Source organism: Biomphalaria glabrata, chromosome 1 (genome assembly GCF_947242115.1).
Source record: "Biomphalaria glabrata chromosome 1, xgBioGlab47.1, whole genome shotgun sequence".
In the NCBI taxonomy this organism is placed as follows: domain Eukaryota; kingdom Metazoa; phylum Mollusca; class Gastropoda; family Planorbidae; genus Biomphalaria; species Biomphalaria glabrata.
In genome coordinates, this window is record NC_074711.1 from 53625430 (window position 1) to 53731462 (window position 106033).

Below are 106033 nucleotides of genomic sequence, written 5' to 3' on the forward strand. Positions count from 1 at the left end.
GTTCATGAGCCAACATTCTGTGTAAGACGTTCATGGGCCAACATTCTGTGTAAGACGTTCATGAGCCAACAGTCTGTGTAAGACGTTCATGAGCCAACAGTCTATGCAAGACGTTCATGAGCCAACATTCTGTGTAAGACGTTCATGAGCCAATATTCTGTGTAAGACGTTCATGGGCCAACATTCTGTGTAAGACGTTCATGAGCCAACAGTCTGTGTAAGACGTTCATGAGACCACAGTCTGTTTAAGACGTCCGTGAGCCAACGATTTGTTTATGGACCGACACTTTGCCTGGAAAGCTCATGAGACAAACCTTAGTGTTTTACCCTAGCTTCAGCAACGCCACACAAAATAAAAAGATAAAAAGATACAAAATAAAACAACCTCCACCACAGACACTCTCTCTCTCTCTCACACACACACACACCTACCAAACATCAACAGACTGACGTGTTCATCAGACGTACACAGTAGCTGACAACTCGTCTACAGTGGCCAAGTGAAAAAAAAAAACCCTTATAGCTGTTTAAGTTCTCCCAACAAATGGAATTTCTAGATCGAGACAGCTATTAAATCGCTCGCCGAGAGATTCTCTCTGACTTCCGGCAATTTCACTGCACTAGCGGGTATTCCCGCGGAAAATCGAGGCAAGACGGAACTTTAATGAGGGAATGATTTCTGCATTTGAAAGAACAAAGCCCGTCAATTCATTAGAGGAACTGTCTTGCGTGTGACTCGCCAAATGCATCCTCCTTCGTACTGATGGAGACACAAAGCGACCGGCCTACCCCTCCCCCCTTTTCCCTTCTAAAACCGTTTATTATAAGAGCGCACATTTTCATTAAGTCATTATTGCTGCCACTCGATTGAACAAGATTGAAAAGGGGGGGGGGGAGGATGGGTTGATGGGGGATGGGGTGGGGGGGAATACTAGGGAATGGTCACCGGAAAACATGATCTCTCATCCCACCCCTCTTCTTTTCAGATTTTTCCCGTTTTTTTTTTCACTAGAACCAGCATTACATTCCAGTGAGAAAATTGTCTGGATGATTGGCCGAGACCTCCCCTCCCCTTCGCTTCACTTACTTCTTCCGATTCAAACCTTTAGTCTTAGCTATTAAGGCGCGACTTTAGCTTCTATTTCTATCGATCTGCGAACGTTTGAGGAAGAGCCAGTAGCCCCGAGCTTCTTCCGTTCATCTTACAGATCTACTGGGCAACAGCGCCCAAGTAAATTTGGGACTTGAAACCAAAATAAGAAGATAGTTCTTACAAGTAAATTTGTTGGTCTTTGCTGTTATGTATTTGTATTCTACTCAACGCAGGCTTTCCATTGGACTATTAGTTTTGTGTAAATTACAATTATTTAGCCGAATAGTTGAAGTAATGGAGATTCTAAGCGCATCTGTCATGCGAGCCGAAATCGCTAACAACTCGACCAGACAAAAGTTTTAAAAAGTCGAACGTTATAAAACTAAATAGATGAACTGTATACCATGTGACTCAATCTAGCCCAATACCAAGTCCCGATTTCTTCATATATCAATTTCCTTTTTTTTTTTAAATTTCAGAACCCCAAGCTAGAGAACTCTAGATCAGAACTAAAGTCCAAGTTATTTCCCCTGTCCTGCAGGCACCCTTACAACTTGAATCTATTAAGATCCTTCCCAAGGCCGACGGCCATTCAGTTAATGGTGGACATTTAACCCTGGCGATAGATACTGCTTGGTCTAATAGCATTGGTCAGTAGTTATTGCTGCCTCGGGTCAACAAGGGAAGGAATTGGTCTTTTGGAAACAAATGTGTGTGCAGAAAAAAAAAGGGAAAAGGTCTTTGACTCTGGCTAAAAAACAGCGAATTTTTAAATTCTTTTTTTTAAATCTTAACATTGTCCTAAAACACTCACACACATCTCACAAACACATACACACATTCTTTTTCTTAAATCTGAATTTTGTCCTAAAACACACACACATATCACAAACACATGCACACACACATCACACACACTTTTCACGCACTTGAATCACACACCTGACACTTTTCACACATAGGTGTTTGTGATTGGACTTGTGTGTGATATGTGTGTAACGGGTGTGTGTGATAGGTTGTATGAGATGTATGATAGGTGAGTCAGCATGGGCGTAGCTAGGGGGGGGGGTCCCCCGAAATGAAATCCCCCCTCCCCTAAAGGAGGGGATCGGAATTTAGTGACTGTTTTTTTTGCTTTGATTTTGTTTATTTTAGGTGAGATTTTAATACTAAACCATCACTTGCCCCAGCACAACCAAAGGGGTTATGAGTTTAAAACCACCTACCAGGGGGGTTTGAGTTTAAAAACCCCTACCAGGGGGATTCGAGTTTAAAACCCCTACCAGAGGGGTTCTAGTTTAAAAACCCCTACTAGGGGTTTTGAGTTTTAAACCCCCTACCTGGGGTTTTTGCACTTAGCCCCCCCTCTTTTATAAAACAAAACAAAACAAATGCAAACGAAAATCCCCTAATTCCAAGAGCACAGTTAAGGATTCTGATTTTAAAACCCCCTCTTCAATATAAAAAATAATCAAATTACACACTAAAATTATTTGAGCGTAGCCAATCCAATTGGGGGTTTTTGAGATTAAACCCCTCTTCTACAAATGGCTTTTTTTTTAAGTTTAAAATCCCTCCAGATGGTTTTGAGTTTAAGATCCCCCTACAGAGCATTTTGAGGTGGAAAACTCCCAACCGATGATTTTGACGATAAAACTTCTCTTTTCGATATAAAATCTAAAGCAAACTACAGTCACTTAATTCCAAGAGCGTATTTAAGAGAGGTTACAGATTTTTACCAGTCGCAGGGCTCCATTAATAAACTGCAGTGAATAGTCATCAAAAATGCCCAAGACAGATTTTAGGAGTCAGTTATAGAGATCGGGTCTAAATCAAGGAAATCCTATCCCGAACTGGGAGTCGACCCCTTAGTAAGATTGTGAGAGAGCGACGCATGAGGTTTGCGGGACATGTTCTCCGACAAAATGAATTACGCATAAGAAGAGTTGCAATGATATCCTAGTACAACTTGACACCACTTATTCATGCAAGTCCTCATGGCAGGTGGGAAGAGGCTTCAAACATTACCAGTGACAGATTTTTATGGAAACAGCTTGACGGCAAATGCGCCGAACAGTGCATGAGGGTCTAAGTCAGTAAGAATAGCACATTAGGTTTTTAAAATGAAACTTTTTAATAGCAGGAAAATGCACTGTAGATACCTCAGAATATGCAGTTTGTTGGCTTTCAATATAAAAAAAAATGCTTGGCGGCGGGGCTCCGCCCCGCTCTAGGGGAGTTCCTAGCGCTCCCCCAGACCCCCTTGCTAGTAATGTCGGGGAGTCTACAATTTTATGGAAACAGCTTGGCGCAAATGCGCCGAACGGCGCGGGAGGATCTAAGTCAGTAAGAATAGCACATTAGGATTTTGAAATAGAACTTTTTAATAGCAGGAAAATGCAGTGTAGATACCTCAGAATATGCATTTTGTTGGCTTTCAAGACCAGAAATAGTGCTTGGCCCCGCGCTGGGGGAGCTCCTATCGCTCCCCCAGACCCCATTGCGGGGAATGGCGGGGAATCTACAATCTTTCCACTAACTCAAGGAAGAACCTATTTTATGGCACAATAAACGTCTTCCGAAAGAATGAAGGGTCAGATGTAATAAAGATTATGTACACAGACACCCACACACATAAGTACATATACATTTTTTGTCGCGTGGGGGGGGGGGGGGAATTCACCCCCTAACCCCCCCCCCCCCCCCCCCGAAAAAAAATCATGGCTACGTCCATGGATGTGTGTGATAGGTGTTTATATGATATATGTGTGTGATAGATGTGTGTTTTATAAATGTATGAATGAATAACGTGTAATTTTGTTTACAAGTGTCTTTTTTTAACGCAGAAATTCGTTGTTTAACTTCTTTACAGTTTCAATGTATTGAACTTTAAAAACATGTCCAAAATCAAACCCTAGCTGTATCGACTCACTCGGTCTGTCTGTCTGTCTGGTACAAATTTTGTATACGTTATCTTTCTCCAATTTCCATTCTCGAATCAAGTTTAAACTTTGCACAATTATTCATTGTTTCTGACAAAACATGAATCAATAAAAAAAATTAATTAATCAATTAGTTGATAATGGATTCATTTTGTTTGATATAGAAAAAAGGAAAATAAATCTGATAGTAATCTATAGTATGGCTTCAAGTGTGTAGTTCTTTTTGTTATGGTGGTGTATGTTGGTTTTTTGTTTTTTTGGTTAACTTTTGCTTGTTTATGCTTCTCTTAGGTAAAGGTTACACTTAATAAGCTCATATTAATATTACATAGGACACACTCAGACGATCTCTGACAGAATATTTATATCTTAGAACTTATAGAGTTCTCGCAAATGACCATCATTTTGTTCTGGTAATTCTTTAAATAATTGAATTTCATCCTTGGCACTGTTAAAAAATGAAAAACAAACTTACACGTTTACAATTTGTATTAAATTTTAATACATACATATCAATGATCTATAAGTTCTCATATTAATCAATGTTCATGGCAGTCCAGAGTTTTATCTACAAATAGAAAATTCCACGTTTTAATTTTATTTCTCAGACAAGCAGCATGTACAAGAAACAATGTAGAGAAAGAAACAGATTTTTAAAAGATTGAGACACAACGGTGGTATGAACACAACAATAAATGTATATCACATGTCACATTGTCTTGGTACAAAAAAAATATTCAATATAAGAAATAGTGTAAATAATGTTGTAAATAATGTAAATCATGTTGTAAATCATGTTGTAAATCATGTTGTTATAAACGTGTTTAACTGAGACCATTCGTCATAGAAGGCATCAACACTTATCTGCGACGTCGCAGCCTGTGGGCAATGCAGACTAATGGTTGGTTGCCACATTGTACAGACCTGTGACGTTGCAACGAGGTATTGGTCTCCACTGCCCACAGGTTGTGACGTTGTAGGCCAATGTTCAGGCCTATTATAACAAATAGTCTCGGCTTAAGATTTCTGAGTACGAGACAGTGACAATATTGTAAATATTTTTTTTCCTTTTTTTTTAATTCTCAACTAAACATTTGAGTCCTGTAACACGCTGACCCTAAAAAAAAAGACCCTTTCAAGTTGAGAACTCTATCTCAAATAAGGAAAACTGTGTAGCAGTTTAAAAATTAGGATTTAGAAAATGCCAAAAAATAGATAATCAGACACTATTTCTTTTGTTCTAGATCTCATGCCATTGCTTTTAATTCTATACAAATGTTTGAGTGTTTGTTCTAAAAATAAAATGTGTTTGACTATCAACGAAACCGCAAAGAAGAACTTGAAGAGACTAAGGTCACGATGACTCTATGGATGTGCAATGTGTTGTTAGTCTATACAGAGACAACTTGTAGAGTCTATGTAAATGTTTCCAGAGAGTAGAACTCTGTTCAGACTAGTCAGAGCTAGTCTGTGAGCCTACTAAGTCATTGTATAGAAGTCACTACAAGTTAAAGTAGATCTAGCTCAGAGATGTGCCTCCAATGCAATGCTCAAATAATGAAGTTTTGATAACAAATCTTAGGCGAACATTTTGTTAGTACTGTTTATCATGCTGAATAAAAAGAAAATAACTAAACAAAGTGTAGAGAGAAAAAGAAACCATATTTTTGTTTGATATTGTAGGTGATAAAATTAACGTTTTTCTAATACTACACACAACCACTTAGAGTAACAATATGACTTTAATAAGAATGATTATTATTTTATCAAGGTTAGTTATTCGATATTTAAAACAAACAAAAAATCCATTTTTATACGTTTTTTTTTTACTTTAAAATAATAATGTTTATTTTGTTACAATGTATCGTTTGATAAGAAGAAAACGGATGCGATGTGACCTCCTGAAAGTTGAATTAAGTCAGTCTTCTTTTCAAAGGTGTAAAAATTAAGATTTCAAAGTAGAGATCAGACTGTCAACTTGTCATCATTAGTAAATAGTTGGAAGTACTTGATGGATGATTTGGGGTATTGAAATGTTTAGTCTGAGTACTGGACAAAAATGTTATAATTTGTGTATAAATAAATAAAGGATGGGATAGGGATTGATGTATGGAAGAAAGGTGATTTCCAATTGTAAAGTAGAACTATTGGAAGAAGAAAAAATAAAGAAAAAGGTTACCCTGTGTACAATACTAAGCAAAAATTTGCTAAGGAAGTAGATCTATTTGTTTATCTACATTGCTAAGGAAGTAGATCTATTTGTTTATCTACATTGCTAAGGAAGTAGATCTATTTGTTTATCTACATTGCTAAGGAAGTAGATCTATTTGTTTATCTACTTTGATAAGGAAGTAGATCTATTTGTTTATCTACATTGCTAAGGAAATAGATCTACTTATTTTTATAAGTCCAGGTAAGAGTCTATTTGTGATGTTATTTATGAATTGTATCTTTCAAAATTTAACTTTTAGTTTATAGAGTGCAGTGCAGTTCAAAGGTCATCAAGAACGTGATGTCTCACACAAGAGATGACGTCAGAGAGGGGGGAAAAGTATTTATACGTCAGAGCTACACTAGATGTTTGATTCCTGTTATGAAAGTTAAAATTGCGGCGTCATTAAAACGTATCAAAACAGAGAACTTGATCAGCATTTATACATATTTGTATATATAGATATATTAAAACCTCTGTTACCCCCCCCCCCGGACACACACACAAGCACACAAAGTTCGGTGGCTACACCAAAGCGTCTTCCTTGCATTTACATCTAATACAAAATCATAATTCATTCAGTGGATTGGTTTCTTCACGTCAGTGGTACGTAAATTCTATTTAAAAACAAAACAAAATGTGAAACAGTTAAATAGTAAAGAATGCGTGAAACAACATTAGAATATAGTTAACATTAAATATGTACAACCGGTTCCTCTGTATGTATAGTTTGTAAAGTGAAGTTGAATTTTTTCGATTTCTAGTCTATTTCTGTAACAGATTCTGAAAGTTCTCTAAAATTGACTAGATCTGTTGAAAATCGTCTGATGTTTTTGGATTCAGTTGGTAACAAGTCTTCATCGACTTGTTTGGTTAAAACAAGGTCAACAGGACTGTCCACGGCGAGGTCAATGCCGCTGGAGCCATCACTTCTGCTGATCTCGCCTGCACACTCATTGCTCTCCTCCAAGCTAGGCGGAGGGGAGGGGCTGGTGGCCGAGTCCATTAATTTTGGAGCCCTGTGCTCCAGCCTGATGAGATGGTGTTGGTGGAGGCAGGGCGGGGATTTATCTTCCGCCGCGGCTACTGTAGAAGGGGGTGATGAGGACACGGTGGATTCGTCTCTGTCGCTCTCGGTAAACAATCCCAAGTCGGCGCAGGTCACGTGTTCATCCTTCACCCTGTGGTTCAGCACGTTCATGGCTGACTCACTGCGTTTTAGACTGTGCCTTTCACGAGCTTCGCTCCGCTTTGGATGCCTGTCGCTGGGATCGTGCCCGCAAGAGCTGGTGACGGTCTCGTCCTTGTCCTTCATGCTCAGATCTTCGGGCACTTCCGGTTTGACCAAAAACAAGGGCTGCGGCGAGTGAATCAAGTGGGCTGGAACTGACCTCAATTCTTGGGTTTTAGAGCTGTGACTCTTTGGCGTGTAAGGGCACAACCTGGACGCGTCGTGGGCATCCTGGAGACTGTTGGAAAGTATGTCTCTGGAAATCATACTGTTCAGGTGACTTAGGACACCCCTGCTCTCAAAGTCTATGCGGCTTTCAAGAGCCGCCTCCGCCCGGGACTCGGTGTTTTTCTTGTTCTTGGCTTTCAGGACGTTTTTTTCGGCGTTTAGTTTGTGTTCAGCGACTTCCGCACTGGAAATGTTTTCTTGTTTCTTCCATTTAGTACGGCGGTTCTGGAACCAAATCTTGACCTGAAACAATAATAAAAATAATGTAAGCTTTATTCTCAACGATACTTAACACAGTAACACTACACCATCTCAAAGTAATGCGAACACTATAAGTCAATGGGAATCTTTAAAAAAGTTCTTTTACATTGTCATTTTATTTGAGACCTCCTCCTATATAGAAAAAAAAAGGTTATTGTGCTTGTTGTGTGTGTCTGTCAGTAAATCACTAAATTAAAAATCTGATTAAACCGTCTTCGTATTGTGTTTGTTGTGTGTGTCTGTCAGTAAATCACTAAATTAAAAATCTGATTAAACCGTCTTCGTATTGTGTTTGTTGTGTGTGTCTGTCAGTAAATCACTAAATTAAAAATCTGATTAAACCGTCTTCGTATTGTGTTTGTTGTGTGTGTCTGTCAGTAAATCACTAAATTAAAAATCTGATCAAACCGTCTTCGTATTGTGTTTGTTGTGTGTGTCTGTCAGTAAATCACTAAATTAAAAATCTGATCAAACCGTCTTCGTATTGTGTTTGTTGTGTGTGTCTGTCAGTAAATCACTAAATTAAAAATCTGATCAAACCGTCTTCGTATTGTGTTTGTTGTGTGTGTCTGTCAGTAAATCACTAAATTAAAAATCTGATCAAACCGTCTTCGTATTGTGTTTGAAAAGGTGCTACGCCGGTATACGTTCTTGTAGAGGCGAGCAATGTTTTAAATCAATTGTGCAAGACTAATGCACACACATTTAATTGTGCAAGACTAATGCACACATATTTAATTGTGCAAGACTAATGCACACACATTTAATTGTGCAAGACTAATGCACACACATTTAATTGTGCAAGACTAATGCACACATATTTAATTGTGCAAGACTAATGCACACATATTTAATTGTGCAAGACTAATGCACACATATTTAATTGTGCAAGACTAATGCACACATATTTAATTGTGCAAGACTAATGCACACATATTTAATTGTGCAAGACTAATGCACATATATTTAATTGTGCAAGACTAATGCACACATATTTAATTGTGCAAGACTAATGCACATATATTTAATTGTGCAAGACTAATGCACACATATTTAATTGTGCAAGACTAATGCACACATATTTAATTGTGCAAGACTAATGCACATATATTTAATTGTGCAAGACTAATGCACACATATTTAATTGTGCAAGACTAATGCACACATATTTAATTGTGCAAGACTAATGCACACATATTTAATTGTGCAAGACTAATGCACACATATTTAATTGTGCAAGACTAATGCACACATATTTAATTGTGCAAGACTAATGCACACATATTTAATTGTGCAAGACTAATGCACACATATTTAATTGTGCAAGACTAATGCACACATATTTAATTGTGCAAGACTAATGCACACATATTTAATTGTGCAAGACTAATGCACACATATTTAATTGTGCAAGACTAATGCACACACATTTAATTGTGCAAGACTAATGCACACACATTTAATTGTGCAAGACTAATGCACACACATTTAATTGTGCAAGACTAATGCACACACATTTAATTGTGCAAGACTAATGCACACACATTTAATTGTGCAAGACTAATGCACACATATTTAATTGTGCAAGACTAATGCACACATATTTAATTGTGCAAGACTAATGCACACACATTTAATTGTGCAAGACTAATGCACACACATTTAATTGTGCAAGACTAATGCACACATATTTAATTGTGCAAGACTAATGCACACATATTTAATTGTGCAAGACTAATGCACACATATTTAATTGTGCAAGACTAATGCACACATATTTAATTGTGCAAGACTAATGCACACATATTTAATTGTGCAAGACTAATGCACATATATTTAATTGTGCAAGACTAATGCACACATATTTAATTGTGCAAGACTAATGCACATATATTTAATTGTGCAAGACTAATGCACACATATTTAATTGTGCAAGACTAATGCACACATATTTAATTGTGCAAGACTAATGCACATATATTTAATTGTGCAAGACTAATGCACACATATTTAATTGTGCAAGACTAATGCACACATATTTAATTGTGCAAGACTAATGCACACATATTTAATTGTGCAAGACTAATGCACACATATTTAATTGTGCAAGACTAATGCACACATATTTAATTGTGCAAGACTAATGCACACATATTTAATTGTGCAAGACTAATGCACACATATTTAATTGTGCAAGACTAATGCACACATATTTAATTGTGCAAGACTAATGCACACATATTTAATTGTGCAAGACTAATGCACACATATTTAATTGTGCAAGACTAATGCACACATATTTAATTGTGCAAGACTAATGCACACACATTTAATTGTGCAAGACTAATGCACACACATTTAATTGTGCAAGACTAATGCACACACATTTAATTGTGCAAGACTAATGCACACACATTTAATTGTGCAAGACTAATGCACACACATTTAATTGTGCAAGACTAATGCACACATATTTAATTGTGCAAGACTAATGCACACACATTTAATTGTGCAAGACTAATGCACACATATTTAATTGTGCAAGACTAATGCACACATATTTAATTGTGCAAGACTAATGCACACATATTTAATTGTGCAAGACTAATGCACACATATTTAATTGTGCAAGACTAATGCACACACATTTAATTGTGCAAGACTAATGCACACACATTTAATTGTGCAAGACTAATGCACACACATTTAATTGTGCAAGACTAATGCACACACATTTAATTGTGCAAGACTAATGCACACATATTTAATTGTGCAAGACTAATGCACATATATTTAAAAAAAAAAACAAGGCCAGAGAAAGGGCGTATCTTTTAGCCTCGTGATTTAAGGTAATATCTTTTTCATTCATAGCAACTCAATATTATAACTGTTACGTGCGCATCTTAGTGTAAATGTGAAATGGTGCGAATGCGTGTTGAAAGGGGAAGAAGAACCAAAATGGAGGAATATGAACAAGAAAGTGTTTTCAGTATTAATAAAGATTAAAGTATTTATAAACTGTGATTTGTCGTTTTCATGTCTAAAGAGTCTCATCCAATATGAAGACGTAACAAGTGGCGCCCAACGAAAAGGTAAAATCCACGTATCCCTCTATTCACAGGGGATCTCCTGTCAGCAGACAGTAGAGATAGTAAAGTCTAGATCTAGAGACAGGAGAACATTCGATTCGATATTATTGGAAATAGACTATGGCGGACAAGGCTGAGGTAGCAGCGTTGAAGGAAGAGGGAAGGTTGTTGGAGCTTGAAGGGGCAGAACTAAGAAAATACGTACAAGAAAGGTTGATGGAGAAGGAGAGATTAGATAAGGAGGACAAAAGAGAAAAAGAAAAGGAGAGATTAGATAAGGAGGACAAAAGAGAAAGAGAAAAGGATAAGGAGATAGTAGCAATTGAAAGGGAAAAGAAAAATGAATTAGTTGCCATTGAAAGAGAAAGATTGGCGTTGGAAAAAGAGACAGCAGAGAGAAAGTTAAAAACAAACCAAGAAAAAGAGAGTGATAAAAGAATAGGGGAAACTACAGGGAATAAACTGGCAAAATATAAAGGTGCAATATTCGAAGAAGCTAAAATGGACATTGACATTTTTTTGAAGAAATTTGAAATTGAAATGAGAGAACTGGAATACCCCGAAGACAAATGGTCATTCTTATTATCAAAGTCATTTGTAGCAGAGGTTCCATCGAAGATATGCATGAACCAGAGCAGCTATAGCGTGGTGAAAGAACAATTACTACGAACGTACGGAAAAACAGAGGCGTACTACCGTGAACAATTTGTTAACTGTGCGATAGAAACAAATGATGACCCACAGACATTCATGGACAGAATGACCAGTAGTTTTGAAAATTGGACTGAAACCGCCAAAATAGAAAAGACATTTGACGGTCTAAAGACATTTCTAATGATAGACAAAGCAATTTATGAGTGTCAGGAGGAATTAAAAATATTTTTGTTGGAGAGGAAACCAAAATCCATAGAAGACATAGTAAGACTGATAAGGGCCTATAAGGTGGCACATCCAGATAAGAAACTATCCAGAGGCAGCGACATAGAAGAAATAGTTGCATTTAACAGAACAAGAGATACACGAGACAACTACATCAACAACGGCAGACGATATAGATATGATGAACAAAATAGGTTTAGAGGACAAGGAAGGAACCAAATGGGTAGTAGACCAGGACAGTTTTATAGTAACCGAGGTCGATACCAAAGAAATGTACAGGGACGATTCGGCGCAGTAAGGGATAGAAGAGATCAAAGCCTGTCAATGTTAACATGTGCAGGAAGCCTTGAGTATTTTGAGACCTTCGTGGGAAACAAAATAGCAAGGACGATACGAGATTCAGGCAGTACAATAGTGGGTGTTAATAAGAAATTAGTAGAAGAACAAGACTATACCGGCAAAACCAGGAATTGTGTGATGTTTGATGGGAAGACTGTACAATTACCAGTTGCTACAATTAAAATTGATACACCATATTTTACTGGAATTGTGGATGCATGTGTAATAGACCATGCTCATATTGATTTGATTATTGGAAATATTCCAGGTATAAAGAATTGCAATGAAAAGGATATGGGAAATTGGAAAAAGTGTTTCGGAATGAGTATTACTCGATCCAAATGTAAGGACCTGGATGCAGGAGATCTGGAAAAATTATTCCAGTTACCAGATAAGAAAAAAAAAGAAGAAGGATTATTACAAAACTCAGAAACATTAGAACTTAATAATGTAGTATTCGACAAGGAAAGGTTTATTACAGAACAAAAAAATGACCCAGAGATGCGTCAGTAGGCCCAAAAAGGAGGTAGAGGAGGAAAATTTTATATAGAAAGAGGAATTTTGGTAAGAGAAATTCAGTCACAAGGAAGAAAAATTATACAGGTTGTTGTACCAGCTGAATTTAGAAATATCATATTGAAGAATGGGCATGATGAAGCATATGCAGGCCACATGGGAATTCACAAAACGAAACAAAGAATATTTAGGGACTTTTATTGGCCATCTATTAGTAAAGACATCAAAAATTATGTGTTGTCGTGCAAAGTTTGTCAAATGAAAGGCACTAAAAAAATCAGAGCTCCATTACAAAAGGTAGATATACCAGAAAGGCCATTTAGTAAGATTGCGATTGATTTGATTGGACCCATGCCGGTGATATCAAATAGGGGTCATCGATATATTCTAACTGTGATAGACGTGTGCTCAAGATGGCCAGAAGCTATTCCACTAAAAAGAATTGAAGCCAGTGATATAGTTCAAGCGTTATATACATTATTTACACGGTTTGGATTTCCTGAAGAGGTACTGTCAGATAGGGGCACACAGTTCCATTGTCAACTAACGACAACATTTTTGAAAATGTTTGGAATTCGGCAAAGGTTTACAGCCCCGTACCACCCGCAGAGCAACGGTATTTGTGAACGTTTTAACTGTACGTTAAAGAAAGCGTTATCGAAAGTAGCAGATGACAATCCCAAAGAATGGGATGTGGCATTACCCTCAATCCTTTTCGCATACAGAGAGAGCCGTAACGAAACCACGGGGTTTTCACCATTTCAGATGATTTATGGAGGAAATCCAAGAGTCCCAATGGCAATTCTTAAAGAACTAATACTCCCACAAGAACATGTTGGAAATAAAGAAAGTTACGATATAGTGACAGAAACTAGAAATAAAGTAATAAAGGCTTGTGAAGAAGCGAGCAAACATGTACTTGATAAAAGTGAACTAACACAGTCTAGGGTGAATGAACACAGGAAATTGACCAAACTAGAAGTAGGTCAAGATGTTTTGGTATTACTAAAGGATAAGGAGAATGTACTATTCACGAAATGGTTGGGTCCTTATAAGGTAACAAGGAAAATTAGTGATGTGGATTATGAAATTAAAATTGATTCAAGGCTGAAAATATTTCATGTGGATATGCTAAAAGAATTTAGGTCGCAACAAAAAGGTGAAAAAAGCAGTAAAGAAGATCCATTGGTCATAGGTACATCCGTGAGTGTAGACTTTGAGACAGAGGAAAGATTGGGACACATAGAAACAATTTCAACTGATGTCAGTCAAACATGGAAAGATGTGGAAGTGACGGGAATCTCGTCAGACAGAACTAAGGAAGTAACAACATTATTGGAAGATTTTAAGAATATTTTTACAGATTTACCAGGAAGAACGAATATCATAGAACATGATATCAAATTAACAGGCAGAGTTCCAAATAAACTACCTCAATATGCTGTACCATTGCATCACAGAGAAGCGTTACAGAAAGAAATAGATGAGCTACTTAAATTGGGAGTGATAGAACCATCTAATTCGTCATGTGCTGCACCAGTTGTGCTGGTTAAAAAAAAATGTGGCAACATTAGACTGTGTGTGGATTACCGTCAACTAAATAAAGTTACAGAATTTGACCCATTCCCAATGCCACAGGCAGAGGAAATGTTTACTGCATCTTTAGTGAGGATTGGAACGAACACTTACAGAGTCTAAGAAAGATATTTACTATTATCAAGGAAAACAATCTGACATTGAAACCAACAAAAATAAAAATTGGACTTAGTGAAATTCCTTTTTTGGGATACAAGATAAAAAATGAATCAATTACACCATTGGAAGAAACAGTTGCAAAAATAATGGATATTAGTATACCAAAAACAAAAAAACAAATTAGAAGTCTTTTAGGTCTTTGCAATTTTTATAGAAAATTTGTTCCAAATTTTGCAGAAATGATTGAACCTCTTACAAATCTTACAAAGCTATAGGGGGCTGTTTGATGCAAGAGTATAGTGGAATTGCACACCCTGTTTTTTTATGTAAGCAGGAAACTAACCCTTGCAGAATTAAACTATGCAACTATTGAAAAAGAGGGGCTGGCAATTGTGTGGTGCATAACAAAGCTAAGTTTTTATCTGATGGGGGCTAAATTTCAATTATGGACTGATCATGCTCCGTTGGCATTCATTAATTTAAATAAATGTGGTAATAATAGAATTGCTAGGTGGGCGTTACAACTGATGGACTATAACTTTGAGATCAAAACAATACCGGGGAGAGAAAATGTTGTGGCAGATACATTATCACGCTGTACTTAAAGGTTGGGGAGATTGTGTAGAGTATATCATGACTACTGACATTCTGTTAAGAATTAAGCTGTTTTATTGTGTACATTTGTAAATTCTGGCACTGAGTGTAGTAGATATTCAACAGAGAATTGTTCAATTGTGAGTGTACACAACAATGATTAGTGAGCAGATATAGATTTGAATTGAATTATAGGCGGGGAGTGGTATTAACGAAATCTGCATGATTACATAGAGATATGTATAGATATATATGTGTCAATTGTTCATAATAACAATTAGTATTGTGATAGTTACTGTCACAATTGGTGAATATAAATGTTATATGTTAAAGCTAATTTTAGAATTGTATTGGTATTAATATGATTTTGTTTTGTATGACATTATGGTTCACTATGTAACAGAGAATTTAGATTATTTTTTAACGTGGAATAGGCTGATAAGATATTTGGTGATTAGTATTTTGGACGTTCGATGTACATCGAACTTGTTAAACAGGGGGGGGTGTTACGTGCGCATCTTAGTGTAAATGTGAAATGGTGCGAATGCGTGTTGAAAGGAGAAGAAGAACCAAAATGGAGGAATATGAACAAGAAAGTGTTTTCAGTATTAATAAAGATTAAAGTATTTATAAACTGTGATTTGTCGTTTTCATGTCTAAAGAGTCTCATCCAATATGAAGACGTAACAATAACATTCTGTTGTATTTCAATGTATTTTGTGTAGTGTAAAAATAAGTAAAGTTCCGCTTTCAGACCTTGTGGTCTATAGAGCAGATGATGTAAAGGTCATTTGTTTCTGTGACCTTCGCTTAACGAGGGTGTCATGTGGCCAGCACAATGACCAACCGCCTTTACTTTTCCCCAACTAATGTCAGGTACCCATTAGAGCTGGGTGGTCTCAGAAGCGCCCGAAGATCCCGAAATTAAAAATCCCAACGGTTCGGAAGCCAAGTGCTTTACCGCTTAGCCACCGCGCTTTGTCTAGTTTGCTATATATTTATTTCACTTTACTTAGATCATCCCGCGCCGTTCGGCGCATTTTGGCGGCAAGCTGTCTTCACAAAGATCTGACTTTTGCAACGTCTGATGCCTCTTCCACCTGGTGCCCAATGCTCTGAAGTCCTCCAAGAAAGTGTGGCACCAAGTTATACAAGAAAGTGTGGCACCAAGTTATACAAGAAAGTGTGGCACCAAGTTATACAAGAAAGTGTGGCACCAAGTTATACAAGAAAGTGTGGCACCAAGTTATACGAGAAAGTGTGGCACCAAGTTATACAAGAAAGTGTGGCACCAAGTTATACAAGAAAGTGTGGCACCAAGTTATACAAGAAAGTGTGGCACCAAGTTATACAAGAAAGTGTGGCACCAAGTTATACAAGAAAGTGTGGCACCAAGTTATACAAGAAAGTGTGGCACTAAGTTATACAAGAAAGTGTGGCACCAAGTTATACAAGAAAGTGTGGCACTAAGTTATACAAGAAAGTCTCTTTTCGCGCTTTCCTCATAATGACTTCCATGTCTCGCATAAATACGTTGCTGTTGGGATAACGATGGGGCTAAGTAGGTCGATGTTTATCTCAAACCCACTAGTTTGAATTGTCTAAACTGGCCTCAGTCTTTGGGAAATGGCCCCTGCATTATCTGTGGCATGCTTCATCATGATAGGTATCCCCATCGTTTGCTATGATGCTACCTAGGTATATAAACTTATCCAACTCTTCAAGTTTTCTATCTCGAAAAGCCTGACTGGGGCTCCTTTGCCTTATATCCCACTCGCACAATTTTAGTTTATTCGGAGGCCAATTCTGTGTGCCTCTCTATCTAGGGTCTCCGTCATTTCTTGCATGCATTTATTCGTAGACCAGAGTAGTGCGACGTCGTCGGCGAAGTTTGAACGTACAATGTTTCATTATTTTATTAATGCTCGTATGTTATTGTTATCTGTTTTCAGTGTGTAGATATTTTAATTGTTTTCAATGAACAGTCTCTCTCTCTCTCTCTCTCTCTCTCTCTCTCTCTCTCTCTCTCATCCCCCACACTACATAGAACAGAAAGAGAAAATGAAAGAGAGAGTGAATGTTACAATGAAATGTACATTACGAAACCTGTGAACCTGGAAGTGTTCTAACTAATGTCCCAGGCCGTCTAATGTGTTAGTCTGTCCTAAACTATTGACATCCTCGTACAACCAATTAACTCAATTACATTTTAGGTTTTCATTAAACGATGCTTTCACAGAATCTCTCAATAGACATTTCTTTTGATACCGTTTGAATACCGGCCCTCGGGTCACGTGACTGAAAGGAAACAAAAATACATTCACTCTCTTAACTGAGATTACTACACTGGTTTTTTTTTTAAATTCATGTCCAAATGCTATCTGGGTTTGAAAAGCACCATTGATTCGTCTCTCTACCTGTCTCAACTGGGGAAACAGTTTATTCAAGAAACAGTCGTAATATTGTATGTATATCTCTTCTTAATGGATTCTGTTTTCAGTTCTCGGCAGACGAGAATTTTCTGTCTTTAAAGAACAAAAAAAGATGTCCTCAAATATCGTTCAGTATGAGTTTGATAAAGCAATTGATGAACGGGCATAGAGTCAAACTTGCAATTTCGCAAAATATACTAGATCTAGTAGCTTCATTTGAAACACTGCCTGAAAATATGTCCTGATTGGGTAAAGACACTGGTATGTATAACCAAACCACAGAAAACCAGCTCCCAACAGATCACTAGGTTAAATCAAGACATTGGCCCAGCAAAGCCATACCAGAATATTTCTTAAACCTCTCTCAGGATACCAGGAGATGGGGCCCTTTACATCACTGCTTATCCCTGACTTATTTACGTTTATTAGACAGGATCTGATACTTGACTTTTTACAAGCTTATATCGACTGGCTGTCTATCTTTCTGTCTGTATGTCTGTCTAGTAAAAGGTTATTTCTCCCACACCCATTCTCGGATCAAGTCGAAACTTCGCACAATTATTCATTGGCATAGACAAGACATGAATCAATAAAAAAAAAAAAGAGTAACCGATTAGTCAGTTAATTACTGGACATTATTTTTTTATACCAACAAGGGAACCTAATCCTTCAGTATTCACAGATATGGTTAAATTTGTTAGGTTTAGTTCCTTTAATCATTGGTAACGTTATTTCTCCCTCACGAATTCTCCGAACAAGTTGACACTTTAAACATTTATTTATTGTTGCTAACCAAACATGAATAAATAAAATAAAATACCCAATTAGGCAATTAATTATTGCTATTTAATTATTTTGTTTGATATTGAATAAGAGAAATAGCTTGTACATTATCGATAGATATAGTTTTAAGGGCAGAGTTCTTACTCTTTAGGAAATTTTTTTTAAAGGAATTTAAAACATAGTTTGCTTGTTCAATGTTTCAACTCAGAACTAAAAAAAAACAAAAAAAAAAAACAACAATGTAGTTCTTGAATGAATTAAAAAAAGAATTTCATTACAAACGTCACATGTAATTAACATTTTCAACATTAAAATTAACTTTTTTTTCCCTAGGCCCAACTTATATTCTTTATTTTCCACACTGCAAGTAATTTTATTACAGGCTGAAAGAAAGGCGCTGCTAGAGAAGAAGTTTTATTTCAAAGTCTCTTTCTTTTTTATTCGCTACATTTTCTTTTAGACAATCTAGGAGGCACTCGGTGGAGGCCCTCGGTGGAGGCCCTCGGTGGAGGCCGGTCATTTATTGCTTTATAAAAACTATTTAAAAAGCTGTCCTCCATTATTTTATTTTTCTGCGTTTTTTTTCCTTTGTTATGGGGTGGATGGGGGTGACCAGGGGGTGAATTCAGGGATCTATATAAAATATCACACCTTAATAACGAGGGTGGATGGCACCCTGGCGGCCCTCACTTCGACTAGCGTTTACTGGTTTAATGGGACAGTTATTGGCGTGTAATCGGTTGCCCTCCATACACGTTCTGCAATAAATCCGCCGATCTCGCCCAACAGATAGGGAAATCAAAGGGCAGGCCCGGACGTTTATTCTATAGTGATGTATCGTGATTTTTGCCCGGACAGACTTTGATTAGTTATTAAATTAAAGTAACACCTTCGTTTCAATGTTCTTATTTCATGGCTCTATCTATAATCTTCTTCACTTTGGATGTAAGATCTCTCTCTCTCTCTCTCTCTCTCTTTATCTATCTATCTATCTATCTATCTATCTATCTATCTATCTATCTATCTACCTATCTATCTATCTATCTATCTATCTATCTATCTATCTATCTATCTATCTATCTATCTATCTATCTATCTATTTACCTATCTACTTCTCTACTTCTCTATTTCTATTTCTCTGTCTCTCCAAATCTTCCCCTCTTTCTGTCACTCTACTCTTTTGACTGTCGATCGTTTTCTTTCTTTGCCACTCTCTCATTCTCTCTTTATCACTCCTTCTCATTTCTCTATCTTACACTTTATCTCTCTCACTTTCTCTTTATTAATCTCTCTCTAAATCTTTTCTTTCATTACCTTATCCCTCCCTCTGTTTCTCTTTTTTCTCTCTCTCTCACTAACTTTCTCTCTCAAACTTTGCCTTTCAGTCTATGCCTCATGTATTAACTTTCTCTCTATCTCTCTCTCTCTCTTTTCCTCTCTTTTGCACCTTGTTCTATTTTTTCTCCCCCATTTCTCTAACCCTAACCTCTCTCTCTCTCTCTCTCTCTCTATCTATCTATCTTCTTTCGTTATTGCGTGGATCAATAGAGTTACAATAAGTCTCAGTCTAAAGCAGGTGTTGACACTAGGAGTCATTGACAAGCCTGTAGAATCTGTCGTGTGCACCAATGAACCAACATAAACAAGTGATTGAGATTTTAAGTGGCTATTGAAACATTTCTAATGACTGAACATGAGTTTCATTTATTGGAGATCAATAGGGTCTCGTACAGCGGCTCTTTAATGGGAGAGGGCAGATAAGGGAGGGGGGTCTTATGGTGGGGTAATGGGTTGTAGAGATGATCAGTTGCAAACACATTTAAGATTTAAGTCCGAAAAAATGAAAAAAAAAAAGATTTAGATGGATAGATAGATAGATAGATAGATAGATAGATAGATAGATAGATAGAACCTTTTAAAATAACACTTTTTGTATATTTATAAGAAAACAAAAGTCACAAATACAAATGAAGTGAACACTATTGAGAAGTTGATACATGACCATTGCAACGTGTGGTACGTAATCTTCACTGGCGAGAGGCAATCATTTTTTCCCCATTGATTTTAATATTCTTCATGTAAGGAGACTTGGACTTTGCACCTACATACTAAGTAATAAATACTATTTACAGTGCATTGTTTTAAGTATTGATGGAGCTCAATCAAGAAAGCACAAAAAAGATTGTACATTGGTTTTGTTTTCTAATTTTAGAATGGCAGAAGTTAAACAGATATTTGTGACACATGCTGTTTAACAACTTCATTTACAAAGGGTAGCGAACAAAAGTCATCCATTTATAAATGTGACATGATGTATTAGAAAGGAAGAAATGAAAACTTCTGTATCTTACTGCAAGGTATTGCAGTATCTTATTGCAAGTGCTGCAGTGTTTTACTGGAAGGGAATTCAGTATATTATTGCAAGGTACTGCAGTATCTTACTGCAAGGTACCTCAGTGTTTTATTACAAGGTACTTTAGTATATTACTGCAAGTTACTGCAGTATTTTATTGCAAAGTACTGAAGTATCTTATTGCAAAGTACGGAATTATCTTACTGCAGGGTACTGCAGTATCTTATAACATGATACTTCATAATCTTATCGCATGATACTGCAGTATTTTATTGCAAGGTACTGCAGTATTTTATTGCATGATACTGCAGTATTTTATTGCAAGGTACTGCAGTATTTTATTGCATGATACTGCAGTATTTTATTGCAAGGTACTGCAGTATTTTATTGCATGGTAAATGGTAGTTTTACTGATAATGAATTAATTACGAAATGTTACATTTAAAAGCGCCAACCCCCCTCCGCACCACTCAATTACCTGGAACAGAATAAACTGTAACAGAGAATCGTTGGTAGAAGACAGAGAGACGTGTTATCGCTATAGCTTTTAATGAAAATTTCTAAGGTAATTAACAAAGGTAATTAATATTTTGAAGTGATGAATATGAGTTGATGATAGGCGTAGATGCAGCAACTCCTCCTAAATAGACGAACCAGTTGTCTCGACATGAAGGGAGGTAACATCACGATTCCGTGTTCGTCAATTAAAAACTTGAGATGTCTAAATACATTTAATTAAACTCAACATAAGGGGAATGAAATATTGACGCTATTATTACATACATTTTATATAATACCAACATAATAATAATAAAAACATAGAATGAAACATTTCTAAAATAAATACTCTGCATTCTTTTACAAAATAATTTAAGGAACTTTTTTTTTTTATCGAAAGTGATTTTTTTTTAAATGTCACTATAATGAATATACATATTTTCAAATACAATTCAGAAGTATGGGCTAAGTTAAATATAGTTCATTTAACATCGTCTGCAATATCTTCAAACACACGATACCTTAAAATGGATTTTTTATAGTTGTTCGATATATAGCAAAGTCTTACAGTATGATAGTAGGCCTATGTTGAACATTATGCTAATATGGCCGTGTTGTAATTAAGTATGGTCGTACGGCAGTATCATAATGTTGTTATATTTATGAATGGCAGTATATTAATAGGCAAAATAATAATAATAAATAATTGTGTTTCCATTTAACGAAGTTCGACCCCAGCAGTGCCAGAGAATGAAAATTAATAAATAATAAATAATAATAATAATAATACTGTCAGAGGGCAGTACTGCTGCAGACCTGCCACATCACCAGAAAATTCATACTACGATGAATTCTGTTTCTCTTTAACGAAACTCGACCCTGGCAGCGCCAGAGAATGACTACTTGTTCGTTTCTGACATAATATTAATAATAATGAAATGTAAATTAGGTAAAATGTCATTAATGTAAAATGTCATTAATGTAAAATGTTAGTAAGATAAAATGTCAGTAATGTAAAATGTCATTAATGTAAAAAATTAGTAATGTAAAATGTCAGTAATGTAATATGTCAGTAAGGTAGAATGGCCTTGTATGGTGATACGATAGTATTGTTGTTTATTTGTTTATTAAAGTTTGACAATGTAGGCCTAATCATAAAGTCACAATGCGAGAACAGACAAAAAAAAAAAGATTACAAGCTAGAAGCTCGTGTCCTGTGTGACATGGGCAAGAATTATTGTCCTCAACACGTTTTCACCTAACCAATGATCAAATACTGTTCATAGCACTTGTATTCAATTACTCTGTGGCACTGTGTCCAGCTTTTTTTCTCCTTCCCAGCAGGCTACTATAGCACATACAAGAGTAAGCTCGCCTGGCAATGCCCAATAAAAAGTATGGAAAAGAAATAAATCTAACATATTTTCAGTAATGGACACTGGCATTCTTTTGCAGAACTGCGGGTTCTTAAAAGGCCTTGGGATACACATTTGAAACCAAAAGAAGACAGGCGTAGACGTCAAAGAAAAAGCTTAAATTAATCACTGACACGTGACGACTTTGTGTAGTTGTGGCAAAGTATGTAGGTCATAGCTAGGACTGCGGCTCAGCCATTGGAATACTGCACTTTTAAATGTTTGAATTCGAAGTTAGTCCTTTAATCTTTATGCATTTTTAATTTTGAGTAGGCTGCTATTTCAGGTGTGACGAATTACTGAGATCTATTTCACATTATGGGTCTGCGTGGTCACGTGTAAGATATAGTGTCATTATTTACACTTTGGGACTTAAGGATATACTTCTTAATGTGAGTATGAGGAGAGGTGAAGTGTTTGGTTTCCGAACCGAGAGGTCTCGGGTTGGATTCTTGCTGAAGACGGTGATTTTTAATTTTTAAGAGCTCCTCATATTCTACTTAGCACTCATGGGCGTAGCCAGGGGGGGTTGGGGTTCGACCCCCCCCCCCCCCCGAAATGAAATCCCCCCTCCCGCAGGGGGGGGGTCGGGGGGTCGGAGTTTAGTGACTGATCTTTTGCTTTAATTTTGTTTATTTTACGTGAAATTTTAATACTAAACAATCACTTTTAAGTTTAAAACCCCCTACCAGAGAGTTTTGAGTTTGAAAACCCCTACCAGGGGGTTTTAAGTTTGAAAACCCCCTACCATGGGGTTTTGAGTTTGAAAATCCCTACCTTGGGGTTTTGAGTTTGAAAATCCCTACAAAGGGGTTTTGAGTTTGAAAACCCCTACCAAGGGGTTTTGAGTTTGAAACCCACTACCAAGGTGTTTTGAGATTAAAACCCCCTACCAGGGTGTCAGGACTGAGTTCTGTCAGCCTGGGTCTCCTGTTTACTGTAGAGGAGAAGGGGGGCAATTCAGGTTGTTGACTTCAAAACTGTTATTGTTTTGGGTTGTTTTTACTTGGTGAGATGTTTTTGTTGAATATAATGTAACTCATAATAAGACAGTGTAGTTTTGTTCCTAGTCCAGGACAGTTGGACTTTTGGATATAGATATAGTCTAAGTGTAGACTCTAATTATTTTTCTGTGTTGTCATTATTCTGTCTATGGAATATTAAGCTGGTATATTTTTAATCGATACTGGCTATTAGAAATGTCTGAACTGATTCTGTATTATAGTGCAGATAATGTAATAAACATATTACATGTCTGTGAATTTTCATTCTGAATCTTATTTTGTCGTTGTATGTGTCGTTATGGTATTGCCCAGGACTTGGGTACATTTAGTATTATACATACGTATATTAGAGAGAAAATGAGTCTTGACACAGGGGGTTTTGCATTTAAATCCCCCTCTTCTATAAAACTAAAAAAATGCAAACGACAATCCCCAAATTCCAAGAGCACATCTAAGGAAGATTTTGATTTTAAACCCCTCTCCAAATTTACAATAAACCCCTCTTCAATATAAAAAAGCAAATTACATACTCAAAATTGTAGGAGCGTAGCCAAAGGGGTTTTGAGTTTAAAAAAAAAAAGCAAATTTCACACTAACATTTTTTGAGCGTAGTCAAGACAATAGGGGATTTTGAGTTTCAACCCTTCTCCTCCAGATGGCTTTATTAAAAGTTTAAAACCCCTCAAGATAGTTTGGAGTTTAAAATCCCCTACAGAGCGTTTTAAGGTTGAAAGCCTCTCTAATATTATTTCTAAAGCAAACTACAGTCACCAAATTCTATGACCGTAGCTAAATGTGGTTTTGAATAAAAAAAAAAAAAAAAAACTCCAGACGTATTTTAGTTTAAAACCCCCCAACAGATGATTTTGACGATAAAACTTCCCTTTTCAATATAACTTCTAAAGCAAAAAAGTCACCTAATTCCAAGATCGTAGTCAAGAGAAGTTACACATGTCTACCAGTGGCTGGGCTCCATTAATAAAGTGCAATGAATAGTCATCTGCCGAAATTGAAAAGCACTAAATGTGGCTCTACAAAGATGACTAAGACGGATTTTAGGAGTCATTTATAGAGATCGGGTCTAAATCAAGGAAACCCTATGCCGAAGTTGGAGTCGCATGAGGTTTGCGGGACATGTTCTCCGACAAAATGAATTACGCATGAATTACGATGACATCCTAGTACAACTTGGCCCAAAAAAACTTTCATTGAGGTCCTCAGAGCAGGTGGGAAGAGGCTTCAGACATTGCCAGTGACAGATTTTTGTGGAAACAGCTTGCCAGCAAATGCGCTGAACGGCGCGGGAGTCAGTAAGAATAGCACATTAGGTTTTTGAAATAAAACTTTTAATAACAAAATAATGCACTGTAGGTACCTCAGAATATGCATTTAGTTGGCTTTCAATACCAGAAATAGTGCTTGACCCCTTGCTGGCAAGGGCGAGGAGTCTACAATTTTTTCACTAACTCAAGGAAGAACCTCTTCTAGGGCACAATAAACGTCTTCCAAAAGAATGAAGGGTCAGAATGTAGTAGAGATTAATTATGTACACACACACACATTCATCCAAACAAAGATATATATATGTTTTTCGGGGGGGGGGGCCGTGGGGAGAAAAAAAATCCCCCCAACCCCCCCCCCCCCCGAAAAAAAATCCTGGCTACGCCCATGTTAGCACTAATGAGTACCCAACATTAGTTGGGAAAAAATAAAGGCGGTTGGTCGTTATACTAACCGCATGACACACTCGTTAACAGTGGGCCACAGAAACAGATGCTTTTACATCATCTACCCTTAGATTGCATGGTCTGACATTTTTTTACATTTTTTTTTCGTGAAAACAGTCCTCTCACTCAGTGAATAATGAATCTTGTTACCATTTGTATTTTAAGTTTGTTCTTAATTCTGCACACAATGTTATACAAAAGTGTTATCTCCCATTTTGGTGCTAAGCACTACGACATCACAGCTCTGACTACGCACAATGTAAGGAGCTTAGTATTTACGTGACATTCTTACTAGGGCCGGATTTAAGTTAGAAAAGGCCCTGGACAAAATTTGCGGAGGCCTTCTGTAGACTATGATGAAAATAGATATAGTTAATGATAGTTTTATGACATAAAAATACTTGCACAGATAATAGTATTCTCCCTATTGAATTCTCAGAATGACTATTAAGATAGGTTTTCAAATTGTTTAGCTTATGGAGGCCCTCCCCCGCACTTTATTGTGAAGGCGAGGCGTGGAGGGGGGGGGGCTGCATTGTGTGCACTGTTGTAACTCTAACACTCACAAACATAAGCACACACACGAACACGCACACACATCTTATTATAGGCCTATCACTGTATGGTCATTGACTGCTAAAGAAAAATTTGAAGAACCCACCTGTGTTTCGGTCACTGCCAGCTGACTCGCCATTTCCGCTCTTTCAGCAGACGATAAGTATTTCTTCTGCTCAAACTGTTTCTCTAATTCAAATATTTGTCTGCCGGTAAAAGTTGTTCGTGCTTTTTTCTTCTTGACGGAATTGGCATCGTCTTTGAGGTCGTCTTCGTTCTTCCTCTTCTTGTCTCCCATCTCAGTATCTGGATAAGGAATAGGAGAGGAAGTTGATTTAGAGAGTGAGGAGCTGTAAGAGTTCAAATCACAAATGTCGTCAATCTGGACACTTGGGCAGACGGATGAGCAGACGCACAGACTGGCATAGTTTAAGCTTTACTCCTCTGGATTACGAGCATGATTCTCAGAGTAAACATTAGGATTGCATAACAACTGTAATGAGTGTTATTTTGATTAATTTATACATATTGCGTATAGCGCCATATTGCATCCTATAATGTATTACTATGTTTATATTCTTGTATTTTATATGTTGAAATGGTTGAGTGCTTTGTGAACATTTTCATGAACGTAACGCGATGCAAGAGATATGAGATCGACCAGATAGTAGATTGTCTTTTATCGTGTTTCTAGTTGCTTCGAATTCTAGTTGTTTAATATATTTGAAAATTTTCTCGGTTGATTTATGTATTATAGTAATTAACATTAAAAAATAATTAAAACCCAAGGTCAGTCAAATTAATGGAGCCATATCTTCAAAGAAGCTCCTCTAGCCAAGTGGAGAGAGTTTATTGAAAACTATAATCATGGGCGACAAGAAATTTTTTTTTATCAATTCCTATTTTAGGTTCAAATAATAAACTAAACATTCATGTTTTAGGTATCATAAAAAAATTAGCAAATCTGGGAATCAAACACAAGACATTCATGTTAGTACAAATACTGCTTAGAACTTTCATTAGTATAGTTCCATGGTTTTACTTCTATTATATTAATAAATACAAAACGTAATATGTCGCCTCCCATTCCTGTCATGTTTGTTCCTTTATGCATTAAACACACATTACACCATTCCACATTCACACCACGCATTCGCACCCCTCCACATTCACACTGACTGTTCGCACCCCTCCACATTCACACTGACTGTTCGCACCCCTCCACATTCACACTGACTGTTCGCACCCCTCCACATTCACACTGACTGTTCGCACCCCTCCACATTCACACTGACTGTTCGCACCCCTCCACATTCACACTGACTGTTCGCACCCCTCCACATTCACACTGACTGTTCGCACCCCTCCACATTCACACTGACTGTTCGCACCCCTCCACATTCACACTGACTGTTCGCACCCCTCCACATTCACGCCACACATTTGCACCCCTCCACATTCACACCACGCATGTGCAGCAATCCACATTCACACCACGCATTTGCAGCAATCCACATTCACACCACGCATGCGCACCAATCCACATTCACACCACGCATGCGCACCAATCCACATTCACACCACGCATGTGCAGCAATCCACATTCACACCACGCATGTGCAGCAATCCACATTCACACCACGCATGCGCACCAATCCACATTCACACCACGCATGTGCAGCAATCCGCATTCACACCACGCATGTGCAGCAATCCACATTCACACCACGCATGTGCAGCAATCCACATTCACACCACGCATGTGCAGCAATCCACATTCACACCACGCATGCGCACCAATCTGCATTCACATCACGCATGCGCACCAATCCGCATTCACAACACTGCGCACTTGCGTTCTTTTGACCAACTTTGAAGCTCTTTAACCCTGAAGAAAAATGGAGGTAATTAAAAGAATTGTATAAAAAACAAAATGCGACATCCAATTGTTTTGTAGATATGTATCATTAGAGGAAGTGAAGACATATAGCAAGCACTTCCCGTTATATACATGTTCACTGACAGGCAGACTTACCGGAAGAGGACAATGATGGGGATCCACAGCCAGGGCTGCAGGTGGACCTGGAGTTATCCACATCCCTATGACTTTCCAAGCACTGGTCCTGCTGATAGATGTCGTCGCAGTGGTTCCGGTGGTGTCCGTGGTGAGCTAGGGCAGCGTGCACCAGGTCACGGTGACCGTGAATGGAGTGGTGGTGCTTGAGTGAGTGAAAGCTGACGATGGTGGTGCTGTGCGGGTGAGTGCAGTGAAACTCAGGGCACGAGGGCTGGTTGCAGTCCGAGTAGTCACTTGATAAGTGTGTAAGAGTTAAGGAAAATTAATCATTTCATCCAGAATGAATGTAACTTTAAAAAAAAACTCTCTATCATGTTTTGTACATTAAAAAAACACAACAACAGATAAATAAAGATAAGTAAGAAGTGTTTTATTTTGTAAGGGACACTCTAGTTGGGCTTACAACAGAACAAGTCCAGAAGTTTCTTTCATAATTGTAGAACTAGAGCATCACGTGACGATGTAAGAAAGGAGAATGTGAAATGGAATGTATATATTGCATAACTTCTTCAGCAGCTTGTGTTGGATAGTTCAGAACTGCAAGTTTTATTTTAGATTACCTCCCTTTTGTTCAGCTATTTTCCCTTTAAGTGCAGACAGGATGTTAGAGTAGCCGTTAAGTTTCCTCTGGTTCGTTTGAGTCGAATAAGCAAGTCTGGTATATGGTCTTCATATAACGAAATGTCAGTGACCTTAGGTCTATATGTCATTACGGATGCGCATGAGTGTAAGGTGCGTATCATCGTCTGCTTCCGTTATAAGTCTATAGTGGCTGATCTTTTTTTTTTCTTCTCTGCCAGCAACTATTCTCGTTGCTTCTTAGTTAGCAACACCAACACTCGCAAGTCTTAGCTATATATGAGAACGAGTTACTGTGGGACTTGGGAACAAGAAAAACATTTTATAAAAATATTTTTTTTTAAAAGACAATATCTCTATGTATAATTCTCTTCTTGGCTCAAGAGTTTGGACATCAAGTAATGAAAAGATCACTCTTTTATTTCTGCAAGTCGGACGGACTAGAGTTACCCCAGTTTGCGTAGGGATACGTAGAGAATTGTTGACCTCAAGTAATTCTTCATTAGTTTGAGGCGAGAGAAGCTTCTTTCACTAGATTCCACATTTACGGGTATTGCATAATGCCGTTTTTTTTATCGCGCGTAGAATTGGCGTTTTCCATAATGAATGACACCCCAAAATGACAATTTTCGGTCTATATATTTCAGGAGATTTGTATGAGTTTTCAAAAGATTTTAATAATTTCCGGATATTTCCAGGACATTTTCGTATATTTTGCAATTGCAGATTTCCAGGAGCTCCTGGTAAATCAGAAGGCCGCGGGAAATCTGTTATAAGTTATAAAATGCTTTTATTTAATAATTTATACACCTAGAATTAGCGCGGGTCCTATGTAAGTGCGGGGCACACTGCAGACGCATAGGTTGCAGTGGCCTAAGGCCGGCCCTGCAAAATAGAGGCGTATGCTACGCCGCCGATCGACTAGTCAACAATAATTTTTTTAAATAACTTTTAAAAAATTTTGGTTCGATTCTGGTATCTAGCCCCTGACGTCGTCAGCTGCTAGAAAATACGAATATATGGTTCGGCCATCCAGGAAGGCGTATTAGTGCGTTTATTTATTGGTATACTTATTCTATGGACATCTAGATCTAATACTAGACCTCAAGTTTTGATTTAGAACTCTTAATCTAGATCTAGAATCTAGATGTAATCTCTATTAGACTTACGTAAAAATATAAGCAACGCTTATAAACTTCAATACATTTGAAGCAACTTTAAATTTACTCAGTTAAACGGTAATACGGCTTACTACGTCATGTTGGCTGTAGACCTAGATATAGTCTCCAGCCAAATTTATATTTATTTATTTTTTACTTTGAAAAATTATAACGGTCAAACTAGAGTTTTCCCCGTGTGGCCAACGAGCTAGTAATTCTTTTCTCAGCAATATACATCAACTGTTAAATTTCTAGGAAAATCGTCGTTTTTGAGATCAGCGTCCAGAATCCTCGATCCCGGTTCCAGAAAGTTCTAACTTGAATAGAGGTATTGTAAAAAAAAAATCATTTTATCAAAGTGATCTTCTTTTGTTTAAATTTTGATCTCTAGGAGAGAGAAAAACAAGAGAAAGAGACATGAAGGAATGTGGTTGCAGCATAATGGATCCTAAAAGAAAACGCATAATGAAATTTAAAACAAAAAAAAAAAAATTTGGAAGATTGTGAGTTAATTAGACAAAATAACCAATGTTAATGACACCATACTGAGAGACTTCTGTTTCTAACTAAATTATAAAATGTACTTTATGTTACAAGTGGAAGAAGTTTGATTCTATAGTGCTGACAAGTGCACACACAAGTGACTGCATTGAATTCTTGTCAAATACTTTGCTTTTCAAATGCTGCACACCGGATAGACCAAAAATGTAAAATCAAATCTCTTCATGTCTTCAGTCTGCTCTCTTCATGTCTTCAGTCTGCTCTCTTCATGTCTTCAGTCTGCTCTCTTCATGTCTTCAGTCTGCTCTCTTCATGTCTTCAGTCTGCTCTCTTCATGTCTTCAGTCTGCTCTCTTCATGTCTTCAGTCTGCTCTCTTCATGTCTTCAGTCTGCTCTCTTCATGTCTTCAGTCTGCTCTCTTCATGTCTTCAGTCTGCTCTCTTCATGTCTTCAGTCTGCTCTCTTCATGTCTTCAGTCTGCTCTCTTCATGTCTTCAGTCTGCTCTCTTCATGTCTTCAGTCTGCTCTCTTCATGTCTTCAGTCTGCTCTCTTCATGTCTTCAGTCTGCTCTCTTCATGTCTTCAGTCTGCTCTCTTCATGTCTTCAGTCTGCTCTCTTCATGTCTTCAGTCTGCTCTCTTCATGTCTTCAGTCTGCTCCTGTAATGAGTTCAACTTTGGTTAGCCCAACAGGTTTCATTGTGTAAACCAACAAACAGACACAAATACGAAAGCATCAGATGAAGTGTCCTATGTACCATCACGACTCGGTGATGAAAGGCTGGGCAGCCGCTGATGGACGTTAGCAGCTGAAATATAATAGTGGACGAATGGTAATTGGAAGAAGATCCCAGGGCGGAGAAATACAATGATTGTGAAGCAGATCACACCAGGTTCGTGCAGCAAAGTCGTCACAGACTCAAGTTCGTTGATTAAAATATTTTCAGCGTTCACCAAGATTTTAAAACAGGTTTAGGCAATTTAAGAAGGTTATGAAGAGTCTTGTTGGTTTAGGGTTTTTTACGCTCACGAGTAGTTGCAGTAATGAAAGAAAAATCATAATGAGACAAAGCTGAAAGGTCATGTTCAACATATCAAACTAATTAAACTAAGTAGATTTTTTTATGGTTTGAATACAATGTATGGATAACAGTGCACATATACACATATTTTAAAAAAGGCTTTGCTTATGAAATACACATATTATAGTTTGGTTTACTTTTAGATCGATATATAACAATATAAGGTAACAATTAGCAGTGTAAAGTTTATTTTGAAATTAACACCTTCAGAAAATCTTCACCCAGTTTTGTTAGTTTGTAATTTAATAATTATCTAGACCTATAATTAGCTGTACATTGAAACTATGTTCACAATTTTCATTTAAATAAGAAATAGAAATCGTTGGTCTGCTTAGATAATTATATCAAAGAGAGCTCAGTAGTATCGTATATAAATTGTGTTAATGGTTTTGTTTTTAAAGAACTGGATAATTGGAAACATTAAAATAATACAACAGATAGATAGATAGATAGATAGATAGATAGATAGATAGATAGATAGATAGATAGATAGATAGACAGACAGACAGACAGACAAACAGATAGATAGATAGATAGATAGATAGATAGATAGATAGATAGATAGATAGATAGATAGATAGATAGATAGCAGATAGATAGATAGATAGATAGATAGATAGATAGATAGATAGACAGACAGACAGACAGACAGACAGACAGACAGACAGACAGACAGACAGATAGATAGATAGATAGATAGATAGATAGATAGATAGATAGATAGATAGATAGATAGCAGATAGATAGATAGATAGATAGATAGATAGATAGATAGATAGATAGATAGATAGCAGATAGATAGATAGACAGATAGATAGATAGATAGACAGACAGACAGACAGACAGACAGACAGACAGATAGATAGATAGATAGATAGATAGATAGATAGATAGATAGATAAAGATATAGATATATTTATTCATTTATGTGTATTACACATAAAAGGTTAAATTCCATAGAAAAATTCTAGAAAAATCGTTACAGCCGTTTTTGAGATCAACGTTTAGGTTCCTGCAACCAATTTCTATGACTTAAATAGATGTACTGTTTGTGGAGACACAAACTCAAAATCGGCCCCCAAAGTGCTCCACCCAGACAGGTAAAAAGGCAGGTTTCAATACTTTCAGAAAGAATATCAGAATGAAATTTTATCAAAGGCTAATGATAGAGAAGAATGGAGAAAGAAGGTTGACGGATCTTGTAAATGTCAAATTAGATGTGAACCTGGCCTAACTAATGTCTTGTGATGAATTGCTCTAATTGTTTTGTAAAGGGTCAATCTCTTATTCCCCAAGAAAAAAAAACATCTCCGTAAAGAAAATAAAAAATCCTTTAGTTGGTGTTCTATTCTATGTAATGCGGCAGTTCACGTAATAATATGAGAAACTACTTATTAATTGTTGTTTTAAATTATGTCCAACTTGTATGGATTCTAAATAGATTTTTTCTCTTTAAAAAAAGTAAACATTTTTTTTTTGTGTAAATGTAGTAAATAGTATAACAGAACTTATTTAACTTAGCAATACAAATGTAAAAAAAAACCCGTTTGCATAAATGTGTACAATATATGGTGCCTAGCTATCTCCCCTACTAAAGAGCCTCACGTGTTTGTTACTATTAATAGTGAATAGTAAAAGTGGTGTATTTTTATGAAAAAAACTGCTTGCATAAGTGATTTAAAAAATTAGATTTTTGACCATTGATGTATTTAAGGCACCGAGCCTAAGATTACACTAGTTCATAGTCTTTTTGTAGAAGGAAAATCAAGTTAACAGAATCCTATGCGTGTCTCAATTAGGTTGTTGTCATACGCCAAGAGAATCATGGGAAGACTCTAGGGGACTTAACAGACTCTTTATTCAAATCGCAAGGTACAATGACACAGAACATATGAGCAATCCGTAAGCTTCCCGATTGCTCAATTTCATCATAAAAAATGTATCCAAAATGAGTTCGGATAAATATGAAATTTCCTTGACAAATCATTCAACCGAGCGAGGCTCGGTCACCTAGTACTATATATAAATCCTGGCTACGCCCATAATACAGAGTGCGTTGTAAAAATAGCCGTAGCATCTAGATTTAGCAGGCTACCAAATATCGTGAGATCAGATTTTTTTAAAGCTATCTTACTGTTTGATATCTAAAAGTGATAGTCGAAAGGACAGACAGTACACAGAAAACAAATAGCATAGTTTTACAAGTCCTCATTTCAGCTTGCCAACTCTCATGGGGTCAAAAAACAAAAAGCTGTGATTTTGGAAATGGGAAAAAACGCTATTAGATTTGTGTGGAATGTCTGTCCGTCCGTCCTTCGAACGTCCGTCCCGTTTAGATCTAGTAAACTAGAAAAGAAAGTGAAAATCCGACATCGTAATATTTTAGACCATTCAAAGTTCTGATGCAACAGGTACTTTTATTATTTCTGAAAGCGAAAAATCTAATTTTTCAAATCACTTATGCAAGCATTTTTTTCATAAAAATACACCACTTTTACAACTATTCACTATTAATAGTAACAAACATCGGAGTCTCTTTAGTAGGGGAGGAAATTATTTACAATATTTTAAAGATATTTATGCAAATGGTTTTAGATTTTTTGTCAAAAAAGATTTTTTTAACAATGTATTGCTAAATTAAATAAGTTCTGTCATACAAACTACTACATTTACACAACAAAATGTTAACTTTTTTTAAAGAGAAAAAATGTATTTAGTACCTATATTAATTGGACATACGCCAAGAGAATCATGGGAAGACTCTAGGGGACTTAACAGACTCTTTATTCAAATCGCAAGGTACAATGACACGGAAAATAGTAAGTTTCCCGAATGTTCAATTTCATCATAAAAATGTATCCAAAATGAGTTCGGATAAATATGAAATTTCTTTGACAAATCATTCAACCGAGCGAGGCTCGGTCACCTGGTACTATATATAAATCCTGTGTTTCGTATTTTATCATAATATTGCTTAAACTAGAACGTTACAAGAACAAATATAAAAGACATAACTAAAGGAAATTAACAAAAATAATTGTTTTTCTAGAGGATTGACCCTTTACAAAACAATAACATCAATTAGATATTCATTATAAGACAGGTTAGGCCAGGCTCATATATAGCTTCACATTCACCTATCTTTGGTCTGCTGGGGCACCACACAAGATCTGTCAACCTTCTTTCTTCATTCTTCACTGTTATTTCTCTATAATAGAATTTCATTCTGATGTTCTTTTCTTTCTGATAATATTGAAACCTGACTTTTTACCTGCCTGGGTGGACCACTTCGGGGTCCGATTTTGAGTTTGTGTTTCCACACAAACTGTCTTTGTAACCTTGTTAGCTTCTGAAATTTGTATAGTTTTTTTTATCGCCTACATTTTCGAAAAGAGGACCCATGATTGGACCCATAGTTGTCCGCTAATGAGTTTGTGGTTCAGATAAATTATTTGTGTAGCTTGATGTTTTTTTATTTTATAGTATTTTTTTTTTTTTACATTTTTATGAAATTTGAAGATGTTTTAATTTCAGTCTAAAAGAAACACCAACCGTCCCATTAGTCAGCTCCAATGTCGTAATGCTTAGATAATTGAAAGAGAGAAGGTTTCTATATCCAAAAAAAAGTCCAGTTCTCTAGATCTCACTACAGTAACGATGATGGTCATAGAGTATTCGTTACGTAGTAGATGTCATCACGTGACTGAGTGGAGAGTCATGCTGTCTTCTAGAGTTGTACATTGTACGTATCCATGTCTCGGCTAGAGTGGCGACATTCTAAGATTCTCTCAACTATTTTAAAAGTAAACGACATTAGTGAATTCTAGTAGATATAGTTCACGACACACCGAGTGATAAATTCATTATCTGTAACAAGAATAGAAATTCTAGAATTTTTACATTAAATATGAAGAAAAAAATTCGTATCAATTTTGCATTTTAAAATGCATCAATGTTTGTTAGTTGTTGTTTTTTTAACGGATTTTGAGGAGGATAAACCAATGCTTGTTTTAGTGTGGTCGGTCTGACCTTCTGTTCGCCTGTCTGAATACGATTTTTAAAAATTAGTATAAAGTCCTAATTCACCTAACTTTGAAGAGTTCTCAAAATAGGTCTTCAATAAGTGAGTTCTCTTGTTTTTAAAACAAATATGCAATAAACTATACATATATGAAACAAGACCTAAAAGGCATATTCTGTATCCTACTATCTATATATATAATTCTCTTCTCTGAGATGAACCATAGTCGTTCTATGACTGAAGGAGGCCAATGATGATGATGATGATGATGATAATGATGATGAATTCTCTTCATGGCTCAAGAATTTGAACTACAAGAAGTAAGAAGAAGTAAAAGAAAGATCACTCTCTTATTTCTGCGGATAGTCACCCCACGAAGAACAAGAGGGGTGGGGGGAGAACAAGTATTCACCGGTCACTACGGATGGCTGCCTGGTCGTGCGGCTTGCGCGTTGGACTGTCGTTTGGATTTATCGATAGTCCCGGGTTCAAACCCTGCCCGCTCCCATCCCCAATTGTCCTGCGGGAGGTTTGGACTAGGAAGTAAACTATTGTCAACTCTGAAGGAACATCCGAAACATGTAAAACATTTTACAAGCAAACATTTTACAAACACTAAATAGCAGCGCCGGACTTAACCATTGTGACCAAGAAATCTTGGAAGGAGAACAAGTAATCTACTATGTACATTGACAGGTCACTAAATAGCAGGGCCGGACTTAACAATTGTGGGGCCCTATGCGAAACGGATTTCGCGGGGCCAAGTTTGGGTAGGGAAGCGGATAATAAGTGAAATTACAGAATTACTTTACGAGCCTTGCGTGTAGCAAATTCATACAGCATATCATAATAATTCTGTTTCCTACATAGATCACGCTTAACAGCAAGAATTGCTAAATGTTTAAATTTATGTTTGAGAATTGTTGATCTCAAGTAATTCTTAATTAGCGCGAGAAGCTTCTTTTACAAGATTACACAATTACGGCTAATGCATAATGCCGTTTTTATTTATCGCGCGTAGGATTGGCGTTTTCCATATTGAATGACACCACAAAATGACAATTTTTGTCTATATATTCCGTATATTTTAAGGACTTTTTCGTATCTTTTGCAATTTCGGAAAATTTCCAGGAGCTCCTGGTAAATCGACAGGAGGGCGCGGGAAATCTGTTTTAAGTTATAAAATGGTTTAATTTAATAATTTATACACCTTGAATTAGCGCGGGTCTTATGAAAGTGCGGGTCCTATAAAAGTGCGGGGCCCACTGCGGTCGCATAGGTTGCAGTGGCCTAAGGCCGGCCCTGCAAAATAGCGGCGTATGCTACGCGCCGGTCGACTAGTATACTATACAAGACATACCATGCACTGATTGAAGGTACTATAGTTGCAATGTCGAGAGAATACATGTGAGTGCATACTGTCTGACCTTAGTGACCTGTAGGAAGGACCAATCATGACAGGCTGTACTTATAGAGACTTGTTTATAGCATGGTCTGTTACAGGATCTGGTTGTTTAAATTTGAATAAGTAATGTGTAGACATTGGATACAAGAAAGGCTAAAGTTTCATTAACGAATCAAAGTAGTAGCTGTTAATTATGTAACATTGAGTTTGAGTTGCTGTGTGGGGAGTGGGTGACATTTATTGGGGTCCGCTCCCCACTCTGTTGTCCTCAAACAAGCATGGCAATAGTTTCACTAGCGGATCAGGTGAGAGATGCGGTAGATGTAATTGCTCCCCCCCTTCCCCCAAACAGTGAAACACACACAAACACACACAAACACACACAAACACACCACTAATTCTTCGGGAAAAGGGGTTGTTCGTTTGTGTGTGTGTGTGCGTGGATAAAACACAAGTAGTGTAAAAAAAAATAAATTTATCATAATTATTTATGATATTGATAAACATGGGTGCAAGTTGTGCAAGTTGTGGTGTGAGTGTACAATTTAGTGACAATGTAGTTTGCTTTAGTTTTGATCAGGCTTGATTTCTCGTAGATTAGCTTTATTAATGGAGTCCAGAAACTATTGGATAACAAATCAATGTATGGAATATTTTTTTTTCCGGAGGGGCGGTGTAGATCTCCACCCCTCTCCCCAGGCTGCAGCCAGACAGCACCGTATGGCAAGAAAACAATGAAACTGTTCTGTCCTTCTCGTCCAATCTAGTTATCCATCTACTTCTATCTATCAAACCAAAGTCCTAACTAACTATCTATCTACTTCTATCTATTAAAGTCCTAACTGACTATCTATCTACTTCTATCTATCAAACCAAAGTCCTAACTGACTATCTATCTACTTCTATCTATCAAACCAAAGTCCTAACTGACTATCTATCTACTTCTATCTATCAAACCAAAGTCCTAACTGACTATCTATCTACTTCTATCTATCAAACCAAAATCCTAACTGACTATCTATCTACTTCTATCTATAAAACCAAAGTCCTAACTGACTATCTATCTACTTCTATCTATCAAACCAAAGTCCTAACTGACTATCTATCTACTTCTATCTATCAAACCAAAGTCCTAACTGACTATCTATCAACTTCTATCTATCAAACCAAAGTCCTAACTGACTATCTATCAACTTCTATCTATCAAGTCTAACCCTAACTGACTATCTATCAACTTCTATCTATCAAGTCTAACCCTAACTGACTCACTATCAAGTCTAACCCTAACTGACTATCTATCAAGTCTAACCCTAACTGACTCACTATCAAGTCTAACCCTAACTGACTATCTATCAAGTCTAACCCTAACTGACTCACTATCAAGTCTAACCCTAACTGACTATCTATCAAGTCTAACCCTAACTGACTATCTATCAAGTCTAACCCTAACTGACTATCTATCAAGTCTAACCCTAACTGACTATCTATCAAGTCTAACCCTAACTGACTCACTATCAAGTCTAACCCTAACTGACTATCTATCAAGTCTAACCCTAACTGACTCACTATCAAGTCTAACCCTAACTGACTCACTATCAAGTCTAACCCTAACTGACTCACTATCAAGTCTAACCCTAACTGACTATCTATCAAGTCTAACCCTAACTGACTCACTATCAAGTCTAACCCTAACTGACTCACTATCAAGTCTAACCCTAACTGACTCACTATCAAGTCTAACCCTAACTGACTCACTATCAAGTCTAACCCTAACTGACTCACTATCAAGTCTAACCCTAACTGACTCACTATCAAGTCTAACCCTAACTGACTCACTATCAAGTCTAACCCTAACTGACTCACTATCAAGTCTAACCCTAACTGACTATCTATCAAGTCTAACCCTAACTGACTATCTATCAAGTCTAACCCTAACTGACTATCTATCAAGTCTAACCCTAACTGACTCACTATCAAGTCTAACCCTAACTGACTATCTATCAAGTCTAACCCTAACTGACTCACTATCAAGTCTAACCCTAACTGACTCACTATCAAGTCTAACCCTAACTGACTCACTATCAAGTCTAACCCTAACTGACTCACTATCAAGTCTAACCCTAACTGACTATCTATCAAGTCTAACCCTAACTGACTCACTATCAAGTCTAACCCTAACTGACTCACTATCAAGTCTAACCCTAACTGACTCACTATCAAGTCTAACCCTAACTGACTCACCATCAAGTCTAACCCTAACTGACTCACTATCAAGTCTAACCCTAACTGACTCACTATCAAGTCTAACCCTAACTGACTCACTATCAAGTCTAACCCTAACTGACTCACTATCAAGTCTAACCCTAACTGACTCACTATCAAGTCTAACCCTAACTGACTCACTATCAAGTCTAACCCTAACTGACTCACTATCAAGTCTAACCCTAACTGACTCACTATCAAGTCTAACCCTAACTGACTCACTATCAAGTCTAACCCTAACTGACTCACTATCAAGTCTAACCCTAACTGACTATCTATCAAGTCTAACCCTAACTGACTATCTATCAAGTCTAACCCTAACTGATTATCTATCAAGTCTAACCCTAACTGACTATCTATCAAGTCTAACCCTAACTGACTCACTATCAAGTCTAACCCTAACTGACTATCTATCAAGTCTAACCCTAACTGACTCACTATCAAGTCTAACCCTAACTGACTCACTATCAAGTCTAACCCTAACTGACTCACTATCAAGTCTAACCCTAACTGACTATCTATCAAGTCTAACCCTAACTGACTCACTATCAAGTCTAACCCTAACTGACTCACTATCAAGTCTAACCCTAACTGACTCACTATCAAGTCTAACCCTAACTGACTCACTATCAAGTCTAACCCTAACTGACTCACTATCAAGTCTAACCCTAACTGACTCACTATCAAGTCTAACCCTAACTGACTCACTATCAAGTCTAACCCTAACTGACTCACTATCAAGTCTAACCCTAACTGACTATCTATCAAGTCTAACCCTAACTGACTATCTATCAAGTCTAACCCTAACTGACTATCTATCAAGTCTAACCCTAACTGACTCACTATCAAGTCTAACCCTAACTGACTATCTATCAAGTCTAACCCTAACTGACTCACTATCAAGTCTAACCCTAACTGACTCACTATCAAGTCTAACCCTAACTGACTCACTATCAAGTCTAACCCTAACTGACTCACTATCAAGTCTAACCCTAACTGACTATCTATCAAGTCTAACCCTAACTGACTCACTATCAAGTCTAACCCTAACTGACTCACTATCAAGTCTAACCCTAACTGACTCACTATCAAGTCTAACCCTAACTGACTCACCATCAAGTCTAACCCTAACTGACTCACTATCAAGTCTAACCCTAACTGACTCACTATCAAGTCTAACCCTAACTGACTCACTATCAAGTCTAACCCTAACTGACTCACTATCAAGTCTAACCCTAACTGACTCACTATCAAGTCTAACCCTAACTGACTCACTATCAAGTCTAACCCTAACTGACTCACTATCAAGTCTAACCCTAACTGACTCACTATCAAGTCTAACCCTAACTGACTCACTATCAAGTCTAACCCTAACTGACTCACTATCAAGTCTAACCCTAACTGACTCACTATCAAGTCTAACCCTAACTGACTCACTATCAAGTCTAACCCTAACTGACTCACTATCAAGTCTAACCCTAACTGACTCACTATCAAGTCTAACCCTAACTGACTCACTATCAAGTCTAACCCTAACTTCTATCTATCAAGTCTAACCCTAACTTCTATCTATCAAGTCTAACCCTAACTTCTATCTATCAAGTCTAACCCTAACTTCTATCTATCAAGTCTAACCCTAACTGACTCACTGACCTATTTTCATATTTGCCCTAAGAATCAATCATGAAGTAGTCGGAAACTTCAATTATAAAACCAGTACGCTTAGCAAGCCACGGTTTGACACCAGTACGCTTAGCAAGCCACGGTTTGACACCAGTACGCTTAGCAAGCCACGGTTTGACACCAGTACGCTTAGCAAGCCACGGTTTGACACCAGTACGCTTAGCAAGCCACGGTTTGACACCAGTACGCTTAGCAAGCCACGGTTTGACACCAGTACGCTTAGCAAGCCACGGTTTGACACCAGTACGCTTAGCAAGCCACGGTTTGACACCAGTACGCTTAGCAAGCCACGGTTTGACACCAGTACGCTTAGCAAGCCACGGTTTGACACCAGTACGCTTAGCAAGCCACGGTTTGACACCAGTACGCTTAGCAAGCCACGGTTTGACACCAGTACGCTTAGCAAGCCACGGTTTGACACCAGTACGCTTAGCAAGCCACGGTTTGACACCAGTACGCTTAGCAAGCCACGGTTTGACACCAGTACGCTTAGCAAGCCACGGTTTGACACCAGTACGCTTAGCAAGCCACGGTTTGACACCAGTACGCTTAGCAAGCCACGGTTTGACACCATTTCCGAGATAATAGAAACATAAGTAATGCTGTACCCAGGGCCGGATTTAACTAAATGGACGCAGGATTTTTTTTCAAAAGCTTTAATAAAAATCCACATAATATTTATATCTAAAAGCATGCCATATTTTTTAAAAAAGCTAGAAATAGAGTACGTGTACATTTGATCTCATTTTCCTTCATAAAAAAAAAAATATGTATATTTTAGAACAAAAAATGAGTTTGTGGAGGGAAGGTCCTGGGTGGAAGCATTGCCGTAAATGTGGAGTTGCACGACTATATTACGGCCACGCTACACACTGACACTACTATTGCCCAGATTTAAAGCATTGTCAGTAATAATGGAAACAAAAATGTAAGCAAAAAATTAAGTTTCAGAAATGACGAAAATCGGATATTTCCTTTGCCTCTATTGAGGGGCCCTTCTCTGGTCATGATCTAGCCCCGCCTGACCTCCCTTTTATCCGGCCCTGGCTGCACCATTTCATGACTTCAAACAGATTCTATTGAGCTAAACAAGTCAAACAAGAGACAAGATGTAATCAAAGAGGATGGATAATTAACTCTTCAGTGCACATACTTTCTGAAAGCTTCCTCTTTACAGCTGGAGCTTCGTGTTTCACCCAGTATGTCAGCAATGAGAAAAGATGTGAATCTCCTTGGGGACTTGTTGTACACGTGGCCATGCCAGCTACCTGGCTGGGCAAACATGGTCACCTGGAAATAATAAGTCAATGATCCATTATGTTCATCATTAATGACACTTTATGTATAATTGATTTATGCTGATGTCTTTATTAATTATATATGTTACCGGCAAAGTGCGAAATCCGGCATTCTGTAGATTGTTGAAGCAAAGTAGGAAATAGAGAATTCTCTCTCTAGTACCTGCTTTTCGAACTTTGCCGGTAACATATAAAATAGATAGATAGATAGATAGATAGATAGATAGATAGATAGATAGATAGATAGATAGATAGATAGATAGATAGATAGATAGATAGATGAACAAATAATTCCACACAAATTGAAATAGGAGTCTTGCAGTTTTTTTTATCCCGATTTTCTGTTCATTTTTTTTTTGTTTCTAGTTCTATTGTTCTTGGAACATGTACTTCCATGACTGTACTTGGGTAACCGAGAAGTGTTTAATATTGACATGTACTTCCATGACTGTACTTGGGTAACCGAGAAGTGTTTAATATTTACATGGAGCAAGATGAAAAGGAATCAATTTATAACGTGAAGTTGACTTCGTAATGCTTCCCATTGGGTATATTTAATTTAGTTACTTTCTATTCTACCTCTCTTGTTTATTTTAGCATCACGGCTGTCTTCTGGACTATTTCATAATACATGCTCTATAGGAGTTTCATTTGTAAGTTATTAATAGAATCATCTTTTTTCTTTTCACACGTAGTCGCGTCCATATGACAGAGATATGTTTTTTTCACATAAGATTATGGATTACAGAGGCAACGAATGATTCAAATCTCCATAAGTCTACAGTATCAGAGTAGGTTTATTGAAACACACGGCCAGTGATGGCTAAATTATGGCACGCGGGCCAACTTCGGCCGGGTGAAAGATTAAAACCTGCCCGCTGAAAGGTAAAATATCACCCGCCATATGTTTTGTAATAATCAATTAAAAATAACAACATAACTTTTTTTACAAAGCTTATATAAACTCACTCTGTCTGTCTGTCTGTCTGGGAAAAAGGTTGTACACGTTATTTCTCCCAAATATTTTAAATTGTGCTTACAAGCATCTAGACATTCCTAACACATATGTAAGATTGTTCTTTATTGATTTCTCATCAGCTTTTAATACCATACAACTTCATTTACTTATTGAAAAAATAAAAGATTTGAAGATTTGTCCATATATAATACTATGGGCTAATGAATTTTTGACCCAGAGACCTCAGAGGGTTAGGGTAAACAAATGCACGTATAGTTAACACAGGGGCGCCTCAGGGGGCTGTCACATCGCCATTGTGGTTCATTTTGTACACTTATGATTTTCAATCCGATAGTTCTTGTTGCTCCTTCACAAAATTCGCTGATGATGCGGCTCTTCTTGACCTGCTCTCAGAGAGCTCAGACGTAAATGAGTATTTCAACGAAATAGAACACATTGAAAAATAAGGTAAAGATATTTTTTTAATATTAAATATACAAACAAACAAAGAAGTGATAATCGATTTTCGTAAGGAGAAGAAGGTACATGATATTGTTTCTTTAGCTGGAGAGAAAATTGAAATAGTGCAAACGTTTAAATACCTTGGTACTATCTTAGACAATAAATTACATTTTACTGCAAATACTGATTATAACAGCAAAAAAGGGCAGCAAAGATTACGATTACTTAGAAAATGTCCTCATTTAATGTTAGCGTAAAGGCCTTGGCATTGTTTTATCACGCTCACATCTGCAATATTTTAAGTTTTAATATCACTGCCTGGTATGGCAATCTGAGCACTAAAAATAAAAATAAAGTCCAAGGAATCCTAAATGATGCTGGTAAAGCCATTGGCAAAAAACAAAACCCGTTTGGGCAGCTGTTTGATAACGTCAATCGTAAGAAAGCTACAAAAGGTTCTAGAAATAAATAATCACCCTCTGGGTCAGGAGTTTGTGATCTTACCATCCCAAAAGAGATACAAGACACCGATAGCAAAGACAAACAGACACACAAACTCTTCTGTCCCCCTGGTAATCAAATAACAAAATAAAATTCAACGATCTGATATCAACTTTTCACATGTAAATTATGAGTTAGTCTGAATGTGTGAATGTATATTTTGGTTTTCTATAGTTATCATGTTTTGTTTGGTGTAATGCACATAAGTGTAAGACACATTTCCATATGGATAATACAGATTATTATTATTATTATTATAAAAAAACGATTATTCATTCTCTGTCGAAGCCAGGGTCGAGTTTCGTTTAAGGGAAACAAAATTCATCGTAGTCCCTCTATCAGTTTCCACTGAGGAATTTTCTGGTGATGTGGCAGGTCTGCAGCAGTAACGCCCTCTGACAGGCAACGAGAATGTTCCTAGGAATGTTAAGGTCATGAAGATATCTTTGAGATCAGTCATTATTATTATTATTACTATAATTATTGAAAAGTTTGAACACGTTATTTCTCCCACACTCAAACTCGAATCAAGCTGAAATTTTACATTATTGTTTCTTAAACCTGACAACAAGAATCAATAAAAAAAATATTAGTTAACTAACTATTGGTAATAAATTATTTGTTTGGTATCTCGAAGAAGGAAAAAACCTGAAAATAGGGCAAGACAATAGAAACAATAGATTACTATACAATCTTCCATATTCATAAGCTTTCCACTTACTGTGTTGGCTTGAGAGGCCTGAGAAGACTTGGCGCCATGTGTTCTACTACAGGTCGTTACACCTTCTTTTTTCAATTTGTATAAATACTTTTTTATTGTCAGTCTAGATCTAGTATAAATTTAATGACATGACTGATGCAGACTAGTTAATACTAGTACGCTTAATATAAGCTTTTTTTTTTTTTATTTTTTAATTTAATTTTTTAAAAAAAGCACAACCAACGTTTAATTTTTTTTTCGCTTTGATAAGGTTCGCGTTGGACGAGAAGCCGTACAGAGTAAAAAACAAAACATTTAGGATCATTTATAAACCTATTCATGTAGAGAGAGGACTGTAGGCTGAGGTGTAAATCGCTTGGTCTCCGAACCGTGCGTTCTCGTATTTGATTCTCAGTGAAGACTGGGATTTTTATGTGTATGTCCCAGTGTCCGTCCAATTCTAATGGGTACCTTACATTATTTGGGGAAAATAAAGTCGATTGGTCATTGTGATGGTCACATGACACCCTCGTTAACCGTCGGTCATAGAAACAGATAGCCTTTTTATCAACTGTTCAACAGATCGCAAAATTTAAATGGGGAACTACTTATTTGCCAACTATTTATCACTTCAACTTCGATTGAAATAACTATTAATCATATATTTAAAAGACAATAATCTTTTATTTCAATGAAGCTTCAAAATATAATCTAGATTGTGTTTGTACTTTCATGATTGATTAGAAATGTATTTCTCTGATATGAAATCTGGACATCACTAAAAGGCATTTAATAAATGCATGTAAAATGTTATCCATGCCTCGAGTGTACCTTCATATTTGAAGATAATTTAGTTCCTAGTCCAAACCTCCCGCAAGACGACGGGTTTGGCAGCGGGAAGTGTTTGAGCCCGTGACCTTCGAGACGACCAAACAACAGTCCAGCGCCCATACCGCACGACCAGGCGTGGCGCGGCGTTTACTGTCTTTGGAAAGAAAGTTTGACATCAAAATTTCACTGGTTATTGTCGACCGTAGAATAATAGATCAAAGTATACAAGACATTTCAACAATAATGCAAACTAGTGAGAAAGAGAAGCTATACTCTTTATTAAAGTAAACTTGCTTGGAAGACTGTGCACCCTTTTTTACTTATTTTAAAGATTAAAAGTACTAACTTGAAGTAATGATACCGACTTTACAGTAGAACTAGACCGTCGCTATAGGACGAATTATGATGATAGAATATGTCAATGTTGTACTTATGAAATAGGTGATACCTTTCATTATCTGCTGTTCTGTGAGCAGTTTAAAGTATACAGAATAAGATTAGTTAAAAATATTAGTGTTCCAGGCCCAAAGTTGAAAACTTTGTTGAACAGATCTGTAAAAATACCCAAAAAAAAAAAAAAAAACACCTGAGTGTATTCATATAGTGAATTCTCTTCCTTTTCCCAGAAGTTGAATCCTGTTATTGAAGTTTATATTGTGATTTTTATATATAACTTTATTACATTATTGACATCATTATTCTCTCATTGTGTGTTGCTATTTTGATGGCTTGGATTGTAATTAGGCGCTAGATAACCATTGCACTGTTTGTGAATCAAGTGATCTAATATTATTATTATTATTATTATTATTATTGTTTTAATCATAATTTATAATACCATTTACATTATTATTACTTTTAATTTGCTTTCATCTTGATTATGAGTAAATTGTTATTATTTGTAATTCAAACTGCCTTTGCAGCACTTGTGCTTTGTGGCAAAACAAAAAAAAAATTTTAAAATGATAAAAAATTGTTGGAAACTCTAACCATAAGACTAAACCTTAGCTTTCTTCTCCTTTTTAAGGTCCTCTGTATTACATCGCTGATTTGACTAAAATAGCGACCTTTACATATTAAAAAAAAACGAATTTTTTTCTCCTTATTCTAGAAATGATCTATTTTGCGAGAAACAGAAAATACATCTGGTGACTATTTGTTTAGTTGACCAAAAGTAAATAATATTTCATGGAACATTCCGATATTGCTTAACGACTACAAGTGGAGAGGAGGGTAAACAAATTTGGTAACATTTGTGACAATTGGGAGGGAGGGAGGTCTGAAGGTTTGTTACGTAACAAACAAAAGATGTAATAACAGGTTTACTGTGGTCCCTTGACTTTCACGAAAAGGATTTACTACGGGTTTTCAAAAGATATTACTGGACAAAATACTCCGCGAAGTTTTAAATGTGCAAAAAATATATCCGCTAAACATGCGACATGTTATTGTTCAAGGAAAAACAAAGGGAACAAGGAGGTATCAGCGCTTTCCATCGTTTCATTTCACTCTTTCAATTCATAACCGTTTAAACCCATCACTGCCTACATCACGTACGCCTGAACCCATCTCTGCCAACATCACGTACGTCTGAACCCATCTCTGCCAACATCACGTATGTCTGAACCCATCTCTGCCAACATCACGTATGTCTGAACCCATCACTGCCTACATCACGTATGTCTGAACCCATCTCTGCCAACATCACGTATGTCTGAACCCATCTCTGCCAACATCACGTATGTCTGAACCCATCACTGCCTACATCACGTATGTCTGAACCCATCTCTGCCAACATCACGTATGTCTGAACCCATCTCTGCTAACATCACGTATGTCTGAACCCATCACTGCCTACATCACGTATGCCTGAACCCATCACTGCCAACATCACGTATGCCTGAACCCATCACTGCCAACATCACGTATGCCTGAACCCATCTCTGCCAACATCACGTACGTCTCAACCCATCTCTGCCAACATCACGTACGTCTGAACCCATCACTGCCTACATCACGTACGCCTGAACCCATCTCTGCCAACATCACGTACGTCTGAACCCATCTCTGCCAACATCACGTATGTCTGAACCCATCTCTGCCAACATCAAGTACGTCTGAACCCATCTCTGCCAACATCACGTATGTCTGAACCCATCACTGCCAACATCACGTATGCCTGAACCCATCTCTGCCAACATCACGTACGTCTCAACCCATCTCTGCCAACATCACGTACGTCTGAACCCATCACTGCCTACATCACGTACGCCTGAACCCATCTCTGCCAACATCACGTATGTCTGAACCCATCACTGCCTACATCACGTATGCCTGAACCCATCTCTGCCTAAATCAAGTATGCCTGAACCCATCTCTGCCAACATCAAGTATGCCTGAACAAATCTCTGCCAACATCACGTATGCCTGAACCCATCACTGCCAACATCACGTACGTCTGAACCCATCTCTGCCAACATCACGTACGTCTGAACCCATCTCTGCCAACATCACGTACGTCTAAACCCATCTCTGCCAACATCACGTACGTCTGAACCCATCTCTGCCAACATCACGTAAGTCTAAACCCATCACTGCCAACATCACGTACGTCTGAACCCATCTCTGCCAACATCACGTATGTCTGAACCCATCTCTGCCAACATCACGTATGTCTGAACCCATCTCTGCCAACATCACGTACGTCTAAACCCATCTCTGCCAACATCACGTATGTCTGAACCCATCTCTGCCAACATCACGTATGCCTGAACCCATCTCTGCCAACATCACGTTTGTCTGAACCCATCTCTGCCAACATCACGTATGTCTGAACCCATCTCTGCCAACATCACGTATGTCTGAACCCATCTCTGCCAACATCACGTATGTCTGAACCCATCTCTTCCAACATCACGTATGTCTGAACCCATCTCTGCCAACATCACGTATGTCTGAACCCATCTCTGCCAACATCACGTATGCCTGAACCCATCACTGCCTACATCACGTACGTCTGAACCCATCTCTGCCAACATCACGTATGCCTAAACCCATCACTGCCTACATCACGTATGCCTGAACCCATCTCTGCCAACATCACGTATGCCTGAACCCATCTCTGCCAACGTCACGTACATCTGGACCCATCACTGCCAACATCACGTATGCCTGAACCCATCACTGCCTACATCACGTACGTCTGAACCCATCTCTGCCAACATCACGTACGCCTGAACCCATCTCTGCCAACATCACGTACGTCTGAACCCATCACTGCCTACATCACGTACGTCTGAACCCATCTCTGCCAACATCACGTACGTCTGAACCCATCACTGCCAACATCACGTACGTCTGAACCCATCTCTGCCAACATCACGTACGTCTGAACCCATCTCTGCCAACATCACGTATGCCTGAACCCATCACTGCCAACATCACGTACGTCTGAACCCATCACTGCCAACATCACGTATTCCTGAACCCATCTCTGCCAACATCACGTATGTCTGAACCCATCTCTGCCAACATCAAGTACGTCTGAACCCATCTCTGCCAACATCACGTATGTCTGAACCCATCACTGCCTACATCACGTATGCCTGAACCCATCACTGCCTAAATCAAGTATGCCTGAACCCATCACTGCCAACATCACGTATGCCTGAAACCATCTCTGCCAACATCACGTATGCCTGAACCCATCTCTGCCAACATCACGTATGCCTGAACCCATCTCTGCCAACATCACGTACATCTGGACCCATCACTGCCAACATCACGTATGCCTGAACCCATCACTGCCTACATCACGTACGTCTGAACCCATCACTGCCAACATCACGTATGCCTGAACCCATCACTGCCAACATCACGTATGCCTGAACCCATCACTGCCAACATCACGTATGACTGAACCCATCACTGCCAACATCACGTATGTCTGAACTCATCACTGCCAACATCACGTACGTCTGAACCCATCACTGCCAACATCACGTACGTCTGAACCCATCACTGCCAACATCACGTATGCCTGAACCCATCACTGCCAACATCACGTATGACTGAACCCATCACTGCCAACATCACGTATGACTGAACCCATCACTGCCAACATCACGTACGTCTGAACCCATCACTGCCAACATCACGTATGACTGAACCCATCTCTGCCAACATCACGTACGTCTGAACCCATCTCTGCCAACATCACGTATGACTTAACCCATCTCTGCCAACATCACGTATGCCTGAACCCATCACTGCCAACATCACGTATGCCTGAACCCATCACTGCCAACATCACGTACGTCTGAACCCATCTCTGCCAACATCACGTATGCCTGAACCCATCACTGCCAACATCACGTATGCCTGAACCCATCTCTACCAACATCACGTACGTCTGAACCCATCTCTGCCAACATCACGTATGCCTGAACCCATCACTGCCAACATCACGTATGCCTGAACCCATCACTGCCAACATCACGTATGACTTCGGCTTATGTATTCAAAGAAAGAACGTATATTCTATTGTATCATATGGCCACAATATGATGTATATGGCCACAATATGATGTATATGGCCACAATATGATGTATATGGCCACAATATGATGTATATGGCCACAATATGATGTATATGGCCACAATATCATGAATATGGCCAGAATATTTGATAGAATATGAAAACCAATGGTCTGTCATCATGGATGTTTTGTAGCGAAGAAAATACAATGTAAAAAGTGTGTTTTTGAAATGATATAACATATATTTGCCTCTCTCTATGGCCTCTGTGTCGAAAGATAATGGATGCAAAAAAATGAATTTCCCGTGTAGGCCTAACTGGCTTCTTTGACTGTCACTAAAGACCTATTCTAGAGCAACAAATTTAGCCTTAAAGGTTCGTTATAATACACAGATAATGCTGGATTCACCATAAATACGTAAATTTATATTTGGCTCTTATACCGTTTGTTCACTCAACGCTAAACTTCACCACACCGTAGTTACAATGCTATGCAGATTCAAGGGCAACAACCAACTAGAAGGAAGACATTTGTCTCCATAACACGAAACATCTGCTCTACGTCACCGGATTTGATGTGGGATACAGACAATGATCTTTTTACAGAACAAGTGTAAGATGTCTACAGACGTAAGCAAGACAAAAAGTGGTACCTGAGGACAAGCATAATAAGTGTTGCACAATAGTAGCGAGGCAAGGCGACCCTCACGGGGGGTAAGCTTCAATAAAAACTTGGGTAATTTTGTTTTTAACTATGTGCTGCGAATTTGAATGAAAATGAGACACGAGATTTACCTGACTGTGTGTACTTGAAAGATGTGTCTAGTTCTTATAAATGTAACTAAAGTAATAACAAGATTACAAAGACAGTTTGTGTGGAAACACAAACTCAAAATCGGCCCCCGAAGTGGTCCACCCAGGCAGACTTCAATATTTTCAGAAAGAACATCCAAATGAAATTATATCAAAGACAAATGAGAGATAAGAATGGAGAAAGAAGGGTGACAGATCTTGTGTAGTGCCCCAACGGTACAGCTGATCAAAGGATAGGTGCAAGTGAATGCAAAGTTAGATGTGAACCTGGCCTAACTAGTTCCCCTTTCAGACCTTGTGGTCTATAGGGCAGATGATGTAAAGTTCATCTGTTTTTGTGGCCTACGGTTAACGAGGGTGTAATGTAGCCAGCACAACGACCAACCGCCTTTACTTTTCCCCAACTAATATCAGGTACCCATTGGAGCTGGGTGGACTCAGAGGCGCTTAAGGATTCCAAAGTAGAAAATCCCAGTTTTCACCAGGATTCGAACCAGGGGCCCCCAGTTCGGAAGCCTAGCGCTTTACAGCTCAGCTACCGCGCCTCTCCTGGCCTAACTGAAGTCTTATAATTGATGTAATTCTTTGGAGATGCTCAATCTCTTAGTTCACGAAAATGACGTTTACAAGATTACTATTCTTTGTAATTTAGGTCTAACTTATAATGCATACTAATTAGCTTTTTCTGTTTAAAAAAAACCTGCTTGCATAACTGATTTTAAAAATTAGATTTTTCGCTTTCAGAAAAAAAAAGTAGCCGTTGCATCAGAACTTTGAATGGTCTAAAATATTGTGATGTCGGATTTTCAATATCTTTTCTAGTTTACGAGATCTAAACGGGACGGACGGACAGAGGGACAGACGGACAGACATTTCGCACAAAACTAATAGCGTCTTTTCCCCTTTCGGGGGCCGCTAATAAATGCAACTCAGAAGTTGTGTGTTGAATTAACGCCTGAGATAAATAGAACAGTCTCACGCTATGACTTTTCTCTTTGAGGAGTCTAGCAGCTTTTATTCCTGTGGTTGTATTATTTATAAACTAGACTTTAACACAGAAGGTTCTGACATACCAATAATTTTAAAAGCAATGAAAGATGAGGTGTTAACTATTAACTTCGATCCAAAACATGAAACAAAGTCAAAATATAATATGTTTTATGTCTGAGTATAAAGAAATACAACAAAAAAAAACTTTGTGTGTAGATTCAAGCATCAATACCAGCTTGCCTTAAAAGAATGTATATCAAGGCCGGTGTATTGAGTAAGGAAGTGGATGCTATCATGTGGGACAATGGAAGGTAATTGTTAAATAGAATCAGACTGGGGGGGGGGGGTTGTCAATGATTGAGTAAAGTCAGAACAGTGAGTGGCGGAGGGCTGAGGAGAAAGAAGAAGAGGGCAGGAAGCCGGAAGAGTACGGTGTACGATACGACGTGAGGGTAGATGTAGCCCTGATTTAGAAGCTACAGAAATAATTCAAATCAACACTGAAGGACTAAGTAACAAAGTAAATGGAGTGAATTGTGGGATAGTAAGTGACGGAGGAAGAAATGTATTGAATGAGTGATTGAATGTGTGAGTGCTTAGTGACATCATTAATTACATATTAATTACATATTCATTATTCAAATATGAAAGGGAGGTAAGAAACAGATGGTTATTTAGATAACTCTGCTAAGGCTGTATGCTATTGTTTGTTAAAGTGATACTTCATCAAGCTATTGTTTGTATTAGTGTTGATGGATCAAGCTATTGTTTGTATGAGTGTTGATGGATCAAGCTATTGTTTGTTAAAGTGATACTTGATCAAGCTATTGTTTGTACAACACTTACACCATGTATGTTACTTCGTTTGACATGGTGTACTGTAAAGTAATGGTCAGAGACTAAACCACCTATGCAATGTCCAAACACTGAATGTGTGTTGATTGCTTGCAAGAGGGCAGATGTCTAGAAGCTTGATAGTATTTGTTATGTGAACAGTATGTTCATTGCCTCGTGTCTGCGAGCTTACAAACCACCCCCACCCCTCATCCCACTCCCGATGCACACGAACTTATAAAACATCAATACAGCTTAAGATTTATGGGACATTTATATATTTTATGTACGGACACAACAAAAGTGGCGCCCTCTTGGGGGACCATTTAAAGTCATGTTTTAAAAGATGAACGACTAATAGAATGTCCATTAACAAACCCAACTTTCCCAAAGAATACATCGATCCATTGAAATATACACGAGAGGTCGTGTAGGTGTGAATGCATAAAGTTGTGTAAGTGTTTTGGGAAGCTACTCTAAAGCCGTTAATTAATCTTATATCTACCACACACACACACACACACACACGTACACTAGTTGGGTTAAGACTGCATGTTCTGTTAGTATTACTACACACTGTAATATATAGAATATATAGAAATATATTGTAAAATGTGGACATTATTTCTATTTTCAAGGCTAACGAGATTTCTTTTCTTATTTTGATTTTTTGTTTTTGCATACGTAATAATCATGAATTCCTTCGCTTACTATAGGTCGTAAATGACGAATAAATCTGACTCTCCTAGCTATTCGACTGATGTAACCACATTTTTTTCAGTGCTGAGTTTGTTTGTTTTTTAGCGGCCCCCGAAAGGGGAAAAGACGCTATTAGTTTTGTGTGAAGTGTCTGTCCGTCTGTCCGTCCGTCCCGTTTAGATCTCGTAAATTAGAAAAGATAGTGAAATCACAACATTTTAGACCATTCAAAGTTTTGATGCAACGGCTACTTTTTTTTTCTGAAAGCGAAAAATCTAATTTTTTAAATCACTTATGCAAGCGGTTTTTTAAAGAGAAAAAGCTAATTAGTATGCATTATAAGTTAGACCTAGTTTAAAACGAATAATAATCTTGTAAACTGCATTTTCTTAAAATTTTGTTGTTTGCACAGTAATGCTATAATATTTTTATTTAGTCAAAACTTATAAAAATGAACGTGAATGTAAATTATGCCATCTTGAAAATGCTGATAATGAGAAACATATGTATTTGGAATGTCCATTATTCCTTAAAGTTAAAAGTACTGTAAGGGACTAATTAGAATCTAATTGTGGCAACTATGTGAATGTTAACTTGTTCATTGTTTTAAACAAGCTGCAAAAACTAAAAAATAAATGAGTGCACAACTTAAACTTGATTATTGTTTCCGAATACAGGAATCTTGTTTGGGCTAGCTGGCTCAAAGCTCTACACAATAATAAAGTGTTTGATCCTAATCACTTAGAATTGACATTTAGAAAAATTATTGATTTTAGGGTAGAGAATTATCTTTTTATATGCTTGTACAATACTCAGACAGTATTCCAGAAATGGGGTGTTGGGGGTCAAGGATATTTGATATTGTGTTGATTGTTCTGGGGTAGAGGATCCTTATATCATTTTTCTGTCTCTGGTGGTTTCAATAGTTAGGTAGTATATCTTTGATATTAAGTAGTATTTCTATTATTATTATTATATTTTTAGGTTAATCACTTTTCAATTGTTTATGATTTAATACTTGTGAATTATGAGAACTTACAAATAAAAAACTATATAATAAAAAAAAGGCCACAAAAGAGGCAAGAGGGCCCATAAAAGAGGCATATAAAGCCCAAAAAAGAGACAAAGAAAATAGGCCTAAGGCCCACGGATTCCTATGGTGATAAAGCTAAGATTGAATAGCGCAAATTCTGAGGTTTCCTAAAGAAAAAGAAAAAAGAAAAAGAGCCTTTTCAAAACAATTACATCAATTATAAGACTTCAGTTAGGCCAGGAGAGGCGCGGTAGCTGAGCGGTAAAGCGCTTGGCTTCCGAATCCTGGTGAAGACTGGGATTTTCTACTTCGGAATCCTTGGGCGCCTCTGAGTCCACCCAGCTCTAATGGGTACCTGACATTAGTTGGGGAAAAGTAAAGGCGGTTGGTCGTTGTGTTGGCTACATGACACCCTTGTAAACCGTAGGCCACAAAAACAGATGAACTTTACATCATCTGCCCATTAGACCACAAGGTCTGAAATGGGAACTAGTTAGGCCAGGTTCACATCTAACTTTGCATTCACTTGCACCTATCCTTTGATCAGCTGGACCGTTGGGGCACTACACAAGATCTGTCAACCTTCTTTCTCCATTCTTATCTCTCATTTGTCTTTTATATAATTTCATTCGGATGTTCTTTCTGAAAATATTGAAGCATGCCTGGGTGGACCACTTCGGGGGACGATTTTGAGTTTGTGTTTCCACACAAACTGTCTTTGTAACCTTGTTACACATGTTTTTTGTGTTTCCTTGTCAAATGTATTTCTTTTCTTTAACCGATTTTCCTAATCAATCCAAACTCCCATAGCCCTACGGAGCTTCGTGAACGATTGATAATCAGATGGAACAGCAGACATGATTTTCTAATCGTTATTTCCTTCAAAAGTCAGCTTGATTTTTTGAAATCTGACCTATTGGCAACAAAAACAAAGATAAAGACAAAAACAAAGACAACAGCATTTTATGGTTCGAATATAGCAGCTGACGACAATCTGAACTTTCATCATTTGGTAACTTCCTCAAAAAAGAAATCCCAAAGAGCAATGCCGCCTCTCAGAGTGCACTTCTTGCGGTGGCAATTTTCCAGAATGACGAAACGTTCAGCCAGGTAAACACGTCCTTTAATGATGATTGAAACTACCCATAAGCCTAGATCTAATTGAAGTCGATAAGCTGGCTCTAGTCTGCATCGCTTGAACCTACATCTTCAGTGGCCCTATCCATAAGCCTAGATCTAATAGAAGTCGATAAGCTGGCTCTATTCTGCATCGCTTGAACCTACATCTTCAGTGGCCCTATCCATAAGCCTAGATCTAATAGAAGTCGATATGCTAGGCCAGAGTCTCGTCTGCATCGCTGGAACCTACATCTTCAGTGGCCCTATCCATAAGCCTAGATCTAATAGAAGTCGATAAGCTGGCTCTATTCTGCATCGCTTGAACCTACATCTTCAGTGGCCCTATCCATAAGCCTAGATCTAATAGAGGTCGATATGCTGGGCCAGAGTCTCGTCTGCATCGTTTGAGCCTGCATCTTCAGTGGCCGAGTCCATGACTTTTTTCCTGCAAATTAACCGATTCATTGATGACTTCAAATAAGCCATCTGACTACTTTGACAACTTATTAACTATTTGGGAGAAGATTGTATATCCACTTCGTTCTGGGGATCCGAAGTTAATGCCGCCGAATGTAGCGGAGGCCTATGACGTTATTCGATAAAGCACCTCTTAGTGCACCTCGTCTGCTAGTCACGTGTCTTTTCATGCTTCAGACTTTAAACGTTTCAACACCTTCGCCAACAGGAAGCAATCAGTTTCTTCTAACATAGGTAGTCCAACAAGTTGACCTAGACACAATGGACCTCAAGTCTTAATAAAGACATAGAGCTAGCATAGCAGACCTAGACCAGTAGAGTTCTGCTATGCTTAAGTTTTGATCCAAGCTGTGCAATTTTGTCTGTAAAATTTTTGTTTAATCCTTTGCAAGGCCCCCCACCAATCGGAGGCCCTGGCTGCCTAGTCCTAAAGCCGGCCTGTTCAAAACTATTTCTTTGAGAATACTTTGTATTACTTAGCTTCTATCAACTCACTCTGTCTGTCTGTCTGTCTGGTACAAAGTGTGTCCAGGTTATTTCTTCCACACCCAGTCTCGGATCCAGCTGAAACTTTGCACAATTATTCATTGACATAGACAAGACATGAATCAATGGAAACAAAAAAGTAACCAATTTGACGATTAAGGTATTATTTGGTTTAATTGCAACAAGGGAAACTAATTAATTATTTGCTTTGATATTAAATAAGGGAAATAACTTCTACATTATTGGTAGATATAGTTTAACCATAGTTTAAATACCGAGTTCTTCCTATTTAGATAAGCTTTTTTTAAAAAAATGACTTTTTATATTTTGCTTGTTAATGTCCATTCCATCCCAGTTCTACCTGTTTTATATCAGAATTATCTGAATTTATCCCGAAAGGCTTTTACCTAGCGCGTTGTTGCAACAGAAGGAGATGAAATATGCCCAATTTAGAATTTCTTTGATAAGCAAGAACAATTGGAAGAATTCGAGGCTCATGACAGACGTACATGCTCTGCATGGGCCGTGAATGAGTCTCACACATCAGTATCGACCCGTGACAGCATCTTAGTGCCAACTTTTCCGCCCTTCCATATCTGACCTTTTGACAAAGATGAAGTATGCGCTGTACACGACAATCTAATGCATTGTAATGAGAATTCTTTTTTGCAGCTAAGAGTGAATACAATCGTTTGTCTACGGAGTCCCGCCCATGACCCACTGTCTGAGCTTGCAACCACATTGCGTCTCCCAGAGCCAGAGCCCTTAGCTAATCTTTGCTTGAGTGTCCAGACCTCATAAGAATAAGGTTGCGAAATGTTGCAACCAGATGTAGAGTTGTCCACTACGTACTATTGATCACAGCATGTCTGTAATTAAAGTCATCGAAACTTTCATTTATATATTTTGTTTGAGAAACTGTAATGGTTTAGATTATAGAGTAGACTAATTTAATTTTAGAATTGTGCACTTTAGTTAGCGACGATAGAAATAGTCACGTGACCGCACAGACTTAGGACGTTGCAGACTAGGAGCAAACAAAATAAGAATAGGTCTATCGGCTTTGAACAAGAAGCAACGGACATTGAAGATGGATTGATACACAAAACACGATCATCTGATGTTGTACATAAACAGAGTTGGAATTCTACAAAAAGTTTCAATAGATATTTTTTTTTCCTTTATTCGTTTGTCGTGAATGTGCCGTAATCGTGTAAAATACGGTTATCAAGTTATCAATATAGTTATCAAGTAATCAATATAGTTATCAAGTTATCAATATAGTTATCAAGTAATCAATATAGTTATCAAGTAATCAATATAGTTATCAAGTTATCAATATAGTTATCAAGTAATCAAAGTCAGTCATCTGGTTTGCATTAAGCCAAGTAAAGAACATCAAAAAGATAAACACATTCATGAACACACTAATAGCACATGAGTTCTCATAACATTAATAAGAATCAATGTTTAATGATTTTATTCCAGAAATTTGTAATAAGCTACTCTCTCCCCTACTATAGTAGGCCTATCTGTAATATATTTAGTTCTGATTTATGTGTATCTACCGAAAAAAAATGAGGATAATTTAAATATCTCAATTTTGTTTATTTATTGATTCTTCTAACTTGATTACAGTGGAGTGGGATACATAACATGTGTATTGAATAAAATAACAACCCCTTACTATAGAAGCCTTAAACTAATATATATGAGTGTCAGTGTCAATTAACTCTGTTCGCTAATAGAAATGTACACGCTCAGAATCACTATCCGCAATCTTTTAGGTAGTTTTAGGTAGTTTTTGTTTTTAAATGGCTAAGTACAGTCATGGCTACAACAAAAACAAAAGATTGTATGTCTATTTATACTTTTTCTTCTATCTATCTATCTATCTATCTATCTATCTGTCTGTCTGTCTGTCTGTCTGTCTGTCTATCTATCTATCTATCTATCTATCTATTTATATCTATCTATCTATCTATCTATCTATCTATCTGTCTGTCTGTCTATCTATCTATCTATCTATCTATCTATCTATCTATCTATCTAACTATCTATCTATCTATCTATCTATCTATCTATCTATCTATCTATCTATCTATCTATCAAACTATTATTCTATACATTCTTTCGTTCCTTCATAAGTCAATCTGTTTGAGTCTGTTAAAACCCTTGAATGTCTAAGTCCTTAAATTCTATGTAAACACGACAATACTGTGTACAGACAGTGCACCAGTAGAAACTGTTGATACTAAATAATGTCTGAACATCGAGTATGTACCAATTCGAACAAAGTTGACTCTTCTTTTACAATGCATACGTAGATCTAATGTTTCTGGATGTAGACCTAATGTTTTTGTATGTTAAACTTATGTATTTTTGATATATATATAATGTTTGTGAATCTAGACTTAATGTTTTTGGATGTAGACCTTATGTTTGTTTCTGGATGTAGACCTAAAGTTTGTTTCTGGATGTAGACCTAATGTTTCTGGATGTAGACCTAATGTTTGTTTCTGGATGTAGACCTAATGTTTCTGGATGTAGACCTAATGTTTCTGGATGTAGACCTAATGTTTCTGGATGTAGACCTAATGTTTCTGGATGTAGACCTAAAGTTTGTTTCTGGATGTAGACCTAATGTTTCTGGATCATACTGGATGTAGACCTAATGTTTCTGGATGTAGACCTAATGTTTCTGGATGTAGACCTAATGTTTCTGGATGTAGATCTAATGTTTCTGGATGTAGACCTAATGTTTCTGGATGTAGATCTAATGTTTCTGGATGTAGACCTAATGTTTCTGGATGTAGACCTAATGTTTCTGGATGTAGACCTAATGTTTCTGGATGTAGACCTAATGTTTCTGGATGTAGACCTAATGTTTCTGGATGTAGACCTAATGTTTCTGGATGTAGACCTAAAGTTTGTTTCTGGATGTAGACCTAATGTTTCTGGATGTAGACCTAATGTTTCTGGATGTAGACCTAAAGTTTGTTTCTGGATGTAGACCTAATGTTTCTGGATGTAGACCTAATGTTTCTGGATGTAGACCTAATGTTTTTTTGGATGTGGACCTAATGTTTGTTTCTGGATGTAGACCTAAAGTTTGTTTCTGGATGTAGACCTAATGTTTTTTTGGATGTGGACGAATGTTTCTGGATGTAGACCTAATGTTTTTTTGGATGTGGACCTTATGTTTCTGGATGTAGACCTAATGTTTTTTTGGATGTGGACCTTATGTTTCTGGATGTAGACCTAATGTTTCTGGATGTAGACCTAATGTTTCTGGATGTAGACCTAATGTTTCTGGATGTAGACCTAATGTTTCTGGATGTAGACCTAATGTTTCTGGATGTAGACCTAATGTTTCTGGATGTAGACCTAATGTTTGTTTTTGAATGTAGACCTAATGTTTCTGGATGTAGACCTAATGTTTGTTTCTGTATGTAGACCTAATGTTTCTGGATGTAGACCTAATGTTTGTTTCTGAATGTAGACCTAATGTTTCTGGATGTAGACCTAATGTTTTTTTATGTAAATCTAATGTTTTTAGATGTTGAACTATTTTTTTTAGATATTGAACTAATGTTTTTGGGTGTAGATCTAATGTCTTTAGAGGTTGAACTAATGTTTTTATTTGTTGAAGTAATGTTTTTAGATGTTGAACATAAGTTTTTGGATGTCGATCTAATGTTTTTAGAGGTTGAACTAATGGTTTTGAGATCTTGAGATATTGTGGATGTAGAGGTAATGAGTAGAATTAATTGATATTATTGGTCTAATGTTGGAGAGGCAATGCTTTTGATTTTCAATTCATCGTTCCAACCTTTAAAAACTTTGATCTTATAGGCGTCGTTTATTGCACATACAACTTTAGAAATGTCTACAGCCGTCCAACAATTATTAAAACAGTGTACCATGGGCGTAGCCAGGATTTTTTTTCGGGGAGGGTTTTTGGGGGGGGGGGATTACCCCCCCCCCAACCTCCCCCCCCCCCCCCGCGAAAAAAAATTATATATATATATATATATATATATATATATTATATATATATATGTGTGTGTGTGTGTGTGTGTGTGTGTACCTAATTAATCTTTATTGCATTCTGACCCTTTCGGAAGACGTTTATTGTAGACTCCCCGCCCTTGCTAGCAAGGGGGTCTGGGGGAGTTCGCAGCGCTCCCCCAGCGCGGGGCGAAGCCCCGCCGCCGAGCACTATTTCTGGTATTGAAAGCCAACAAAATGCATATTCTGAGGTATCTACAGTGCATTATCTTGCTATTAAAAAGTTTATTTCAAAAAACCTAATGTGCTATTCTTACTGACTTTAAACCCTCTCGCGCCGTTCGGCTCATTTTCCGGCAAGCTGTTTCCTCAACTCTTATTTTGCGTAATTCATTTTGTCGGAAAACATGTCCCGCAAAACCTCATGCGACGCTCTGTCACAACCTTACTAAGGATTCGACTCCCAGTTCGGCATATGATTTCTTTGATTTAGACTCGATCTCTATGACTGACTCCTAAAATCTGTCTTAGCCATCTTTGTTGAGACACATTTAATGATTTTCAATTTCGGCAGAAGACTATTCACACTTAATTAATGGAGCCCAAGCCACTGGTAGAAATTTGTAACCTTTCTTAACTACGCTCTTGGAATTACATGCCTGTATTTCGCTTTAAATTTTATATCGAAAAAGAAAGTTTTTTCGTCAAATCATCTGTTGAGGGGTTTTAAACTAAAAAATCTCTGTTTTTTTTTGGTTTTGTTTTTAATTCAAAACCCCATTTAGCTACGATCATAGAATTTGGTGACTGTAGTTTGCTTTAAAATAATATTGAAGAGAAAGGTTTTCAACTCTAAACGCTCCTTAGGGGAATTTTAAACTCAAAACCATCTGGAGGGGTTTTAAACTTTAAAGAAAAAGCCATCTGGAGGAGGGGGATTTAAACTCAAAACCCCTTAGGCTACGCTCATAGATTTTATAGTGTGTAATTTGCTTTTTTTTATATTGAAGAGGTACTTTTTAGCTTCAAACCCCAACTGGAAGGGGGAGGGGGGTTAAACTCAAAACCCTTTTGACTACGCTCATAGAATTTTGAGTGTGTAATTTGCTTTTTTTATATTGAAGAGGGGGTTATCGTAAATTTTGGATGGGGTTTTAAAATCAAAATTTTCCTCAACTGTGCTGTTGGACTTTGGGGATTGTTGTTTGCATTTTTTTTTGTTTTGTTTTATAGAAGAGGGGGATTTAACTGCAAAAACCTCTGGTAGGGGGGTTTAAAATTGAAAACCCCCTGTAGGGGGTTTTAAACTCAAAGCCCCCTGGTAGAGGGATTTGTATCTCAAAACCCCCTGATTGGGGTTTTTAAAATCTCAAAACCCCCTGGTAGGGGGATTTAAACTCAAAACCCCCTGGTAGAGAGTGTTTAACTCAAAACTGCCTCGGCTGTGCTGTGGTAAGTGATGATTTAGTATTAAAATCTCACCTAAAATAAACAAAATGAAAGCGAAAATCAGTCACTTTATTCCGCCCCCCCCCCTGCGGGGGGGGGGGGGATTTCATTTCGGGGGGGGTTTGAACCCCAAGAACCCCCCCCTGGCTACGCCCATGCAGTGTACGATTCTTATCTTTTTGAAATATTCTACAACATCAATAAATCATTTTTACTCATTCAATTGTACTTTGGCTACTTGGTCATCAACTCAATCTATTGTTTAGTTTTTAATAATCGGTAGTATTTTTTCCCCAGTAGATCAGCTTTAGGTTTACCAGTAGTAATTGGAAAGTTGCTTATTAGAATTAATTACTTTCACTGTGTTGAATGAGGACAAACAAATTAGTGACATGTGTGTGCGCTCTTGATTAGAAGAGACTTAAATTTTTGCTGTTATTTAAAAATAAATGTATTTGAAAAAGGTCGTTACTATATCGCATGAGTTTCAAACTAAAAGTCGATAAAGTATAAACATTTCAAATAAAGGAAATAGCACGAGATCTAGACATAGTTTTCTGAACTACTTTGTCTGTCTTCTAGCTTAGTGGTACTCAAAATGTGATCTGCGGACCCCTTATGGTCGTCTCACATATGAAATTTGTATACAATTAAAATAACTTCGCTAAAAGGCAGTTTATCCGATTGGCCCCTTAATGCTGTTTAATATGTCTACTACGTATTAATCTTTGACGAACTAATTTATATAGTTTGCATTTATGTAGCTTTATTACTGAGGGGTCCGTGGGCAAGTTTTGACTATGTAAAAGGGTCTCCGGTTTTAAAAAATTTGAGAACCTCTATTCTAACTGATAGCGTGAGTGCGTAAGTCGAGTGTATGAAATGAAAAATACTTACTATTGGTAGACGTAAGTCAACTAACTGTGCACTGGACACTGACCTAATGACACAAGACCTGCTGTATCCAACATGAAGGTCAACTCGCGGGGAATCCAAGAAATCAGGTCCACATTTGTCTTGCGAGTTTGGGGTCCACGTCCGTAATGGGGAAAAGTTTAGCGATGAAGTGAGGGAGGGTTGCCGGGAGTGAAGAGGGGAGAAGGAAAATATGAAACAAGGGGGTTGGCATGGAGGGGGGATGAATAGTGTTGCCCTGCAGTACCAGTAACGGCCAATCAGTGCCGCAAGTCCAGGGCGTTTAATAGCTGATGATTAAATGACGGAGGTTAAACATTACGGGCGTCATCTGCGTGAGCGTGGATTGGAAGGGAGGGGGGGGGGCAAATGGAGAGAGAGAAAGAGAGTAGGCCTACGCAAAGAGATGTGAGAGTGAGAGAGATAGATTCACCGCGTTACCGGATGGATCTATTAAAGATTCGATAATGCTTAAACACCCTGGCGCTTTATTAGTATGGTGAGGGAGAGAGAGAGGGGCTGAGAGGGGGAGCGGGGCGGGGTGGTTAGAGTGTCAGGTAAAAGCCAGCGCGTGATTTAAGCTGGATCTTAAAACAATGAGAGGGTGCAGGCACACAAACGGAGGGTGGGGTGGAAGAGGGTGCTGCCGCAGGTCGAGAAGTTATGGCGGCGCTGATTGGTGAGTTGATTATCAGTCGGACTTGAGCTCGTCCCCCGTCACTTGAGAGAGCCCCTCCTTCATTTACCGCCAAATCTCTGCTGGTGCAGCCAGCGAAAGGTAGAAACGAAAAGTCTGAAACTACGAGAGAGAGAGAGAGAGAGAGAAACAAGTACACAAAATAAATGTTAAAAGCGGATCAGTGGCAAGGTTCTGTACCTTGTTGCGAAGCTCGGTGCCGCGCCCACTTGACAGAAATTAACTCCAGATAATCCAGGGAAATCATCCACGAAGCTCCATGCAGGTATGCTCACTCCCCACCTCCCACTGCCACCCCCCCCCTCACAACCAGCATGTCTCTCTCTCTCTCTCATCATTCCACTAGAAACAAACTACGCAAACACACACGCACAATCAGATTGGTGCTGCTTTAAATTTGCATCAAAAAGTTTGGTGGACAAATGAAAATGTAAAAATTAAACGAAAGAAATATTCACATTTTCCCCTCGCTTCTTTCTGATTTTCTTAAGATTTATTATGATAACAAGACAAACATACAAAAATACTTTAAAAAGAAAAAGCTTATACGAAGTGTAATTATATCACTTAGTTTGGATCAATCATGTCATTAATAAAGGATTTAGGCCATATTTACGAATAGTTGTTTTTTTCTTTTGTTTAGCGCTATTTCATGTTTTTAGCTTTCTCAATGTGCTATCACTTGGACCAGTTGGGAAAATCAGGGAGGGGGGAGGGGTTAAAAGCATTTAGAAAAAAAAAAGGGGGGGGACGACCTAGATTTGAACTCGTCGCTCACGTCTCCTCAGGCCGACGTACTAACCCCTCTGTAAGTGAGGTACTTATGACTAGAGAAGATTGTTTCAATTTGTAGGTGTGACCTATAAAGAGGACTAATCCAGCTTATACCACCACTTTAGTCAAGTAATATTTTTCCCTTGTTCGAGATATCAAAAAAAAAAAAATATTACCAATAGTTAATTAACTAATTGGTTTTTTTTTTAAATTATTATTCTCATGTTGTCAGCTAAAATAAATAATTGTGCAAAATTTCAACTTGATCCGAGATTGGGTGTCAGGGAAATACCGTGTAAAAACTTTTTAACAGACAGACAGACATAGTGAGTTTATATAAGCTTTGTAAAAAAATAACTCAGAAATCATATAATAATAACTAGGTTTACCTTCCGGCAACTCCCGTTGGTTTCCTCCCTGAATTATTCTTACTTTCTATATCAATATTTCCTTGTTCTCACTATTTTTTCTAACATGCCCCAAAAGGGTCCAAACCAACAGGCTTCAGATTCTAACATGTGCCCACTTCTCATATGGTCTGTCAAAAAGTGAAGCGAAGATTCAATACAATTTAAGCTTAGTTTTTAAAGCGCCCCCACACATCGTGAATTCCAGTCTCCCTGATACTACTAGTGCTTAGCTACGTTGATAGGTTACATTGTTCATTTTGAACGGAACCCCCACCCCCTCCCTTTTCTTTAAAGATTATATTTTGCATTCCTTAATGCACCAGAGAATGTTAGTCTTTGCTTATTAAATATATGTATTTCAGTTTTTATGAAAACGCATTGAGAGAAATCAAGAAATCCTCAATGTGAACAAATGAAGGGCTTGTCGTTTCGGTCGTAATATGTAATAACAGGTCATTTTGTTTGAAACATTTTTGGGGGGGGGGGTCTTGTTTTGTCCACTTTCCTTTACGGTAATTTACAAACCAGTGAATCGGCCAGGGTTTTGACTTATATATTCAAGCACGAGCCCCTAACATAGGCAGTAATCAAGCGTCCAAAAGAATTAGAAATACTTGTAGGCAAAAAATATAATAATTCCAGAAATAATTCATAATTTGAATTTAAAGTAACAATAAAATGAACCTATGGCCGAGCGCTTTGGCTTGTCTACTCAATAGTTAAAGGTTCAAGTCAAATCCAAAGTCGAATGGCGTTATCTTACTCATTGCATTATTTTTTTATATATATAGTAAGGGTAGTAAGGTACGTTGCTAGATATCCATGTAGCTAGTAATCCATGTAGCTATATATACACGTTTCAGTAACTAGTTATCCATGTAGTTATCCATGTAGCTAGATATCCATGTAGGTAGATGTCCATGTAGCTAGTAATCCATGTAGCTAGATGTCTAAGTAGCTAGTAATCCATGTAGCTATATATATACACGTTTCAGTACTAGTTATCCATGTAGTTATCCATGTAGCTAGATATCCATGTAGCTAGATATACATATTGCTAGATATCCATGTTGCTAAATACACATGTAGCTAGATATCATGATTAGAAATTTGGCGGGAAAAGTTATCCATGCTATATATCCATGTAGCTAGATATCCATGTAGCTAGTAATCCATGTAGATAGATATCCATGTAGCTAGATGTCCAAGTAGCTAGTAATCCATGTAGCTATATATATATACACCTTTCAGTAACTAGTTATCCATGTAGTTGTCCATGTAGCTAGATATCCATGTAGCTAGATATACATATAGCTAAATGCGCATGTAGCTAGATATCCATGTAGCTAAATACGCATGTAGCTAGATATCCATGTAGCTAAATACGCATGTAGCTAGATATCCATGTAGCTAAATACGCATGTAGCTAGATATCCATGTAGCTAAATACGCATGTAGCTAGATATCCATGTAGCTAAATACACATGTAGCTAGATATCCATGTAGATAAATACGCATGTAGCTAGATATCCATGTAGCTAAATACGCATGTAGCTAAATATCCATGTAGCTAAATAAGCAGTTAGCTAGATATCCATGTAGCTAGATATCCATTTTGCTAGATATGCATGTAGATACATTTACACGTTGCTACATATACATGATACTAGATATGCGTTTAGCTATACATGCATGGATATAGCCTACATGTAGCTAGATATTCAGGTAACTGAATATACATGTAGCTAGATATGCATGTTTCTAGATATGCATGTAGCTTTGGTGAATAGAGTTTAAATCTACCCTAAAATGAAGCAAGTTTAGTAAAATTCACCCAACTATTTCCGGAATGAATAAAATTTTATTACTTGAGTATTGCTACATCACAGATATATATATATATATATATATTCTTGGTCGACCCTTTTTTTCGTTGATGTAAAGTTAATGTAGGCCTTGTTTTCTCACTTTCAAATTCAATAGAACCCTCTCTCTCTCTCTTGCTCTCTTTCCATCCTTCTCTCTCCCTCCCCCACTCTTTTCCTCCCTCTCTTTCTTTCTCTCTCTCACCCCAACCCTCTCTCTCTCTCTCTCTCTCTCTCTCTCTCTCTCTCAATCACTCCCTAAACTTACACTTGATCCTACTACGCTACAGTTCATTCTATATGAATTTGCTATGGAAACCTGTTCTCCTGTAAGTTATGCTATTCTAATGTTGAAACTCTGTTAATGAGATAGAATCTAAATGTCACTCAATAACCCTTGATGTTCCAAGCAGTCCGAGACATTTTAATGCTCAATCTACTGTCCATCATTCGTGCACCTTGGGTCTGAGGATTGGAGCTGTCCGTAACCGGCCTACAAACCTTATGTGGCAGGTTTCACACGCTGGGCTGTGACCGTTAACCCTCCGCGCGCTCCTTAGGAAACATCCCCCCAGGCACCGGTCAAAGATGGTCTGGCACTGTGACAGCCTCCAGTGACAAAGTAGGCATGGCACGACCTGCGCACGTTACGTTATGACAGCGGTCACGTGATCACACCTCATCATTGAGACTGCATTACGTCTTGTACGTGTAAGCTTTTTGGTTACATTTTGTTTTGAAAGCGTATTCAGAAGTCAAAATTATGACCTGGTTTTGAAAGCGTAATCAGAAGTCAAAATAATGACCTGGTTTTGAAAGCGTATTCAGAAGTCAAAATAATGACCTGGTTTTGAAAGCGTATTCAGAAGTCAAAATAATGACCTGGTTTTGAAACAAAAAAAAAATGATTCTAATAAATGTGTTTCATAAAATCTGTGATGCTAAAATTGCGATTCATAGTTCTATCAATCTGAGATGAATGCAATTGTGTTACTAGCAACAACGTCGTGAATGCAGTCAATAAAAAAGCAGCTTATGCTGACGAAGATAATAATCTTTAGAATTGCGACATTGGATTTTTAATTATCCTTTTAGAACATATAGATGTCGCTTGTTAAACATAGTTAATCTTTGTTTTACATCTTTGTATATGTTGTACTTGGAGTGTTTGTTTTTCCCCACGGGTCACATTAGAAAGGAGAAGATGTTAATGGGCGGATGGCATAGAGAGAATGTGAGGGTTAGGTTAGGCATAGAGTGAATGTGAGGGTTAGGTTAGGCATAGAGTGAATGTGAGTAATAAGCAATGTCTTGAGTGTGAGTTGTTTTCTTGTATTTAACATTTTGCTTACAGGGACAGCTGTAAAGAATTTGGTTATTTATTAAATAAATAATAGAGTAATGTTTTTTACATTTTTTTATTACATATAATTTTATTGATTCACTATCTCTGTCTGTCTGTCTATCTTTCTCTATGTCTCTCTCTGTCTCTCTTTCTCTCTGTCTGTATCTCTTTCTATCTCTCTCTCTCTTTCTCTCTCTTTCTCTCTGTCTCTCTCTGTCTGTCTCTCTTTCTGTCTCTCTCTGTCTTTCTGTCTTTCTCTCTGTCTGTCTCTCTGTCTGTCTATTTATCTGTCTCTCTGTCTTTTTCTGTTTGTCTCTCTCTGTCTCTCTGTCTTTCTCTCTGTCTGTCTCTCTGTCTGTCTCTCTGTCTGTCTATTTATCTGTCTCTCTGTCTTTCTCTGTCTGTCTCCGTTTCTCTCTCTGTCTTTCTCTCTGTCTGTCTCTTTGTCTGTCTATTTATCTGTCTCTCTGTCTTTCTCTGTATGTCTCTCTGTCTTTCTCTCTGTCTGTCTCTCTGTCTGTCTCTCTATCTTTCTCTGTCTCTCTCTCTCTGTCTCTCTGTCTTTCTGTCTGTCTCTCTGTCTGTCTCTCTGTCTGTCTCTCTGTCTTTCTCTGTCTTTCTCTGTATGTCTCTCTGTCTGTCTCTCTGTCTATCTCTCTGTCTTTCTCTGTCTCTCTCTCTCTCTGTCTCTCTGTCTGTCTCTCTGTCTGTCTCTCTGTCTGTCTCTTTGTCTGTCTCTCTGTCTTTCTCTGTCTGTCTCTGTCTCTCTCTGTCTTTCTCTCTGTCTGTCTCTCTGTCTGTCTCTTTGTCGGTCTCTCTGTCTGTCTCTCTGTCTGTCTATTTATCTGTCTCTCTGTCTTTCTCTGTTTGTCTCTCTCTGTCTCTCTGTCTTTCTCTCTGTCTGTCTCTCTGTCTGTCTCTCTGTCTTTCTCTGTCTGTCTCTGTCTCTCTCTGTCTTTCTCTCTGTCTGTCTCTTTGTCTTTCTCTATGTCTCTCTCTCTGTCTCTCTTTTTTATTACATATAATTTTATTGATTCACTATCTCTGTCTGTCTGTCTATCTTTCTCTATGTCTCTCTCTGTCTCTCTTTTTCTCTGTCTGTATCTCTTTCTATCTCTCTCTCTCTTTCTCTCTGTCTGTCTCTCTTTCTGTCTCTCTCTGTCTTTCTGTCTTTCTCTCTGTCTGTCTCTCTGTCTGTCTCTCTGTCTTTCTATTTATCTGTCTCTCTTTCTTTCTCTGTTTGTCTCTCTCTGTCTCTCTGTCTTTCTCTGTTTGTCTGTCTCTGTCTCTCTGTCTTTCTCTCTGTCTGTCTCTTTGTCTGTCTCTCTGTCTTTCTCTGTCTGTCTCTGTCTCTCTCTCTCTTTCTTTCTCTCTGTCTGTCTCTTTGTTTGTCTCTCTGTCTTTCTCCGTATATCTCTCTGTCTTTCTCTCTGTGTGTCTCTCTGTCTGTCTCTCTGTCTGTCTCTGTCTCTCTCTCTGTCTCTCTGTCTCTCTGTCTTTCTCTCTGTCTGTCTCTCTGTCTGTCTCTTTGTCTGTCTCTGTCTGTCTCTGTCTCTCTCTGTCTTTGTCTCTGTCTGTCTCTCTCTGTCTTTCTGTCTGTCTCTCTGTCTGTCTCTTTGTCGGTCTCTCTGTCTGTCTCTCTGTCTGTCTATTTATCTGTCTCTCTGTCTTTCTCTGTTTGTCTCTCTGTCTTTCTCTCTGTCTGTCTCCCTGTCTGTCTCTTTGTCTGTCTCTCTGTCTCTCTCTTTCTCTCTGTCTGTATCTCTGTCTGTCTCTCTGTCTTTCTCTCTGTCTGTCTCTCTGTCTGTCTATCTGTCTCTCTGTCTGTCTCTTTGTCTTTCTCTTTTTCTGTCTCTCTGTCTGTCTCTCTGTCTTTCTCTGTCTATCTCTCTCTGTCTCTCTCTCTGTCTGATTCTATCTCTCTTTCTCTCTCACTCTGTCTCTCTGTCTTTTTTCTCTCTCTATCTATCTTGTCTTTTAATAAGCTAGTCACGTTTTCTCTCTATCTCTGTCTGTCTGTCTATCTTTCTCTCTGTCTCTCTCTCTGTCTCTTTGTCTCCGTGTATCTCTCTGTCTCTCTTTGTCTCTCTTTCTGTCTCTTTCTGTCTCTCTCTCTCTCTTTCTGTCTCTCTCTGTCTCTCTCTCTCTCTCTCTGTCTGTCTCTCTCTCTCTATCTTGTATTTTAATAAGCTAGTCAATTTTTCTCTCTCTAGTTCCCTTTCTGTTTCTTTGTCCCTCTCTCTATGATAATCTGTCACCTGTTCACTGACTTTATTTCACTTTCTTTCTTTCTAATTGTCCTTTTCACTGTTTCTTTCGAGTTAGCAAATTCTTCCATCTTTCTCTTTCTCTCACTTTCTCTTTCTATCTCTTTCTCGCACACACTTCTTTTGCAGCTGCAATTTTCTCAAACAATTTCTTTCTCTCTCTCTCTCTCTGTCTTTCTTTATTTTTCTCTTTATTACTCTTTATTTTATTTTTCAATTGTTCTCTTTATTTCCTTCACTTTAAAACTCTCTCTTTCTGTCTCACTTTCTCTCTATTTGTCTCACTTTTAGTTTGTCCATTATTTTCTCTTTCTCTCTCTTTAGCACTTTTAGTGCTCTTTCAATTTCTGTCTCTTCGATTCTCTCTCATCTCTCTCTTACTCTCTTTCTCTCTCTTTCTTTCTATCATCGCTAAACTGTATTGCTAATATAAACGTGATTACGAAGCAGCCATCTTCCACTCCCTTCTTGGCTGCCTACCCAGGGACGTCTCCACTCTCTCCTCCGTTGGCAAATATTTGCTCCACCATCCACCCCAGTAATCATTAATTTTCCGTGTGTCAGCTCAAGAAATCGTTCCACTGGGGGGGGGGGGGGGGGTTGCTGGACGGTGAAGTGGCAAGGACGAATGGCATTTACGGGGGGGGGGGGGGGGGAACTCATCCTTTGGGATGTAAGGGTGAGGAAAGGGGGCGTGGTGGGGGGTGGGGGGTCGCGCGCGTGGCCATTGTACAGCTTTATTAATGTTTTCCCCACTTTGAGGCGTGAATTAGTTTTTAATGCGTTTCTGTATTCACACCGTAGAAAGAAATAATCGTTTATGTTTTTTATTCTTCTTGTTAAATAATTTTATCACGTCGCTATGCGTCAAACGATTTAATTAGGTATTTATGATTTAAACAATAGGAGATAAACCTGCTTGAAGGGCAGTTAGAGAGGGAGATAAATGTGTCAATTATCTTTACTACAATCTGTACGATTCATTTCTAATATACAACATCTATGTTGTAGATAGAATAAAAACTGCAAAATAAAAATATAAACTTTAGCCCAGACGTTTTAAAACCTTGCAATGTTACAGAGAACAAGAAAATAAAAATATACAGGAAGATAGAAAGAAAACAGAATTGAAATCACAAATATTATCCATATATATTTCATTAGGGCTAGCTCTGCAAGTAGTAGGCCCACAATACACAGTAGTACCTTGAAATCAGCGCTGGAAAAACGATCTAGAGTGTAATACAATTGTTCAGCTCCTACCATCAACTCACACTTTCTACAATGTCAAAGGAAATTGGATGTATACAAATTATTAATTGCAAGCTAAAATTTCGTACATATTAATATGGCTCAGTTGATAGAGCATTGCGCTAATTACGCGAATGTTGTGGGCTCGATCCCCATACTGACCAAATGTATAGTTTTCACTGACAAATAAAACATGAATTTTTAAATTACCATATTATTAAACATAAAGTAGAAATTAGTTTTTGTTTCTTAATATTAATGATGAGTTTCGTGCAAACGATTTTCTAAGACCTTGAGACCAGTAGTCAATAATTTATAATTTACAGTTGTTACATTTAAAATTTAACGTTTTTTAACAAAGATGGACGAATGCATTAGAAACTGTTTATTCACAGCTACGACCTAACGCCAGTTAGAGGCATAGACATGTGACTTGGCAATGAGCTATTATTCTTAGCTTGCCCACAGGTGTGTAACGTGGCAGGTCAGTGTTCAGGCCTTGTAGAACGATTGCTCACGGTTCTTACCCTTAGCTTAGCACCTAATAAAAAAAGAGTTAATGTCTAGTGTGTAACTTGTGTAATTGAGAAAAATAAGTTATATGACTTAGCGACAGGAGACAGAATGGCTTCACTCAGAATGGACACCCTGCTAGACCAGGACCGGCCTTAGGCATAGGCAAGTTAGGCATCCGCCTATGGCCTCCGATTGGTGGAGGCCTCGCACAGGAAATTTTAGAAAATTGCGAAACATTGATTACATTTCAAACATATCAGAACTCTATGGTTCTGTCTTCTTGCCTAGCTCTGTCTCTACTGTGCTTGAAGATTTGAAATCTATTTCGCGAATGTCTAGATCTACTTGTTAGATGTTAGAAGACCATTGTTTCTTTCTTATGGTGAAACATTTCTAGTGTCTGGTGATCATGAGTCGGCCGTGATGCACGCTATCGGCACTTTAGGAATTTAACGGAGTTATTCAATTAGATATAGATAAAGATCTTTTTTTTTTTTTGCTTTTCTATTACATTTGAGGCCACCCTATTCACTTCACTTAGGACCTCCCCACCCTATTCACTTCGCTTAGGACATCCCTCCCGATTCTCTTCACCTAGGACTTCTAATGGACCTCATTCACCAATCGTAAACAAACAACATTTAGTCACGTGATAATATTGATAAAACAACGTTAAAAAACTGTCACGTGACAGACATTGTGTATTAAAGATTAGATAGTAATTTGTATAGAAGAGATAGAGAATCACGTGGCTAAATGTTGCTTGTTTACGATTGGTGAATGAGGTCCATTACCTAAAACCGTCCCTAGCTACTATAAACGATAAGTAACAGAGAAATTGACATTGATAAAGTTTGGTCTGTGTCAAAAGAGATGCAATCATTGGATTCTAGTAGCTAGTTTCATTAATACTTCATAACAGTGTCTGGTCGAAAGATAACAGTGTGTGGTCGAAAGATAACAGTGTGTGGTCGAAAGATAACACTGTGTGGTCGAAAGATAACTGTGCGTGGTCGAAAGATAACAGTGTGTGGTCGAAAGATAACAGTGTGTGGTCGAAAGATAACAGTGTGTGGTCGAAAGATAACAGTGTGTGATCGAAAGATAACAGTGTGTGGTCGAAATATTGTTTTCCTTCATTTTAATGAGCAAATTATATTTTTGTAATTTCAATTGACTTAATCACATCACAAGTCTCCACTTCTATAAAGAGAGGAAAGCCAGTTTTACGTGAGATCAGTTCTCCTCTCCCTTCCCAATTCCGCCTTCTCCCCCCAAAAAAAACGTCTAAGCTCGTATTTAAAACTATCTCGCTTTAACTTTTGTCAATTCACACACATACACCCCCCTCCAAAAAAAAAAAAAGCCATTCTTTAAATAAAATATAAAACTATCAGGAAAACCTCTTGAGCGGCTGCCCGCCCGGCTGGGACCCGATTAAATTCTGAAGAAAGACCATCCTGTCGCCAATTGCCTCCTCTTCCCCCCCCCCCTCCGACTTACTCTTTCTTTCCCATCATCTCTCCAAACTCTCCCTTCCCCCTTTTCTCTCTCTCTCTCTCCACAACACAAACCGTCTCAGACTCGCAGCCATGGAAATTAGCCCCCCAAAATGTCGCTATTAGACAGCGATCAAAGCAATCTATCCTTGGAGATGTCGACTGGAGGCATTCAATAAAGATGAGCAGTGCTGGAAGCGCCGCCATACTATGGGGAGGGACGCTGTAGCAAATATAAACGGAGTGAGGACACTTTTTAAAAAAATATTCTTTATGACTTTAAAAAAAAAATAAATATGAGCAATAGATTAAACTTGAACTATGGGGCCGCTTTTTGTTACTTGCGATTGAACCCATATATCTACACAGATACTATAGATCTACACACTCATGTAAATCTGCATATATAGTAGCAATATGTAAATATGTTTCAAGCAAAGTAAGGTAACTCTTTCAGACCTTACGATCTCTGTAGCAGATAATGTAAAGATTATCTGTTTCTGTTGCCCACAGTTAACGACCAGCCCTCTTTTTTAGAGTTGGTTGGACTCGGAACATCATAAAAATCCCGAGATTCAATATTTCAATCTTCATCGGGATTCGAACCCGAAACGCCTCGGTTCGGAAGCTAGACGCTTTACCAGTCAGACACCCCTTCACGCTGTAAGCAAACAGGTCAATTTGAGATCGTCAAACATTGCATCTGGTCGAGTGATTCTACCTTAGTAGGCCTTAGAGCTATCCAATAGGACATATTTCTTCCACAGTACTTGTCCTCTGCGATGTTCGTAGCAACACGGCACAACATGTCTCCATCTTAGGTTAAATTTTTCATCCAGATCTTTTCATTGATAGCTGTCCATCTCACCTCTATATGTAACTCTATAGGCTACTGGTTTCTATCGTCTTCTTTCATTGTCTCATGATTCTATTTTATTTAGACTCTTGCGGGTCTATTTATTTCTCTTTCTGTCTCTGTCTTAATTTTGTATTATTCATCTCTTCCTATCACTCTTTCTATCTCCTAGTTTGGCATGAGTTTGATTTCTTTATTTCTAGATCTAAGTTTTTTATCTGTCTTTCTCACCTTCCCTCTCGTTCTCTGATGTTTTGTTTCAACAGACATTCCTACTTTTCCTTTCTTCCATTATATAGGTGACTGTCACTTAATGTCAGCACGTTTCTTCATAACATTGTATCAAGTCTATCACTTATAATAATGCTTGCGACCTCGTCCATAATATTTTTCTCCACGGGTTGACCAGTTACACAAACTCACCCTCACACACACACACACAGACAAACAATTAGAACGTCACTGTTCCTGAATGAAAATCTATCAATAAATTCACAACGTCGACCAGGTCTCAAGCCCGTTGATTGATGCCCACTGCACACACACCCTCCCCTCCCCCAATCACTCTTCTAAACATTTGAACATTACATGCGGGGCGAGGAACCGGGTGTCGTGGAGTGAGGGCTGGGGGTCGAGATGGCTCTCTGGACGAGGGAGAATGGGGGGTGGGTAGAAGGGGGAGCCTTATTAAACCCTTGCCTGATTTGCAAAGAGTCAGTCGGGGCCAATATTGGCCCTCGCCAATGGGGCTAGCACGGGATGTCCAGTGATCTGTTCCCAGAGTTCGGGCTAATGGTTCTACAGACATTGATCCGGGGGAATATTTGATCCCTGGAAGATTCAAGTTTGCATCTTAATGTGGACTGATGGCCGATTGTGATCGAATCTCGCCTGTACCCTTCTTGGCACTAGCCCGAAGGACGTTCAAACGTCTAGCTTACTGCCACTGGCAGCCATGATGGAGACCTATGGATGTTACCATATTGATTATTAATTAGATCATTTTTTTAAACAAACAGTTTCGCGTTTACCTTTGACATTAAGTCTGTTGTATAATGTTTATGTCTCTACAAGCTTTATTGTATTTATAAAATACTAGTCGACCGGCGTAGCATACGCAGCTTTTTTGCAGGGCTGGCCATAGGCCACAGCAACCTATGCGACCAAGGTGGGCAACCACACTTTCATAAGACCCGCGCTAATTCTATTTGTAAATTATAAAATTAAACCATTTTATAACTTATAACAGATTTCTCGCGGCTGCCTGATTTACCAGGAGCTCCTGGAAATCTCCTGAAATTACAAAATATATGGAAAAAGTCATGGAAATCTCCGGGAATTATAAAAAATCTCATATAAATCTCATGAAATATATAGACAAAAAATGTCATTTTGGGGTGTCATTCAATATGGAAAACGCCAATCCTACGGGCGATTAATAAAAACGGCATTAAGCATTAGACGTAATTGTGTAATCTGGTGAAAGAAGCTTCTCGCGCCTCAAACTAATGAAGAATTACTTTAGTTCAACAATTCTCGTAGATAGATTTAAACATTTGTTACTTGTTGCTATTGAGCGTGCTCTATGTAGGAAATAAAATTTTCATGATACATTGTTTGACTTCGCTACACGCAAGGCTCGTTAAGTTCGTGAGATAACTCTATCCGCAGAAATAAGAGTGATCTTTCCTTTACTTCTTCTCGTCCAAACTCTTGAGCGAAGAAGAGAATTATATATATATAGATGCATCACTACTGCCATAGCTAATGTTAGAGGGAGTGTATTTTCATAAGAAATCTGTTACTAATAAAAGAAGTGTATTGTAAACTGAGATGTATGGATACATAAAGCAATAAGTCGCTGAAAAGTTGGTAAAAATGTATTCATTTCAAAATGGCTTGGGGTGGGAAGAAAGAGAAGAAAACAAAAACTACCCCCAAAAAAAAAGTTTATTTGCTATGAAAAAATATTTTAAGTATTATTTTTAAAGTAAGTGGGTTAGTGGGTTACTCGAAATGAGTGGAATAGATTTAATTTTTAATGAAATTGAAATTTTAAAATGTGTGGTACACAATCGTGTTCATTGGCTAGGCCAGTGAGCAATGTCTGTAAACCTTCTATGTTCATTAGTTCGGCCACTGAGCCATGCCTGTAAACCTTCTATGTTCATTAGTTCGGCCATTGAGACATGCTTATAAACTTTTTATGTTCATTAGTTCGGCCATTGAGCCATGTCTGTAAACCTTCTATGTTCATTAGTTCGGCCATTGAGCCATGTCTGTAAACCTTCTATGTTCATTAGTTCGGCCAGTGAGCCATGTCTGTAAAACTTCTATGTTCATTAGTTCGGCCAGTGAGCCATGTCTGTAACCCTTCTATGTTCATTAGTTCGGTCAGTGAGCCATGTCTGTAAACCTTCTATGTTCATTAGTCCGCCATTGAGCCATGTCTGTAAACCTTCTATGTTCATTAGTTCGGCCAGTGAGCCATACCTGTAAACCTTCTATGTTCATTAAGTTCTGCCAGTGAGCCATGGCTGTAAACCTTCTATGTTCATTAGTTCGGCCAGTGAGCCATGTCTGTAACCCTTCTATGTTCATTAGTTCGGCCAGTGAGCCATGTTTGTAAACCTTCAATGTTCATTAGTTCGACCATTGAGCCATGTCTGTAAACCTTCTATGTTCATTAGTTCGGCCAGTGAGCCATGTCTGTAAACCTTCTATGTTCATTAGTTCGGCCAGTGAGCCATGTCTGTAAACCTTATATAGTTCATTAGTTCGGCCATTGAGCCATGTCTGCAAACCCTCTATAGTTCATTAGTTCGGCCATTGAGCCATGACTGCAAACCTTCTATGTTCATTAGTTCGACCATTGAGCCATGTCTGTAAACCTTCTATAGTTCATTAGTTCGGCCATTGAGCCATGTCTGTAAACCTTCTATAATTCATTAGTTCGGCCAGTGAGCTATGTCTGCAAACCTTCTATGTTCATTAGTTCGACCAGTGAGCTATGTCTGCAAACCTTCTATGTTCATTAGTTCGACCAGTGAGCCATGTCTGTAAACCTTCTATGTTCATTAGTTCGGCCAGTGAGCCATGTCTGTAAACCTTCTATAGTTCATTAGTTCGGCCATTGAGCCATGTCTGTAAACCTTCTATAGTTCATTAGTTCGGCCATTGAGCCATGTCTGTAAACCTTCTATAATTCATTAGTTCGGCCAGTGAGCTATGTCTGCAAACCTTCTATGTTCATTAGTTCGACCAGTGAGCTATGTCTGCAAACCTTCTATGTTCATTAGTTCGACCAGTGAGCTATGTCTGCAAACCTTCTATGTTCATTAGTTCGACCAGTGAGCTATGTCTGCAAACCTTCTATGTTCATTAGTTCGGCCATTGAGCCATGTCTGTAAACCTTCTATAGTTCATTAGTTCGGCCATTGAGCCATGTCTGTAAACCTTCTATAATTCATTAGTTCGGCCAGTGAGCTATGTCTGCAAACCTTCTATGTTCATTAGTTCGACCAGTGAGCTATGTCTGCAAACCTTCTATGTTCATTAGTTCGACCAGTGAGCCATGTCTGTAAACCTTCTATGTTCATTAGTTCGGCCAGTGAGCCATGTCTGTAAACCTTCTATAGTTCATTAGTTCGGCCATTGAGCCATGTCTGTAAACCTTCTATAGTTCGTCTACCTTGTAGTAGTAACTCTACAGATTAAAAATCTTTAGAATGTCTACGACTAAAGTGTTATGTGAAGTATTTACAGAAACTCTTTTTTTTCCCTATCAAAATGAACCTCATTAAGTTGACGATAGGGAAAGAAATAAAAAATAATTTTTAAAAAATAATTTTTTTATAAATAAGAAATTCTGTCTTTTTTTTTTAGTAAGTAAAAAAAAAGTGCTGAAATATGTTTGTAAGTTTTTTTGTGTTTTTTTTTTTTTTTTGTGTTTTTTTTTTTTTGTTTGTTTTATTAACTACCAAGTTTATGACAACTGGTTAATCTTTATTAGCAGTAAACAATAATTTTTAATAAATCTCAGTCTGTAATAGCTGAATTGAAATATCAAGTCCAGTGTTTTCTTCGAAGCCGGCCACAACTGCAAGACTAAACTACATTTTATTCCGTCAGTATTCAACAGTTTTTTCTCTTTCAAATAGTTTGTAAAAGTCTTATTAGCGCAAAAGTCAGACTTATATCACAAAAGAATTCAGAACATTTTATTGGTTATATTTTTAAAAAATCCAGAAGTATTCTCCTACTATCAGAAGTAAGAAAAAACATCAAGGGGAGGGGGGGATAAAACAAACACACACACACATACACCAAAACAAGACAACTAAAAGAAGACTCGGCATAAAAGCCATTCCCTGGTTCCGTAACAGCACAGACATCGTTCGAAACAACACAAATCGACCTCCTAATGAATGCAAACGACGAATTCACCGGCTTATTTTACTTCCAAATTGCCGACAAAGTGGCCCCGCGAGATTGATTCTAACTTTTCGTGGTGGCGGCCGAATCCAGCCGAACGATCCCCGTGGCTCCTATAGTTTAAGCATTAGATAGTCAGGTCCTGTTTGGTAGTGTGGTAGATACGTCTGCACGTTAGCAAAGAGATGAATCTAGAAGCAAATGGTGGGTTGGGGACAGGGGGGAGAGAGGAATTGACCAAAGTTTTACAAGAAATAAGAAACAGGGGGGGCGGGGGGGGGGGGTAAACCAGATGGTAATTGGTGTACAGATAGAACTTAGAACATAGAACATAGTGTTTATCTCTGATGTGGCCAGGGAATGGGACAGAGGCAGACCTGAACCTTTTTTTCTTCTCAGAAAACAGACTTGGCAGTGGCGTGAACGGTTTAAAGCACGAGTAGAGTTTAAAACAAGAAAACAAAAAATACTTATAAAAAAAACAAAGCTTAAACGAAGTGACGGTATCAATTAGTTTGGATCAGTCATGTCATTAAGTTTGTAGTAGATCTAGACCAACAACAATAAATCTCTCTGCAATTAGTAATATGTTTACCAGTTGTTTTTTGTTTAGCGCTATTTGATGCTTTGAGCTCTCTCAATACGCTATGAATCTATCACTTTATCTGGACCGATTGGGAAAATGGGAGGGGGGGGGGGGGAGAGAAAGAAAAGGAGATCTGGTTAAATTTGACGTACTGGTTTTTTTAAAGCATTTATAGGAAAAAAAAAAAGGAACGACCTGAATTCGAGCTCATGACTCAAGCGACATTCTAACCACTCTGTTAGTCAGGTGCTTATGAGAAAAGAAGATTGCATTGTTATCTATTGTTTGTTTTTTTACAAACTTACTTTAAAGCGGCCACCTATAAAGGGGACTTATTCAGATAATACCACCACGTCAGTCAAGTACAACTTCTTTCTCTTGATCGAGATATCAAAGAAAATAATTAATTACCAATTATTAATTAACTATTTTTATTTTAAATTATAAAAGAAATAATTGTGCAAAATTTCAGCTTGATTTGAGATTGGGTGTTGGAGAAGTCACGTCTAAAATATTTTTTTCAGACAGAGTGAGTTTGTAAAAAGCCAATAATAAGGCCAAATTTTGCCTAAACCAACAATTTTTTTTTTTTGTCGTTTAAAGAACTCTGTGTTGTATTTCAATTTTCTATTTTAAATAAATGATGACTTTCTTAATTCGTATTCAAGGACACGTGACATATTCTTGGTGAGGTATGGCCTCTTAAGGACAGGTTTAGGAAAGCATTATCGCATATCCTTTACGTGTATACTTATACATGGGCGTAGCCAGGATTTTTTTTCGGGGGGGGGGGGTTTGGGGGTGAATTTTTTTCTCCCCTCCCCGACCCCCCCCCCCCCCCCGCAAAATTTTCTTTTATATGTATTTATGTGTGTGTGTGTGTAAACATAATATTTATTACATTCTGATCCTTCATTCTTTCGGAAGACGTTTATTGTGCCCTAGAATAGGTTCTTCCATGAGTTAGTGGAAAAATTGTAGATTCCCCGTCATTACTAGCAAGGAGGTCTGGGGGAGCGCTAGGAGCTACCCCAGCGAGGGGGCGAAGCCCCGCCCACAAGCACTATTTCTGATATTGAAATCCAACAAAATGCATATTCTGAGGTATCTGCAGTGCAATTTCCTGCTATTAAAAAGTTTTATTTCAAAAACCTAATGTGCTATTCTTACTGACTTAGACCCTCCCGCGCTGTTCGGAGCATTTGACGTCAAGCTGTTTCCATAAAAATCTGTCACAGGTAATGTCTAAAGCCTCTTCCCACCTGCCATGAGGACCTCCATGAATAAGTGGCGTCAAGTTGTACTAGGATATCATTACAATTCTTAATGCGTAATTCATTTTGTCGGAGAACATGTCCCGCAAACCTCATGCGTCGCTCTCTCACAATCTTACTAAGGGGTCGACTCCCAGTTCGGCATAGGATTTCCTTGATTTAGACCCGATCTCTATAACTGACTCCTAAAATCTGTCTTAGCCATCTTTGTTGAGCCACATTTAGTGTTTTTCAATTTCGGCAGATGACTATTCACTGCAGTTTATTAATGGAGCCCTGCCACTGGTAAAAATGTGTAACCTCTCTTGAATACGCTCTTGGAATTAAGTGACTGTAGTTTGCTTTAGATTTTATATCGCAAAGATAAGTTTTATCGTCAAAATCTTCTGTTGGGGGTTTTCCACCTCAAAATGCTCTGTAAGGGGATTTTCTACTTAAACTTATCTGGAGGGGTTTTAAACTTTAAAAAAAAAAAAGCCATCTGTAGAAGAAACTCAAAACCCCCGATTGGCTTGGCTACGCTCAAATAATTTTAGTGTGTAATTTGCTTTTTTTTATATTGAAGATGTATTTTTAGCACCAAAACCCTCTGAATGGGGGTTTAAACTCAAAACCCCTTTCGGCAACGCTCATAGCATTTTGAGTGCGTAATTTGCTTTTTTTCTTACACTGAAGATGGCGGGGGGTTTAAACTCAAAACCCCTTTGACTACGCTCATAGATTTTAGAGTGAGTAATTTTCTTTTATTTATATTGAAGAGGTACTTTTTAGCTTCAAACTCCACTGGAGGGGAGTTTAAACTCAAAACCCCATAGACTACACTCATAACATTTTTAGTGTATAATTTGCTTTTTTTTTATTATTAAAGAGGTATTTTTACCTTCAAACCCCACTGAAGTGGGGTTTAAACTAAACTCAAAACTGAGTCAAAACCCATTTAGCTACGCTCATAATATTTTGAGTGCGTAATTAGCTTTTTTTATATTAAAGAGGGGGTTTATCGTAAATTTTAGAGGGGGTTTTAAAATCAAAATCTTCCTTAACTGTGCTCTTGGAATTAGGGGATTTTCGTTTGCATTTGTTTTGTTTTGTTTTATAGAAGAGGGGGAGTTAACTGCAAAAACCCCAGGTAGGGGGTTTAAAACTCAAACCCCTTGTAGGGGGTTTTAAACTCAAAACCCCTGGTAGGGGTTTTTAAACTCGAACCTTCTAGTAGGGTTTTTTTAAAACTCTAACCCCCCTGGTAGGGGGTTTTAAACTCAAAAGCCCTTTGGTTGTGCTGGGGCAAGTGATGGTTTAGTATTAAAATCTCACCTAAAATAAACAAAATCAAAGCAAAAAATCAGTCACTAAATTCCGATCCCCCCTTTTTTAAGGTTGGGGGGGGGGGAATTCATTTCGAACCCCCCCCCCCCCGACTACGCCCATTCTATACTTGTATAATTAATTACTAATTACATATATCCTATAAATGTATACTTAGCTTAATCACATATACCCTATACCTATTTACTTAATAGCATTTATCCTATAAATGTATAATTACTTATATACTTGTATATTTCCTATTCATGTATAATTAATCACATATACCCTATACCTGTATACTTAAACACGTATATTCTATTCATGTATACATATATCCTATAAACTATAAATATATACTTATTACTTATTATCAAAGGTATCCTATACGTGTCTACTTAATCACATCTATACTATAGATCAATACATTGTATATTCGTTCAATAGTTTTCAATAAGTATTGATTGTATTTCCTTTCTCAGTCCCATGCTTGTTCACCCCCCCCCCCCTAAGTATCACTATGAAGTATGAATCACTTCTAAGGCAATAGCAGACGACCTGGACACTTTTCCCTGATCTATCATGATACTCATTAAACTTAATCGTTAAATAATTTAGCTTACAAACGATTATTATGATTATTATTAGATTTTAGTTAATTTCATGCGTTTTTTTTTTAAACTAAATTTACATCATTTGTACATGTAATGCTACTTAAAGCAAGACGGTACTACTGGGGCATGTGCGTTATCGCTCAGCGAGTCTCACTTGGTATTGTAACAAGAGTCACTCCTTTCTCTTTTTCTCACCTCTCACAAGTAAAATGATTTCAACTAATTACTACACTGACACCATAACATATCTAAAAGTAGTTTCAGTCATATCTGTTGAATTATGCCACTGAAACTACCACACCTTGTAGTCATGGCCCTGTTTTATACACATATTATTGATTCGCGACCCCACAACGTTGTAATTTGTTCTGTATTGAGCCAGCGTGGCTCTTTCATGAAACAGTTTGGAGGTCATAGGCTATCGTTAAAGAATCACTGACCTATAAGTACGCACCGAGATCAGAAAATGTTAAGATCATTCACCGCTGAAGGTAATGTGGTTTAACCTAATTCAGTGCTTGTAAGCCTTCACTCCAATCGCATTTTTCCATGAATTTATAAAACACTTGAATTTAAACTTTGTCGTCTGCTACTTGCTCCCTACTCCACTTTCTAAGTTCAGCCGTAACTCTGGCAGATAGGAAACACTTTTAATAATATTTGTGAATCCCCCCCCTACCCCGAGTTATCTTTATTCCATGTATTAAAACTCTGTATCGCTCTGGAATTGTGGGAGTCCCGTGTTCACTAATGCTTAAGGAACATTCTCTGGCCCCCACAGCGTGTCGATGGACGTCTTTTCCAGACGTTCGCGCGGGGGAGGGTCTGAGAAGAGAGCGCTAGAAAACACGAACTCTGTCTCGGTTGTTTTGACTCGGTGCAAGGTCTGATGCCGTCAGATGAAGCAGATGGTGGACAGGATGAGGTGGGGGGCTTCCTGGAGGGTACGCAAAGCACATCGTTAGGGAAGCATATAGATCTATAAACATTCTTAGAGGCGTGTACAGTAAAAACACAGAAACAACGTAAGAAATATTTTAATGAATAAAGTTATTAATAATTAACCAAAGTAAGAGAAATATATAAAAACCCAAGAGGTTTCTTACACTGAGCTATTTATAGAACAAATGTAAGACGCAATGTAAGATGTAAGAGAGGATGTTTGTTTGGAAACGAAAGTGAACAACAGATGAACTTTAAAAGACCCAAACTCTACACTAGACATTGTGATCCATGGAAGGGAACAACAGATGAACTTTAAAAGACCCAAACTCTACACTAGACATTGTGATCCATGGAAGGGAACAACAGATGAACTTTAAAAGACCCAAACTCTACACTAGACATTGTGATCCATGGAAGGGAACAACAGTTGAACTTTAAAAGACAAAAAATCTACACTAGACGTTGTGACCTATAAATTAAAGCTGGGAAAGTTATCTTTTTTTATTGAGAGAAAAGAATGAGAAAGATAATAAAAGAAAAGAATTGAGAGGAAAAAAAAAAGTTGAGAAAGAAAGAGTAGAGATCGAGAGAAAGCAATAGAAAAAACAAGCAAAATATAAAAATCATAAAAAAACAACATAGCCTATCTGTTCTTACAACTATATTACTCAATAATGTATAAGTTATTTCCCTTATTCAATATCAAGCAAAATAATTAATTACCAATAATTAATTGACTAATTGGTTAATTTTCTGATAGTTTCATGTTTTCTTAGTTACAATAAATCATTGAAGTTTCAACTTGATTCGAGAATGGGTGTGGGAGACATAATTTGTAGAATTATTTAAGAGGAAAAAACCCGATACATTTAACCATATCTGTGAATACTGGAGGATTAATGTCCCTTGTTGGTATCAAACAAAATAATTAATTACAAGTAATTAATTGACTAACTGGTTAATTTTTCTTGATTCATGACTTGTCTGTGACAATAAATAATTGTGCAAAGTTTCAACTTAATCTGAGAATGTGTGTGGGAGAAATAACGTGTACAAACTTTTTATCAGACAGACAGACAGAAAAAGAAAAAGCATTACTAGTTTTTCTGAATGTTTCGTTAAGATTGAAGTGAATTTAGTTTTATGAAGCCCATAGATTATACATTTCTGTTTTTTTTTTCTGGTATACACTATTAAGTACTAACCCTATCTAGGCCATTTAAATTTCATTATTGAATTCTAGAGTAGATTACGAGTAACAAAAAAAAGTGTTGTCTTTCAAGTTGAGCAGAATTTGTTTTATGTGTCCTATATATACACAGAACAAAAAATAATTTTGTTTTAGTTTTGTGTACATGTGATTATATGTAATTGTGTGTAGGTCCGAGACTTAAGTGTGTGTGTTTGTGTGTGAAGGTGTGTGAATTGTTTGTTATTGTAAAGATGGAGTCCACACCAGCGGTGCATCTAGCGTGAGGCATAGGAGTGGAAACATAGGACTCTTAAAACTTACTTAGAAACTATTGAAATATTCTGGGAGGTTCAACTAAGTGATAGAAGTCTAGCTAAAGCGACAGAGGACGAATCCGGACGTATGCTAGGAATTTTTAATTCGAGATTTGACTTGAGCTCAAATGTTTTCCTGGGACCAAGAAAATCTTTCCTCCGACCCCCCTCCCCCCACCCACAAGTCCAGAACACAAGCAAGTTGATGGAGCATGGGAGAAGCGCTATCCTAACATTATGATAATACTAGCATTTCCTCTCGGATTCGCTTAATGATTTGTTACATTGTTTATCTTCTTATTACTTCCTGCAAATACTAACGTGATATTTTCACCGTAACAACCAGGCGTTTTTTTTGTGTGCACTTTTAATAAAACTGCCCGCATTTCAACAACCCCCGTTTGCCCAGTGTATTCTAGCATGTGTTACGTTGAATTGGAACAGCCCGCTTTCAATCGCCCTCCCAAACACACTCACTTCTAGTGTGTGAACTCTGTATCACTTTCTCTCCCCCCCCCCCTTTTTTTTTTGCCCTGCCCCACCCCTCCACCCTTAGTGCAACTCAAAACACTTGAATTTTAGTACCTGGTATCTGTTACATCTGACTGCAAGGCCCGCTTTATAATGCCACACCTCCCAAACAAAGGTTTTGCAAGTGAATTAGATTATCATTATTCTACTACCCCCCCCCCTTCCCGTTTACATAGACACACAATTCTACGCCCCTTAGAAAATAGTATTACATAGACACACAATTCTACGCCCCTTAGAAAATAGTATTACATAGACACACAATTCTACGCCCCTTAGAAAATAGTATTACATAGACACACAATTCTACGCCCCTTAGAAAATAGTATTACATAGACACACAATTCTACGCCCCTTAGAAAATAGTGTTACATAGACACACAATTCTACGCCCCTTAGAAAATAGTATTACATAGACACACAATTCTACGCCCCTTAGAAAATAGTGTTACATAGTTCACATACAAAGTTGTCTTCGACTTTTCAGTTTTATGTCGAAATATTTGAAAGACTCTTTTACGTTGTCAAACACCATCCATTTTTAGCGGCCCCCGAAAGGGGAAAAGACGATATTAGTTTTGTGTGAAATGTCTGTCCGTCTGTTCGTCTGTCCATCCGTCCCGTTTAGATCTCGTAAACTAGAAAAGATATTGAAAATCCGACTTCACAATATTTTAGACCACTTAAAAAATTAAAATATTTCGGCATTAATGGTCCACTGCATCAGTGGATTAAAGACTTTCTGATAGGGAGAGAACAAACTGTAATAATAAATGGTTCTAAATCAACACCGATAACAGTAAACTCAGGTGTACCTCAAGGAACAGTCTTGGGTCCACTACTATTTTTAATTTACATAAATGATTTACCAAATTGCATTACTTCAGGAACGAAAGTCAGATTATTTGCAGACGATTGCATAATATATAGAACAATAAAAACAACACAAGACACAGATATTTTACAAAGAGAATTAGATGAATTACAGAAATGGGAATCAAATTGGAGCATGTCTTTCCACCCAGAAAAATGTCAGTTGTTAAGAGTAACAAAAAAACTAAAACAAATTAATTCCACTTATCTTATTCATGGCAAACCAGTAACACAGACTAAAAACGCAAAATACCTAGGTGTTATAATAAATGAAAAACTGTCATGGAATCCACATATTGATGAAACTACAAAAAAATCAAACAAAGCATTAGGATTTATTAAAAGAAATTTTTATAAATCAAATAAGAACATAAAACTAAAATGTTATTTAACCTTGGTTAGGCCAATAATAGAATATGCATCCTCTGTTTGGGACCCCTCAACTCAAGAAAACATTAAGAAACTAGAACAGACACAAAATAGAGCAGTGCGATTCATAACAAACGAATATTCACATTTGACTAGAGTAACACCTTTAGTAAAATCACTAAATTTAGAAAGCCTTCAGGACAGAAGGCTCAAAAGTAAAGTAGCAATAATACATAAAACACTGAACCATAATCTTCAAATACAAAAACAAAATTTAATAAAATACTCTGAAAGACACAAAGATAAAGGCACATTCCTCGTCCCATATGCTAGGACAAATTAGTACAAATACTCCTTCTTCCCTAGTGCTATTAGAGCATGGAATGGGTTGCCTGAGCTAGCCAGGAAAACCAGTGACTTGGCAGAATTTAAGTCATTGGTTAATATGCATGACTAAATGCATGACGCGTAGGACGTAATCATCTTCTTTTTTGAAGTAACGTCTGTATTATATAAGATTCAAAGTCCTGATGCAATGGCTACTTTTTTTTTTCTGAAAGCGAAAATTCTAATTTTTAAAATCAGGTATGCAAGCAGTTTTTTATGCATTATAAGTTGGACCTAATTTAAGACAAATAATAACCTTATAAATGTCATTTTCGTGAACATTTTTTATATAGCGGATTTTTTTTTTTTTTTAAGGATTTGAATATGAGATTGAGCCTTTTCAAAACAATTACATTATTTATTCCGAACCGAGGGTCCCGGGTTCGAATCCTGGTGAAGACTGGGATTTTCAACTTCTGAGTCTACCCAGCTCTAATGGGTACCTGACATTAGTTGGGGAAAAGTAAATGCGGTTGGTCGTTGTGCTGGCTACATGACACCCTCGTTAACCGTAGGCCACAAAAACAGATGAACTTTACATCATCTGCCCTATAGACCACAAGGTCTGAAAGGGAAACAAGTTATCTAACTTTACATTCACTTTCACCTATCCTTTGATCTGCGGGACCGTTGGGGCACTACACAAGATCTGTTAACCTTCTTTCTCCGTTCTTATCTCTCATTTGTCTTTGATATAATTTCATTCGGATGTTCTTTCTGAAAATATTGAAGCCTACCTGGGTGGACCACTGGTTGTGCGGTTTGCGCGCTGGACTGTCGTTCGGATATATCGACGGTCGAAGGTTCAAACCCTGCCTGCTCCCATCCCCCGTCGTCCTGCGGGAGGTTTGGACTAGGAAGTAAACTATCTTCAACTCTGAAGAATTATCCGAATTATGTAAAACATTTTACTTCGGGGGCCGATTTAGAGTTTGTGTTTCCACACAAACTGTCTTTTGTAACCTTGTTTAAACTTATATTAGGATCGAGTTTGTGAGGATCGAGTTTGTGAGGATCGAGGTTGTGAGGATCTAGGTTGTGAGGATCAAAGTTGTGAGGATCGAGGCTGTGAGGATAGATGCTGTGAGGATAGAGGCTGTGAGGATAAAGGTTGTGAGGATTGAGGCTGTGAGGATAAAGGTTGTGAGGATCGAGGCTTTGAGGTTCGAGGCTGTGAGGATCGAGGCTGTAAGGATAAAGGTTGTGAGGATCGAGGTTGTGAGGATAGAGGTTGTGAGGATCTAGGCTGTGAGGATCGAGGCTGTGAGGATCGAGGCTGTGAGGATAGAGGCTGTGAGGTTCGAGGCTGTGAGGATAGAGGATTTGAGGATAGAGGTTGTGAGGATCTAGGCTGTGAGGATCTAAACTGTGAGGATAGAGGCTGTGAGGATAAAGGTTGTGAGGATCGAGGTTGTGAGGATAGAGGTTGTGAGGATCTAGGCTGTGAGGATCGAGGCTGTGAGGATCGAGGTTGTGAGGATAGAGGTTGTGAGGATAGAGGTTGTGAGGATAGAGGTTGTGAGGATCTAGGCTGTGAGGATCGAGGCTGTGAGGATCGAGGTTGTGAGGATCTAGGTTGTGAGGATCTAGGTTGTGAAGATCGAGGCTTTGAGGATCGAGTCTGTGAGGATAGAGGTTGTGAGGATCTAGGTTGTGAGGATCGAGTCTGTGAGGATCGAGGTTGTGAGGATCTAGGTTGTGAGGATCGAGGCTGTGAGGATAGAGGTTGTGAGGATCTAGGCTGTGAGGATCGAGGCTGTGAGGATCGAGGCTGTGAGGATAGAGGTTGTGAGGATCGAGGCTGTGAGGATCGAGGCTCTGAGGATCGAGGCTGTGAGGATCGAGGTTGTGAGGATCTAGGCTGTGAGGATCGAGGCTGTGAGGATCAAGGTTGTGAGGATCTAGGCTGTGAGGATCGAGGCTGTGAGGATAGAGGTTGTGAGGATCTAGGTTGTGAGGATCTAGGTTGTGAGGATCTAGGTTGTGAGGATCGAGGCTGTGAGGATCGAGGCTGTGAGGATCGAGGCTGTGAGGATCGAGGTTGTGAGGATTTAGGTTGTGAGGATCTAGGTTGTGAGGATCGAGGCTGTGAGGATCAAGTCTGTGAAGATCGAGGTTGTGAGGATATAGGTTGTGAGGATAGAGGTTGTGAGGATAGAGGTTGTGAGGATCGAGGCTGTGAGGATCGAGGCTGTGAGTATCGAGGATGTAAGGATCTAGGCTGTGAGGATCGAGGCTGTGAGGATCGAGGTTGTGAGGATCTAGGCTGTGAGGATCGAGGCTGTGAGGATCGAGGCTGTGAGGATCGAGTCTGTGAAGATCGAGGTTGTGAAGATCTAGGTTGTGAGGATCGAGGCTGTGAAGATAGAGGTTGTGAGGATCTAGGCTGTGAGGATCGAGGCTGTGAGGATAGAGGTTGTGAGTATCGAGGTTGTGAGGATCTAGGCTGTGAGGATCGAGGCTGTGAGGATCGAGGCTGTGAGGATAGAGGTTGTGAGGATCGAGGCGGTGAGGATCGAGGCTGTGAGAATCGAGGCTGTGAGAATCGAGGCTGTGAGTATCGAGGTTGTGAGGATCGAGGCTGTGAGGATCGAGGCTATGAGGATCGAGGTTGTGAGGATCTAGGTTGTGAGGATCTAGGCTGTGAGGATCTAAGTTGTGAGAATCTAGGTTGTGAGGATCGAGGCTGTGAGAATCGAGTCTGTGAGGATCGAGGTTGTGAGGATCTAGGTTGTGAGGATCGAGGCTGTGAGGATAAAGGTTGTGAGGAAAGAGGTTGTGAGGATCGAGGCTGTGAGGATCTAGGTTGTGAGGATCGTGGCTGTGAGGATCGAGGCTGTGATGATCGAGGCTGTGAGGATCGAGGTGGTGAGGATTTAGGTTGTGAGGATCTAGGTTGTGAGGATCGAGGCTGTGAGGATCGAGGCTGTGAGGATCGAGGTTGTGAGGATCTAGGTTGTGAGGATCTAGGTTGTGAGGATCGAGGCTGTGAGGATCGAGGTTGTGAGGATCTAGGTTGTGAGGATTGAGGCTGTGAGGATAGAGGTTGTGAGGATAGAGGTTGTGAGGATCGAGGCTGTGAGGATCGAGGTTGTGAGGATAGAGGTTGTGAGGATCTAGGCTGTGAGGATCGAGGCTGTGAGGATAGAGGTTGTGAGGATCTAGGCTGTGAGGATAGAGGTTGTGAGGATCGAGGCTGTGAGGATCGAGGTTGTGAGGATAGAGGTTGTGAGGATCTAGGCTGTGAGGATAGAGGTTGTGAGGATCGAGGCTGTGAGGATCGAGGCTGTGAGGATCGAGGCTCTGAGTATCGAGGTTGTGAGGATCTAGGCTGTGAGGATCGAGGCTGTGAGGATCGAGGTTGTGAGGATCTAGGCTGTGAGGATCGAGGCTTTGAGGATCTAGGTTGTGAGGATCTAGGTTGTGAGGATCTAGGTTGTGAGGATCGAGGCTGTGAGGATAGAGGTTGTGAGGATAGAGAATGTGAGGATCTAGGTTGTGAGGATCGAGGCTGTGTGGATAGAGGTTGTGAGGATCGAGGCTGTGAGGATCGAGGCTGTGAGGATCGAGGCTGAGAGGATCTACGCTGTGAGGATCAAGGTTGTGAGGATAGAGGTTGTGAGGATAGAGGTTGTGAGGATCGAGGTTGTGAGGATAGACGTTGTGAGGATCTAGGCTGTGAGGATCGAGGCTGTGATGATCGAGGTTGTGAGGATCTAGGTTGTGAGGATCTAGGTTGTGAGGATCGAGGCTGTGAGGATCGAGTCTGTGAGGATCGAGGTTGTGAGGATCTAGGTTGTGAGGATCGAGGCTGTGAGGATAGAGGTTGTGAGGATCTAGGCTGTGAGGATCGAGGCTGTGTGGATAGAGGTTGTGAGGATCTAGGCTGTGAGGATCGAGGCTGTGAGGATCGAGTCTGTGAGGATCGAGGCTGTGAGTATCGAGGTTGTGAGGATCTAGGCTGTGAGGATCGAGGCTGTGAGGATCGAGGTTGTGAGGATCTAGGCTGTGAGGATCGAGGCTGTGAGGATCTAGGTTGTGAGGATCTAGGTTGTGAGGATCGAGGCTGTGAGGATCGAGGCTGTGAGGATCGAGGTTGTAAGGATTTAGGTTGTGAGGATCTAGGTTGTGAGGATCGAGGCTGTGAGGATCGAGGCTGTGAGGATCTAGGTTGTGAGGATCTAGGTTGTGAGGATCGAGGCTGTGAGGATCGAGTCTGTGAGGATCGAGGTTGTGAGGATCTAGGTTGTGAGGATTGAGGCTGTGAGGATAGAGGTTGTGAGGATAGAGGTTGTGAGGATCGAGGCTGTGAGGATCGAGGCTGTGAGGATCGAGGTTGTGAGGATCTAGGTTGTGAGGATCTAGGTTGTGAGGATCGAGGCTGTGAGGATCGAGTCTGTGAAGATCGAGGTTGTGAGGATCTAGGTTGTGAGTATCGAGGCTGTGAGGATAGAGGTTGTGAGGATCTAGGCTGTGAGGATCGAGGCTGTGAGGATAGAGGTTGTGAGGATAGAGGTTGTGAGGATCTAGGCTGTGAGGATCGAGGCTGTGAGGATCGAGGCTGTGAGGATAGAGGTTGTGAGGATCGAGGCTGTGAGGATCGAGGCTGTGAGTATCGAGGCTGTGAGGATCGAGGCTGTGAGGATCGAGGCTGTGAGGATCGAGGTTGTGAGGATCTAGGCTGTGAGGATCGAGGCTGTGAGGATCGAGGTTGTGAGGATCTAGGCTGTGAGGATCGAGGCTGTGAGGATCTAGGTTGTGAGGATCTAGGTTGTGAGGATCTAGGTTGTGAGGATCTACGTTGTGAGGATCTAGGTTGTGAGGATCGAGGCTGTGAGGATCGAGGCTGTGAGGATCGAGGTTGTGAGGATTTAGGTTGTGAGGATCTAGGTTGTGAGGATCGAGGCTGTGAGGATCGAGGCTGTGAGGATCGAGGTTGTGAGGATCGAGGTTGTGAGGATCTAGGTTGTGAGGATAGAGGCTGTGAGGATCTAGGTTGTGAAGATCTAGGCTGTGAGGATCTAGGTTGTGAAGATCTAGGTTGTGAGGATCGAGGCTGTGAGGATCGAAGTTGTGAGGTTGGAGGTTGTGAGGATCTAGGCTGTGAGGATCTAGGCTGTGAGGATAGAGGTTGTGAGGATCGAGGCTGTGAGGATCTAGGTTGTGAAGATCTAGGTTGTGAGGATCGATGTTAAGAGGATCGAGTTTGTTACTTCCGTTTTAACTGTTATGTCGATCAAATGACTAAAAATAAAATTGTTAAAAAACATTATTTAAAACAAAATCAATTGGAAAAAAATTATCGTGCAATTAGAGATTTGAGCCACTAGCCTTTTGATAAAGATTTGGACACTTTAACGAAGCAGCTTTCATTTAAAACTGTGGAAATCACTGATAAAAACTAAAATGATAGTAAAAATTTGTAATTGTTACGAATGGCGGATTTACTTAAAAAGGTTGGGTCTAAATTGTGAATAAAAAATTGTTCACGGTAAATTTAACCGCTGCAGTTTTGATTGTGAAAGGTGTTTAGTTGTTATAGGCACAAGGAAGGTAGTATTTGGTTAAATTTTCATATTTTTTCGTTCACGGCAAGTGGGAGAATTAGTGATATGTTGTTAGTACATCACTGCATGAATGAATCAGCGCACTTAGGAATATAAAATAGATTGATAACAACAATAACGTGAAGAATATTGTCTTTATACTGGTTGAAAGTTCAATCTAGGGTTATGTAAGCCTTGCATGTATTACATTAGCGTATCCTTAATCTACATATTGAAAACATTTTGTAGCTGAAGGCAAGTGAATGTGTAAATGTGGCACTTTAAACAAAAAGGACATATTAACATTCATTGATATCAAGGCGTTAGAAATTCGCTACTTTCCGAACTTCTCAAACATACAAACATTTTCAATCTGTTATCTGAAGAAATTATAGACTTATGTACAGGAGAGATCTTTAATCTATATATATATATATAACCTATAAATAGCTTGCTCCTTGGTGTATCCGGTGTACAGAAGAAAGTAAGAGTTGATGTTTTTTTTAAAGTTATAGGAAAAGGTTTTTGCACTTTTTAGCACTGCAGAATACAACTTTCAGAGCTTTTTCATTTTTTTTAAATCCATTGAGTTGGCAACATTGTAGTTCCACTTGGCCTCCTTGACATTGTTTAGTTTATCGTCAAAATAACCAAAACTGGCAATACACAAACGATTGTTAAATAGTCCAATTTACCCAAGTTCAAATTTCACTGACCTAAAGCAATCAAACTGGCCTTTAAATCTGACCTAATTTGCCCACTAAAACCATCGCCAGCTGCGACCACAAAGATGGAAGAGCTTGTCAGTGCACCGCCACGCACCGCTCCGCACTCTCCGCCGTCTCTTCCGTGCGTCGCACTCCTACCAGACCATTAAGTTTATCAGCATTTAAGTGCGGCACCTCAATAACAGAACAATATATCAAGAAGCTCAGAATGAAAGCTATGAACTTGGACCGGGGACAACAAAACGCGATGAAAACCAGTAAAAACCGAATGTAAATGTGTAAATTCCGAATCATCTCCCCTTGTCATAAACTTAGAAGTGAGGGAAGAGTTATCTTAATTACTTGAAATTTAGCATCTTTTTTTATCTTCTTTTTTTCACCATTTTCAAACTCTCTCTGTGTTTCTTGCTTCTCTTTTCCATTTCTTTTTCACTTAAAAAAATCTACTTTTATTTTTCTTTCCTTCTCTCGCGTCTCTTTTTCAATAACCTCCACTCTTTCTCTGTCTCTCTCTCTCTTTTTATCTTTCTCTGTATGTTCTTTCATCGAAGACGATTACAAGGTGGCAGCACTTTGTCATCAGCAAAATGTGAGCTACTCCTGAGTAGTTCTTTTCTTACTGGGACCAAAGGCTGAGAACTAGCATTGAGAACATGATTCCAACCAACTCTAAGTTGCAAAATGTTTTGTAAAATGTTTTACATGCTCCTTCAGCCTTAGATATAATTTACTTCCTAGTCCAAACCTCCCGCAGGACGGCAGGGAACGGGAGGGGGCAGGGTTTGAATCCGTGACCATCGATAAGTCTAAACCGCACGACCAGTTTGCCTTTTTAGTTTTGCTTTAGGTCTGCTAACATCTCAGTTGTTTGATAAACAGCGCTATATAAACTATTAGTAATATCATTTTTTGTGTGAATTGAAATTTGTATTCTATTATATCAAACACATTACATTATTTAATTTTCTTACAGGCCAGCACGGTGTTAATGTTTATCAAAACTCTACTGCTTATTAAGGCACTTCAAGAATTAACCAAAAGCTACAAATGTGACTTGAGGTTTAAAATTTCACGGTTTGTAGGCTAACGACTGAGTCAGGTCATACTACTAGAGGAACAACTGCCTCGCCATGCAGTGTGCGCATCATGTTGTTCAATATTATCACACAATGAAACCTGCTCTATAGGCAAGGCCGGATTTAAGTATGTATAGGCCCCGGGGCTGAAGCCCCGCCCGCCCTCCCTCAAATCCGACCCTGCCTGTAGCGCCGAAATGTAATGATGGTCCTTTCTGAAAGAAAGTCTTCAACTTGCAATTCAAATCCCGCCCTGGTTGAGTGAACACTTCCAAACGTCCTCCTCTACTACCTTGTGAGTGTCTGACACCAAACTTAGAAGTTCGAACTGACTCTCTCAGTGGTTCCCAAACTGTTTTCCTCGAGGCATGAATAGGTGTTCCCCGAAGTACTGGAACAATTCATTAGAAAGCCACCACGTTAATTAACCTCTTAGAAAGATAAGCAAAGCGTTCCGCTAAATACTCGGAATGAGCGAAGTGTTCCGTTAAGGAAAAAGTGTGGGAACCACTGCACTAAGTCTAGCACTATTACACAAGAATGTTTCAATTATAATGAGAACATGCTAATACTTACCTATTTTTTATTTTAATCGTGGAAGATTGATGGAGTAAATAAAGTGAACATTAACATTTTATGCTAGTGATTATTTTGTAATTCTGTAATGAATAACTCTCTATTATTCATATTGATACTTTCAATGACTTTCTTTTGTGCAGATACAGTTTGGGGTCAGCGGCGTCGCAGGCTCTTCCAGGGTGTAGCACTGAATGGTGCAAGCTGCCCAAGGGTCGACTGCTTCAGATTTTTCCTCAGGGTTTTCTCTCGAAGCCTTTCAAATATTTGGGTGTAGCTTTAAGGAAGCAGAGGTTTGAATTAAGAGTTTTCCTTCTCCTAGCTGGGTAGCCAGCAATGGATAACGTATGTAACAGAAACATTCGATTTAAGTCCAGTAGGGAATCGGCGCCGAAGGCATCATTATCCCGGTTTACCATTAGAAAGGATTTTAACCAACGGCATGGCGTGAACCTGGAACTGTCTGAGGATTCCACAATGGTAGTGACTATTACTGGGTTGGGTGGTACTCTCTACGTGGCGCACCGTGCTCCGGTCCTGGACCCGCTCGATACAAGCAGACGAAGGCAGCGGTAACCAGTTTCGGATAGATAGCAAACATCATCTTAGGACTTCAAATAAGCCTGCAGAGTCAATAGTCACCATACCTTTGGTTGATATCACAATAATTTTAGACAAATTCCATTGTTGCAATAGTTCAATTCTTCAATACCATGAAATGCTATTATAATTTTCTTTCAGCTATTTGTTTTAAAGTTTCCATCGAAGAACAAACTTTTTTTTTATACTCCCCCCCCCTCCTCCTTTTTTTTTTTTCATTTCTTTTTGTTTTACTGCGTCCCTTGCCTCTTTCTCTGACCCATTCACCTTTCTCTCCCATTTTTAGCGGCCCCCGTAAGGGGAAAAAGCCGCTATTAGGTTTGTGCAAAATGTCCGTCTGTCCGTCTGTCCGTCTGTCCGTCTGTCACACTCAGATCTCGAAAACTAGAAGAGATATGAAAAATATTATTTCATCATTAAATCCGGCTTGAAAAGTTTAGGTGCAACGGCTACTTTTGGTTTTCTAAAAGCAAACCGTTTAATTTATAAAATTAATTATGCAAGCGATTTTTTCATAAAAATACACCAATTCTAAAACAATTACGTAAATGTAAGGGAGGCAATGTTACAATATGCTAACAAAGATGGACAATTTTTGTGTATTTTCAGTATCACTAAGTCAAATATATTTTTAAAATGTACAGGAAATGTTTACAACAAATACAAATAATAGTTAAAGACGTTTTTTCTGGTCAACTAGCTGCTAAAATTAAAAGAAAACATTTCTGTTTGTTTATAAAGGCTAATAATGCACTTTGTATGTAAATATCACGCACATTTTTTTAAATGGACTTTTTATGCAGCGATTTTCGTGCAGTAGCGTAACGTCGCAACATGATCAGGTGCTAAACCAATTCCTTAAACTTTTTTTAAAAATCAGATTTTATTTATTTTTTGTTTAGTGCCCCCATCCGAATAAAAGAAGCTTATTTTTGTGCGTTTTGTCTGTTGGTCGGTCTGTCCGTCACGATTAGATTTAAAAAACTAGAACTCTAAAAGCTATTGAAAATCTGATTTACCCTTTAATGTTCCTCCCATAACATCTCAATAGTTTTAAGTATCTAAAATTGATTGTTCCGGATTTTTTTGTGCAAAACTAATCAACGCCAACAAATGTTTGTTTGCTCTTCTAACTTATATTACATTCAATTTCCATGCTTAAACGTTGCAAAAACACATTATCAATAATATGTTGTTCCGTTTTTTATGTAAATAGCATATTATCTCTATACTGACTTATATTTCATTAAGTGTAAAAATGTTCCGGATATTGTTTTATAAAACATGAATTATGCCTAATGATTGTTTGAAATCGCATAAGGCTTTTAAAAAAAGTAATTTACTAGAATTGATTACTGAAAATTACTTTTTAGACATTTAATTTTCTTGTAAAACATAACATAGAAGTTTTGTAATCGATAAAGAAAGTTCCGGATTTTGTTTCTTACAAATCGTCGCCAGAAATTTCCGAATTTCGCCAAATAATTGTTTGAACTCCCTCTTCTAATTAATAAACAAATAATCTTCTCATTTACGAAATAATGTTTTTACGGATTTTTATGAAAAATATTTTAACTCACTACTCTCTTACAGTACATTTAACTTTCTACCTAAAACATTAAAACATCTAATTATCGTTAATATTATGTTCCGATTTTTAAGGAAAACAAAATCCAAACACCAAAGTAAGGTATGAAAATCTCTCCACGTGGCTGTAGTACATCTAATTTTTATACGAGACCATCCAAAAAATTTAATTAACGGTATTACATTTATCTGAAATTCTCTTTTTCTTTTACTATTTATACAAACATCCGGAACAATCTATTATATAAACTTTTCAATTGTGTTCATACCTAAAAATTATTGCGATGTTTTGAAACGTAAAATAAAGGTTAATCAATTTTTAATAACTTTTAGTTGTTTTTTTTATATCAAGATAACGGACAGACCGACTGACAGACAAAACGCAAAAACAATGTGGCTTTGATCCTTTTTAAATAATATCTATTAGAACTCAGTGCACCAATGTCTATGAACCCTCGTTAAATATCTCGTGTAAATAAAGACATTTTTTTATGGTACTGTTACTAGCCTATTGTGAGGTAATGGAATTTTTTTTCTTTGACGTCATATGAATGGACTCTTTAAATGTAATGTTAAAAGAACGCACTCGGTGCACCAATGTCTATTAACCCTCGAAAAAATTGCTTGTATTAATGAAAACATATTTTAGTCTAACTAAGCCGTGTGACGTAGTGTTTTTTTTTCCTTTGACGTCACATGGAATGAATTCTTTAAATGAAATGCTAAAAGAACGCACTCGGTGCACCAATGTCTATGAACACTCGAGAAATGGCTCGTGTTGATAAAGGTGATTTTTAGTCTAGCTAGGCCTTGTGACGTAGTGTTTTTTTTTTCCTTTGACGTCATATGGAATGAATTCTTTAAATGAAATGCTAAAAGAACGCACTCGGTGCACCAATGTCTATGAACACTCGATAAAAGGCTCGTAATGATGAAGGCGATTTTTATTCTAGCTAGGCCGTGTGACGTAGTGTTTTTTTTTCCTTTGACGTCATATGGAATGAATTCTTTAAATGAAATGCTTAAAGAACGCACTCGGTGCACCAAAGTCTATGAACACTTGATAAATGGCTCGTAATGATGAAGGCGATTTTTAGTCTAGCTAGGCCGTGTGACGTAGTGTTTTTTTTTCCCTCTGACGTTATATGGAATTAATTCTTCAAATGAAATGAAAAAAGAACTCGGTATAGTAATGTTTATTAAGCCTCGTTATGTGACTCGCGTTTAAAAAAGGAATGATATCTTGATTTAGATCTAATCTAGATTTTTTTAAACTAGATCTAGATTTTTATTACAGTATATCTAGATCTGGATTTATATTCTAATTAAAATTATTTTAGAGTCTAGATCTAGAATTTCTAGATCTAGTTTAGACTAAAATAGACTAGATTAAGATGTAGAATTTCAATTTCTAAACTTAAAGTGTAAAAAAAAAGGGTAGATTTTCATTTCCAAACGTTTTGATCAATATTGTAATGTTTTAATATACTAAAACTAATCTACTATTTTTTATTAAATTTAAATTTACGGCAAATGAATCTTTGAAACATTATTACTTTTGACCATCGGATGGCTGCCTGGTCGTGCGGTTTGCGCGCTGGACTGTCGAACAGATTTATGGATGGCCCAGGGTTCAAACCCTGCCCGCTCCCATCCCCCGTCGTCCTGCGGGAGGTTTGGACTAGGAAGTAATTATCTTCAACTCTGAAGGAACATCCGAAACGTGTAAAACATTTTACATCAAAATTAAATCACCTCTTGAATATTATTTGCGAATATGCAGATCCGACAGGGATCCGACTTCGACGGGGGCCGCCTCTGAGTTTGTGTAACACAAACTCTCTTTGTAATCTTGTTTTCTGCTTCATTTTTTTTTCTTCTGGATTATTCTCAAAGTTGTTTGTTTGTTTAAATGTTTGTGTATCTTTTTCTTCTCACTTACTCTCTCTCTCTCTCTTCCCTTTTCTCTTTCTCTCTCTCTCTTCCTCTCTCTTTCTTTCTCTCTCTTCTTCTCTCTTTCTTTCTCTCTCTTCCTCTCTCTTTCTTTCTCTCTCTTCCTCTCTCTTTCTTTCTCTCTCTTTCTCTCTCTTCCTCTCTCTTTCTTTCATCTCATTCGCTACCGTGTTTCAATCCACGTGCAAAATCCTTAAGAGGCAATAAAATGTCGAAGAACTTTAGTCGCAATAACAGGGCACCTGAAATAGTCGCTATCATGTGAGAATAATGTTTTTACGAGCGTTAACTCCACACTCAGCTCAATAAACACAAATGGAACTCACCCCCCCCTCCTCCTTCCATTTCTTTTCCATACTGGCCTATAAAACAGAGATGTGATTTTTTTTTTTTTGTTTGTGTGTGTATGTGTGTTATATTCTTCCCTTCGTAGCCCGGTAGTAAGGAGAGTCATGTCGTGAAGTTTAGAAAATGGTTTAAAGATAGAAAGCAAGACATGAAATTTGAAATGTTCTGACATGTTTGTGACGTGGAATCGTAAAGAAGTAACGGCTTCAGCAATAAATGCTATTTCTGTGTCGCTTGACCTTTTCTTTTTCTCCTCTTCGCGGATGATCTGTGAAGGGAAAACACAACCACGTTAGAGATAGTGCGTGATTTATCTGAGATTAATGTAAGCGTGATTGTTGCGATTTGGTTTTTTAACTTAAATTTTTTTTTCACTTTTACTTAATGTTAAGTTTATATTTCTTTTTTTTTGTAAAGCTCAGGGTAGACCAGAATTTAGAACTAACACTTATATTTTCATGGTCGGATTATTGCCCTGAAATCAACTCATAAAAACTGGACTACTGGACGCTGTCGAGGACGAAATGTCAATAAAACAAAAACAATTTGTTTCAATCTTAGACTTTCATCTACATCCTCTCAGGTCATTCGGCGTATAGGGCGGGGACAGCTTGGTTCTTAGTCAACACACTGGTACAATTGTTGTTGGCCTAATTTCGGACTCAACGTGTCGATCCTTGTGTTTTCAACTATATCCTGGTCAAATGAATGGCACTCAATCATCTGACTGTCCACGTGTGTTCTGTCAGCCTTGTAGTTTGGCCTCCGTATAATAATTAAGTTATCACTTTAGGGCTAATAAAACAAAGGTCTTGTGGGAAGGGTGGGGTACTTGAGTGGAATAAGACGCTCTCAGGTTGTGCGGCGTTTTTATTTTGCTTTATTTTTTTTACATCTAATCTTAGGCCTGAGTAGCTTTACGCTAGTGAGACCAAGGGTTTAGTATTCACACCCACTGATAACAATCTGCATGCTTTCTACCTTTAAAACTACATTAACAATGGACAACTAACTAACGCTGTATTTTGATGGTGTTGTTTTTTTTATTTCCAGATTTCACTCCAACCGAGTTGTGACTGCTGAGCGCTTAAATGCAGCACGGACACCTTCTGTTTAGACCAGTGATGGGTCAACTTTTGGAGGAGGGAGACAAAAATTTAAAGGAAAAAGTTTGATGATCCTTAATTGTTTTTTTAGTTAAGAAATTACGGAAATCTAATATCATGTAATTATGAAGCTACGCTTAATAGATTTAAAAATTATTTTTGTTATCTGGACATACAATTACACAAACTTGAATTATAATTGTTTAACAAATTTTCCGCCAGAAAGTGTATTATTTTGTTAACAATATTGTTGGTTGCAATAACTGGCAAGTGTTGCAGCTTTCTGAGACCAATCCAATAGCTGGCCTTATGACTCTTTTCAGATACTTCCATATCAACTCATCTTTAGAATCAACTCTATTCTTTGTATTCAATATCTAATTGTTGAAATGTTTTACGAACATTTTAATTTGTGATCTAAGGGACAGAAGATTTAAAGGTCATCAGTTGCTGTGGCCTACGGTTGACGAGGGTGTCATGTGGTTAGCACAACAATCAATATCCTTTACTTCTCCCCAACTAATTTCAGGTAACATTAAAATTGGATGAAATCAGGGGCGTCCTAAACCGTACACCAAAACAATAGACTACTCATGGAATTCTACAAATGGAACAACAACTTTGAGTGAATCCTAGAGATTAAAATTTGCACTATTAAGCCCAATGGTTCATCTGGTATTGAAAGCTTTAATTCTTACATTGTTAATGAAATTTTACATTTTTAATTATTATTTTTTAAAAAAATGTGGCGGGCCGTCCGGATTAAGCTTTTACGGAGGCCGGAGAAAGCTTGCCTTCCGTAGTTTGCCAATCGCTGCTTTAACTCATTTGTTCACTCCAGAGATTAGACCAGAACGAAGATGTGCAATACAAAAGCAATAACAATAATAACGTTTAAGAGTTTCTATCCGCCTTTGTTGTAGCTGATGATGAAAAAAAAATCCATCTGTTTCTATGGCCGACGGTTAACCAGGGTGTCATGTGACCAGCACGACGAACAACTAGTATCAGGTGCTCATTAGTGTTGGATGGATGTCTTAAAAATCACGATATTCGAATTCCCAGTTTTCACCGAATTCAAGATCCTTCGGTTCGGAAGCCAATCACTTCACTACTGAGCCAGCAGGCCCTTTTTTAAATTAATTCATGTAGACTACCTTCAAAATAGACCCAAAATACTACATTCAAATAAAGAATACTTTCCATGAACTAAAAGCTATGGAGAGCTAAATTAAAAAAAAAAACTCTTACAAAAATGTTGACAGGCAGCTAGTTTAATTTTGTATCTAGATTTTTAAGCCCATCAACGATGTAAATCGCCTTAGACGTTTTATTTTCAGTAAGGTCTAGGATATTCATCAATACCTGCCTCAGTAATTTTCTTATGATCCGCTGCCCAGATATCACTCATGAGGAACTCTGACAAAGAACGAAACAGCAGCCCATTGAAGCAGATATCCTTCAGAGACGTTGGCGATGGATATGCCACAGCCTGCAAGCAAGCATGTATCCAACATGAGAAGTGTTTTTGTCGGTCGTTGACTAGTAGCACCAAACTGCTAGTAGACAACTAAACCACTGTAGGCGTAGTATTTTTAACTCGTAAAAACCTTTGAAATAACTTGAATCACTTCTTTGTGAACAGTACTGTATAGAACTTTGATTACCATAGAGACAAATTTAACTTGAGATGAAATGAAATAAATGTAGTTGACTAAAAATACCCAAGAGAGTTAAAAATAAGAAGGGATCTACACTTAGGTTCTTTCTGTAGCATCTTAGCTCCAATGTTAGGATCCTCTCTTCTCGAGATTTGCAGTGAACATCCAAGATTCGCATGCATATATGAATGTGGCCAACTGATTTTAGTGTCGAGGGCTATGCCTTTGTCTGTCCAGATTGTTTTGAGTTTTGTAAGTGCTGCTGTAGGCTGTGCGATTCTGGCCAGTAGTTCAGGTTTGTTTCTTTTATCTGAGACACCAGCACCAAGTTATTTAAAGCTACTGAAACTTGTCAGCTTTTCGCCACCAATACTGATGTCCCTTTTAATAGCCCTTTTGGCTATTGGTCATAATTTGTTTATTTTTTCGGCATTGATTTGCATACCATATGCTGCGAAATTCTTGTGTATGCGCATCACCAAGTCAGCTAATTCTTCTTCTGTCCCTGCCAGACCATCTTTTAACTGCGCAAAGCGCAAGCTAGTAATTCTTCTTCCTCCAATGTTTACAGAACCTTTGTAGCCCTCGAGAGCATCTTCCATTATGCTTTCAAGGAAGATATTGAAAAGAGTTGTTGTTGAAGTACACTGCACTAGTATTTCTGCTTATAGAGGTTTTGGGTAACTTTTATTATGTTTTGATATATATTATATTTTTCCATTGTTGCCCAGAATGCCCCATGCCATACTCTGTCGAATGCTTTCTTTGAGTCAATGAAGACATGCAAAAGGTTCTGATGGTGTTGGGGGTATATCTCGCAAAGTATTCTTAGGTGTAGGATTTATTCAGTTGTGCTGCAACTAGGGGTGCACCGGATAGTCGCTCCGGCTCCGGCTTCTGCCGAATATTCAGCATTTTTTACTATCCAGTGCTATTCGGCTCCGGTCGGATATCACTACCGGATAGAAAACCGGATAGTAAAAAGTATACCTATTTAATATGCATAAAGTGAACCTCGTTCCATTAATTTCTGTTGTAGAATGTATTAATGTTTATATTAAAACAAATATAATGTGCTTAAAAATAGAGCCTTTATGAATATGCACCAAACATCGTTTATTATAAGGACAAGGCGTGTTAATCTATATTATAAAGTAGAATGTGAGGTGTATGTATGTATGTATGTATGTATGTATGTATGTATGTATGTATGTATGTATGTATGTATGCATGTATGTATGTATGTATGTATGTATGTATGTATGTATGTATGTATGTATGTATGTATGTATGTATACTTATAGACATCAAAACCGCTTGACCAATCTTGATAAAACTAGGCAGGAATGTTCCCTGGGTACTAACTTAGACCGTAGTGTATGTATTGTAGCCCTAAAACAAACTTAAGACCCTCAAAAAAAAAGTTGTCCGACTCTATTACAGCTATAGTATTTTATGGACCTAGGCCATGGTTAACAATGTTGACATGAGAAAAGATCGAAAGGATTTAGACCTAGATCTAATTTTAAGAAATACACTTTGCGCACATAGTTTTTTACTTTGACACATGAAAATATAAAAGAAGATCCATTGATTTCATTATATAATAAAATTAACCTTCAATTTTGTGTTTGAAAAGCATTTTTTACATAAATCAGTTCCTGATATCTGTGACTACAGATTTCCTGGCGAACATTCTTTCATTAGACATTACCAATTGGTTACACATTAACACATCTCTCTACTGAGTCTATTCCTAGGTCTAGGTCTAAAACTCTTATTGAACTCTAAGATGATAAAACTTCTTTTCGCAAAGATAGTTTTGCGCTTTAAAACATAAACATACTAATTATTGTCCATTCATTTGATATTTTAATCAATTTAACATTCAAATTTGTTTTTCTAAAGCATTTTTAATACATTCGTTCGCTGTTCGCTAAAGTTGTGTAGCCGTGTTGAGATAGGCCTACATTCATTCATGAAAAAAGGTCACGCATGCGCAACACAGAATGAACTCTATAACAGACAATTTTTAACTCTAGATTAGTGTAGATTTAGATCTATGTCTACCTCAAGATCTACTTTATACTTTAACACATGAACATACAAAATTAAGTCTATTCATCTCAAATTTTAATCAAGTATATGTAGGCCTACAAGCAAATGTTTTAATTTGAAAAAATGGATTGAAGCCTATTAGCTACTTTTATTTGATAGCTTCATTCACACTATTTTTACATTGACACATTCGCTTTACTTATTACATTATTATTTCGTTTAATTGTGACTATATCGACAGTAATACGCAAATAAAGACCAGCGGGTCGCGGGTAACATATGTCTAGTAACTTAATATAAATAGAAATGAAACTTTACATCATAAATGCGCTTTACATACAGAGCAGCAATGGCTGGCACTTTTTTCAATTTGTCTTGACCTTTGAGTAGGTTAGTTTACATGTTAAAATGCTACATTCCTTGACTACGTCATGCTGACCAGACGTCTGTCTATCTGTGCGGGTATATCTCCAGAGGTAGAGATGAACAACTCCCACCCCTTTTATTTGTCTAGTCCATCACATTGAGTTTTTTTTATAGGCAGGTGACCACAAGTTAAATACGATGGACGTAGGTTTAATGTCAGTGTATTGACACTCTCTAGAGGTCACACCTTTCAAGGGAACTGAGTTTGTTTACTTAGTAGTTAATCTTTATTAGGGGGGGGGGGCTGGACTACAAGAGCCACACCTCTAAGGTAACTAGGTATATTTCCAGATGAACAACTCCCTCCCCTTTTTATTTGTTTAGTCCATCACATTGGGTTCATTGATTGACAGATACGATGGACATATGCTCTCTCTAGAAGATGCGTACTTAGCCACTGTGTATCAGGCTAGGACGACTTTTACACACCTGACACCCATAGGCTTACTATCGTTCCCTTTAGTAACAGTTACTGAAACCACGAATAAAATAATTAATAATTAATAATTAAGGAAGATGTTTCTAACATACGATCTTTGCATTTAATGTTTCTTACGTACGTTCTTTGCACAATAAAATAAAACAAAGATGTGCATGTTTGCGTGTGTGTATTTTTTTGCCTTGTATTAAAATCTTTAGAAAGAAAGTTAATTTCAATGTTTAATTCTCTTGACTTAATAAATAACGGAAAACCTTACAGTAAATTTTAAAATCGCATAAAGTAAATTGAATAATAGTACCGCAGTTAGATCTAGCAAACAAAGAAACAATATGCTGGAGCGTAAAACAAAACAACCCTTGACCTCTAACTAGTGGACGGGTATATTTTATCTATATGCTTGACTGACCATGCCAATGTGTTATCTTTTTTGACTGACACCCAACTCTATTGCGTGCGTATGCTCAAGGAAAAAACAATGCTTGATGGTTAACACAAACAACTATACACACTACACAAGGACTACATGTGTAGGCTCATTAGGTATATCTGACCAGGTTGTTGGTCTGAAATTCATGAACACATACATCCGACCACTATACAAGGCAGATTGCACTTTACTTATGAGAGATTTACATTAGTAATTAGTTAAATATATACTAACATTATTTACATTGACCTTCCTACACATCCTTTACAGTTAGTGGCATCGTACATACACACAGACAGACTCATGCTATACAGATTTTTAGAAATACTGTTAAGCTTGAATAAATCAATCAGCAACAGAGTTTAAAACAATAAGGTATATAAAAGGAAAAAAAATAAAACCAACCAATATAGGTATGTAATTTAACAGTTTCGTAAAATGTTCAGCAACACAAGCTATTAACAAGA

General features: G+C 38.0%; 3 protein-coding genes across 3 annotated transcripts; 1 reads left to right on the top strand and 2 right to left on the bottom strand.

Moving 5' to 3' along the window:
- Positions 1-4521: 4521 nt before the first annotated feature.
- On the bottom strand, positions 4522-63087 carry LOC106070699 (uncharacterized). Its single transcript, XM_056043714.1, has 5 exons — positions 62711-63087; positions 41769-41905; positions 27882-28156; positions 25953-26152; positions 4522-7949 (listed from the first exon to the last, which is right to left on the bottom strand). The coding sequence occupies exons 2-5, from the start codon at positions 41897-41899 to the stop codon at positions 7008-7010; spliced, it is 1548 nt and encodes a 515-aa protein (XP_055899689.1). The 5' UTR covers positions 41900-41905; positions 62711-63087; the 3' UTR covers positions 4522-7007.
- A 24990-nt stretch (positions 63088-88077) lies between these two features.
- LOC106076540 (adhesive plaque matrix protein-like) lies at positions 88078-88914 on the bottom strand (the record flags this gene model as incomplete). Its single annotated transcript, XM_013237362.2, has 1 exon — positions 88078-88914. A coding segment is annotated over one exon (837 nt), but the record flags the coding sequence as incomplete, so codon positions are not given.
- A 716-nt stretch (positions 88915-89630) lies between these two features.
- Positions 89631-92227, top strand: LOC129925171 (tenascin-X-like). Its single transcript, XM_056023953.1, has 5 exons — positions 89631-89642; positions 89726-89975; positions 90063-90590; positions 90708-91205; positions 91293-92227. The coding sequence occupies exons 1-5, from the start codon at positions 89631-89633 to the stop codon at positions 92225-92227; spliced, it is 2223 nt and encodes a 740-aa protein (XP_055879928.1).
- Positions 92228-106033: the final 13806 nt, after the last annotated feature.

Coding starts and splice junctions, on each gene's coding strand:
- LOC106070699 (XM_056043714.1), bottom strand. CDS start 41,899: ATGTTTGCCCAGCCAGGTAGCTGGCATGGCCACGTGTACAACAAGTCC. Junction 26,153..27,881: donor CCCATCATTGTCCTCTTCCG/GTAAGTCTGCCT, acceptor TTCCTTATCCAG/ATACTGAGATGGGAGACAAG. Junction 7,950..25,952: donor TGGCAGTGACCGAAACACAG/GTGGGTTCTTCA, acceptor TTATTGTTTCAG/GTCAAGATTTGGTTCCAGAA.
- LOC129925171 (XM_056023953.1), top strand. Junction 90,591..90,707: donor AGGCTGTGAGGATCGAGGCT/GTGAGGATCGAG, acceptor GTGAGGATCTAG/GCTGTGAGGATCGAGGCTGT. Junction 91,206..91,292: donor AGGCTGTGAGGATCTAGGTT/GTGAGGATCTAG, acceptor GTGAGGATTGAG/GCTGTGAGGATAGAGGTTGT.